Raw genomic sequence first — 144,179 nt, 5'->3', positions numbered from 1 at the left:
GATTTCAGTGGTTAATTCTTGTTATCTGCAATGGACCTGGACTGGTACTGGTAAGAGTAGCGTTAGTTGTGGTGGGTGATGGTGGAGGCGACTGATAGCTCTGGGAGATGGTCTCATGGTGGTCTCCTGGGTCAAGACTTCTGCATTTTTAGGTTAATTTTGGCAGAGCCAACAGCCCCATAGTAGCCTCCAGGTGACTCCAGAGCAGGAAGAAACAATCTGGCTGTGGTTGAAGCTGTTTTCCCGCTTGCCTTTCACCCTACTGCCCAGACAGGCTAGGACGGCCAAATGTCAATGTCTTGCAAGTGAGTAGGTCAAGTGAGCACTTGTTTTTTCTCAAAATGTTGATCTACCTTCTCTGTAGCTTCTTCCATCTGTAGTTTTTTTGGGGGGGAGGAAAGGGGGCGAATGTACAATCCAGGCCTCTTTCTTTTGTTGGTAACATCAGCCATGGCTGCTGGATGCCAGCACTAGGGAGGTGGTCTAATTGCAGCACGCAGGGCCTTGCTTAGCAGCCTCTCATCAGAAATGGTGTTTCTTCACAAGTCTGGAGACCAAATGCCCCTAAGGTGGGAAATGAATCCAAAGGGTGTAATCTAGGGGAGAGAAGGAAATATTATCCATGTGAATCATGATTATAGCTTACCTTCTCCACCTCTGCCCAGCAGGAGACTATTTTAGGTGGATATAGCATGTAAACTTGCTGTCCTGGAAGCTATTTTGAAGGGCCTCAGAGCTGGGGGACTGTTGCCTGCAGAAGGCAACTAAGGCAACTAGTGTTAAAACCAAATAATCATTGCTGTATCTTTCGGACAAAAACCTGTCTCTCTGCTTTGGGCATGGACGCAAACAACTTCACTACAGGTTTTCTTATGAGCACCCTTTGGACAGTCTTGCTTTCCTGGGTGTGGGAGGAAACAGGGCTAAGTTGGTGGGAAAGTTTGCCACTCTTTGTTAATATAAACTTCTTTTCATTGTGTAATGTAAGACAACACAGGTCCAGCTGTGTGTCTTCTCATATTGAGGGCATACCTTGTGACATATGTGCAATGCCACTCTTGATATAAGAGAAGGAAGCAGGCATGATTCTGGGGCAAAAGCAAGCAAGCATGTGGTCTTTTCCTTCCGTTCTCTGTTTTTTTTTCATCTTGTAGTGTGAGAAGCAAGTTTGTGAAAGCTTGATGTACTTCAAGTCTAGGGCTGTCCCAGTCTGGCACCAGGTATCTTCCACTCTGTCTTACGTGCCCCAGGGTCCTTTCAGCCCTTTTTCCAATTTTTGTGCTCTGGTATTAGAGTGCACCTTTTGCTATTCCCTGATCTGTCACGGCACGGCACGAGCCAGGCTTTTTTTGTTCTGCTGGTTGGGATGAATGAGCATGGTGAGGAAGTAGGAGATAAAGGATCTGCCGCCACGCACGCGACTGCCCAGCCACGCAGCTGAATTTCACAGGAGAATGCGATCGATCTACCCAGGGTGAAGGGTTTTAGGGAAGTAGCTTTTTGTTTAAGCAACATATCTCTTCTGCTGTTCTCTTTTAGATTCATTTTCCAAAGCTTTTTATCATCTGAATGTAAACTGCCAGTTTAAGCTATAGTCTAGACAGAGTTACCTGAATCACCATGATTTTCATGAAGTGAAAAAAAAAGATGTAGGTCCATCTTCATTTTCCCTTGGAGGTCTAAGTGTGACGGTGTAGGTCTTTAGGACTCCCACATCCCCATGGTTCAGCAAGTCCTCAGTAAAGTACAATTCTTCCTTTAGCCAGGAGATCTGCAAGAATGGTGTCCGATCCCTACCAAATAAAGGACCATAAACGGATATGTCCAGTGTTGTATTAGAGGGATCATTCTTAATTTGGAGATACCAGTCATACGAACTGAACTAGTATATTTATTTATTAATTTTTACAAATTACTTGTGTGTCCTGCTGAAAGGAAGAAAGAAAAAACAAGAACAAAACTGAAAAAAAGTATTTTACTTCTTGTGAGTAAATGATGAGGATTGTCTGAAACATTGCAGTGCAAGTAGGACCTGGGCTCAAACTCAGCCCTGTTTGGTTCTGCTGACCTGAATACATATATATACACAAATACTGAAGCATAGTCCTCTTCTTTCTCTCTCTTTCTCTCCCTATTTCTCTTTTCCTCCTCATGCTTGGCTTCACTGTGGTCTCCATAAGAAGCCTGGAGAAGCAGCAGCCTCCCAGAGAAGTCCCTGCTCTCCCCACCTCTCTGCAGGGTTGTTCACCTTCATCCTCGCAGCTTGGACACTGCGACTGGCGGATGTTGAAAAAGCCTGCAGGGAAGTTACACACGCGGGAAAAGGGCGCTGCCTTTAGCTGTTAGATTGTGAAATGAGGTGTTGAATAACAAGTACATTTTCTGTGTTGCTTGGGTTTTGTGGTTAGATTGCTACAACTTAGCTCGGCTTGGTGCTTAATAAACCTAAGGTCAGAAGCGGAGCAAGCGCTTGGCATTTAGGCAGCTATGCAAGGGGGTGGGGTTGAGAGAGATGTCCCAGATGGAAAAAAAAATCTGGATTTTTCTGGAGTTACAGGGGGAAGGAGCCCTCAGGAAGGGAGCCCTGAGATCCTCAGTGACCAGATATGGACTGGGCTACATGGGCAAGGAATTACTGATGTGTATGGCAATTATGGGTAGTTACGGTATTTAAAGCATTTATAGTAGTGAAGGTTGCCCAGGACACCTTGCAGGACGAGCAAAGGGCTCGACAAGCCATGCAGCTGAGAGAATCTGAGCACGGTTACGCTGGTGCCGATTTACAGCGACTCCACCAGACCCTGAGTTTCTCATCCTGTCTAGAGAGCAAGGCTGGCCGGGAGCAGCCGATGCAGGAGCCGGCTGGCACCGCGGATCTAAACGTTTCCTAAAACAGGGAAAAAGCTGGTTTGTTGACATTAAAAGTAATTATGAAGAAGTATCAATTTCAGGAAAGGAGAAGCTAATTCCCATGATGAAACAAAGTGTTTGGCTTGCTCATTGGAGCCAGAAAGCAAAGCCTGGGAGGAGCTGCGGTTGTGCAACAGATGGGTAAAAATTGATCAGGAATATATTCAAGTTGATATTTTTCTGTTTTTTAGCCCCAGAGCAGTCTTTCAGATGGTGTTATGGGAGCAAAATGATATTTGGTTTCACTCTGGAGCTTGATAAACTTGCAATATGCACCTCGTGCCACACGCATGTATTGAAAATGCCAGGTGGTCCTTTCCACTTCTGTATTTTTATGCATTGCTGGCTTTGAAAATAAGTTACAGAAAGTTTTCAATACTGAAACAGTTCGCTTCTGTACTCCCTGGTGAAACCTTTGCTTTTTCTGTTTCATCTGTTTGAAAGGATAATGGTTTTCTTTGGAAATGCATGCTATTTCACTTTTAAAAAGACATTTCAAAAAACCTAGATCTGAACAAAACATTTTGATTGCCTGAGCTGCCTTTTTCCGTGAGCTGCCAGTGTATGCCATTTTGTGACATTTTTTTTCTCGTTAGAAGTAAGCTCATTTTCTTGACAGTTCTGCGGGGGAGAGGTCCCGAGGCTGGGAGACTGGGTCCTGCTTTGTGCTGTGCAGTTTTCCCTGAGACGCCTGGGTGCGTTGTCCTCCCGCAGCGCGTGCCGAGGGCACCAGCCCCCTCTGCAGCCCCGACGGCTGCGGGGGGAGATGCGTGGCCCAGGCCATGCCAGCTCCACTGCAAAAGGAAGGCTGGAGCAGACCTTTTAGGGGCCAGAAACAAAAAATGGGTGGCAGGAGGGGGGCATTGCCTGCAAGCAGCCTGTTGGAGTGATTTTTTTTGATTTTTCTTTCTTTTTCCTTTTTTATTTTTCCTTTTTCCCCGCTTTCTTCTTCTTCATTTTTTATTTTTCCTCCTTTTTCCTTCTTTTTCTCCTTTTTCTCCTTTTTCATTTCTTTTCTTTTTTCTTTTTTTTTTTTTTTTTTTCCTTTTCCCCCTTCTTTCACTGCCCGCTGTTTCCGCCTGCCGCCTGGGAAGCCTCTCTGCGCGGCGGCCTTGGCTGGGGCTGCGCTGCCACCTGCCGATGCACCGCGGGCAGGGAAGCAGAGACAGCCCTGCTGCTTTGCAAATGCGCTCCTCTTCTGCCTTTCAGGGCAATACTGCCTTCAAAGAGAGGGGGGAAAAAAAAAAAAAAAAAAAAAAAGCTTCTCCCAAATAGCTGGATCTTTCTTACAGAGACAAAGTTGTTATTAGATATTATTAGGTCTTCTTTACTGTATATTATCACTAGATGCTTCGACTGGGATTTGAGCCCTGCTGCGGTACCGGCCATTCGTTATTCCTCCTTCTGTCGCTCTCCCCCAGCTGTGCGCCCAGCCTTTCGGCACGCGTCCCGGCTGCCCGGGCCCCGCGGCGGCGCGTGGCTTTGCTAAGCTGCTGCAGCTCTGCGCCGGTTTCGACTTCGCGTACAACGAGAAGAAAATCCACACCTGAACGCGGCTGTGAACAGGGCTGCTCATGAGAAAGAAACGTGATACGGAAATATAGGCAGGGTGTGCAGGCAGAGATTTGTTCTGGGCAGGGGAATCACGCGCACGAGTTGCTGGCTCCCGTAAGCTGCTAAGGGAAGTCCGCCGCGAGGCAAGCAGTGGGGTGCTGCCTCCTCCTCGGGGCGCGCGAGCGGGTCGCTTACCCCTTAGCTGGCGGATGCTCGCTCCCCGAGCTGAGGTGCGTGCTTTTAAACTGCATTGCCAGCCTCCTCTGTCTTTATTGAGGAATCCCTCAGTAACGCTGAGGTGAGGAACGAGAACGTCTTCTCGGTGTGTCTTTCTTTGTTGCTAGATGCAAAAATAGAGTAAACTGTGCCGGGTAGATTGTATAATCAAGCGCTAAGTACTCGAGGACTCGAGGTTGCAGTTTGAAGACTTCAATGCACTCTTCTATCTTTACTCAGGAAGGATGCAAATGAGTCACTGCGTGGAAGTCGCTGTATGTTGCAAATAATATTTTATTTGTGATAGATTAGCAGACTAACCTCCTCAAGGCAATTTTGAAGGTTGTCCAAAGCATTGGTGGCATGGCTGAATTGCTTTTCCACAACATTTGTCTTCAACGCAAAAGCATTCTGCAGTAGTTCAAAAAAAGAAAAGCAGCGAGTAATGCTTTAAAGGCTCACGAGGAAATCCGTTGTCCAGGCCTTGCTCATTTGAAATATCTGTGAATGTTTTATTTCCTGGAGCAGTTATTTCACACCAAGAGAAAAGCAGCTGCAATTGTTTAGTTAATTTATTATAAAAACCAAGTTAAACTGGTAATAATATTTTCAGAGTTTGCCTCTTCATTAGAGGCTGTACTCTGAATAGAACGGTACAGCTGAAATTCCAACTGTTTTGCTATTGAATTTGGCAAACCAGAATTACAGTTAGTTGCAGGATTTTGGTGCTTGGTAGATTTAGGACAGCAGTCTGCAGTACAGGTCTGCATCTGGAAAGCCAGACTTTTGTGCGATGCTCCTTTAGAAACAAAAATGGAGAAAATCTTCAATGGTTACCCATTCTTTTGAGATTTCAGATGTGTCTAAATGCACAAAATGGGAGCGGGGGAAAGATACTCCGAGTTCTATGGCTTAAACAGCACCTCAGGTCTTTCACCAGCAGAAATGAATTTAGACCATCACAGAAATGAAAGGGTTTATTTCCACGTTCTTATTTTCATTTAAACTATATGCAAACTATTCTGTTGTATCAGTACAGTTTACTGGGAGACAATTCACAAGGCAGATAAGATTTCCCACCCAGAACCCTTTTCCTCCTGATTTTGGTGGTAAAGGCACAGTTCAATCCTAGCGGTGCTTTTTGTTTCAGACTTTGTTATTACAGCAGGACGTTTACTCAGCCCAGATCATGCTATTTGACTGCTTACATTAGAATTATTATTTCAAAGAGGAATAAAACACATCTTTGTTATAGCCTAATTTTGCAAGGGCTTGTTTCTACTGAGAAAACAAACAGCATGTTGGAAAGGCAGCAATGCTGTGCAAAGACCAAAGCTGCAAAGCTGCTGCGCCATTGCTGCATTTTGGGGAGACTATAAAAGTTTGGAAACAGGCAGGTCCTAATTCTTCTTCCACAGCTTTGTTCTGCTGACCCCAGGGGAGATATTTCTGAATTACCCAAGTGAAATCCTGCCCTTTCTAAAGCGAGTTAGAACCTGAAAAGTTTTTTGGATGCAGGTACTATCTATGTGTATTAATTCTCAGTTAGTAAATGGTAACCTGCAGTGGACCTCAAGTTTTTTAAAACTTATAATAAATTTTGCATTGTCAGCTGGCAGTTTAATAGGCTTCAAACTGAAAGCTTAATCTGTAAAAATGTGTGTCAAACAGTTGATGGGTATACATTGCAGAACAAGACAGACCTGTGAGTCTGGAGAATGCATGAGATGCCTGTTTCCGTCTTCCATGGTGAGGAACTGGACTGTGAAATTAAGCATATAGTTTTGCAACTTTGTTATTTTATCTTTCATTTCTTGGAGTTCAATTGCTGTGGACATATTCAATTTATGAAGACACTCAAATAGATAAGAAATCCCCTGTGACAAACAGAAAACAAGTTAAGAATGCAGAAATCTGATGCTGCTTTAGAAAAGCCATCAAGAAATACAGATATTATCCAAATGACATATAGAATACTCTGCCTTCATCTTCACGAAGGATAAATATAGGAAATGTCTTGTTCTTAAATACAAGGCAGAAAATGTTCCTCAACATGTCAAATCTCAAGCTCAACATAATCCTACATGTGCTGTCTTAGATTGAGTCGTGCCCCATTTTCTCGGGTTCTTCTGATAGATTAGCTTTCAGATTCATTTCTTGGCTCACTGTGTAACTCTTTATGTCCTTTTTGTCTCAGTCTTATGCCTTTATATCATGCAAAATCTACCTAAACTTTCCAGATAGGAAAATAAACCAGGCAGCTGAACCGTGTTCTGTGAACGGTGCAGCAGCTGGATATCGGACGTTTCCCACCGGTTTTCTGGGCCCGACGGCCGCGATGTATTGGGCTGCAGCTCTGCCCAGCTCCCCTCGCCGCCGGCGGCCCCGCAGCCTCCCGCGCTGCACTCGGTACCCATGCGGGCTGTCCAGGGGGGAGACCTCCGGGGGCTGACCGGGGGTAAAACAAGAAATAATGGGCTAAATTTGCAGCAAGAAAGGCTCTCCTTAGGCACAAGGAAACCTGCGTAATGTCAGCGACGGCGTGGTGCTGGAGAACTTGCAGGCAGGGCTCTGGTGTCGGTGCCATCTCCGACTATTCAGGACAGATGGGCCAAGCGTCTTTCTGAAATACCACAGATACAGCTGAGCTTGGTCCGGGGCAGAAGACTGGATGACCTCTTTCAATCTGGTGGAGCTCCGTTTTTCCCAATTCCTTGACGATTTAGCCACGCCATCCCTCTATCAAACAGTCTCACTGAGTCTTCAGTCTGCAGTTTGCTGCATGGCTGTAGCTTTCTTCCGCCCAAGTGATTTTCGTGTCTTTTCATTATTTTCTTATTCCTGTCACATTAATGGTAAAACAATTGATTACATTTTTTTTCTAATTATTCTACAAAACAAGACAAGAATAATCCTGCCTCACGCAGCTCATGATCCTTAGTTTCGATAGCAGATAAATCGAGAAAATAGTGTTTTAAATGAAGGAGGACAAGAAAATAGCCTGGGCAGAGCAAAGGTGGATAGAAATAAATAAAATCGAGCATTGTTCTAAGAAGTCACTCATATATCTTAAAATAATGGAGCTGTGATATTTTTCGTGCTCTTTTTGTACGCAGAAACCTAAACATAAAAACAAAAAATTTGTCAAGCTCAGCCTGGCCAAACTTCTGTCTAGCCCTGCCTAACAGTAGCAGTCTGCAGTGTAAGATTTGTGAAGGAGAATAGGAACCAAGGTTACTACAGACAATCGTTCTCCTGCTACTTTCCGGTAATCGGCGGTTTAGGGTCTTCCTTAAACCTGAAGCTGCAGGTAGATCAATGTGTTTAATGCCAGCTGATTGCCCCTCCTACGGTTGTGTAGTACCTCCTTGAGTCTATTTATGATTTTCTGGAGTAACATCACTTCCACAGATCCCATTTGATTGCTGTGTGACAAAGTGCTTGCTGTTATTTTTAACTTGCTAATAGTTCTTTCACTGAGTTCCCGCTAGCCCCTGTGTTGTGAGCGAGTGTTTGTTCCCCTGTTGCCTTCTGCAGACCATGGGTGGACCTCCAAAACAAAAGTGTGGCCGTGGGTATGCAGATCCAGTGGCTATGGGCAGACAGAAGTGGACCCTGGGGCATGAAACCCCCCAGCTTGTCATGGTACAAGCCTGTCTCTGTTCTTGCCAGGGATGTATTGTCCCCTCTCATATCATACGTGAGGTGAGCACATGAGGTGAGCAAAGTTGTGTTTCCTTGTGCAGGAAAACCTGGCTCTTATATGCTTTGAACTTTGGTTTAGCATTATATCAAAGTAAATGGAGTGTATAATAAACAGTGAAGCATGGAGACTTTTCTGGTCATTAAGCTAGGAGAAGAGCCTACCTTGCATCACTTGACTGAAACCTTGACAGTTTAAATAAGTTAACTGGCCAAAGGCTTTGCAATAATATTTTGTCAGATTCCTGATTACAAGTAGAACAAACTGCACTTCTCAATTACATAAATAATTTCAGGCACACTTCTACAGAAAAAAGAGCAGTCAAAAGGGAGTTGACAGATAACAGACCCTAAATGGAAAACAAAGATTTCATGTTTCTCAAGAAATGGGTCCTGTGGCATTTACAGCAGAGGCATGTAAGAGTGAATACAAAAGTTTCAGCGTAAAGATGTTTTTGGTGATATCCCCGTTTACAAGGTGTTAATCCATGTCTTAGAGACGGACCCAACAGATTATAAAGAAAGTGTTCATTTACTCTGGATGGATGGCACTTTCTAAGGTAAATGTCATCAGACAGATTTCATTTGACACAGCAGCTACCTTGCAGACATGCAAGAGTCTCCCAAGATGAAAGTAATCTTGCATATTGCAGCTATTTTCCTTGTGCTAAAGCACACCTATCAGCCACTGCGTGAATATCTGTTCAACGTGAGTGTGAGCTCACGGTCCATTTTGGGCTGTTCACTAAAGGTGGTGGGCTCTTACAGGTCACAGGTGTTTCCAGCACTCTGCCTAAGCTCTGTGGAAGCTCACTGTTTCCCTGGAGGCCTCTCCTGGCCGACTCACGGCACACCTGCTCTCGCAGGCGCGCAGCCCTGTCTTGAGAAGCGTATGGGTGTCAGTGTGCTGTCTGAAGGACAGCAGCGGTGACGGGGACATTTCATCTGATCTGTCACCAGATTTTATTTCCATTCTTCAGACAGCAAAGAGACCAGGCTTTACCTGGCCGCTGGGCACCCGAGGTCTGCCTCCCAGCAGAGACACCAGAGAAGGTCAGAGGCTCAGAGCAGAGGTCCGGTGGAGTGGAGCAGAGTCACCAGTGGAGGTCAGTGGAGGATCTGGCAAACAATGGGCTGTAGCACTGGTGGGAAAACAAGAATTGGCTCTTGCTGATCGTATTAGTGAGGAAGGATGACAACGTGAGAAGGTGCATATTCCCCTCCTCTTCTAACTCCTCCTTCACATTGTACTCCTGGGCAGCATGATTTAAGGATTTCGGAGTTCAAGACCGGTTAAAATAGAGGCTAGAAAATGTGTTCCCAGCTTTCCTGGTCACTGAAACTGTATCTCAGATTTCTGTGCGTTTAAAGTCTTAAAGTCATTCAGCTTTATAAAGCAGGGAGCATTGATCCACTGACTGCACTTACCCTCCTGCACACTAACACTTTCTTTTCCCACTGTCTTTACTGGGAATATTTGCATGCTTGAACTCATGTTTGCCTTTCTCTTTTCCTAGAGTGGGATCTAAATGCTAGTTCTTTTAGGATCAAGCCCTACTTTAGGGAAGCTTTACCACTGTAACTAGCTGGCATAGTACGTTTAAACTGTTCAGCACTGAGAAATTTCCCAGCATGTTTTCTCTTTTGAGGGTCACCTGAGGTTTATTAGTGTTAATATAGTTTTTGGTGGACTATGGGTTATGAACTTCAGAATGGAGCAGTTGGATGATATTTATTTCACATTTTCTTTCAGTCAGTAATAAAGTTAATAGAAACTATTTTTTGTGCTGTTCCAGTGGTGCTTTCTTAATAGCTTCATCTTCAGTAATGTACTGGAGGAAAATAGGAGGGAAGCACAGAAGGTTTGTATATCAGAGATTCTGTAAAATGAGTTGGAAATAGGGAGGGAGTTGAATATAATGGTTAAGATTAAACTCAAGCACAGAAAAACAAAGATTCCAAGCTTTCCTAAAACTAAGATTTATGTGAATTCTTGAATTTTGGTTATTGCTGAGATTTAAACTGTTAAACTGATAGGCAGGAATTGGCATCTGGTGAGTGATTTCAGTCAGTGGCTTTATTCACAGAGAAATTAAGTGTAAAAATGAAGAGCAAGCATATGCTTAATGCCTTGACTTGCACTTCAAGGTTGACTCCCCAGCTTGCCCCTGTCTCCTGGAGTGTTGTGGTATACGTCTCACTCGCTGGAGCCATTGCCTGCAAAATGCAGCTTCTGCTGTGGGTAATAAGCCCATATGGAAGATCTGGGAATTTGCTGACAGACAAAAGGAGGGTCGTGCCAGTACTGGAGAGTGAAAACTGTGCTTTTCACCTGCTTTTTCTTGATTCCACCAAAACAACTGTCGGAACAGTGATAGAAAGATGACAGTCTTTGTTATTGCAAAGGGCTACTGTCACTCAGCATGCCAGGAAAATGAAAAATGCAGAATGAAGAAGAAATACAGTTTGCAGGATGTTTCCTGCTGTTTTCACTTTATAATATATTTACTTGTCAACAGCCTCACAGGTGGTATAATGAAGCTCTGTCAAGTTATTCTTCTGTAATAAAACTGGGGAAGTGTAAGTGATACTGCCCTAATCGCAAAAATCACTGCACGTGGCAAAGCCTAACTAATATCTATAAAAGTGCTTAGAACAACTCTATGAATACCACGCAACTCATGCCTCCTGGAATGAATCCTTAATGACAGCTTACAGAAAACACATTCCTTTCCTTACAAATATCTTATGTTCATGAACCGGAAGTCTTCCATCTGAACCAGCTAAGGATACTGGCAACCAGCTCTAAATTCTTGGTCTCTTTCTTGGAAGTAACAGAAGATAGCATATGGCTCTTAAAAACAAATGTTGGGTTTTTCACTTCTTACGTGTTTTTGAGACAAGTGGGAACAGTGTGGTGAACCTAAGAAATTACCAGCTGGAGGATTCTGTCTCATTTGAACTGAACATATGGAACATGGTCTAACCAAACCCATGCTGATACTTCAGACAGAGAAGGCAAAGCTGCTACCTCTATCATTCTGAGTCTCAAGAGAGATCTAATTAATTTTTTTTAAGAGTGTAGAAATGGAGAAAAGTAACTTTTTTTTCTTCTAATGGACAGCAAAACTGCTAGTTCTATAAATAAATATTTACAAAAACTATTAATTAACAAATAATTACAAAATACATAGTAATTGCAAAATAAAATCCATAAATATTTACAGAAAGAATTTCTGCTGGTCCCCAGTGCAGCAGATGCACAAATTCCTGTTAAAATGTTCCTTCTTTGCTCACTAAATACATAAAGAATGTATTCAAATCCAGTGATAAGATAAGCTTAACATAAGTTACTTTTCCCTTTACTTAGTCCGTATGCCATAAGGATTAAATCAGAATCAATCTTTTGTATTTGAATGCAAACCCAAAGAAACACAACACTGAATAGACTTAGATCTACCCTACAGAAAATACGTTTGAAACCACACATTTCATCCAAATTGTCAGCCTTTGCTGGTGAAAGGAATGAATAACCTTGTTTGTTCGTTGTCCAGAGCATATTCTCAAGACAGGAGTTTTTATTGTAAAATATACTATTAGCTCTATGATATTTAAATTATCCTTGTACATACATAGTTATATTATTTTCTCTGGTTCGTCTTTGAGTCACCTTCAAGAAAATTAAAGACCTAGGGAGGAGAAATCATACTGTGTTACATGAGGTGGCTGGCAGAACATGAAGGTATCTGCAGAAAGCCCATGCTCAATAGACAATAGAGACACAAATCTGTTTGTCAGCAACTAATTTGCAGAAATTAAGGAATGAATCCCTTTTACAGATCAGTCACAAACAAACAAAAAAACCTAAAGATAAAGAAAAGATTGGTCAAAAGTCACTCTTGAGGTGCTCCACTGGCTTTTTCCTTCATGCCAGGGGCCCCACAATGAGCAATGTGGGCCAGAAATATCCTTGTGCTCGGGAGCAGGATGGAGAGCTCAGCTTGCTCCAGAGCTGAACTTCTTGCCAATGTGCAAGGCAATGGAAATTTGTTATCGTATAGAGTTTATTTTCTTGCTTGGTTCACTGCATGATGCACACTATATGTTTCTGGGAGTAATGAGGCCTGGCTGGACAGCTCATTAATATTATGACTTTGAAGCTGTTGGCTTGTTTTTTATTGTTGTTGGACTCTCATTCTGAAGATATCCCATAGTGGCTGAACAACAGGCTACCAAAAGCCAAAGCAGCTTTGGGGCACCTTGTTGGGATTTACCAGTATTGTTCTGAGATACTGAAATTACGGTAGATTTCTTTGTGGTTTATTTCATGTTTTAGGAAAAATGCATAGATACAGTTTCATTAGGTTTTTGGGACATGATTATCTGTATAGATTTAATACCCCGAAAATTAGTAGAAATGTTAAAAAAAAAAAAAAAATTACTAGTATTGCTCAAACCTAGGAAGATTTCCTGTTGTGCTTTGTAAGCAGGTTACCTGCTGTAGCATTAATCCATTTCAAATACTAATCCCCTTCAAAACAACTACTGGTATTTTCTGAAGTCTCCGTGAAAGGAAATAAAAAGGGAATAAATTCCATGTTCTCTGTTGCTGTGTAGCCCAGAGCCCCTTTGGATCAGTACTGTGGGAGGATTTTCCATGAGGATGCTAACCCCTTGCAAGGCAGAGCTTTAGCCCTGCTGCCTTGTCCAAAAGTGCTGGCTGAAAGATCATCATGGGTACCAGTAAATTATTTCTCTTCTTTCAAGGGGTAACCTAGTCCCTTCCTATGGCCATTCATGGGGCACTGCTCCATGGCATGGGGTGAGAAGGTGGGTCTCAAGCTAGCAGTCATAAATTTGAAAGGATCTATTTTCAAGAAAAGAGCAGGCATTTGCTCAGCATCTCTTGACCCTGATAGGCCTCTGGGGAAAATCAGTCAAGTCCTAGCTGGTAAGCATCGAAATTACTCTCCTGAGCGAGGCAGCGGTCACCTTATCTCTGGAGCTCCTCACCACATCAACTCTGACACCTCCCGGATGGGGTCCTAGGCTGCCACGGTGGAGCAGCAAGGTTTCAATTCATCAGTCTAGCATACAACAATGTTCAGCAGCTGTTAATCCTCTGTACTGAAGTATTGAGGTTGAGAAACATCTGCGATGTTCCCCTTTTCTGAAGGATCTCGGTGGACTGCTCACCCCTGAGGTGGGCTTGAGACCCTCGCCCTTTCGGCTGTTTTTTCTGACAGCAACCTGAGAGCATTTCAGGTTTGTATTTCAGAATATGGACTTTTATTCTGATATCTACAGAGTCCAATATATTTCTTTTTTGGAGGTTGGCTGTGGATTTTTTTTCCCATGGACATAAGAAAAGCTGCATCTTTTAGAGGTAAGAGGATGTGTATATTGAAAGTGCTTCTATGCTAATGACTAACACAGAGCACCTCTTGGTTTACTCAGGGGACTCTCCTATTTTCTTAGAGCTAATGCTCATAAAATCCTAAGCGTGACTGGGAATTGGCAAGGTGGTGGGTTTTGGTACCCTTAGTACAGGCCCGCGGGGATTTTCCCTGTGAACACAGCCAAGGAGCAAAGCCTGTTAAATCTGCAGACCTGTAATTCTGAATGCTTGTTGCTGCTCTCTCTGGGATTTCATGGCTCTGTAAAGCCTTCAGTTAGCCTGTAAATGGCATCAGTTTAGTTACAGCTGATCCCTTACTATGAGCTGTTCTAACACAGATGGAAAACAAAACCCACCTAAATAAAGGAAGCAAAGGACAATGCGCTTCTCCTTAAAAAGAATTTCGAAATGTGTCTTAAATTAATGGAAGAATTAAAACAAGGATTACCTTCTCATTTGATAAGGGAGACTACATTGAAACTGTTGATTTGCCTCAGTGTAGACCCACTTTCTAGTAGGAGAGTAATTTTATCCGCACTCTGGGTAAAACTCCTTGCATAGAATACTTTCACATCTCTCATCCACTTGTATCTGCTGCAGAAGCTTTCACCTCTCAGCACAAATTGTAGTGTGGAAAAAAACATGACTTCATCTTTACCTAATGAGTGAAATTTTTGGGTTTGGATTCCTTGCCATGATTTATTTCCACATCCTCCTGTTTGGTACAGAATAGTGGAGGGGGACATTTTTTCTAGAAAAGGAAAAATATTCAACATGGTTCAAGTAATCCCCATCACATTAGAAGCTGAATGGGAAAAGTTCCTACAGTTGTTCCCTGGAATCCAGAAAACTTGGACAGCAAAAGTTAATAAATTATTTAAGGTTTTGTTCAAGACAAATCACAGAAAACAGCACAGCATCTTCCTAGTATTTGAATCTAGAGCTTTTGTAATTCTATATACATCTATATGCTAGAGATTCTATCTATTTCCCCTCCATTCATATGCAGATTTCTCTTGTAATACATTGAGAAACTAGCACATTTGACATTTAGCGAGTAAACGTTTACAGGACAAAGTAATATAGTTCCCAAAATAATTTTAAAATAGGCCTAGCTGCAAATTACATTGAATGATGATCATCTGTGATCCCAGTAAAATATATTTAGCACAAGCCAAAATCAGCAAAAATGCAAGCAAGGGTGCAAGAAGCGAAGAGGCTGGAAAGTCTAAAATGAAGGAGATGAGAATTGTCATCTGCACTGATAGCTGGCGGCGTCTTTCCCAGTGATCTTCAGCCTCGGGAGGCGATGTGAGAGTACGACTGCCTCTAAACACGCGAGTGGCCCTGCCGCACATCCCTGGACTCCCTTACTTGTGTCTACTAATCACCTCCCACCACCAACTGTTGTCTCTCCTGCAGTAGATGTGATCCTAGTCATTAAGTGAAACAAGTGGTAGTGGGCACCGTTGCGCCTCTCTCCCAGTGATACCTACTCATCCGTGGTTTTCCAGCATCGTTAAGATTTCATTAAAGGGTCGTATTTCTTCTTTTCTGTATGTGCTGGAGTACCAGCGTGGCTAGGACTGTGTGCAGAAGGGCACCAAGTACCTAAGTCTGATGGCACGGCAAAGGGGGTGGGTTCGCCACGCTGTTTGACAGGCTGGAGTTTGTTTGTCTGGCAAAACAGGCAACAAAGAGCGTGTTTGCCAGCGGGAGTGACGATAACAGCTCGGTTTACCTTGCTACCAGCCAAGGTTTATTCAGGGAACAATTTACCCATCTCTCCATCTCTCTCATAATGCTTGTCCATCCATGCTGCATCAGCATGGGTCTTCTACTATTACCTTTAGATAACAGTGAAACAAAATATATATGATTATCAGCTTCTGTCCATCAGACAAGGTGTGTTTATTCCTCCTCAGTAGCTCTGGGTTTTTTTTAGTGGATGATATTCTGGAACATGGTTTAGTTACATTCAGACCTTCATAGCTTTCTCTTGCTGTTGTGTTAGTACAAAATGTATCTGGTACTTTTCTGTGATTGGATCTACTGGTGGGCACTTTATGGGGGAAAAAAAACTCTAAATAAGTTAAATCATGATTGTGAAATCCCCCAAACTTAGGAAACCCAGTTAGAAATTAAGAAAATCCTTTGTTGAGGAAGAGTTTTATGAGGTGGCAGAGTATGTACAAATAGAGCCGATACTAAGCCACTCTCCCAGGCAGCGGCAGAGGCAGGTTGTGCTTGGGTCTGGATGGGAAAAGGGAGCCCCAGGACTGTGTGGACAGCTTCGTTTCTGCTATAACCTCTCAGCACTTGTCTTCGTGCTATCCTGCCTATAATTCAGATGTATGGCTAAAATGTCGACATGTTTCTTCCCAGTAAGGTCTAGAAAGGGTTTTATTTGTCATTTCTCAAAGTGGCAGATTTCAGACGACGCTGAAAAAACAGGTCAAAACATTTTTTCAAAGGAGAACGCCAGACATTGTGAGTTCATATTACAAAGATAGGTAAGAGAAGAGAAGGAATTAATTACAGCGAAAATAAAGGAGCAAAACATACATATTTTTGAGAAATTCATCTTATTTTTCCTTATTAGATCATGATTCAGGTAGATATTTAACCATATGCCTAAATTTAAGATCACTGTCAAATATTCTCTTGCTTTAAGCTAAGCATGTCCTTAAAACTCAAAATGTCTTGTTTTGGAAATGGAGATAAAACTTATATGCCCGACTGTGCTTAGAAAAAAAGGCTGTTTTGAAAAGGTATGGCCGAAGTCAAATCGTTCAATTTATAGCCCCTTCAAGAAAAAAATTCTTGTTAAAATTGGGCAGCATTTTTTTCTAGAACAGTCAGCTTCAACAAATGCGAGGGAGAATGGGCCTTGCAAGCATAAGGAGCTGTGCAGACCCTCCCCAATTTCCTTTCCAAACTAAAGGCAAAATTCTGCTCAGAAAACTTGCTTTTCAAATGAACAGCTCTCCTTTCATGGCTACTTTTTTATTTTAAAAGAGCATTAAATATGTGTTCAGCCATCACGAATGTACTGCCACAAAATGTTCCCCAGGCTGATAAGGTTTCCTGGGCAGAAGCAGGTCAGGTCTTAGCTCGGTGGGCTGCGGCAGGGAAGCAGGTAAACCTGGAGTCTCCCCGTTTGCTCCGCAGGCACCACTGCCCCTGATGAGAGTTTGTACGGTGGGGTTGCCAGGGACGCGAAACGAATAATCCAAAGAGGGACGAGAGGAAAAGAAAGAAACAATAGAGTTATTCTTTGCTTGTGGCAATTTTGTTGACTACTGATTAAATTGCATCCATTGTATGATGTGAAAAGACTCCTCCTTTTGTCTAAACACCGTCAGGATCGAAACAGTAATAAAACTGTGTTGAGAAATGCTGCAAAGGTGACTGTTTTCAGAGCCGCTCTTAAATTTCTGCTTGATGAGAGCAAATAAACCCAACAAAGTTTTTGCTGAGTAATTTGAGGAAGAGAAGGAGTATTGTAAATGTTCATTTTACAGCATCAAGACTGAAGTAGCTGCAACTTCTCACCAGGGTGAGAATGATGTATGTGTCAGGGGTCTGCCCCAGCGGCCCCTTCCACTCCAGGAGCTGTGCTGCATGTGTACCCAGATGGTCTGCGGTCCATAAGGGCATGTGCAGTGAACTTACATGGAAGAGAAACGGTGCCACCTGCATCTGGCATGGATGATGGAAAGGCACAGTAGTATCACTAGGAAATGCAGTCTTCATGGTATTTTTAGGTGACAGTTAACAGGACACTTCAGGAAGCCATGCATGGGGAGGTCTTCTTTTCTTCCCTGCTTGATCCACTGATGCTCAGTCAACCTGATCTCCCTGGCAATGGGAAAAGGGCTTATATCCAAAGCAGGAGTGTTCACCCCACTGAGGTGGCTAAGCACAGAGGAAACCTCAAGTACCTCACAGCATGAGTTTCTCCCCAACTTGCCATCCTTCCGCTGACACCACGCAGGCAATAATTCAGTTCTACTATGGCACTTGTCTAGGGGTGGAGAGAAATGCTGCTGATGTGTGCTCTCCTTCCTTCCTCCCTGCTAATCACTGCCTGTCAGAGCAGAACGAGGATCACTGTGCCAACCGTAGCTGGATGCTGTCTATATAGATGCTCTCTATACAGCTCTACAGAGCAGCTGGACAGCTCATCACATGCTTTTCAGAACAAGACATTTTATAATGAGACTAGTGGGTGGCCTTAGAAGAGCAAAGCCTCCTATCTACCAGCATGTAATTAATACCTAAAAAGTTGAGTCCGATTCTCTCTTTGGCAGCTTGTAAATTTTCCAGCCATCACCATGTTATATGATTTATGACAGTTTTGAGCTTAAGGAATAATAATAATAATAAACTATATTCAATAATTTAATTCTAAGGATTCAGAGATCATAAACACGAAGGTTGAGATTTTCTGTGGCTGTGCACCTTGTGCAGTATCTGTGACAGGTTGGTCTCAATCACTGCTGTCCCAGTGTAACCACATTTCCTGCCTGCCGAGGTAAATGTCCAAAAGAAAGCCTGATTCTGACTTCAAATAAATCAACATAAATTCAAAGTGGCTTCTACAATACCAGTGCAGTGACACCAGGGGAACACCAGAGCGTGAATAAATTCAGCATCAATTTCTGTGTCTCTCTACGGCGTGATGGCACCACGGTGCTTGGAATAGTTTGATGGACGCCAGGAAGGGGCTGATCAGTATTCTCGTCACGGCAATGAGCTAAATGCCAGCAGATTTCCTCGTTCAGTGACTTCCTGAATTGCTTTTGGACAGGTCCCAAGAGAAGTCCCTGAGTGACCTTGTGCAATCTCATTGCCAAGGAAAGCGGTCTGCCAGTCACTGCTCTTATAGCACATTGGTTACAGGCCGGGGATCAAGGTCTGTGCATACAGGAGGCTGTTGTGAGTCAGCAGATAAGAGCAGTTTAATTTAACCTTTATTTATGCCTTAAAACCGAGCGACCATTTGTTCTCCTTTATGATACTAACGCTTACAGCGCGTGAGCAGCAGCTTGGCTGAGGGCTCGGCGTGGGTGCAGATAGCCCCCTCTCTTTCCTGCTCTCGGCTATTTACTGCACAGCTGGCTCCTCGCCCCTGAGAACCGTAGATTTTGGTGATGTTTTTGTGCGCCGATAGCTTAGGTTATGTGCACGTGAACCCGTTGTACACACCGGCACGCAGAGGAGAGAGAAGCGGTGTGATCTGCTCCTTGCTACGCCCCCTCTCTCCCCCTTGCAGCACATTCACGCTGATGGTGGGTGCTCCTCAGCACGTCCCCCTTAGGCCACGAGGTTGAGGCTCGGTGCACGTGGGCCCTGGCGCTGTCCATCGCCTGCATCTGAGCATGGAAGAGACCTCATGGGTCCGGGAAACTTAATTAGGTGCCGTGGCTCCTTGGGGCCACATGAGAAAATGAGACTCCAATTTACGCGCCCAAAGACGGCACCTACCACCCGACTGCATCAAGCGCCCAAGTTCACCGGCGCTGCTGCTAGCCATCACAGTGCCTCTTCTTCCAAGGCGAAAGCTCCGAGCTGCTGGGTGGCACCGAACGGAGCGGGAAGGGCAAGGCACCCCGCAGGCCTCGCACTGCAGACGCGTCAGCTCTCCGGTAGCCCTAGAGGCTGCGATGGGCCAGGACACGGCACGCCGCATTGAAGAACGGGGCTCGGAGGAAGGCTCGGTGGGGGAAGAAGGCTGGGCAGGCTCAGCGGAAGGCAGCGGCTGCGGGAAAGGATGCGCTGGTGTAAACGTAACCTGGCTTTGGTCACACATTCGTGCAACTGCCACTGCCGCTGAGCTGAAAGAGGAAAAACAGAGCTGCAAGTTATACTTGGTATTCAGGAAGAGCAGGTTCTTTCCCATTTTTTCGTGCAGTCTTCGGTACCCCTGGCACTCAGTATTCTGTGTGCAGGTGTGTGGGGAGAGGAGGACACGTACTACGTATTGCCCCAAAGTCCTCCTCGGGATATTGAAATGCAGCTCGTATCCGTAACAGCGCTTTGAATTTCACCCAGAAAATTCTCCCAAGCTCTTTGAAGCTGACAATCCACGTATTCATTTTCACAGACCAGAAAGCTCAAGCACAGACAACTTAAAAAAGTCTTGAAACATCACTTTTGGAAACAACAGTGGCGGAGACGAGCGAAGACTGTGTAGTCTCCCCGCTCCCTGCAATGGCAGCCTGCTGCCTCTGTGTTTGCACGGAGGCACTGGAAAGCAGAAACAACTGGGCCTAATGCAAAGAGTACACGAGTAGCTCCTTTTTGTTATGGCGGGGTGCTGTCCTCCAAGTTAACCCAGGCACAGGTTTGCAGTAATTCAGTGTTCAACTCGAGGAGATGCTCTGTTAAACTGATCAGGATTGCTTAGGAGCAACCTCATTGATTAGGAGCTGTCAGACACAACGCTTTGGAAAATGGGCACGTTTAACTCATGATTTGACACTTCCTGTGCAACATTTCTAGAGAAGACCCTAGCTTTTATCCTCATCTGCTAAACTGTATATTCATTTATCAACCACAAGCACCAATGAAACAATGACAAGACAAGGTTTTCTTGCTTTACTTATGGATAGATAAAGAGTACGTAGATACTTTTGTAGTCCTCAGGATTCGTTAACGTCTCACAGCTCACCTATTTAACACCATATCATCCAGGCGTCGTCTATTATTAGGTAAGTTTCAAGATCTTACGGCCTTCATACTTGTGGAATTCTTCTGCAGGGCATCAAAAAGATCGCTATCTCCTCTAGCTTGTGCCCTGGAGATCTGACCTTACTACTAAGAGAAAAATCTTTCAGTAGGAAATGTTTGGGTACATCTCTTATGCCCTTCAAGTTGCTTTTGCTGAGCACGTCCATGGAGTCCCAAAGCAAGAGCAGACTGTGATATTAACACATGTATCTGCAGTATATGAATGACTAACAGATGTTGCGACAGCTGTGGAGCCGAGGAATATACAGCGGTTCTAGGTGGCCGGATGCGTTTGAATGGAAGGTGGCATACGATGCCAGCAGCATATCGGGCACCCTTTTGACCTTATTTGACTCTCCAGACTCTCAGTCATTTTACACCTGTTGATATTTGCCGAATCTTTATTCACTGTGTAGCAGAAGAACGCTACAGTTCTTTGCAGCTAGTGCACGAGGGATCGGTTGTGGCCGTCCAGCCTGTACACAGACTGCAAACAGCACTGTGCCGCTTTTGTTATCAGTGGCCGCTCCCGCTATCAGGAACGTTGCGAAGGGCTGAGAGTGCTTATGAACAGCGAGAGCAGGAAGGGCCGGGGGCTGTGGCAACAGCTGCGAAAGCTCCTTCAACCAAGCTGCCTGTTTGAGGAGGGGAAGGGAGATACCGGATGGTTTTTATTATGGTAAGCCTGCATTGCAATGCAGTGTGGAGACAGCAAAGCTGGTACACTTCGAGCTAACATAAGCTTTGGAAATTTTCTAGCTGCTTATCACAGAGCTTGGCAGCAGCTGATTCACCTTGCTCAGTGATAGCATGGCACGGTGTTGCGGTTTAAGAGCTTGGATGGGATGGGATAAGACCAAAATACAATTTTTATGTGCAAGATAATGAACCTCTGCTGAGTGTCTGAAAAGGCTGGAGCCTTGTTTCAATGGGGAACATTTAAAGCAGCATGATGATATTAAGGAATATTTAGCTGGGAGTCACATTCCACTAGCCCATTGCTTGGTGCCCTGTACGGATGAGAACTGCCAGCCTGGCTGGGGTGTAGGAATACAAACATTAATGCTAGCTTATTTGCCCTTTTCTTGTTTGTGCGTGCTCTTTCACAGCACTTCTTTCTCTTCGTTTTGGGTTTGTGCTTGCACCCTGGTAAGCAGAACGGGAAGCAGAAGTTGCTCATCCCTGAGCGCTTTCCCCTGCGGAGGCAGCAATACGCTTCCCGGGGAAAGGGCTCGAGGAGCACAGACTGCGTGGGCGAGTATCCTGGCTTTCGGTGTACCGAGTTAAGAGCACAAGACTGTTCTCCAGGATACTCCTTTTCTTGACCTCGTGTGTGACTCATCCCCTCTATTATGGCCTCTTTCCCCACCTGCAAAGTGAAGATATAGTGCCTTTAGACTCTGAGTGTCTCCAGTGGAGATGGACGTCACACGAGGCCTTGGGGCCCAGGTCTCCCAGCCTGGAGAGGCGGCTGGGCAGTGGTGGGCAGAGCCCTCTCTTGAGGCTCTTGAATTTTCCGCCTGGATTTTTTACCCTGATGTGTGCAGGGGCAGCTGGAGTAAGTACCTAAATACGTTTCCATACAGCCTCCGGGACTACTGCAACGCATTAGAAATGCCAGATTTTAAAAGGCTGTTATTGTTACCTGAATCTTTATTTTGAAACTAGCCCCAGTGCTTTTTTCGTGATTTTTAATTCATCATAAGTTTCCTGGCCCAGAGGAACTGGATTTATCAAGGCCTTTGCTTCATCATGCCATATATGCTAGTTTGTTGAATTGCACCTGCTTGCAATTTATCAAAGTCTCTTTTAAATGAATCGGAAGGTGCCAAAATCAGTAGCTGTTTAGCACCTTCTGGGTAATGGGAGCTGTGTCAGACACCTAATAATAGTGCATGCTTCACATTTCTCAGCGCAATTTGCAATGCAAACAAACAGCTTTTTAGAATGATTTTAAAATGAATGAATTCATGCAAATGCAGCGCCTGAACATGAATTGGGTATGAGAACCAACAGTGCCGCTGCACTACGCTTTTGTATTTCCTCAAATCGAGGCCTGCAGTGTATACGCTTGTCTATCCATAAGGCCTGATCCGCCGGCCGTGCTGCCGTGCCTCAGCCCGCGTGGTGGCTTGGGAAGGCGCCCTCAGGATCGCAGGGCTGCAAACCGCTGTGCCATTTGTCGTAAAAGGAGAGCTGGAAACACAGCAAGCTTCCACAGTTAGAAATCTTGTAAAACCTGAAATGCACTTCTGAAGTTACTGAAATTCACGTTATTAGTACACTGAACGTTTAACTTAGGTGTATCTTTACTTTGCGTAGATGCACTGTACGTTAAAACATAACAGAAGTTGCAAAGGCCAACATGTGAAAGTGAGGAAGTTCAGCATTAAGACTGATTGCACAGTTTTAGTTTGGTTTCCCTGCTTCTGTATACTAGGTTGTAATTAGGTAATTAAAGATTTCATTGCATATGTTGTATCCTGGCTCATTCGGTGCTCATAATGAGCAGAGGCCCTAAGTGAGTGGCTACATCTGACTACAAGAATTCCGCTACAAAGGGAATTATTTCCCCAGAGGCTTCCCTGTCATTTTTGTACTAAAATATATTATACTACTCCACAGTAACTGAAGTATTGCAACACCAGGTGAATTCCCTCACAAGTAATATTTTACTTTTGTAAACTAAACTTTTGTTTCATTATGACTGTTACTATTTGTAGTATATGGGTAGGAAATTGAGAGTTGTAGCCAATTCTTTTTCAATGTCAAATAGAGATTTAATTTTTTAGAGTATTTTGCTTCATTTAACTCGTTCCAGAGTCAAAATGCAGCTCCTGGTTGTTTCAGCTGCAGCTCAAGGAATAATGCAGATATTGAAGGATGGGCAGTGAGAGAAAATGAGGAGGACATAAAGCTTGTAAGAAAAATACAGTTTTAAGCAAGGTGCTCTGGATCACAGGGGAATTCTGTGGCAGACAGAAAAGCATCCTTTCCCTTATACAGGGAAATTAATGGTAGGGTCTGGTGCTGAAGTTGTGCCATATTCCCCCCAAAATAGGGATGATACAAAGTTGTCACCTGCTTTCTTCTTTAGAGCACCTGTTCGCTAGAACAAACTACTTCTCCAGGGTATTGTGCTCTGCTTAACCTAATGGCAGGAGCGAAGCCATGTTCAGCTTTAATTCAATGGACGATGCCCTAGGAGCAGCTTCCAGTGTTGCAAGCAACACAGCAACCACAGAGTTTTTGGATGTGGAATTGGGTTGTTGTACATGCAAGGACTAAGATTGTGAAAATGTGATTCATCCTGTTGACTAGGTTGTACGTATGGTTTTGAGTTGCCTGCAACCTTTAAGGACCTCTATTGCCTCTGTTGCCTGCAACCTTCAGACCTCTACTAGGCACAGGGGCAGATCAGTCATGGGAAAGGTGAGTGGGAACAAACAAGAAGCAGCACTCCATCTTCAGGGAGGGCTCAGAGAGATTCAAGAGGATAAGAACATTCAGGAAAACATTTGGAAAAGTAAGTGCACAGCCCTACCATATATCAGAGCAGTGTTCCATGGAGGTGGAAAAAACACTTGATCCCATGTTGTCAAAATCAACATTAGGTGCTGTGGTAGTCCACTTCACCCTCCAAACTCATCACATGGTTATTTGAACCTGAACTAGAGAGTGATTTTCCTTTCTTGCCATTCCTGTGTGCTGTAGCTTGCTTCTGTTTTACTGCCTGCACCTCCTGCCGCAAGGTCAGGGCAAAATGATGGAGGGACACTGGTGCAATTAGCAGCAGTACTAACTGACAGAGCCACTGCAGGTCGACACAGGCTGGGCACTTCTCAGCGGTTTTCTGCTGAATTTTCCTGCAAAACATACAGGAGCACATTATTCCTCAATCACGCTGAAACAGCTGGACCAGCACCTAGCAGCCAGCGGCACCTGCACTTTTTTCCAATGGGTCTCAGCCCCATGTAAGTAAATGATTTGAGATAGCTGACTGGTAACTTCCAGGGCATTAAACCAACAAAAATAATCACATAATAGCAAATATCAATTGCAAGGTTGAGTCATTCGATCAAATCTTGTCCACTCTTCTCAGACTGAAGAGGTGACTCCACTGTGGAGCTTCGTGGGAGTGCTGCTGCCAGCCTAACGCATCTGAGAAGCAACATATATACTAAAGATTTTAGTAATCTGGTCCCTTCATTAAAGCTGTTATCTACCTTGGACAGAGGAGACTGTGACCCTGTTATTATTTTAGGCCCTGTAAAATATCTCTCAGATGTAGCTCCTGCTCCAAAGAACTCGAAATAGACATGCAAAGGGGGGAAAGAACAGCAAAAAATGTCATGACTCATACAGTCACACCAGAAATCAGTGGCTGGACTGGTTTTCTACTCTCCTCTACAGCACTTATTCACAGCACAAACTGCTTCTACAGGGCACTGTGCTCTGGTTAAGCTAATGTCAAGAGATAATCCCCTTTCAGCTTTAATTCAATGTTTTGGCTGCCTATATGCATTGAATTACATTAAGAATGGCTATGAACAACATTGCTGCAAAGGCACATCACAGGATATCTATAAAAAAGGTCAGGAATGACTAGACTGTTGCTAGCACGCATATGAATCCTATAGTGTGAAGAGTATTCTCTTGAAACTTAAGACCTGAGTCTTCTATTCACTGGTTGTTCCATCAGCTTGTCCTCACTGGAGACCAGCCAGGAAATTACATCTGGAACCATTTAGAAACTATGACCAGGGAGAAATGGAGGAAAGTGGGTTGGTTTTATCAGGAAAGAAGCAAAGCGCAGGGAAAGAGAGAGAGGAAAGCCAGAAGGGATAACATGTAAAAGGCCATAATAAAATGGACAGAAATCAGTTCTTTTTCATGAACATTGGAAAACAGTAAGGCGTAACTAGTTTCATTTACAGAAATTGTATTGCTCACCATTCTCAGGTGGACAGTGTGGCAGACGCCCTAATCTACTGCTGGTGGCAGTGCTTTAGCAGCCCCCCAAAGGGGGCTGGGTTGTGGCCACCCGATGTCCTCTGCAGCCCACATTTCCATGTTTCCATGAACTGGCAGCTCAGACCTTAGGGAGAATTTGCTGTCTGTTAGGGTAATGCGACAGCAGAGGGAGCTGCACGGGGATGCTGCTGGAAAAGGTTTAAGTGAAAGGTTTAAAAACCGCTGAACTGAATAGATGTCTCCATGGTAGCAAAAGCCAATGTAGAGGTTGTCCCACTCTTGGGCACGACTTGTGCCTGGCAAGTTGCTGAGGGCCCTGGATGGCTTTGTTTCCTCTTTCATTGACTGCACCTAAGGAAGCTCAGTGACATTTTAATAATTTTTTCGTTATGCACTGAAAATCGCTTCTTCATTAGGCTGTTTGGAATATCTCTATCATTGTTTTCCTTTGCACTGCTCTAAACGTGAGTGTTATTTTCTTCCGTGCCTCTGAACTGCTGAAAACCCATGCTAGGCAATTCTGGATATGTTAATAGATAAGAGCTGGAATGAAATTGTTACTAGGAGTCTGATATAAAGCCAGGAAATTCAATGAATACAACAAATGCTGCACTCAATAAATCCAATAAGCTCCACAGTGCTATTTCTACCCTTAAATACCATACTGAATACGTGGTTGGAGCTCTGTTGAATTATACATCACTGGTTAGACATGCCGCACTAAGCAGTTCTCTATGCTTTTCTCTAGGCAAAGTTTTGTGTTTTCTACAGAAACTAGACTTAAATTCTGTGTCACTCTGTGCGACAGATTGAAAAATTTAAATTTTCTGTGTTCTTTACAAGAAAGAATAACACCACCTGAGCTGCTATTATTTCAGTGTCCTGTGTTACTTCAATGGGTTTTAATTTGAAATTAGTTCACACTCTCAGCTTCCCAGGTCTTCCTACTGACAGTCTATAGCTACACAGAAGGGGCTTTCCGGGAGGGTGGCAGGGGTTTTGGAGGGTGGAGGAAGGTGGACTGCGTAGCACAGCTCTGTGTATCACCACCTGGGCGAGTACACGGAGCCCGCCCAGAACAAGATTTTAGCTCATAAACCGAGCATGTTCTCTGCTGCTCCCTTGCAATATGTGTATGTATATAAATAAATGCTATGCTCAGTAGCTCTCTAAGACTCTCCTATGTACTTTTGCTCCCTCTCACTAGGAAACAGAGATGAAAAAAAGAGTAAACCTACAACAAGGAGAAAGTTGCCTGTAACACATGCCTAATAGCAGCACCTGAAAGGTGTTATAATCATGGGAGCACCACCCAGCTAATTAATTTCCTGGGCTGAATGTCGTTACTGAGGCTTGGTCTTATAAATATAAATACAGTCACAAGGTAACTGCTAGTTTTTATTTTATTTTTTTTTTATGTATCTATCTATATATATTACATATATATATATATATATATGTTTTTATATATATATGTGTGTGTGTATATGTATATACATATATATATATAGGGAAGGGGAGGATGTAATCCTTATTTGAAAGAGAAAGCTTTTCTGAAGGATGCTGTGTCTAGTTGAAGAAGGATGAATTTCATTTAGAAGTTAGAAACCTGGAGCTGTGGATAGGGGAGCTGCGTAGGCAGTGTGCTGTAGGGAAACTGAGACAGGTAGCAAAGGCTTAAAGTTGCTCAGTAATAAGATGCTTATGTACATACTAGTCTAGGAGCTTTATTGCCAGGGAGGAGGCTAGCGTGAAACTACGAGTGTGCGAGTGTGGCTCCTTGGTTTGTGCTTGAAAGGAACAAAGGTTTCCTGTGATATAATCTGCTCTCCCAGCCATTTTCTCCTCCCTCCAACGAAGAGCTATGTACATCCTGGAGTTAAAATAGCACTAAACTCGTGTCCCAGAGGAGGGCCTGCTGTTTTGGCGGTGATGTGGGGGAGGAAGGCTTCGCCTTTGCTCCTTGGTGGCAGTGCCAGGCAGCTTGGCAAGGCTAGAGAAATATCACACAGTTCTCTACGCCTTTTGCAGTTGTTTTTGCTGCTGCGAAATAAATAAAAGGCAGAGCCGTGGAGTGTTTTACCCTTGCCCCTTAGTAGGGCTTAAAAGTCAAAGGCACGCTTGGCTCTTTATCTTGGCGTTTGAGCTTTACTTGCTACTACCTCTCTTATCTTACATGAGCTATATCTGAAAGACTCAGTTAATTAGGAGAAGAGGAGAAAAAAAAGCATTTTAACCTGAATGAAATTCAATTAGGAAATAGAGCAGTTACTTATTACCGAGAATAATTAAGCTCTTAAAGATGGAGACTGAAGGGCTAAGACGTTGTGTATGGGCAAATGGCCTCCTTGCTGGCAAACTGCTCTAGATGCATGAAGATATAAACCTAGAAAAGGAGAGGGGAGGAAAAAATCCCCATTTGAGGAGGTTTTGGCTTTTGTCTTTCCCAGATGGTTGAAAGGTAGGTAGATCCCTCTGCTCTTCTGATGCTATTTTCATGCTCTCCTGTATACCCCTTGGCAGCTGCGACCATTGCAGAGAAATCCCTATGGGTCTTTCACCTCTAATGGGAAAGAGCTCTGCCTGGCCCTGTGAAGGAAGAGTTTTGAAACAGCTCAATCGCCAGGGTGATCGGTGGGCAGGGAGAGCAATAGCCTGAAATGCAAAGTGAGCTGCTGGTGCTGGCCTTGATTTCTGGAGGCTGCCTCGTGCAAGCAGGTCTATGGGCAGGAGAAGGCAGCAAAGGCTTGATTTTCCTTTTTTTTTTCCTTTTCTTTTCTTTCTCTCTCTCTCTCTCTTTTTTTTTTTTTTTTGTTATTCCTAAGGAGGGAGTTTGGATGTGACCTCGTGTGACCTCGCTGAAGATTTCTCTTCTGAGCTGTGAATGTCCACTGTGCTCCAAGGGGCACCTGGAATTAGGGGTACCTCCATAGTCTTGTGCGTGATGTTGCCCAACACCATCCCTCCTTTCTGCTCACGTCTGTTTATCCGTGCGACTAGCACCTGTGTGAAGCCACGAGGCTGTCTCCAGGTTTATTTTAATGGGTATACAGAGACTGCCACTGCAATATTATCCTGGCAGTTTCTCTGATCTGTTGCAACAAAGCTGTAAGCTCTGTGCTTTGCTGCAGGCACCCTCAAAAGTGATCAGGACTTAGCTAACTGAATCGCTGTCCTGTAGACACAAAGGAGCAAAGCTTTTGGGCCAGCGTTATGTTCAGAGCTGAATCATTTGTGTCACGTGGGTAGATATTTATCGTTAGGATACCTGAAGGAAAAAGATATCCACTTCTAGTTACCTCTGGCTATAGAGGTCTTTTTTTTATTTATTTCTTTTTATATATAAATGTTGGCTGAAGGCAGAGTGGGATATTATGTCTACAGAAGCTTGCAAGCTCTCAAAAAGCAGCAGCAGCAGATGCTTCCCGTAAATAATGGGGATAAACAGTGCACTTGGACAGCAGCACAGAAAATGTAGTGAATTCTTCTTAGCAAAAATGGTACTTCATGATGCACGTAGCTATGTAGATTTTCTTTGACGTGTTCTGGGTGTGCTGTTATTGTGGTTGTCTGTCTTCTGGTGCAGGAGATTAGTGTTTCCCAGGGTTCTGACATGGGCATCATTTTGTATATATTTTGGAGAAAAAAAAATCAGCTAATGTCTATATTCACAAGCACTTCAGTACAAAACTGTCAGTATTGTTTTGTGGGAAGAAGAGATTTTTCAGTATCAGAGAGAGACTATATCTCATGCTCCAGACAAAGCTTGCCAAAGAAAAATCCATTTGATATTCAGTCAGCTAAAATCAGCCATACTATTTATTCCCAAGCTATGTCTTCCCTAAATATCAAATCTATGCAAGTATCAAAGGTGCTTGCAATGAAAGTACCATGCCTTTGACATAAATAAAAGGCATGCTCCTAGAGATAACTCTTGCAAAATGGTTTTATAGCTAGTTAATCAATATATCACAACAGACATATAGCCTTTTATTTTCTCCATTTATATACTGCCCTGGATCGGTGTGTATATAGTGTTGATGCCAGCACAAGGATACAAGAGCTTAAAGATCAATATGAAAGGCTTCTTCAGGCATATTGATTACTGGCTGCCAAGAGGGAGATACTGATAAGTTTTTGTGAACTACATTTCTGCCTGCGAGCCTGTTAAGCCTTCGTCCCCTAATGGAGCTGTGATGGACTACCTGGGCCTGCAGGAATACCACTGAGGTGCAACTTGGGTCCAGACAGTGTGAAGCAAGTTTTGCTTTTTAGGGAGTGAATCTAAATATTTCTTTTTATTTTAATTCTAAATATTTTACTTTTTGTCCTCTTTTCTGTCTTGGGGGGAGTGAAAGTTAGGATGACAATGGCAAGGGAAAGAATGACAACAAAACAAAACAAACCACACACACACAACCCAATAAATGCCAAAAGACCTCTCTTGAGATAATTTGACTAACTGATCAATATTTGTTTTATTGTTGAATTATTGAAAAAAAGGAGTTAAATGACTTTTCATTGCTATGGAAAATGGGAGCTGTGTGCTGCAGACTTTTGCAGAGTGAGGATCTCACCTTATTTCTGCAGACCCGCTAGACCTTTATTTAGAGCAATTTTCGCCCACTCAAAATGCAGAGACTTGCTGGATGCGCTCACCATATTGCGGGAATAAGAGAGCAGCAAGGCCGTACTGTGCTCAAGGACACTTGTCTGCTGCAGACTCCTGATTTATCTCCATCAGCAAGCCCATCCTGCGCTTTTGAGAAGATCTACGATGAATAAAGGAGATGCAAGCACACAAGTGAAACAGGTGGGATCTTCTGAGCTTGATTGGCAAAACTACAGTTCACTTGTATTCGTTTCTTTGTTTTTTATTTATTTAATTTAGTGGTGAAAGAGGAGTGTTTGGGGGTTTTTCCCCAGAAAGTTGTTGCAGACACTTGCCGATGGATGCATTTGCAGCCTGCAAGGACTTAGCCTTCATTCACAGTAGGTTACGGTGGATTTTTGGCAGGAGCAGGTTGCAAGGTGGGGAAATAGTCTATTTAAAGAGCCACATCCTCCCTCAGAATGAGGGAATATGTTGGGGGGATTAGAGGAATCTGTGGACACTGCATTCACTCAGAGACGACCTACTCCTCCTCTGCAGATGGCAATAGGGCATGATGAAGAAAGATCTCATTTGCCTCTTTCCCTTGTGACAGTGGGATGACTCTTTCTGGTCTTGCATTACCTTTGTGTTAGGGAGCCAAATTTTCTCCTCAGTTCAGCCAACGCAATACATGCCCTGCCTTGCTTCAAATCTTGCACAAACCTGTGAACTCAACTGATCTGTGGGATCAGATTCCTTTTATTCCTCCAGATATCATCACAGGGGAGCCAAAGCCCCATGATTTAAGCCCATTCTGCCAAAAAATGACAAGAAATTGGAACTCGGTCACAAAACGTTTCTGCAAAGCCATGTGCCTGGAATTTTCAATTATTTTATGTACCAAGTTCTCTGTTTCCCAGGCAGTACTTAGATGCATCCTTGCAGAAGCAAAGCTCCTTGGACCTCATCTGAGGCCAGTGGATGAAGGTATGATCACTGGCCCAGAAGACCCTGGGCCTCTTCGCATGATTTTGGATGCATAATAGAAAAGCGCGTACATGCACATATATCTTATAATCACTTCCACAGCATCCTGTCCATTAAAGAAAAGGCAATTTGACCCATTATATTTTAAATAATACCACAGCTATTAAAACTTTGTTTAATCCCATAAAGTGAGTGAGTTTTTTCCTCATCAGAGAGTCCTTCTCAGCGTGTAAATGAAGCAACTCATTTGCTTTGTGTTCTGTAGAAGGAACAGTTTTTTTTGGTGAGAAGTGAACAGCAATCCAGTTTAAACCTGACTCTCCCCTGCCAGAAACAAAATTAAAAGATGTATATTATTTCATAAGATTCTTTGATCAGAACAGGAACCAGGTCTACAGCATGACTTACTTGAATTTGTGTTATTTTGCTATAGGAAGTATAGGAATACCTCTATGAGGGATATTCCTGGCACTTTATTGTCACTGTTTCCGGTACTAAATGTTGTTCTTTCATGGCCTTTTTGTATTCCTCAGTATGAGCACTCAGGCTACTAAAAATAAATCTGTGTTATCAGGGAATAAAAATGGCTAAAGTATCCTGGGAGCTGTTTCTACCCAGAAAAGCATAAAGTTAGAAATCACCCTTTTTTGAGACATTAGTATTTTTGCTATGATCCACTTTGGGGTGTGTACTTGGTGTGTACTTGTTGATCTCATTCTGACAGCAGCTGCAATTAAACTTTACAATTAATATAGTCTGAGAAAAAGATCATGACTATGTTTCTTCAAAGCCTGGTGATGGACAATAAAAGGGGAATATGAAGAAATAATGTTTATATTTAATCCCTTTAGTCTGTACAATATCTTTAACTTTATCTCAGTACTGTGCAGGATTAGTGATTGCTATTTTATTTTGGCTACCTAATTCTGTTATCTGGTAACTATCACAGAACTGTAGGTATACCAGAGGAATTTTTGTCTCTGACTCTGAGATGGCTTCATCCATGGCCTGGTGAAGTCAAAGCTCTTCTTTTGTCTGGCTCACACTTTCAGTGTAATGATGATGACAGCCTTCTGGAAAAAGAAAGCAGGGCAAAACTCGGAGCCCATCTCAGAGGACAGTCACTTAGACAAGAAGTCAATCATACTGCAAATCTATGAAATCATCCCATGCTGTAAATTCAAGTCTATGCTCATATTGCACACCTTGGTAGCATAGAGCAACATGGAAGAAGCTGTTTTTCTATTGTTTGAGTGCGTGTTTTTACACTGACTACAAATTCTAAAAGTATGTGAAAATCATGTAACTGTGTGGGGTGAAAGGGTTCAGGGAAGTGGGTCTGTGTGCAGTTTTCAGACCCTGGATATGGGAGAGTAGAGTTGGGCCTGACGTGGTATCACGGTGGCTTTGGTCCAATGTCAATAAGAACCTGTTGACTTAAGCCTCGAAGGAGGCTTAAGAACCTACATTTCACTGAGCCTGCTGGCTCACGGTGATTGGTAACTACAAATGAAGGAGTTTAAGCCAAGTTATGATATTTTCTTCTAACACTGATACATTGATATTATTAAGACACAATCAGGAATATAGATTTCAAAATAATAGCAGCAGCACTGATGATTTTGTTTCTTTTTGTGAAGAACAGGCTTTTGCTGTAATGTTGATTTATGGGTTTTTGCTCACTTAGCTTTTTTACCTAAAAGATTTACTAATGTCTCTGTCATCATTTCATTTCTTCTGAAAAAGCTTTGTTTTTGAAGAAGCTGCAGTATGTTAGATTAAAGTGCAAATACCCACTTGGAGGCCCTAACAAGTTCTGTGCCACTAAGAGCCTTTGATTTCTGCATTTAATTATGTCTCATTGGATTATAATAATCCTGTTCCTCCTTGTTTCTTGAAATCAGGTTTCCATACTTTTCTTGCACTTAATTAAAAATGCCTCTTTTGCTGCTAGACGGGTAGTGAAATTAAGGCTGACACATGAGGGAACTTTGCATCCGGAGGAATCATAATTTTAACCTCTAAAGCACTGCACCTCAGGGGCTCCTTGTGGGTGAACTTTTATTATAATATTGCAAAATCTGACAAGAAAGCGGTCCCATCTGCACTGCTGAAAGGGTAGGCAAGGTTCCCCAGTGACACGTCCCAGGTAGCGTCCGCCTTCCAAAGCGCTTTCAAACCTTGTGCCGTACCTCATTTGACCTGCTTTGGCTCTTTAGAGTTGCAATTACAGATGTGCGTGAGAGCTCAGGAAATATTTGGAAGTTGGCACAAGCAGAGGAGTCCCCGAGACTGTGGTTCTTCTCATAAATGTAAATGCAATCTATTTCATATTGCTTAGTATAATAAAGTCAGTCAGTGAAGGTATGCAGTATGGGCATAATCAAAATATCTGAGAATTTTCTTATTCACAGCCCATGCCATAAGGTATACATTATCTAGATTACCCTCTCTCTCTCTTTTTCTTTTTTCCTCCTGTCCCAGATCTGATTCAAAAACACTTTGGGCAAATTAGCCGTTGAAATTTTCAAATTTGTCTGGTTGACTTTTAGGTACCTCAAGTGTAAGCAGCTTTTCATGAATTTAGGATGCTTATGGCTGCTCACAGAAAAGTATGTATGTAGGCCTCCTGTTTTTTGGCTCTTCATTTTTGGTTTCTGAGGGTAAAAATATATGCCTTTATAGCAGTTTCCATTCTTCCCTTATGTAAAGAAATACTCATCATAAGGCTAAAAAAAGAGGTAAATTATTCTGGAAATCTGCATTTGGAGACTTTTAGAGATTAAAAGAAACAATCTTGAATACTGTGTTAATTTCTAGCCAAATTCAGCCTAACTTCTTGGCAAAGCTCCTCCTTACTTTTTTTTTTCCTTTTAATATCAGCATTATATGAATAGTGATGAGTTTATGTTTTTTACCACTTTTTCTCTGTGAAAACTGCTGCGTTTACAGAAACCAAACAAGCCGCACTTTATTCAGCGTGCTGGGAGGTGCCCCGGGGAGGAAGGCAAAACTGCTTGCTCTGCTCCTCAGATTGTTACTGGGCTTTGAGTAAAGCATGAAAACCGCTGCAAGGCTGAGAAAAATATGCGGACAAGTGAGAGCGCCGCTGCGTCCGAAGCAGCCCTGCGTTCCGGGGGAGGGAAGCAGCAAGCGGGCAGCCGTCCTGATGAGCGCAGAATGCCTCGGTGGGCAAGAAAAATCGCCTTCTCAGGAACACTGGGCCAAATTCAGACATTGTGCAAATCCTTTGCAGTCAAGTTACAGCAAAGCAGAGTTTTGCCTGATGCCTAAACAGATTTAATGCTTTATGGGCAATATTGATTATGAAAGAAGCGTCACTGAATACTGGTGTGATGCTGTGAAAACTATGGCATTAAATGTAGGTGAACTTGGTAGGGTTATCCAATTTGCATGTCTTGTAAGAGCACCCTTTACTGTGTTTTTGTCCAGCTAATGCTCAGTGTGCGTGAGAAAAAGCCTGTGCATTTAAGAGAGAGATTTTGTTAATTTGTTTCTCAAACTCACAGTAAAATACTTGGAATCTTGTCTTCAGAAAAATAACAAGTCAAAACAGCACCACTAGTAGTGCAGGTCAAGTATTTTTGAACAAATTTTCAATGCATTTTTTCAGAGTTGTATTCTGGACAACATTTTAGTGTGTTTAGTCAATTATACAATTAAAACACGGTTCCTGCACTATTCACCAACCCCCCCCCCCCCATGCTGCAGGGAAATAAAGCAAAGAAAATGTACTTCTGGTATTATATTATCATTGCATTTTTAGTTTGCAGCTGCTTTGAGGTCTGTGTCTAGCTTGTGTCTAGCTTGTTCTTTGGCAATTTTTTGTTGAGGCAGTTGACAAAACTCTTTAATATTCCAAGTGCATGCTCTTATTTTCAGTTCTAATCGTCTTATTTTCAGTTTTATTCCATTGAGCTATATTCAGCTGATTGGATTTTTTCTGTGGCCTATGACTCATTGAGCCATTCTGGCTTCTTGGGATCAGCTGAAGGATTTTAGGGCATTACATTCCTGAAGTGGTGATTTTGGATTTTCGAAATTAATGCAGCTTTTTCTTTTGATCTCCATTTTTTTCTCCTTAAAACTGAAGATCTAATCACCGTCCTCCTCCACCCCAGCTGGACCCATAGTTCTTTAGTCAGGATTTTCAGCAGGCTCCTCCAATGCATTTCTAACACAGTTCGACCACTGCATTAAAGTGGTCTGATCATTACACTGGCAGTAATCTTTGTTCTAGAGGCTGAGAGAGAGTGGCCAAATTCTGGCGTTGTAATAGGATTACCCTTTTACACCCAGAATGATTCCCACTTCAGAGAAACATTTCTGAAATGAGATTTGGATTTCCACAGGCTTGGATTATTTTTGGAAGCTGATGAGTGATGGGGCGATTCGTCGAGCTAATTACAGAGAGGAATATGTAGTGCAGGTTTCACACTAGACAGGGTAAAGCTTGCAAGAAGTCTACAACAGATAAAACTTTTGCAGGCTGTCAGAATGGTCGATACCTCCAAGGCTGTCCCATCTGCTGTCCCCTGCTTGTCTCCAGCTCTGCAGTCTTTGGACGTGACGATCTCCGAGGTGCTCCTACAGCTGTGGAAATCCTGGGTGAAATTCTTTCCCCGTGGTTTTATTTCCAAGCAGCTGGCTCATGTCAGAAATCAGCTCCCTCTTTATACACTCCTGAAGCATCTGCTAATATGGGTTATTCAGAAATGGTGATCACTCCTCTGATCTAGTTCCTGCAAAAAGTCCCTCTTATAATGGGGCATCTAATTTGACTGCTGCTAAATGCCTTTTTCTGGGGACTTGCATTTCATGCTGCTGCCAGTTCTCTCCTCTCCTATCACCTGCAAAAATAATGTGTTGCACTCGCCTCTGGAAAATTAGACGCACACGCACACACACACAAAAAAAATATTAATCAAGTTCCCCAAAAGCTGTTTGCTCTTAGGATAACCTTGAATATTTAATTTGGGAATATCAGGTCTGTAAGCTGACTTTGGGGTGTGGGGCTTGATTTTGCATAGATGGTGTGAGTTGTCGTGGCAGTCAGGCTACTGTGGAGAAGATTTCTGTACCCAGTCCCTCCAAACTGTAGCATTTCCTTCACTTATTTATTATCTAAGGGGGTTGGTATCTGCTGCAGAACTCAACTCGTCTTTCACTGGTGAAACAATAAAGCTATCAAATGCTACATTACGCAGATAACTAAACAACAGGCGGCACGTGACAAGGGCAGCAAAAATGAAATGGAATTATCTCTGTGCAAACAAATAATTTTAAATCAGCACTAACCTTTGTAATTGGACGTGCAAGAGCAGAAAACATTGCTGGAAGAAAACTGAAAACAGGTATACTCAGAGTTACACATTATGAACGCAGTTTTATTGCAGAATTATTTATTACAGAATTTTATAACGTCTTCATTGTGTCACTGTTATATAAGTGTCCAGAATTCTCTTTGCTCAATGAGTAAAATAAAAATGTGCTTAATGTGTCAGGATTAAATAGGTCCATGGGAAAGACAAGTCTGCAAAAGGGTATTTCTACTTTAGTGCTCAGTATTTTGTCAATGATGTCTTATAAAAGACACGGAATTACAGAGTAAAGAATAGACTTTTGGTAAATGCTTAATTCTGCAGAGTGCTATTTCTGAAGAAGGACAAAAATCAGTTTATCATTGACAAAGGAACGAGGTAATGGCTGCCATGAGAATAGTAGGGACAGGTCCATGTGCAATGGGGTTGTCCAAGAAAAACGAAGATCTCTGTGATCTGACCATCCGTGACTGTGACAAAGTCTCGTTCAGAGCATTTTTCTGATTTATGTTTCTGTTTTAAGCTTGTTTATAAAAAAACCCCTAATCAACAATGACAGCAGGGCATGAAACCAAAGGCGATGAGATAGCAGCCGTAGCCCTGCCCCTTTCCTCCCGTTTCCGTAAAGGCACCTTCGGTGCAGTACCACCGCTGTGCGCTGGAGATACCCCAGCCGGTGTTGCCTTTTGAGCCGGTCTGGGCTGAGAACGAGTCCGTTTTGGTGTTCAGGGCATAGGTGCTGCTGTGCCTCTGGTTTTGGTGGTGGTAGCCATGGCTCCCGGGTTTGTGTGAGGATGGGTTCGTGTCCCACCCTCTTTTTCCGCTGGGATTGCTGCTTGGTTCCTCCTGCAGGCCCAGGGAGGGCTGGGGCTATGGAGCACACCGTTACCGCTTCCCGGGCACGTGCAGCTGCCCGCTCTGTGCTCAGGGCATCGCTGTTGTGAAATCTGAACTCATACCTCCACTGAGGCATCGACTGCGCATCCAGCACTTCACAAAAATGGGACTTTACGTCAGTTATTGAGGTGGTTCATTCATTTCAGACATTGTCTCTTGTCAGACAGTCCACTTAGTTGCCTTATTAGTAGCTGACTCCATTACAAAAATGTGCTGAGACTCAAGAAAAAGTACTTGAGGCTTATGAAACTATAGATCCATGCTGAAAAAAAAATCTGCAGCACTACAGAAGTGATGATTTAGGATCTGCACTAAAATATTCAGCTGCTGAGCAGGCTCCCATGGTCATAAAAAGTCTCCATTGTACAGATGTTTTTCATGTCAGAGCAGAAGACTGCTGAAGGATGTCACCAGAATAAAACATACCTGTCAAAATTGTGACCTTTATCTCAGCTTGCCCCATGTGAAAAAAAAAATTTGCTCCCTGTGAAGTGGGCTTCAGAAAATCCTCACTACAACGTTCTCTGTGTTACAGTACTTACACTATTGCTATACGCCCACAGTGATGCAGGCAAATCCTAAAATATTTCTTCTTCAGTCAAACCTTCTAGCATTGAGGGAAAGGGAAAAGACGGCTTCTTGACTGTGCGTCTCACCTTCGGAAAAATGAGTTTAAGGGTTACACTAAGTATTAGAAACTTGTCCATTGTGCTTGTTCCAGCTGCTTTGTGTTGACTCACTGTATCTTCCTAAGCTGGCAACGTTTTCATGTTGAGGTATTGGGTCATATCTCTTAAGGAGATTGAAGGGAATTAAGTCTCCAGGCTCAACTCAGTTCTCCTCTGAGCAGCTGACAAATTGTAGTATGTTCTGCATGGTAGTTACTGGCAATAGCTGAAGTCTGCTGAGGATGAACTGGGATCCATAAAAATGTTCTTCCCACTTAAGATGGCAATTTATATTTTAACTGCAGCCCCCAACTTAATGCTGGCAGTTTTATACATGGAACCGTTCAGCTCTGTCTTGCTTTATACCCGAGTAGCTTCACTGAATTGATATGGGGCATCTGAACTATGGAGAAAGTGTAGAAGAAACAAGAGAAAAGCCAGCAACATCAAAGAAAGCCCCAGCACATTCCTCCTACAGGTTGCCTTAATTAACTAGGACATTGAAAAGTAATTAAAGTGTATCATCTAGTTTATGAAATGAAAAATGATGCTTACTTCTGGGCAATTTGCATTTTTTATCTATCAGGGCTAGGAGTGCGTCAACTTAGAACAGAAAAATTCAATTCGTATTGAAATTTACAGGTAAAATAATAGATTTTGAGGGTAAAAGGTAGCCCCAAGGAGAGTGGATAGGCAGGAAGAAACAGAGTGAAAGCAGACTGCAGTATAACAAGGAAGACCGCATTTTAGGAAGAGAAGAAACATCAAATATTTAAGGATATTTTCTCATTAAAACTGAAGTTCATAAACATCATAAATCTAAATAATAAACAAATATAAGCTAAGATTATTTCAATACAAGTTTTTATTTTCCCATATAAAAAGCCTTTGCTTCTGTTTATGTTGATTTTTATTGCCAGGTGCACTCCCGAAATCTCGTGCAGCAGTGGACAGTTACACTCGGTTAACTCTCGGAGACTGGGGAGGCTTTTAGTCTTGTTCCCAATCCTTGCTCCTGCAGAGCAGGTCAGAGGCCCCAGTTCCTCTTCCGCAGAAGGGAATCCCAGTTCAGCGCACGGATTTAGATGTCAGCGTTACACAGCTGCCCCAGTGGCACTTGCATCTGGGTGCCTTACGGGGAGCGTGCATTTAATAACACCGATGTAGTCTGGTGTATATATTTTGAGCACTAAATATAGGGCTTCTGAAACCACGGTTTTGCTGCATGCAGTTTTACACACGCCTTGGGAGACTGGGCGGCACGTTCCCTACCTAGAAGTGAACCTAGAGAACGAGTTTGGCTCTGCGTCCAGATCCGAACCTCTCTCCGGGCTGTGTATTGCACGGCGAATTTCACTCCAATGTTCTGCTTTTCTGCAGTCATGATGGTCATGATGGAGTAACTGGAAGGTGAATTTTGTTTTTAAAAGCAAGATTGCTTATGAAATTTTAAATACTTCACGTTGCAGAACAATTTTTCTTTGCTTACTTAGTGTGATAACATAAAGCTCTGCAGGAAGATGTGCCATAACTACAATGTCATTAAATAACATTTTCCATTGGTGGGTTTATTCTCTCCTTCTCTCCTTCAAGAGACTAATTGTCAAGGATGTCGATGGGAATTGCCTACCTTCCGAGGGGATGCAGGGTAACGCTGAGTTGATTCCCTGCCCCGGGCAAACACACGGAGGCAAAAACGTTAATGAAGAGCTCTTATAAACAAATGTAAATACCTTCCTCGCAGTAAATTCTGTGAGAACTCACCCTCCCATATATTCAGCGCTTTCTCATAATTCAGATCAGACTGTGAAGGAAAGTTAAATTACCCAAAGGGGAATGTGGCTTACAGATAAGTTCTGCAAGACAGCAGAGCAGATACTAGAGCCGGAAAAGTAACAAGTACAAAGTCGGCCGAATGGCGTGCAATTATCTCCCAATTACAAAGTGTGTTTTCCAATACCCACAGCATTTTACGGAATCGCAAGTTGGACAGATTAAGGAATCCCACTCCACCCACTGCTGACCTTCCTCTCGCTGAAAATAACCTTTGGAAAACAAAAAGTAGGGTAATTGTAACTACCAGCTCATAAAGCTCGCTGACCTCCTGTGAAGAAAACGGATTTGTATATTAACATGTCACATGCCTATTCAGGAGAAATGTGAATAGTATAAAATTATTCCATGTTTGATTAGACTTAGCTGTATCCGGAAAAATGGCTTAGTTCACCAGAAGTGGCAGATATGGGTTTATTTAGATATTTTATTTATTTATTTATGTTTTTGCCAGCTAACAGCTGCAGCTGACTGAAATGCAAATACCAATCTGTTCTCCCTAGGCAATTTTTAATTCTTCATGAAAGTAAATTGGAGTATAAATTACATTTAGAATTCATATCCGTAATTCTGTAAATCAATTTCTAACTGAAATTTGGATATTTACATACACAAAAAAGTGGTCTTCCTCTCCTCTCAAGGGCTGTGTATATTAAGAGCCCTTTTCACAAAAGAATGAACCCAGAACTTTATTTAGGCCTTCTCTGTTTCTGTTTTTTTGGGGCAGGAATCATCTGATTCCAGGAACTAAAAGGGAAAAAGAAACCTTAATAAATTTAATACAAACCATAAATTTACAAAAGATCTCTTCTATGCTTTTACTAAATAAGACTCCAGCAGGAAACCCAGCTAAGCCTGGAAAGATTTCTGTTTTAGGTAACCTAAGTGTTACTGAGGTTTACTGACAGTTTTCAGCCACGATGCCCATATATTACTTTCTCATCTAGGGAATACGAAGGAAAAAAGAGAGATGGCCAAGAAAGGACAGACATCTGTGAGTAACACAAAATACTGGTTATATTTTTCCATTAATTTATTCATTTAGATTCTTAATTTCTTCATTTAGATTTATAAGGGCATTTGGGATCCAAGGAAGCAGACAGGCAAATGTCTGTGAGGGCCTTTGAAAGTATGTAACAGCCTGACTCAGTTAATAACAAATAATTGTCATAGAAAGCCAATAGCTTTTTGGTATCTTAGGGCCTACAGGACATTTTTGAAAAAGAAACTTCTAATCTTAAATATTTTGAAAATTTTACCTAGCATGTCTCCCTTGTCTGAAAGCATCAGGCAGCTCCGGAAAGACGCCAAAACTGGTATTAAGATGTCTATAATGTCATTTCTAATTTGCTTAACTCTAAAAGCCCTAGTGAGGCTTATATTAAGAATTCTTGGCTCTGGTTTGATTTAACCTCATTCTGACATAGGTCTGTAAAGCAAACGAACATTTTATAATAAAAAAGAGAAGAAGTATTATGAAATTTTAGGGGGAAAAACATCGGTGTCTGGTAATTCTGAGTGCACGACTGGAAACACCTTCCAGGCCACTTGCGCCGGCTGCGGTCGGGCCCTTCGGAGGTCCCCCAAGGCGAGCGGAGGAGGAGCCTGCTGCGAGAGCCAGCGCGAGAGCTTGCACGGGGCTGTCGTCTCCGGCGCGGCGCGCATCGCGCCGGCCGGCCCGCGTTGGCGCCCTCCGGGCGAGGACGGGGCCAGCCCCGCTCCCAGCCCTCACGCGGCGGGCGGCGCCGTGCCGGAGCAGAGCCGGAATACGCGGCAGAGGTTACCGAAGAGCGGCTGTCGGCTCCGGGAATGAGGGGGAGAATTTGAGGCAACATGAAAAGCTCTCCGCGTGATACACCGTCAGAAGTGTTTATTCTGCGGGAATGAGAAGAACCACGGGTAAGGTGTATGCACAGCAATTATTTAAAACAGTTTCACCAAATACAGACTTCGACCTTCCTCACCGCCCCCCAACAAAAACACTCGGAGTGATCAAAATTTATGTTGATTCTTTTTTTCCTGGACACCAACTATTTGCTCAGCCGGATTGACTGTCATCGCAGCAGGGAAAAAAAAAAAAAAACTTGGGCAAGACAGTTAAGTTTCCCTCACGTCTCAGATCTATCGAGAGGATATCTTTTTGTTTTGAAATACTACAGAAATAATACTAAGTCTTATAAAAGTAATCCAGTCACTGGAACATTTAACACTTCAGAATCTGTGTTGCTTGAAAATCCTTATTTATTTTTTGGTAGCTTTTCTAGATAGGATAGTGATGGAAAAATCAAATCCATAGACAGGTCCACACCTTTGCAGTCTCACTAAAAAGATGAACTGGAAGGAAAAAAGAGAAAATAAAGACAATATAAGAAATTTTTTTCTTATGGGAAAATTCCTATTCTGAGAACATATACTTAAAAAAATAATCTCCCAAGTAATTAGTCCTGATAAAAATTAGTATGTCCACCCTCATTAGTTCAGACACCTCTGTATATATCTAAGACTGAGTTTCATGATCTGATACTGGTGTGAATGTATTTAGGCAGTTGTGTGAGATGTCAGCTCTTCGTGAAAGAGCGGCACACTGGTGAGAAATAGAGGGCACTGTAATCTCAGAGCCAAAATGGCAAAGCCAAATTACTTGTGCGAACAGAGCTTCTCCGGCACCAATGGTGAACTTCATCTTACTTAACTAGAATAAAGTTAGACACTTAGTCTCAGCTGATTTATATACCTATGTTGTACCTATTTTGCACAGCTGTCACATGCTTATACACCTATTATAAATCAATTTAAAACCTATTATAAACATCATTTGCTATGGATGGAACCTAGATGACCAGGTTGGACTTCACAGCTAACTTTAAGGTGGCCCAGCTTAGGTGAAATGAACAGCCTGCACCCAATTTATTCTCTGCTGATACTTCTGCAGATGAATAATGTTCCTCAGCCTAAGAGGCTGCCAGCTGCGCACTTTGCAGATGCACTGTGGTGGCTCAAAATTTAACACAAGTAAGAAGGAAGTGGAGGAGGGGGAAATAAGAGGGAAAATAAGAGACAGCCTTTGTTTTATATTCAGGGCACATCCCCACTCTCTTATTATCACATCAGAAAGTCTGGACCCATCAGTGCTTTCATTATGCAACAATTTCCTCCCCCAAGAATTTATAATTCTGCCATTTTAATTTGTTTTGGGGACACTTGGCAGTCTAATTCCATATCAGACAGAAAATTTGTTTTATCAAAAATCATCTATAAGCAGTTAATCCGGCAACTTTATTTTAGACCTTGAGAGGTCAATACATAATTTAGAAGTTTTCAGATTCCATTCTGATTGCTTCTCACCCACAGACAACCTCACTTATATAAACTTGGTTTTCTGACTGCTGATGTCCTACTTTAATCAGCAAAACTGCTGCCAGAGACCCTGACACTTGTGTTAGCCCATACTATATCCTATTTCCTATAGCCAGTGATACAGGAAAATGGAGCAGACAGAGATTCCTGCAGTAAGCTGAGATCAAAGCTGGTGCAACCCCACGAAGTGTTTGAGGTGGGGGGACTATTTTCAAGTGATTACAGTGAACCCACACAGGCAGCAGCTCTAACCATGGCACAGCAGCTACCGGGAGAGAGGGGAAGAATCAAAGGCAACTCAGTAACAGAAATCAAACTAGGGATGGATTTCAAATATGGATATGGCTATGTGAAATTTGAACCTCATGAATTGTGCTTTATTGAAACCAGCTCCTTGGAGTCCCGAAATTAGTAGGAAGGTGCCAAAATTAATAGGAAAATCCCCACTGGTCTCAGTGGGCCGTAGGCCAGGTCTGTACTGCGATGGTACTATTTCAAATCTACACTGGAATAAGTATTTCCAGGAGAATGGGAGCAAACTGCAGCTGCAGCCCTGCAGGCCTTCCCTGTGTAAAACTCCTATTGATTTACAGCTTTTTCCACATGGAAGTATTATAGAGATGAATCCTGTAGCTTCTGAATAGGAAAGAAGGCCCATCATTATCTTTCACAGTTACAGCCCCCTTGCCATGAATAAATGTTTTATTTTTATTGCATTTGTTTTGCTGGTCTTTAAGAGTCCCAACAATTACACGGTCAGGGATATCAGAGGCATAAAAGAAATCGAGATCATTTGCAACTAGTTCACAAAGGCTCTTCTGTAATATGCTGCTCTGGAGAAAGTCTGTGCTGATGGGTCCTATTAGAAGTGGAAAGAATAAAACTTTGAAATGCTGTTATTTCATCTTTATATGACACATAATGAAGTCACTTCAAATGTCATTTTTCAATGGAACACGAGATCTCCCGGTAAAGTGATGCCCATTCAAACTGAAAAAATAGCAATGAGCTACAAAAACTCTCCACTGTATTTTGAGGGCATAATGCTATTACAGAAATCAGATTTGAAAAGACTTAATTCTTTCTTTTCTAAATGAAAGAAAGAATTTGCCAGATACACATGAAATTCCTTTTATTTGGCATTTAGATTGTCCTGGTTCAATTTGAAGTTCTCCCTGCATCCCCCTAAGATAAAAACTAGAAAATTGCTTTAAGAGAACAAAGCAAAATCCTACTTTTCTCTTAGACCCTCCCAGTCCCCTCTCATCCTCAGCAGCGTAGCTATCAGGTGAAATTCCAGGGCTCCATTTTAGCTCATCTCATTTTGGACTTCTACAGTTGAGCTCTACCTCTCAGCTAGTCGTCTAGTTTCCTTTTGCAATGAATGGAGAGAAAAAGGCAAGATTAATGTCACTTGTTTGAGAACTCTACTTTAGGATGAGATGAATTTTATCCTGCAAGTGCTATTTCTCTCCATCAGCTATAAAATAAAGACTAAATACACAGTTCAGAGGCAGATGTCTCACTTAAGTGAGATGAATCCCATTAAAACATTTACAGGAGACTGTGAAACTGGGCAACACTGTCTTTCTGATACTCTTTTATAATTCTGTGTTTCCTGTGTACACATCCTAATTTTTCTGATTTGCATTTGTTTCCTAAACATGATTTACAGTTCATTAACATCTCCCAGGGTTTCAGGATCGGAGTAAGCCAGGCTGGCTTACACCGTGGTTTTGGCTTTAAGCCTTTAGCCAGTGCCTACTGGGCTGCAATGCCAAATGCCAGCAGACAATGTGGTGCAGCATGGGCAGCAATACACGCTGCCGCTACTGTGGTGACTGGGAGGAACAACTTGGCAGCACAGATATTTGCCCTTGTGCCTTTCCCTTCCCTGCCTTGGTCTTGCAGAAGGTGTGAGAGCTGGACGATGAAGACAAGAGCAGGGAATTGGTGCTGGTTGCACCTCCACCTCTTCTCCATGCAACCTCTTCTCCATGGACTACTTATATGGGACCAGGAGGGGCAGTACTGGATCCTAAGTGGAACGGGGTCATCACATTCGACAGGGCAGTGGACAGGTTACCTGAAGGGCTGGGGAAGCGGTAAAGGCTGGGTGAAAGAAAACACTCTGGCAGGCAGGCATGGGGAGAGGACACTCTAGGGGGAGATGCGACAAGCCAGGTGGCACCAGCATATCTTTGGGAAGCAGCTGACTCATCAGTCCAAACTAAAAAGGCTGTATTTTTGATGTATGTGCTTTTTTTCCCCCTTTACTGTTTGCATGAGCAGTCACAGGACTGAACTAGATTTAAAAGCATAAACCTGTCCTTGTCAAAAGACCAAATCCAGTTAACTTAGAAGCTGCAACAGAGTAATAAATATTTAAACGGTCTATGCACAAAAGACAGGGGAATGGCATCAGGTGCACACTTAAGAATATGCTCTCTTAAACACATGTGTGTGCACACTCATGCTTTCCCACAACTTAGGAAATGCGAATTCCCCAAAAAATTGCAAAGTCAGAAACCAGCACAGGTTCCTCTCCAGAGGTAACTCAGACTCATAATTTCCAAGCTAGTATCATGATCTTGGTGGACAGCCTCATGATGTAGGAGTTTAAAATCCTTGGGCAGCTGAGATAGACATCTACATGTATAAACTGGATTGAGGCCTAAATTAATTCATTCAGGTGTCCTTTAATATCACAGTCCATGGTATACACTAACTTGTGCTGTCCCAAGAAAAGGTTCTGACTAGCCAGAATTTATGGTGCAACCTCAACACTCCTTTCTCTCTCCTGGTGTAAGACGTGAGGCTCAAATTCACGGAGCGGGGAAGCTCAAAACCTTTATACTGCCTGACTAGGAACTAGGACAGGAAACTTTACAAACTGAAACTTAATCTTGTGCTATATAAAGAGCATGTAGAAAAGCTTTGACTGCTTTTGTTTCCTCAAAAAAAGTGCTGTAAGACTAAAGTGCCTAAATGGATTTTGTTCACTGGCTTAATTTTCCCAGTAAATTTCTGCCCAGCTGTGTCAGCCCTACCCACAGAGACATGAAAAAAGAGCACAGTCCATAGTATCATATTTTTGGTAATCAATACTTTTCATTTACCTATGGGCATATAAAGCAGATACATAAAAATAAGTGTATGTCTGAACTAGATATACAATATGTAGATGTACCAGCATAAAAATAAATACATCATATGTGTACGTGATTTATAGTTGATATGCTTGTCTTTTCAACTCCATTAAAGTCTATGGAAAGAAACTTCTTCAGTAGGCTGTAGGTTCTCCAAAACTTTAGCAAATGCCTTTGGCCATTAAAGTCTTTTAAAAGTTTATTCTGAAATGGCTTTAAGACCAACAGCTTGAATGACTAACCCAATCTCTTATTTTGAAGGCTTGAGAGTGAAAACACTGCTTTCAGGACAGAAACAAAAGGATCAATATTATTGTCAGTACACTGCTCTAATGACCTGCTTAGATTTTTTAATGGTTTTGGTAATGTTATAATGAGTCCTGTGGTGTTATGACAAACTATTTAATATGATTTCACATCTCAAAGCTCTGCCACAGGTGCTGCTGAAACCCAACAAAAAACACTATCAAGGTGGCAAAGTGGCCAAGCAAAAATGACAGTCAATGGGATTCCCTGAGAGCTTGAAGATCTAGGAGAGCCACCTCACTGCATTTCTCCTCAGCTGCCCACACAGCTCCAATAAACCAGCATTCAACTTGTTGTGAAGGAAAAAATAGTAACAGAAGAAAGAGAAAAGTCTATGTATGCATCAGTTACTACAGGAATTCCTCTGAAGTAGGTTTGGCAAGAATTCAGCCCATTTCAGGCTGTTAATTCTTTAAAGAATGCAATGATTATAAATTAACATTACATACACTATAATAATTAGGGACCCTGACTGCAAAGTGCTGAATGTCCCCCTGCAAAATGATAAGTGCCTGATTTCTCACCTTGTAGGGTTGGGGGAAACACTTGCAAAACCAAGTAAGAGAAAACCAAACTAATGACCGACCTCATAATCCAAGGAGAGATGTTCCCATCCTTTGCTTGTGTCCTGACAGACTGTAATTTGTCATATACACTGAAGTCTATCAGTCCTACACACAGTTTCTGGTACTTTCTGGTAAACAGAGGGACTAGACTATGCACGAATCCCAGTCTGGATAAAGAATAATGCCACATAGCTCCATATTATTTCCTGGAAGCTGACAAAAAGGGTTGATGCTAATAACTGCCAGCGCGTGCATATAAACAGTTTCTAGGTTTTTCTTAAATTCTTTTTTATAGAAAGAGCGTTATTCATGAGGTCCTCTACTGACAATCACAAGTGAGTCGGAGAAGCAAGGGGTTTTATGGTGAGGGAAATCGTCCTTAGAGACTTTGGTCCTCTGAAGGTCAGTGCTATCTCACTTTCTGCAGCTCCTGTCTCAGCCACGATGGCAGGGGTTGTCCCAGTCTGTGCAGCAGTTTGGACAGTTCCACGTTGTGGTCTCGGTAGTAGCTTGATAGAAAAGCTCGAGACTGAGAGTGATGAAAAAATAAAAACGATCAGGCAATCAAAGCCAGTTCACACTAGGTTTTGGCATCTGCTTGTATCAGATGGCTACGAGAAAACAGCCTGCCCCCTTACCACTTAGGAGCTGGGCACTGCTCCTACAGAGAGGCTGTCTTAAAGGGTAATTAATCTCGTATCATTCTAAGCTCGTTAAAAGCTTCCATTTTTAAAAATTATCAAGCTAGTGAAAATAAAAATAAATGTGTTTACTTCAGAAGTCAAATACAATAGTCAATATTCCCGTACTCAACTTATCTTAAATCTCTGGAAAATCTTTACCTCTTGATCCATTGGTGGGTATTTTCGACCTTTGCTTTTTCCCAGGCACTTTGTTTTCCCTCCTTCCAGTAATTGGCACCAAAAGCCTTTTTGAGGGTCAAACCTATAAAGGATTATATTTTAAGAAAGTCTAACTCTAGAAAAATCTTCAAGCTACTAAAAAAATCAGTGTTAGCCAACAATTTTTGTCACATACCTGTCTTGGTAACTGAGATCCTGAAACTAAGTGGGAAATAGCTTTCCTCTCCTACGAAAGCTTTGCAGATTTAATATTTTCCATAAATTTACTTGCAAAGGACTCAAGGCAACATGTTTTTCACATTGTCTACCTATACTAGCTACTTTGTTATTGTACAAGTCCAGGATACAGGACACCACGTTTCAAGCGTTGATCTATTCAGTGCTGGTCAAGGTCCTGAACTTCAGTCTCCAGGATCTGACACGGTTCAGTTCCAGACTGTCATTCATATTTTGTTGTCTGCTTTTGACCAGAGATTTCATCCTTGTCAAACTGCACCATGCATCCCTGCAGAATGTTTAAGTTTTGATTCACTGACGTTTGAACAACGAAAATTTTGTTGGAAAATTACTGATCAGCTATTTTTGTGGACTTACATGCACCGTATTCTCAAGAATATAAGCTGTGCTTAAGGAAAGCAACAGAAGATGATATTATTGCAGGTCAGTACTGTTAATTGGAAAAATGTTTAAAAGGACAAGCCGATCTCTTTGCTGACTTCAAAAGACAGATTCAGGCCTTCAGTATACATTTATGGAGAAGTGTGTTACTGTTGTATGACTATGAAACCACGAGAAATGTAATACTGAAATGATTTATGTTGATTTTTGAGTGAAATAAGCAGTATTTAGGTCTTCTGAAAGAACTTCTGGTTGTTTGTTGATAAGCTAACTGCACCTGAGAAGCTGGTTGCTCCATATCATTAGCTCTAAATCTCATTTTCATTCCAAAGAAGGCATTCTAGCATAAACAGTGTCTAAGCAATCCTAGCAGAAATACACAATTTTATTTTGATGTCTAAAATTCAAAGATACAGGAATTTCAGATTGAGGCATTAAAACTCATACTCACTAAGGAATGCACGATGGGAAGTGTTAAATTTTGAATTTATTGCTATGGGACTTGCAGCACGCATAAAACATTGAAAAGGTTTGCATTTCTGCTGTTCAACAGATGTTTAAAAAGGATGAGGTATAATTGGCTGGAACACAGAGTTAATTATTTGCAGACCACTTTTTGCCCTGGGTCTCTCCATGTGACACCAGTGTACCTGCAATTTGCTGCTGTACATACGTGAACTAATTTCTGAGGAAGGGTGAACCTTCTTCACATTTTCATGGCCAGTCTACTATTGCAGGCCTAGCCCTTCTTTCCTAAATTGTCCCAGTAGCAGTATCAATTAAGAATAAATAAATCATTTTTAAATGGATATATTCATGGTAGATTCATTTCTACCTTGGCCTTCTCAATCTGCTTACTGCATAGTGAAGTACTTCAGCTGGCTTGCACTAATTTCCCAAGAGAAGCAGCAATATAGCAGGCTGTGCAAAGGGAAAACTGAGAAACTATGGCCCCCTCCCCCAAATATTTCTATCTCAGAATGAGTATACTGAACATTATTAAGAGAATGTGCGAATTCAGATAGGGGAAAAGAAGTTAAGACAACTCAGGCTGAGTTCAACCAATTTTGTTCAGTATTAAAGAAATCTCAGGACTTCTGAAAATGCATTTGGGTGCAATAGAAATACTTAAAATATTTAAAAATAGTGTTAGCCTTATAGTAAAAGGTTTTTTAAAGCAGTCGGCAGAAATGATTCCTCTCATCCTGGTTATGTTCTCTTTCCCCTGGCCAATGCAAGCAGCTTCTTGGCGTTCCTTTTTCAATACGGGCATATTTCACTACGTACTCACAAGCTAGGGGAAGACCATCACTGCAAACGAAGCACAGGTGGGGAGCTGAGTTACAAGGAAAGTACGGGACTTCCCTCTGGGTTACTGAGTAAGGCTGTGGGAGACGACGGATCGAACCTGGACATTGTGGATGCAGTCCCCAACCTTAAGAAGCATCAGTGAGAAACATTACAGGTGAGGGATGCATCTGCAAGGGCATAAAGGATGTTTCTGAGACCTGTTGGGACCCAAATGTGGACAGTAGCACTCCTCCAGAACGAAAGCGCTCGCCCGGTCTGTGGCACGGATTATCTCCTCGGGGCCTTGGAAGTGCTCCTCGGCATTGCCGGCTCCGAGCCCCCTGTGAGCTGGCACATCGGGTGCAGCCCAGCTTCCCCCCAAGCAGGTCAGATGTTAGTTAGTGAGCCTGGTCGCATCTGGGGTGGTCTGGGCAGGCTCGTAATGGCCTCGCTGCAACTCCGTGCCTGACAGGAAGAAGAGCTCCGAAACGCAGACCACCCAGGCCAAATCCCGTTTGTAACAGGCCTCGTTTTCAGCTGCACTCCTTCAAGTAAAAAAAAAAAAAAAAAAAACAGTGAATTTTGCCCTGCATTTAGCAGTCCCTGGAGATCAGTTTTGCTGCTTGTTTGGCTCTGGAGCTTAGCAATCCACCAGTCCCATGGCAGCTGATACTCCCTTGGCTGCAGGTAGCCCCAGGGATCTCCGTGGAAAAGACTAAAGCAGTTGCACCATGAGAGCATTTTTCCTACTCTGCTGAAACTTAGCAGCACTCCATCAGAAAATATTTACGTAAGCATGCTTGTCTAGTCTTGCCACTACCTGCTTTTGTCTTTCCCTCCTGTTGTTCATTTGAGGGAAAATGAAAAATGCCAGGGATATCTCTGGTGTGAAGCAAGGCTGGCTGCTGCCTCCGGAGTTGCTTCTGCGAGCAGAGCTGGGTGTGATGAGCTGCACCCGAGGGAAGCAGCGTTTGGCTGACGGGGCCACCTCTGCCTTTGCCAAAGCCCAGCTCTGCTCTCTTCCAGGGGAACATGTTTTGGCAGGAGACCTGGACGCGGCAGTTCCTGGATCACATCCATTCCCATTAGGAGTGTGATAAAAGACCCGAGACAGGTTAGATCAGATCTGCCTTGGCTCCCCCTATCTGGCTATCTGCTGTGAGAAAAACCAGCAGCTCAGCGCTGCCAGGACACGACTTTGCCCCCATACATCTAGCTCATTTTTTTGGATGAGTTCTCCCTTGACCCTGTGACCGCTACTGCCTGGCTCCTTTTCTGCCTACCTATCTGCTGAGAAAAATCAAGGAAGGTGGAAGCCACCGGTTCATGCTGCTGTGGACTGTGAGTCATCTGAGGACACCAGGCATTAAATACACCTTCCTAGCAGCCACTGGAGCTGAAGTAGGGCCATGCAGTGATCAAAAGGAAAGTGCTTTGGTAAATTTAGTCCCAGCTGCTCTAGGTTTTTGTTCATTAGGTTCAGATACTTAAAAAATGTAAGCGGTCTTGGTGACACTTGGTGACAAGGAGTGGTTAGGGGAGAAAGGGGAAACCTCCCTTCAGTGCTGGAGCGTGAACTTCATGAGCACTGCTAACGCCGTGCGATGGTCACTTCTCTGCAGCGGCCCCAGCGCTGCCTCCGTCTCCATGCGCTCACTGTGCAGGCTTCAAAAGGAGGCCGTGCTCTGGTCGGGACCTCCCTTGGCCTGCCTTAATTTGGCTCTCCCACAAGAAGTTTGTGTAATCACTTAGGATGATGAACTTGTTCCTCATGTTGTGACAGCTTTAAAAATGTGTGGTGTACCGTTATTGGACAGTAATGACTAGGAATGGTCCTATGCAATCTTTTTTATTTTGACAGTGCTAACGTGGAGACACTACATTGTTTAATGCATTTTCCTTTTCCCTCCTAAATCCAGGCAGACCCGTGTGTCTCCACAACACATTTGCATTCTCAGAGTCTCTAAACAGCGACTGCATAATTTTATAGAACTGTTTACAACCCATTATTCCTGTCCAAATAAATTTGATAGATTTTTTCCTGGTGTGTGACTCCGCTGACTTTAATTTAGTTACACAAAGGATGATATATATGTGTGTGTGTGTGTGTGTGTGTGTGTGTGTGTGCATTTTTAAAAGCACAGCAGAAGGCACTGAAAATGTGCAGTAGCAGTTGTTCAAATAGCAGTAGTTTAGCTATGTATTGAAACTCCTCCTGTATTTCGTTGACTTTAGAAAGCAATGGCTTAAAAAATTACATTCTGAAATCCAAAATTTTTCCTCCAGAGAAAGATTTTGGCAAAGCAACGTACTTAAAGAGCAGCAAGCACTCAGTTCTCGGTCTACACCTGTTGCATAAATAACTGCACGCCTCCCGGAGGAGGAAAGGCACGTAGGTGGGGACTCCGCGGTCCCCTTTCCGCTTCTGTCTGCAGCTAAGCCGCGCTCCTCACACCGAGAGGCTCAGTGCAAGAGCGCCTCACAATTTTCTGCTGCACCAGAAAAAGGCAAATTCACCCCCCCTCCGGCCTCTGCAGAGATTGCGGCTTCCTGCAGGGGTCTGATAAACGCGCGGAGAGCGTGAGAGCGGCCGCCCCGGCCACGAGTCCCCTTTCACCGGGAGGATGGGGGCCGCGAGCCGAGCTCACCCCGACTGCCTTTGCTCGACCTGGAGCAAAGGCCGTGGGGAGTGGAGCACCGGCGGGGTCCGCTCAGACGCCCCAGGGCACGCAGAGCCGGGCTGCGCCCGGGCAAATGGGACCTTCCGCCCCGGGCTCCAGGTGCCGCGCTTGGTCCCCGCACTTCCAGCTCAGGGATCTGCTGTTGGCGGCTTATAATTTCACCCAACTTTCAGTGTACGGGCTGAATTCCTCCCTGCCGTGTGTCTGCCTGCGACTGGGTAAAAAGTCAGCAAAAGTTAGCAACGTTGGCTCCAATGCTTAAGCAATGTGATGATGGAATTACATATTTTGTCCACGTTAAAAGCAAGCCGACAAAGAGCCCTTGCAAGGAGATGAATCCCAGTCTCTGCCATTAGACTGCCACACCAATGCAGTAAAAGCATTTAACCCAAGCTTTTCACACCTGAAGGACTTCCTAGGGTTTTACACTCTGATTTGCAGATGTGAGCTGAGCTCTCACGTGCGCAATCCAAATGAACTGGACCTAACTGTCAGCCAGTGCAGTTACAAGGCAATACTAAGTTCCCTGAGAAATCACGTCTTAGGGATCTCAGATTGAATTCTCAAATTTAGTGGACATATTTTATATAAATCTGGACCATAGTTCTTTGTCTGGAAAGATGGGAATCTAGGTGAGAAAAAGCATTTCATATTTATGAAATAATTAGAAAATGTAAAAGCCAGTGAAAAGGGAAATTCAATGTATTTTTGGAGGAGTCTGTGAGCAGTAATTGCCACCAGTAAAGCCAAGGCCAAAATAGGTAGCAGTGAACCTAATACAAAATACTGGGCAGTCATTTGTTCTGTATGTTGTGTGATACAGAAGTTGCATGTGGAAATAGTATGCTATCATACAGTTAAATACTGCAACATATTATACGTATGCAAGACGTGACTCAGCTCTCAGCCCCCAAATTTTGAAGCACTTAGCATTGCGGAATTGTCATTCTCATAATGTGGATTTTTTGGGTTTGTAATTAATGATCACTGCTCTCGGGAGGAGGACGTACCGTGTGGTCTCATGAGGCAGATAATAAAGGCACAGACTCACGTTAGAGCTTCAGAGTAATTGTAATGAGGAGAGACGCCAAGAAACTTCTGCACTTCATCCATCACAGTAGCTGGGTCACTTCTTAGCTGCTGCCCATCAATAATTAGCAACTGTAGGGATAAATATGCTAACCATTTAGGAAAAGGACTAAGATTAACAAAAGAATGACATTATTTCCCTCTTGTGACCTTACTAGTGACAACATGGATTTAAATTGACATGTCATTTTGTGCAGTGTTATGACTATCATGTGACTCAACTTCTTTTTAGATTTACTTTTGTACTTTAATATGTTGAATCTGTGTAGGTGGGCACCTTGTAATTCTTTGTGCGTACGTTGTTCAAGCAGAAGAATTCAAACCTCGCAAGCTAACCTTGAGTCAGAGAATTCTGAGAAAAAGAGATAAGGAAAGAAATATAAAGCACTGCAGAGGTTTATAATGTGTTCTTAAAAAATCAGGCATGAAATAAGAAAAATAGAAAGCTCGTACATATCTTGGAATTAAATGTTCAGAAGTAATAGAAGGGTAATTTAGCTGAGAATTACCACTAGCCTATCAACTGTATAAACTTGCAAAATTGTTAGCAAAGGGGTTTTTTTGCTCTTTGTTTTTAATTAAAGAATGATGTGATATAAAGGTACGTTGACTTCCACAAGCAAATGCCAAGTATGTATCAAGAGCCTACTGGAGTACCAAACAGCATTACTAATAATAACTCTTCTGGAGTGGTGCCTTTTATATTTATTGTGAAGGCTTATTATGAATTATTAAGGTTTTGAGTGCACTGGCTGAGTGAATGCACATTACTGAGTGCACATTAGTAAGCACCGTGAGTGCACTCTCTGCATGCACCTTATTAAGAATGAGTGCATTTGGTTGTGTATCTTGCAAAATTAATCACTACAACTATGAAACATGAGTGGTAACCAGGCTTACGAGAAATATGCCAATGTGCACCTGCATGCCTAATAAGAGGGCTGCTTTCGCTGTTTGCTGCTGCAGGAGCCGGAGAGGTATCTTCCCGACGCTTGGCAGCAGGCCCAGGGTAAAGCAGCTCAGGCAGCTGGGCTCAGGATGCTCAGCACCCTCGGCTTGGTCTGAAATGCTGGGGACCAGGTGGCGCCCGTGGTGCCGGCGAGAGGACGCGCCCTGTCTGCGCGCCTGGCTACTCGGGGGCTCTGCTAGTTCCCTGCTTACGGAAGAGTAGAAAGCCCAGAAGAAAGTAAATGACTAATACAGTTTTTACTGGAAATGGGATTGACCTGCTTCTCCCCTCTGTAGTACAGCTGAGGCTGTATAAAAAGAAAACTGCAAGTCTTGCAAAGGACTGCAAAAGGCAGAGCTTGTATTTCCTCTTGTTTTTCTAGGTCCCTGACTAAATAAGCTACGCCCAGTTCTACCTACCCTTCAGCAAAATCCTGGCCCACATAAAGCAATCTTGGGAGATATGGCTTTGTTCACTACACATCCCTTTTACATCTTTTCCTTACAGTGGCCAAAGGTATAATCCAGACTATGGACCACATACATACACAAGACTGCTTATGCATATGTTTTGTGTTACTAAATCATCTGCTTTAGCTTTATATCTGGAAATAAACATTGTGTAATAACAGGAATGTCCTCTAGGTCTCCTTGTTTATGTAATGTTTTTATGGAAAAGATTCAGAAAGGCAGTTTGCTAAAACATCAGAAGGAAGATGGGGCAAAAGAAGGGATTCCTGCTCTAATACTGCAAAAGGCTAATTCTGTATCAGGAGCAAACAAATGTGAAATTTTCTATGAAAAGGAATGAGTGGGAGGGGAAGTGAAATTTCTTTTAGAAAAAGGCTTGGCATTTTCTAAATGAATTGTCAAACCTTCCCACAACATCTCAGGCTGCAGCTGCTCGTTTCAGGGGACCTAGAAGCCTCGACAACCTCGGTTAACCCCGGAAGGGAAGCCAAAAGCCCTGGATCAAGCCCAGGTGGCCACAGTTCATAGTGCTTCGGTGCTGCATCTTTTTCGTCAGAAGACAGAAAGATCAACACGCTCCCGACCACTGCTTTGATCTTTGACAAAGCTGCATTTTCTGGCAGCTAAGCGGTCCGGGGGGAAGTATCCCATCACCTCTAACGAAAAGGCTGTGCTCATTTCAGGATTTCCTGAGAGTCAATGCGCTTGGTGAAATACCGGGCTGGGAATTACCTGAGAGGCAGGGTAGTGAGTCAGCCACCTTTCGATGTGCAGAGCGTACCAGCCGGGGGTCAGGCATCTCTTCTGCAGAGCCCTTATCTCGGACGGCGCCCAGTGGCCTGACGTGATCACTTCATAAAAATTGAATTTCAGGGCAGCAGGGTCCTCGTGGGATCGCTGATGCTAACGGAAGATAAGGAGACACATGGCTCAGTGACGCGAAAGATTAAGCCATAAGCAAAGCGGAAAAAAGGGAACAAGCACAGGCACTCCGTTAACTACTTGGAAAATCGAGGGAGTCCATCAGAAAACTACCCCTGACCTCGGCTTCCCGCAACGTTCAGCCAGCTGCACGGCCGCACACGCCGCCGCCCCTCAGCAGGGGCTAGCGCGGCGCGGGGACGGGACGGGACGGGACGGGGCTGGGAGGCTGCGCTCGCCCAAGCGGCACAGCCGCCGCACGCCGCCAGCCCGCGGCTGCCCGCCGGGGCCGCCTGGGCGGCGAGAGCGGGGAGCGGGACGAGGGCCCCCTCCAGGCAAGGGCCCTGCCGGCACCGCCGCGGCGGAAAGAGGAGGAGGCAAAGTCTGCCGGAGTAGGCACAAGTTTTCAGCGCTTTGCATCTCGTGCTGTCATCTGCAAAGGCACAAGTGAGATATTAAGGAGGGTGGAAGCTGCAGCCCTAAACCAAACTTTATTCCTTGCAGAACGCCTACTAACAGCATCAGAAATGCTCTTCTTTATGCCTGATGTAACATTTTTCATTTGTCTCTATTTTAACATCATTTTTATTCTTTTGCCTTTTTTTATATAACTGCACTACATTTTACACGCATGCTTCTATGTCTCTTAAAAAACTGCAACGCCTTTTTTTCTGGGAAGGTGCGGACCCAGTAAGAGACAAGAATGAGTGCCTTGAGTTTCCCAGGAAAACCAACAGGCTTTCTTTTGTTCCCAGGGAGAAAATGAAAATCATTACTCTTCAGATACGTATTTTTTTTAATACCTCAGAAACTTTAGAAAATACTGTATACCTTGGCACCCTAACTATTGCTCACGGTTTGTTCTTAAGAAGCTCGAGATCTGGATGACATATCAGATTCTCAGTCAGAAAACAGAGCTCAGATTTTTTGGCTGGGCTACACTCCTTTTCCCTCGCGCATCTCACTGGGTGAGCAGCACTGCTTTCCCTCCACGCAGTGCCAGCTGTAATTGAGATTAAACTGTTTGTTCACAGCTCGTGGCAGCTGTGTGCTGGGAAGTTTCATCATTTATGACACTGGTGCCACAGGTGCCAACTGCAGGAGCTGCAATTCAGCATCCACTCAATGTCGAGGCAGTGCAAATGCTTTGCACTGCTCAACGGCACCGATGCCCGTTGGGGTTTGGTCGTCATTCTCTGCTGTAGATTCCCCTGCCTGTTTCTCGAAGGCAAGGTCCATACCTGATACCAGGAATACGCCCGATCGGATGGGTCGATGAGGATGGTGATGATCTTGGCCTTGGGGATGAGGGAAGCAGCTCTTCTAGGAGCTTCCTCCGAGTGGAAATAGTTGGCGCTTTTCTCAAAGAGCAAGTCGGTAGTGGCATTGGAGGGAGCAGGGAAGAAATCCATGTACCTGGGAGAACAAAAAAACAACTAGAATTAGCAATGCAAAAAGAAGGGGGGGGGGGCGTATCTGCGTTATTCCTCTGTCAAAAGAGGATTTTTCAGATGTAATTGTTAAGAAGCAAAAATAACTTTCTCAGCTCACTCCAAAACTGGAATAGAAGGAAAGCACCGGCTTTTAGCTGGTGCTGGTAATAGCTGATGCCTCCATGAAGTCAGGTAATTAGGTTTTCTTTTCTGATGGATGGAATTTTTGCTAAGTTCAGTGTTGGAGGGAAGTCTCTCTCTCACAGAGTTTGGAGTGAGTTCAGTTTTAGCTGCAGAAAAAATGGGGAAAGCACCCAGATGCCAACCATTTAATTTCAATATCTCAAAATGTTACATCTTGGAACTGACAAATCTTTTCTTTTGGACTTTTTCAGAATGAGAGTTTTGAAATTTTGGCTTTGAATGGTCTTTCTCATTTACAATTGATTGAGAATGAAAATAAGTAAAATAGGAGGTTCAGTCAAAAACTTCAAGAATTTAAAAGAAACAGAATGTGAAACTGCTTTGGAGGAGGCTTTTTCGTCCCTTGAGCATTGCTGGGAACTCCAGGAAATTCCAGTTTTACTGCGGCCAGTTGTTTTCATATGCTTTTCTGTGGACACAAAGTATGCGTGGTCTCCCTCCGCACGCGTGATCCCACCAAAGGCTCCTGCCACCCAAAGGCTCGAGCCATGCCCGGCGCCCCGTGGCTCCAGCACCTCTGCTCTTCCTGCTGCTTCTTCCTCGCGCGTAGCACACCCGTGTAGGTATACGCTCTTCGGGTGTACCCGAAGGCAGGCTCGGGGTCCCCATCTAGAGTTATCGCGGGCTTGAGTCAGATGTTCATCTTCTGGTCTTGTGCTATTCCTGAGCACTGGGAGAGCTCAGCAATAAGCAGGGAGCGCACAGACCGAGCCAGCGGGAAGCCCGTGGCAAGAAATTTGCTGATACCCCGAATCACCATTCGTGTTGGACCGAGAGCTACGTGAGATCTCTTTCTTTGTGCTGTACAAAAAATAGATGCGAGGCATTTCTTTCTCTTTATTTTTTGTGATGCTTTGAACCTGGAAGCTGATCTCGCGGTGGCAGTGATGGCCTGCTTTTATCAGTTAGCTTCATATGGTCTGGACACGCTCCACGCAGTAAGTGCACGGGCAGGGGAAGCAGTCCGAGGAGATTAATCTTTTCCTGTACGACGTGATGTTTGTCTTAAAGCTCATTTTTTACACAAGGACAAGAACAGCTGTTCCCTGGGGAAACAAAACCCTTACAAAATACTTTCCTTAAGCAAAACCAGTAAAAAACAAAGTTTAAAAATTGTAACAGGAGTATCAGCTAAAACTCCTTATGGACATCTTTTTTTTCTCCTGAGGAGCAGAATCTTACTTCATGAAAAGACCCATTTCAAGGAAAAGAGGATAACTCATCCCTTTTGAAACTGATACGGTTATGAAAAGACAGAGATTTTATTCCGCATGAAGACAGACATCATAACCGAGCTTCTTCTTGTATTCATTTGGCAAAAAATAAAAGAATTGTTATTGTAAGATCTAAATAAAATTAAGGACTTGATTAAAAGTGCCATTGTTATGAGTTAGTTTCTTATTCTCTCTGATAATGCCAAGCATAACAAATTCATCCAGTAATTAGGCAGATGTCATACATACTTCTGTAATTGCTCCACTGTGACTTAGCATGTATTAGTAATGAACACTTCTTTTTTGTTATTCTCCTTACCAGTCAATTCCTTTGTGATAGTTGTTTCCGTTGAAGAACTGAACTTCTTCAAAAGTTTTGGGGCTAGGGAGATTACTGATAATGGAAGGATGCATCAGAAGAAATAAATAAAGTGCTGTTGTTCCTACAACAACAAAAGAGATGCCATTAAGAAATATAAAAAAACTTTGACTTTATTCGTTTAAGCAAGTATTTCTGAATCAATGCACACTGAGATATGCTGGAAAATTAGAGAGATCATCTTTCATAAGAAAATTGCCTCTTGCTGAGAGGCATGTGTATGCACACGACGCTTTCAGACGGAGCCGGGAATGTGCGGGGACCTCTTCTGCGCTCATTAAACTTGGCACATTTTGAAACGCCAAACTCTGCTCAGATGCAGCTATGATGCTGCTGTTGCTGACATTACTTGCTTGGCTGCGTATTTAGCCAGGGATGGAGTTTGGCCAGACCGTGTTTCTTTTTAATCTATATGCTGCCCAAAGCTTTTCAGGTGTGCCCAGTGTGGCAATATGCTTCTGTTGCTCCCAGCGTTGCAGTTTTGTTCTCTCTTTTTTTTTTCTGAGAGTAAAATTCTTTGAAGTGACATTGTGTATTTAGGTGCCAACAAGCCTATATGTAATAAGTATGCTTTGAAATCCCAATAACAATAATTTTCTCCATTATTTCTTTGATAAAAACAACTTAACTGAAATATGATGTTAAATGAAATTTCAGGAGAACACGTCTTTAAAATTGTTCTTCAGTGATTTTACACTACGCAAGATATCACTGGACTATGAATCAAGAACTCCTGTCTCTTTGTCACTGTCATCAAATTTCTGTAAAATCTTGGATTAGTCATTTATTTTCCTGCCTCAGCATCCACTTTCTGTAGTATGTCAGTAGCAATAATAGCTATCTTGGGAGTGGGAATATTTGGCTTAATTTAAATAATGTCCTGAGACCCCCAAAGAAGCCTATAAGGTGGTGTGTTTACTGTCAATTAGGGTCTCAAATGATGTTGAGATAATTTGTCAAAGAATACAAATAACAAGCTTAACTTAGGGCACCCTGACAGCACATTTTTTTTCACAGTGAATGTTTGCATTGCTTTCTGGTGCGTGCTGCTCTCACCGGGGAACCGAACTCCACAGTGAAAGAAGGCGGATGGAGCTGCCGTGTACCAGTACCTCTACCTGGCTGCTGTACCACCCTTTCCATCTTTTGCTCTCCAACACCTTGTGCCTACTGGCTCTGAAAGTGAAAAAAATATTCTGATGGAAACCATCAGTGAAGCAGTTTAATTCTATTTGTTATTCTCATCTACAGCCACCCTTCAGTGCCTGAGAAAGTAATCAGTGCAAAATTATCCCTTAAATAGGTGTACACAAATGCTGTTAATTGCCAGCGTTTGGTTTGCAGTGTTTCTAATTGCACTACTTCCTTCGTGGTGCAGGAAATTCTGCACCTTTACTGTCAGGTAAATCCAACCCTGGAAAGACTGTGAGCACAAAGCCTATACTGTTTAATACTGTTTAAATCTCTCCTTTACATAGGGATGAGCCTGAGGGGAATTTAACCCTGTTTCACCCAATAAGATCTAGAAAAGTGGAATCTCACTGCAAGAAAGAGTCTCCCTAAAATACTGAGCTAACTCTTCCTCCTGAAGTCAGCCAAACGTACATCAAAATAATTGGCCCCCACATATTACTAAGCAACTTCTCTCAATTTGTTGATAAGAAAAACAACTGAAAAGAATAAATACCTTTCCTATTCAAAGAAATACTGCCTCCAGAAAGAAAAAACCTATCTATCAGAATAGAGACTGCTGTGAAGTTTTGGTGTCTCTGTGTGAAGAATTGTGATAGTAATCCAGTGATGAGCTGCGGTGGAAGGTAAAAGCAATTTTACTATAGGAGCAGTTGTTCCTGCCTCTTGGCAGTGCAGGAGTCAATATGAGAAGCCCATAGGTCCTGGGAATGCAATACTGCTATAGCCAGGAGCTGGCTTCAGCGTATGGGAGACAAAAACAAACGTGCAGAACTGGGGGCTGGCTACCAGCATGTGTAGGCTTCACAGACTCCTTATTTCCTACCTGTTTTCTGGGGTCCTATGACAAGGAATTTGGGTAGGTGGTCACAAGTTTTATCTCTGGACCAAATGTCCCTGTGTCGTTTATCATCACATGGGTTCTGAAGAAGAAAAAAAAGACAATTGCTTATGCCAAGTCAGGGAAACCCAAGATGTATTGCATGGGTGCAGGATCCAAATATTATACACTAATGCCAGAGCCTTATGTTAAATAGCAAGACCGCAGCTTTCCTCCTAGAGCTTATTCTCAACAGCTATTGAGCACTCTGGATCCCTGGAAGCACTTACATTTTGGCACGTCCTGGAGCACTTAGGTATGCGGGGACCAGGCTGCTTGGCACCTTTCAGGACTGATCCTTAGAGGGCTCCCAGGGAAGTCAGTAAAGCTACAGTTTTCCCATCTTAGGAGGATCAGTGTAAAAGTCCAGGCCTTGCAAGACTCCTGCATTTCTTTCTCTGTGTTAGCCCAACTCTTTTCATCAACTCAGAGTCCTCAGGTGTATGTTTAACCATAGGCATTTAGGTACAGGCATGCGTGGTCCCTTTGATGGAAATTGAATGTGTATATTGTGGTTTTTGCATGACCGAGGATTAAGTTTAGTCATTAAAAACAAAGAGAAAGAAAAAGGAGAAAAAGATTAAAACATTGATTTAATCAAGCTTTCATTTGAGGTTAAAATGGAAACCTCTGTTTGAATAGCTTCAAGGCATTACCTTCTTAGGTGACAAAATGGATTCAGATACATAGTGCTTAGTGCCAATTTTATTTACATAAGAATCCAAAAGAAAGGACAAAGCAGAAATGTGAGATATTATTCATCTCCTTATCTTTCTACTACCTATGAATAGAAAATAAAAATGTGTGAACAAAAAGCCCCACGGAAAAGGTTAGGACTGACTATTCTTTAAGGCAGATATCATATGGATCCTGCTTTTGCATAGTACTGGCTGGTGATAGAAGATACAGTATGCTAGTGAATAAAGTTAACAAAACATAATGAAGAAAATCATTAACTCATGTGAATCATTGCAGCTCCACTAAACTCAATGGCAATATTATGGATTCATACTTCTTCTCCATCTGGGCCAAAAATAATAGGGAAAATTTCTGCTCCATTTTACGTTTCTGCTCCAGTGCAAGCCTGAAATAGCTGCACGGATCTCCGTGGTGTCACTCTGGATTTGTGCCTGCATAGCTAAAAGCACAATGTGGCACACCGTACTCTGAATAAGAGAGGAACCAGATAAGTATAACAACGATTTGAAAACTACAGCGTTGACACTGCAAGCAGCGCGATTGTACGTTCGAAACGGAGGCGGAAAACAGCCATTTGCGGCCCGTGCAGAGACCCTCTCCCACGCTCAAAACAACGGCCCGCTGTGCCAACCGCGTGTGCGGCCCCGACCCTTCCTGCCTTCCCCTCTCCCTGCCGGCCCTCCGCGGGGCTCGGACGGCAGCACTTCCTTCTGGCGCTTGAGCCAAGAGCAGCGATTCCTGATTCCTGCTCAGGGGCCGGGCGAGGCTGCCTCCTCGTCCGCCTTGCGAGCGCGCCGGCGCCCTGCGGGCTGCGCTCCTCGCCCGGGCTCGGTCGTTAGTACAGCGTGATGCATCAAGCACAGGGCAGACAGGAGGGGGGGAGGGAAGCTTTCTCTCAGATAAGTGGCAGTTGGATGCTTTTAATGCGCCTGATATCGGCTGAGTGGAAGCCAGTCCGTTTCTAAACAAAAGCAGTTGTCTGTGAAGAAAAACTAAATAATCTGCAAAGGCATCTAGAAAAAAAATAAAAGATTTTAATGGGAAGCGGGCACTTTATTTCTTTTTTCTTTTCCCCAAGGAAAGGTTCTTATTAGAACCTTATAAAGGTTCTAATTGAGCGTGTGAACGGGATGCGCCGTTACCTGCCAAAGAGGGTCCATCTGCTCGGGGAAGAGCTCAAAGTACTTTTGTGCCAGCTGTGCCGGGGGCAGCGTCCGGAGTCGGAGGTTGGTTGAGCTCTTCACAAAGTTGGCCAGGTTCGCAAAGGTGTACAACCCCAGGCGGTCGTTCCCGTAATTGGACAAGTGGGTCATGAAGACGCTGATCTGGGAGGCGGGAGGAAGCTTTCAGGAGCAGGACATCAGCTCGCAAATGGCTTCCCGACCGCCCCGCGAGCGAGCTTCAGTCCTCCCTCCCCTCTTCCCCCCACATTTCCAAGGACTTCTTTTTTTTAAGGCAGTTATTATGTACAGAGCGCCTGGCATGCTATCTCCCCCACGAGCAGGGGTGGTTGGTTCGTTTAAAATGGCAGGGCTGTAGGTAGGTGAGGAAGTTCCGAAATATAAAACTTTCAAGCCTTTATGAATGATGATATCGCGGCTAAATATCGCTGTCATTGATTTCTCCTTAAAGGCAATAAAACTTCTTTCTATTTATCAGCCTTATTGTATTTCTCCTTTACATGGTCACTGCTTTGTAGATCTCATCTTTCTATTCATAGAGATAAAGAGAAGAACTTGTATGAATAGTGTGAAGAATGTATCTCCCAGTATTTTCTTTATATGAGGCTATCAAACTCAATTTCACCACCGCAAAGGCCTGGTTTATCTGTGTATCGCCATTATTTAGCTTTATGAGGATGCTATCAAAGTGAGCACTGTTACTTGACTGTTTTACTCCATAAAATGGCCTCCGATGGGAGGGCCCCTGACAGTGGAATTTAATTACACAGTTATCAAGAAATAACAACGTAGAGGTAACTAAACAAGGTGCATTTTTTTTCCCTGTAAGAACTCTGAAGCAAACAATCGATAATATGCAGCTGATCGCAGAAACTACAGACTAACTTATGTGACCACAGCAATTAGACCAGAAGGCATGCCAAGCAGGGCACTTCTAATAATGATAGCATGGTTCAAGGTGGCCTCAATATGAAAGAAAAAGTCAGAGTTACAATGATGCTTAGAGCAAGCTCCAGGATACGATGGTGGTAAGTTTAGCATTTTGTTATCCTGCCTTAATGCCATCTCAGGCTGGTAAAGGAAAATAAAGCACCAGGCTTGTGAACTCACTCGTCCCTTGATAAGAGTAACGCGTCCACAGGCATTGAGAGTTTCCCTTTTCCCCACGTCCCGTGCAGCTATCACAGCTATGAGCTTCCCAGAACAGTGCAGATTATTTCAGCTCAAGAATCCCCACAAAAAGACACTATCATCAGGGCCCTTTTGTGTAAAGGGCTCCTTGGCACAAAGTCGAATATATCTCCATATAGGGAGTGTTTATAGATGACCTTTATGAAAGCGTCCCTTTGTGCTACACTGAGTCCCCGAAGCCCAGGAGAACCGTAGAGCAAAACGGAAGCAGGGCTGGACCCGCCACAATTAGGTGAGACGGTGCCGAGTAGCGACCAGCTGTACGTGACCGATGGGTACTCAGGATGCGGACAGTACTTTGCATTTTTTTTCACCTAGCCAGTTACTATGTGTTCTGTGAGAGCACAGACATAGGTTCATTTGATGGTGGGCCGAGCTAGCCTCAGGAGAGGGACACTGACTCAGCACCGTATCTCGTGGCCATTTGCACCTCCTTTCCTCAAGGGCTGGCAGCCCCGGGGCAAGGTACCCAGCCACACGAAATAGCCGGCCTGCTGGGCCACCCACGACTCCTAGCGAGGAGACAGGCTCGCAGGGGGAAATGGGGGTATCGGCCAAGAGCCCCCCACAGTCACAAGCAATTTGCTTGCCCTGCGGCTGGATACCCGTGGTCAGGAGAGTCCTTTTCAGGAAGATTAGGAAGGGGAACAGGCAGCACAGCTGTGGGTACTCAGCACTGAGTGCAGGTGTGAACATCCCTCACTTATAGCGTGGGGTGGGAGGCTTGAGGAGCCTTGTGGTGGGGGTGCTCAGAGTGTGTGTGCACCTTCCTGCTTTGGGAGATGCAGCAGGAGACCTGGTGTCCTGAGAGTGTGCTCAGGTCAGCGAGCTTCTTGTCTGCAGCTGGTGTGAAGGTGGGTGAATTGGGTCAAGCTGGATGTGTCCTGGGTCAGCAGGGGCAGGTGGGAGCGTGTTTAGACTGTATTTCTTTAGGGATTTAAATTAGACAAACTGGAAGTGTCAGGGTGTGTGCTGTTGCTGCTTGCAGGTGGTTATGGTTGGGGGACTGGAGGATTGTATCTGGACCCTGGTTAGGAGCCTTGGAGCCTCTTGTCTCAGCTTGGTAACAACCACATTTCCCAGTGGTGGGGTGCTCTGGACCTCAGTATCGGGGCTTTCATGTCTCAAGTGATCAAGTGCCTGGCTAAAAGCTTTCCAGAGCAAATCACAGTTACCTTTTTCAAACTGATTTTACTCTTCAATGTGTTGCTGTTTTGTGGTAGCTCAAGCTCTCGAGGAGGAAAGTGCTGCTGACCAAAATACTGTGTTTGTAGTGAACCATGCTCTTCTGCCTTTTAGAATAACTGTGGCATAAAAGGCTGCAACTTTCCATTTTCATCCCCCCCCCTTTTTTAAATGTTATCCCACAATGTTTAAAAATGTGTCTGTTAGTTTGTTAAATTATTTATAAGGCTTTTAGTATTTCTATAAGGTGAAGATGCAACTTAGGGGGAAAAGTCCCTTATGGCTCATCTGCTGTGTTTTTGCACTATGCTCACTTTATTCCACTGAAGGTAATTTATTCCTCATCTTTATTCTGTTATGAGGCTCCTTTGAGCAAAGATTGGCAACTGCTTGAGATTTTTTCCTTTTTCTCTATCAGCTGGACCCTGTAGACTTCAGTGCCTATGCATTTTATGGTTGAAAAGTGTCTGACATAACCGGAGCAGGCATTAAAATTGCCCTACATTGTGTGAGTTTCCACATGTGCTAACTCAGAAGCTTCTCAGCAAGGTACTGGAACTTCTTTGGTTTCTCAGTCTACTGGCTCTTTCTTTAAAAAATAAATAAAAAACCCAACCATTTCTGTTCTGGCTGAGCCCTGCTCATAAATAGCATATAGAAAACACTTGTCACATTTTTAAAAATGAGGAAATAATAAGTAAACACTTAGGAAATGTTGGTAGGGAATATCATCTTGACTCTAAAATGTTTTTCTGTTTTTGATATGTGCCAAAGAACTTGTCAGTGACATTTAATATTATTCCAGCAAATAAAAAGTAGACAAGTAAAAACTTCTTGTTCTTTCTAACTTTGACCTTGGCCCGTAGAGGGGCCCTGGGGCTGGCGCTGGGTGCAACGCGTGACACTGTTGCAGCGCTGCAGTGCAGCAGGGTTGTGTGAGCTGGGGAAAGGTGGCAATGTCCCCTCCTGCAGTGCTCTGAGCAACTGGTGAGATGGCAACTGGCTTCACGAACGGAAAGCGAGCTGCAGCAGTTGGTGTTTTATCGAGGCAGGGTAATGCTTTTTGGAGGGTGGCAGGAGGGAAAAGGCTCTGGCAGCCTTGCGCTGGGCTTGGGCTAGACTAAGGCAAGCAGCAGGCGCTAGCGAAAGAGCAAAGCTGCTGAACCAAACCCCGTTAGAGCCGCCCACCCTGGGCAGCGCCGCTCAGCCGCGGCTTGTACCAATGCAACGTCTTCCTAGCTTTGGAAACGTGTCTCTGCCTTTGGCCCCTTCACTGTGGTCACTGGTATTTCGAGAGGCTGGAAGAGGGGGGAAATGCTGGAGGTATATGCATGAGCTTTTTTTTCCTTCTCCCCTCCCTTTGAAATGTGTCTGCCCTCCATCGCCTGATCCAGATCTCAGTCGCTGCCTCCCTTTCCCTGCCTGTAATGCATCCTCCCCCTCTCCCCATCACTTTCCTGTCCCTGTAGTCATGGTCCTTCTAGTTACAGAAGCAGTCGCTATTATTATTTTTATCCCTCATCTCATTGTAAGCAGACAAGAAACAGCTACAGCTTTTCAGTTGTGGATTTCAAAAGATCTTACAAAAAGCAGAGTGAGATTTATATTTGGCTGGTGAGGCGCCTGAGGCATGGAGGGATGGTGTGATTTGCAGAAGATAAATCATGAGGCCAATTAAAGATTTGGGAAGCCAGATAACCTCTGAACCACCTCAGTATGTACTAGACAGGAAGCTGGGCACTGAAGTATTTGGAAGAAGATGGTAGCTACTAATATCAGTTAGGAGGAGGCATTATCCATATAAAGAGATTCCCTATCCAAGTAACAAATACCTGGGGACAGCTCTTCAAAGTCAAAGGGATTTTCCCTCTTAAATCTACGCTCCATTTAGGGAAAGGTGTGTTAGCCTGTTTTCTCCATCTCAAGAGCAATGCTTAAAGTGTTAAGGGCCAAAGCCACGAGTATAAACTCTGTATTTTTTAGACATTTCTATTAAAAACAGATAAATAGATGCATGTGTATATAATATACAAATCCCTGCTTTTTGTTTAACACTGCAGCCATTCAAACTAGTGCAAGATCAAATGTTCAGCTAGTTCATTTCTCCCAGTTCATGTTACTTGCTCTGTAACATGGCAAATAGAGATTACAGACCACTGTGGGGCTATCTCTTGGAAGAGGAGTGAGGAGGAGGATGGGACTGGATTTCTCAGGCCACCTGCACAGTCACTGCCCTTTTGGCTGGTGAATTGCCTACAGTATTCCCCCTTAGGCTGGGTGGGCAGAGGGAAGGAAAAGCAGATGCACCATTTCCTTCATAAGACAACCCCAGAGAAGCTGTGTCTTCCATCTGCTTATTTACTGGTTTCCCTGTGTCCAAGTCATAATATTTGGTTAGTGAGGCATTCACAAACCTGGGCTGCTGCGACCTGAGCCAGCTGGGCGTGCAGAGGGAGACCTTGCCGGGCTGAGCTGCAGGATGAGGGTGGCTGCGCCTTGGCTTTGGGTCTAGCTGTGCTGCTAGCGCCTACTGCTAGTTAGCTAGGGATGGCAGTGCCACACCGTTTTATGCTCTGGTTCTTGTTTCTGGGGCTCCTTCAGACTGGTTGTATCATCCACAGATCTTAGGTAGCTGGCTAGCATGTTCTCTGCAGGAAAAGTTTGTACTAAAGCACACAAATGTGTATACATGTAAATGAGGTCTACAATAAACCAAAAGTGTAAATTAAAGGGCTTGTTTATAAAATTATGCAACAAAACTTTGTAATAGATCTGCTCCACACTGCCCAGAAACTACTTTTTGTACTCAGTAATGGCTGTGAACTTGAGAAAGTAATATAATGTTACTATGCATGCATATTGAAGAGGTTTATTTTCTTCTGTAAATGTAAATTTCAGTACAGTCTTAACTAAAAGCACTTAATCATAATATCCCTATTATTAACATGTAAAGACAGGCATTTTCTTATTTTAAAAATTCTTAGTTTAATTTAGTAATATGCAGAATGAGAGCAAGAATAATTGCTGTACTGCCCACTAGAAGCATTTTGTAAAGCTAATGAAGTCTTACCAATATGCTTACTCTCAGTAGTATTGTGTTATGAATTTGTAAAGTGCTGGGTAGAGGCTTCCAGTTTATATTGCTGTGTGTAATGGTGATTAGATCTAGTTCTGCCTATTAACTCTCCATTAACAATGTACTCGTGCTAGACACCATGTAGCTCGAAATACCCTAAACGTCACAGGAGTGGCTGTTTACAGTGGCACAGTTAGAGATGGGAATCGACAGGCAATTCTTGGATGTGATACTGGGTGTATGCAGCCATACTAATAACTGTATAGCCTCGCTATAGGAGTTCCTGCCACGCTGGTTTGGGCTCAGATTTGCATCCAAACGTCTCCATTGCAGCTCTGTGCAGCTACTGGGCCAAGCCCAATTCTGGCATCTCCTTGGGAAACCACTACTGGAATCTCTTTTCTCTTCCCCTCTTTCCTGCATCCTGTGGCCCTGCCTTGCTCTCTGGGGACACGAAGACAGGACCTCTCACCTAGCCAGAACTGCACCCGAATTGCCACTGGATGCTTGCAGCATCCAAGTCCCCTGGAGGCATCAGCCAGCATTGCAGCCCTGTGCTTAGCTCCCCGTGGTGATGAGCGGGAGGAAGGCTCGTTTGTACCCCAGGGCCCTGTGAAGCGCAGGGACCCCTCGCTGGCCAGCTCCCATCCTGCGGCTTGCTGCAACCAGCTCAGCCCACGAGCAGCCTTGGTGCCAAACCCTGAATTTCCCCCATGGCTGGGATGTGCCCTGGGGTGTAGGCACAGCTCTGGGGAAGAAGCTATTGCAGTCTAGCAGGATTTTTATAATGGCAGAGTGACCTATATCTGTTAGCTATGTTAGCAGCTGTGAAAACTCCATTTGGGCCTTAGCTGCACTTCTGGAGGCTCAAATCCATCAGAATAGGTGACCATCAGGAGCCCAAATATCCTGAAGATGTGAAATGGTAAAGTGATTTTCTAAAAATGGCACATAAGTGCTTTTAAAATTCCGTCTTTGGTATATATGCATGTGTTTACTGCCAGATTTATTTCAAGCTGAAAAAATCACTCAGCTTTGGGAGCATGGGAATACCTTTAGGTCTAATTTGGAAGCATTTACTCCTGGAAGACTGAGGGCAATAGTCACACCCTGCTAGTGTAAATTCCTTCAGCCTTATGGAGATCTCCACAGCTCTGACTCGAGCATGAGCTGAGGCTAAAGTTGCTTCCAGTGTATTGCAGGAACCCCATGTTTCATGGCCACTGACGTTCTTGCTGGCTGTACTTTTTAAGGGAGGGCACAAAGCTTCTGGTTTCTCCTTCCAAATGTATGTCTCTATTCTAGAATTAAAAATTTCTGGGAAAAGGGACAGTTGGTGTTCCAGCTTCTAGCAGAAGCATGGCCCAGTCTACCTTATTAGTATCATGGGGCCCCCTCAAAGAGGGCTCTCCAATATTGGAAATCAAATATTGGCTGATACCTCTATTACTTATTTATGCTGATATTCAGAAAAGTGCCTATTCATTGATCCAGCACTTGCAATGAGGGAAAAAAAATCAATTACACAACTTATGTATAAATGATGTGCTCCTCCTCATCTTCTTGACCATTTAATAATTAAATAGGAAGAGTGCTCCCTGTAATGTCCTTTCCTCTGGCTCAGCCTCCTGCCCTGCCGCGTGCTGGAAAGCTCAAGAACAGCGATAGGCCTCGCATGTGGATGTTACTCCTCTAAGGCAAACTTGTTCACTATCTTTGTGCAACATCTTTATTTTTTCCTGGCTTTTGCATATCTTAGAAAACTTAGCAAGAAGGGAGGAATTAATTCCATAAAAGAACTAGGTGCGTGGCTCAACATTGTGCAGAACAGGTGTGTTGAAAAAGCGTGGTGTGAGCATCCTTTTCATGTGGAAATGTGGTAGCCTATTTACTGCCCTTGTCTTGTGAAAATGTTTCCTAGAGAAATGGCTTACGCTCTTCTGTCTCTTCCATTGCGCTAGGAAAATGCTCTACGGCCGCTCCACAAGCAGACTCTCACAAATGGATCTAGATGGCAGCATGTTGCATTTCTGAACGTGTAAATGGGATGTCATGGCTGAGAAATGCAAAACTGCCAAGCGTCCATTTACTAATACCAAGTAGCTCTACGCTAGGCTGACCACAGACATACCTCTTGCAGTTTCAAGTGTTTAATGTATTTCACATCGTGACAGCCTCCTACCACAGATCACAGACTCTCTGCGCACCTTATGAGCCAGAGCCCCGCTCGCTGGTAACGAGTCCCAGAGCGCTGGGGCTTGTGTGGGAACGCAAAAAGCAAGCGGGAAGTGAGATTTCTGTGTGGGCAAAGCACTAATTTTAATAATGACAAACTGTTTATCTAGGCACTATTCAGCACTATTCACGTTCATGACCCCTCTGCTACCGAAGCAAGTCATTTATACGCCTGAAAATTGTTCTTTTACTCTATTTCCACTCTGAACATCTTGTTTGATTTTGGCATTCTTGACAGGATAATCAAATATTTTTCCAAGAATGATATCTCTAAAGAAAGGAAGGCAGGCAGTGTTTGGAAAGTTCTGCCTTTGATTGAAGGGGAAACAGGTTTTGACCAGCATTTTATTTCCCATGCCCATACTCATTACCATTGTGAATTGATGGTAGTACAAGACTTCAGGAGAGCTATATAGATGTCATAGTGTATCTATATTTTAACATTCCCTATTCAAAAAGGAAAATTGTTTCTCATTACCCAGGCAAGTTTTCTACTTTTTCGTTATTTACTTGGTATGATTAAATGAATTCTTTGTCAACACACAACTCCTGTGTCTTGCTATTTCCCTATGAGAATAAAATATCTTTTTTGTTGTTGTTGTTTTCTAGTATCTACCTAATCCTCACTTTCTAAACAAAGGCTAAATCATGACCACATTTCAACTGTTTCCCAGGTTGTATGCATATTTGATACCTCTGAAGCCTGTGGTCCTAGATGAAGAGTTAGGAGATTTCCCTCCATTAATTTTATGTTTTCTTGTATAACCTGCAATTTTTAAGTTTTTTTACAGCTCACTTATGACTGCTGCTGACCTTATAAAATCAGTATATAGCTGCACTAGGGTGGATAAAGTAAATGGAATTTTTTTTACAACTCTTCATTTGTTACACTTGTATAATGATGGTCAGTACATCTAATTTATAGCTAAATTTTAATGAATTCTGCACAAAAGCAATGTTACCACCTATATCTGTGGGTACTAGGAAGCCTTTCCAAAGGTCTAGAGCAATTGAATCCTCCTGCTATAAGAAAATACCTACACTTCTAGGGGAAACTTATGATATAGGATTTTTCTTTATCTGTGTTTTCTCACTGAAAATACTTTCTTAGAATGTAAACTCTCTCTCTCTCAAAAAGACTTGAATAAACTCAACTTCAAATTACATAAATGCACCAGAGGAAAAAGGACTTGGGTACCATTGTCTCAGGTCTCAAATCTTGGTATACCAACAGTTTCTGACAGCATGACAAAGGTATTATCAGACAAGCAGCCTTGAAGTCTCCAGATGCTCTGGACTTCAGATTTCAGAGATGATCAAAGGAGCCTGTATGTGAAGATAGCTGTCAATAGGTCACTCCACTGACAGCATGCATTGCACACTCCTTAACTTCTGTCAAGCAACAACAAAATAGTGATCAAGGCTGTTAACTTCCTTAGTCATAATCCTCTGTAGATTAAAAATAAAAAAGCACACCTTCAATTACTTGGTACCAATTAATAATTTGGGTATTCCTTGCCATCAGTTGAGTACTAAATTATATCCTGTCCTCATTAACTATAGTAAACTGAAGTTCTGTCTATTAATGCACTAAAATAACAACAGTTCTCCTTAATTTTCTTTATTTCATGCTATTGTAATGTACAGATTGTCACCCCCCTGCAGCCTGGGCTAGCAGGTGAGTGATGCCTGTGACCAGCACTCCTCCACAGCCCACTGCAGCGCCTCTGGAGAGGTGTGCTACAGGCAGCATCTGTGCAGGGTTACAAGCCTTGTATTTATCACAGCTTAGGAAAATTGCAAAATAACTCCAAATAACATGTTGTGCTAAAATAATGCTCTGTGTATATGTGTAAGTAATTCTGGGTTTGGCTCTGTGGGAATGAAGTAATGGCAGCACTGATCATGGAAAGATTTTGCTAAAATAGTTCTGCTAAGATTTGAGAAGGACCAGATACACTGGTCAGAAAGGTGAAGCGCTGAGCACTTGCATGAAGGAGACTTTGTGACTGATTCCCCTTGAGGACCACTACTGACTGCAGCAGGCCCTCCTCCCCAGGCCGCTGCCTGCTTAGCCCGGGTGGGAAGTCAGCTCACCGTGTGCTGTGTGACGCTGAAAACCCACTGGTTAAAGGCTGTGGCTGGACTAGATACGGATGAAAATACTGAGTTCAGCTTTACACCACGTGTATGGGAGACAACGGACGATATTCCAGTGCCTGTGACTTTGGACCAGCCTCGTGAGCAGCCTGTAAGCTGGTTTGCTTCTGCCTTCACTAAATTTTCTTCTACGTTTGCCTTTGTTTCCAGGAACGGGTCAACTTTGCCCTCTATCTGTGTACCGTTGCTCCTAAATGCCTCATACCTAATTAAGTAATGGCATGTTTTAGTAGCATACAGATATTACAGGTAACCCAGGAGGGACTGGTGTTTAGTGTAGATTAAATATCTTTGCAGCAAAAGTAATTACTTTTCTAGAATTTCCAGAATATCTTAAGGGGCCTCTTACCTAGGTAAGTAGAAAATAGTTATAGAGAACTTCCCATTTGACTTAGTCTAATGGAAGTAAACTGTTCTTTCAGTATTTTGCTTGAAACATCATATTAGGTGTTTAACATTAAACCTCAGCGATGTAGATCCCAGGTGATATGATGATTGCTGCTCTTTCCATGTAATACCTGTGTGGTTGTAATTTCTGAATAAGAACAAAAGACTAGCCATTTACACGTGTTCTTGAACGGCACTGAGAGTATTCAACCAGGGGTGGCAGCAGCAGCAGCCAGGCTGCCAGGTAACTAACAGCAGTGGTAATAAACATTCATGGACACTGTATTTGAGCAAAGCAGTGCATGCAGGCTTATTGGTGTACCTGGATGTATGGTCTGCAGGTATGTACAGTGGGTCACCTGAGAGTACTCCAAATTGCTCTCAACTGCAATGACCTAGGGTTATTATTTTTTTTTTTTTTGTCACCCTGCACTCTGGTTATACCCCTGACTAGTAGTTTCTAGGGAAAGCAATACTTTTGTGCAAGAGGAAATGAATTGTGAAATAAATCTGGAAATTCTTAAGGATGGCAGCTGCCCACTGTAAGGAAGCACGGATTTGCTTTAACTAGCACTGCAGGTGCTTGGCATTGCTCAGGAGCTGTTATGTTTGGCACCTGTAAGTTTTAATGCTGCAAGAGGACATTCAGTATCTCCCAGGTCACAGTCATTGGGAGAAGCAGTCCTGCTAACTTCAGTAGGACCATGGTAAGTTCAGTAGCAGCCCATACCAGCACTTTGAGTAGTTCTTCAGTCACTTTTTCTCTCTCCATTCTCTCTGGTTAATGAGTTGAATGTCATCCTCCAAGCTGGCTGAACTTTGAGAGAAATGTGCTCATGTATCTACTAATGGCAAATAACGGTTAAAGTGATCATTAGTTTGGACAAGCATCCATAAGTGTGACTTTTTCTGACATTTCTCCTGAGACAAATGTGCTAAATAAGATCTGGCTCTAACTGTGTTTTGAATGATGCAATGGATTATGTCTATTATCATTAATGTGGCATTTCATAGTCTCCAGGTAGGGGAAGCTAAAAATCTCAGAGCAATATTGACATTCTCTCTCTCTCTCTCTCTCTCTCCAAAAAAAAAAAAAAAAATTGCACAAGACCTCACATAGCGCACAAACAGTTGGAGAACAGCTATAAATCATCTCTTTCAAACTAAGGCCTCATACAAACACTGATTAAGTATTTTCACCAGGATACTTTCTTTCAAACTGAAGAAAGAAATGCCAGGCAAGCTGATGTAAATTGGAGATCCAAGAGATTTATGATTTGTTTTCATAACTCTTCCACTGTCATGTTGCTATTCTTGCAGTTTTATGAAGAGCTGGCTACTGTTATGGAGCATTCATAAATGATGATTAATTAATCCATTTTGGTGGCCTACTCTGAGCAAACAAACTTCAGTTAATTTAATTCTCCACTCCTGGTTTCAGAGAGAAATATTTTTAGTTCACTAGAGGATATAATATTCTCAAAACAGCCACTTTCCAATTAATTTTACGTGGCGAGCATAGCAAGGAAATTTTGTTCTTGTCCATTTACTTTTATTAAGGATTCATTTTCAATAATCAGAATTCTGAGTCAGCTCCTTTTTACCTTAAAGGTTTGTTCTTGACACTTTAATAAATTACTGTGTGGTACATGCTTGAAGTTAATAAATTATTTTTCTTCTTTACCCAATAACCATCTTGTTGATGCCCAGTCAATACTATTTCTGACATCACCTAACTTGCTGGGAAGTAATGCTGCTAAAGTACTGTAATACATGGTGTACAGTATCAACTTGCGTAAAGAAGGAAAATGTCATGAAATAAAGATGATAGAAGGATTGTGTGTTATCCTTGAAACGTTTTCTTCATGCTCTAAGTCACAAGTTAATTAATTGCTTAATACACTGCTCCTGAAGGCTTGACTACCTTCAGGCAATATTATCCACAGGATAATATTTTCCTATACCACCTCTATTCAGCTGGGGTGGCCAAGTGGGATGAAGAAAAGAATTATTTAAATAAGTTTCAAAAGCCCGAGCAAGTACGAAATGGATTTAATCCAACATGTGGAGTTGGACGATAAAAGTGACTTCAACTTTTACATTTGTATTATAATAACTTTTATCCTGTTATCAGTGCTTACAGAACTTTTGTTACAAAAGGAAGTATCTTTGGAGGGGAAGAGGTGATTGTGTTGTAGATATATTTGTATTGAAAGATAGCATGCTACAAAGGAACCTGCCTGTTGCTTGTACTGAACGTCAGTGCGCGCTGTGGCAGGAAGAAAAACAAAAGCGTTTACGATGTCAAACGTGCAGAGCATATCTTTATTCAGGAAAAAAAAAATCATTCTATCAGTCTCTTCCTCAGGCAAGAGTTACTGGCTACCTCCTGCAGCTACATTGCCAGGACTGCTGTCTCGCCTGGCCAGGGTGACCCTAGTGTGTTAGGTAACTTCATGGTCCTCTCTGCAAGTCAAGTGTTTGGCCATGTGCTTGTACTTCACCATATCATTCACTCATGGGAAAGGATCTTTACAGGCCTGTGCAGGGCAATGGGCCCTTCCTTAAGGAGAACAAGGCCCCACTTTTTTTTTTTTTTTATTTTGTTTTATTTGTGACATTAAAGCCAAACTATGTTGGTGAAATTCTGATATAGCTGATTAATAATAAAGCTCCCTTTTACTCTGGTAGAATTAATGTCACCTGTCATGTTTGAGAGCAACACACCTCTCCCTATATGCAGTAATTGGCTAATTATGGCCCAACCAGTATTGACCTTTCTGTCTGGGGGAAGGCTGCTTGCTCTTTCCTTTTCCTGAAATATGCTGAGATACTGTATTCACAAGGCCCTTATTAGAACTGCATTATGAATTACTTCTGGCTTGTAGTCTATTTCCTACAATGCCCAAGGTTATTTTTATTCTTTCTACAGCTATGCTCAGAGAAACAAAGCAAATAAAAAGAAAAATATTATTAACAGTCAAGATGTTTCGTAATAACACTCCCTAATCTCTTGCGGAAAGCATAAATTAACCCCTCTCTGCATTTACTTCTAATATTCTGAAGCAATAACATGTGATTCTCATCTGTTTTGTGATGAGTGAGAGTAGGAAATGCAAAGAACAAAATGTTCCGAGTAGGCACATGTGGGACACGCAGCATGTAGGGCTGATAGACTGGAAATGAACAATAACCCTTTAGTTACAGTGAGATTTTAAAAATGCAAATGCACTTGGCCTTGAAAACTAAAAGCATCCCATGACACTTGCAAGGAACTTGCTTCTCTGCAATGTGTGAGCATGTTTTGTTCAAAGTCAGAATAATGATGTCCTTGATTGTGGACTGGCTGTAGTTCCTTCTGAGTTGAGTTCAAACTTCCCTTTCAGTTGCAAGCCTGATTTCACTCTCAGTAACGAAATTCCCACAAAAGGAACTAATCTTCCTGAAATTCACATCCCCTTTCTTTTCAGGCTAAAGCTTCTTAGAGGTGTTTGACTGAAGTAGGAAGAAGACTTTAAAATTTGTGGGGTTTTTTTTTTACTACTTTTTTTTAAACCTTAAATACTTTCAGTTGCAAATATGACTTATTTTTCTGGCTTTGAGGACAAGCCTTTCAGCACAAGGTATGAGTGTGTCTACAGATGCTTTGTAGTGATGCAGATGTTTGGAAAATGCAGTGACCTGTGCAAGTACTTTGTGCAAGGAGGCACTGGAAGGATGAATAACTTGCTTTGCCCAAACAAGTAAAAGGAACAGTTAGCTCAACCACATTCACGTGTGCAGCAAGGTGAAAAAGCAAGGAAGAATAGGAAGAGAAAAGCAATCTCATGAATGTAGTTGCTGGATGCAATGAACTGTCTGCTGCTTCATGAAGATCAGGTTAACCACTTGTCAAAGGATATCTGACCTTCCTGGTTCAGGCTGCAGGAAAATCTTAATTCATCACATCCGGTCACGATCAGGACAGAGATAGGAATGTCTTGAGATGGTGGGTTCCCACACTGTTACTGCTTTCTGCAAACTCTTCCCCTTTTTGAATTTAGCCAAAGGTTGGGCCACGCTTTGCCGCAAACTTTGTCCTTGCATGCAGCAAGGTGTGCGCTTATTTCTGTTTCAAAGTTTAGCTGATGCTGGCTCTCGGGGGGAACTCATGGCTGTGACCCTGAAATGTGGCTAGAGCTAAGCAGAAAATAGAAGGGGGAGCGGAGGTAGGAAGGGTTAGCCATGGGGTCTTGGAGATGAACGGATAGCAAGGGGGCACCAGCTGCACCAGGCTGTCGCAAGTAAAGCCAATTAACTGGCAAATGGATTTTGCTGAGTCTTCTCAAAACATAGTGCACTTATTTTTGCTTTAGTGTTTGATTTGAGGCGCTGTTTGTGTTGTCATTTGCTGGTTTAATAAAAAGTTCTCTGATTTAAAGACTTTTTTGGAGAAATGACTCTTGCTCTTGTTTGTAAGGGTGATAATATTTAAGACTGTATTTATTAGCTTATCTTGCTTGTTAAACATTTATGATGGTTCTTTATTGCCTGTGAAGCAGGGGAGTAAAGGAGGCAAACTAGAAAACAGACTCTGGAAGACCTTGCGGTTACTGAGGATGTGATATATAGAACAATCTGTAAGAGCGTGCTTTAAATATGTCAGAGCACTTCTCAGGAGACTGAATGAAGGGCAATGGTCAGGGAACACGGAGTGAACCCACTTATTTTTGAGCCTGACATACAGACGTAGAAAATCTATAGAAAACTTAAATTCTCCAAGACTTCCCTAAATTGCCTTGTGAGAAACTTTTTTAATTCTTCTTTTTTTTTTTTTTTTTTTTTTTTTTTTTGCTATTGAAAGTATTTCAGTTTAGGAACTGTATGTTATGAAGACTTTATGATTTTTTAATTATTATAAATGCTTTACACTTTGCTCAAAGAAATGGATTTGCTCTACTCATCCCATTTCTCTACTCCACCTCATCCTCTTGTTTTTATTCATAATTGCAGATGATAGATGTGACCACAATCCTTAGAAAATGTTATTGTGACTGGCACATCGCAGCTTTCATACCAAAGCTCTTTCAAGAGGAAGAAGGTATCTTACTGCAGATGGATTATAATGCCAGTTAACTTGTTTTCCCTCTGTACCAGTATGTCAAAGACAACAGAAATACACGTGAAGTTGGTTGCAGTTTGAAGGGAAGTAGTAAAAAGACAGAAAAGCAGTATAGCCCAGTGCTGGTGACGGGAACAAAGAGGAGGAGGAATTCCCCAAGTACCTCATGGGAATGGGTAGTTCTTCTAGAGGAAAATTAAGTGAGATAATGAGAAGTAGAATAAAAAAAAAAAAAAAAATGCTGACCGAAGGTGACTGAAACATTGAATTCCTGGAAATGAAATCTGTTTAAAAATTGTTTGATTATACAACCTGATGAAGTAAGACTTAATGTTTTAGAAGTACCTCAAAACACTTTACAAAGGCTCTGAAAAATTAGCAAGCTTTAGGAAGAGAGAAAAGGAAGTCACAGTTGAAAATATATATTTTTTAAAAAAATTAAAACAAATAAACGGCATCTTAAGAAGTTCACACCCCCCCCCCCCCCCCCCCCCCCCGGTTAGAGTAGTAGGATGCGGGATATCTGCTGAAAACTTATTTGTTTATTTCTTTCCCTGAAGGAATTAAGTTCCTGCAATACTGTTCAGGGCCAAATGATTTTCTGTCATGTTTATGCAACTGTATCACCAGATTCTGACTTTTTTTTTCAACTCAGACTAAAATAAAGGTTACCTAATGGTTCTGAAATTCTTTTCCTTCTACTGATGTGCTTGTTTTTTGAGCCTGCTAATGCAGACTGCAGGCTGCTGCTGCAGCCTCTACAACATACACCCACCCAGGCTTCTGATTCCACCTGTACATGTTTGCAAGAGATAAAGGAAGGGAAAGACTGGAACTACCAAAGCTTTCTTTTTCTGTGAGGAAAATGCCAGCCTGTATATGAATGCGTAGGGATGGTTAACTTTTTTGATATTAAATTTCTGCTTTGAAGATACGTCTTGAGTAGCAATGTATCTAGTATTTTAAAATATAACTAGAATGAATACAGAAATACTTGCTGTCACAGCACAGTGGCAAGAATTTGATTCTTAGTATTGAAAAAATTATTACTAATCAAAAATTAGACATGGCACAAAGCAGTTTTACAAAACTTCTTTTTTTTGTATATTTTTTAACTGATAAGTTTTAGTTGTCGTCATCTTTTCCTCTCCCCTTATGCCTTTCTATTGATTGCAATAGTTAAGCTTTTCTTTCACCACTGACATGGAAGCATTGATGTTCTTCTAGTTCTGTCCTAATTAGGATTATGTGAATAACTGATTTTTGAGGCTGTCAAACTGCTAAGTATGTAACATTGATCATAGTAATAGTGATTGACCAGCTAGCTTTTGTCTGGCAAGGGAGAAAATATTTCAGTTGATTGTTTCACTGCTTTTTCTTTTTTTTTGCATTAGATGGTAAAAGAAAACTCCAACAGTCAATGTAACATCTAATTTTCAGTGCCAAACTTATGTGCATTTCCTATTTATAAATATATTGGAATCTTCTTGTTTATATTCTAAGCTGCCAAATGAATGTAATCCTTTTGAAAGGAGCTAGATAACTTTTGAAAAGGTTTAGTTCAAACCCATTTTTTTTCACTGAGATCTTTCCCGCCACCTTTGCTTTGAGGTCTGTGTGCAAAGATGAGGCACCCCCAGACTTCAGGCTCCAAACACCTCAGCATTAGCTGGGCCCTGGTAAAGTCTGCCCAGGAATTCTTGCCACCCACACTGAAACTCAAAGGAAAGCTGGTCTGATTTGTCTGTCAGGCTGGAATTTATCCCTCCTCTGCATGCCTCTAAATCGTCTCTGCCAGACATGACTCATCCTTAGAATTCATAAATTAGAGAGTGAAAAACATACCTGTTTGAACCACTGAGCATTCAATAGAAGCCATCAAAAAAACCCCCAAACAAACAAAAAAATTGGGAGGTCCCCTTGAAATCTGTCTATAAACTCTTTATCGTAAAGTGGTGTCACTTAGACATTTTCTAATTTAAGCATCTGGTATTTCCTTATGAAAGTGTGAATGCTTAGTACATGAGCTTAATACATACTTGTCATGCAATTGCTGGAGTTATAATTTATAAATGAGGTCACTTGACAAGGCTCAGGAGGTCAAAAAGAGAATTTGCCAGGAGTCATGGCGGAGGTACTTTCAAAGTTGGGAAAGGAGAACAGCTATTCTGTTCCGGTCCTTTTCAGGATTTAGCAGCAAGTTCCTCATCTCATGGAAATGTCATTCTTTCTCCCTCCAAAGCCACTTCATGAACTTCTCACATGTGAAGTATGTGGAATACATAGTCACAGAAGACATCATGTTGAAGTCAGTGTAGGTTACTGCTCACTGTTACCATTAAAGTTATCATAATCTGGCCCTAAATTAGTTACGAATTCTTGCTATCTGATACAATTTTCCTATTCAGTAAACTTGCTACCCTACATTTGACGTTTATAACCCAAGTTCACTGCTGATGCCCTGAAATTCTGTTAAAAACCCAACTATAAATCAAGTTGCTGCTTTGTGCCTGGAAAGACTGGGCTTCTACCTTATCCAGGCCAGTAACTTTGTTGAAGTGGGGTTGCGGTGTAGGGGCTGTGCCCACACAGCGGGCAGAATCACAGCCTTCCACTTGTCTTTAGCTCCTCTGCAGACCGCTGCAGGCTCAGTTAGATGTGATGGGTGACCTGGTTAAGGTACAGGTGTCAGTGAAGAGAAGAGATTATATCAGTGGTTATGGAACTGAAAAAATGTAGTTCTCTAGAGATTAATAGTGGAAGAAGATATTTTTGATGTTTCCCTTTGTTATGTTGTTTTTGGGTTGTTCGTCATGCTAACCTTCATTCATTCACTTATCACGCATCTGTGTCTCTCCGGATTAACATACCACAATTTGTTCACAAGCTTTTTGGTTTCTCTTTCTTTAGTCCCGACACGGTGAGGTACAAGGCTAGAAATGTCCAACTTCTAGTTTATTTTTAGACAGCTAAATACTTGTAATCCACTGCAAGATGTACTATAATACTGACTTTTAAATTAAGCCACTTTATTTTTTAAATCTAAAATAATCTGAAAAAGACCCCTACAATTGGGGGAGGGGGGTGTGGGGGGAAACCCTGTAGTAATTCTATTTAGCAGGGAATAAAACATGATTTTTCACTACTGGAAGCCATACCTCAAAACGAGCATAGACACGTGGTACAGCAATACCGAGTAGTGTAAAGGGAATCTTGCTGGACTTGTAAAGTGACATAAGGAAGCCAGTGGGTCTGTGCTGGATGGGGAAAGGAAAGGGGAGAAACTGTATGGTACCTACCTGCACTCTCTTAGCTGGTTTATTAGCCTAAATCCTATAAGCAATTGATTCACCTATGTGTCACTATGGCACAGCGAAAGAGAGACAGAAGTCTGATAGTTTTAGCTGTTGTTACAGCTTCCATCACTTCTAGGCAGCAGCAGCCAGAGATGCTTTTGGATGACGATGTTTTGGGAGTAGGTGTGCAAAATGAAGTATGAAATGCTCTTAGTCGTTGCCTCTGAAAGAGCAGCCAGGAGCAAAGCTGCACTTCTGTGGTATGGGTGCGTGATCAGATGCCAGGACCCAAAAGGGAATTTGGAAACAGTTATTTGAAAATATTGATGCAATCATACATTTTTTTTTTTTTTTTAGGTTTGCCTCTTTGTTATAATTTACCATCAGTTTGTACAAGCTTCCTCCATACTTAAATACATACTTGGTACTTTATTCAAATGTAGGACAATTCAAATGAAAACTAGGCCTTACTCTCAAAACCGCTGAAATAAAGTAGCAGATATCTCAGCTTTTGGCTGTCAGCAGGAAGGCTGTCTTCAGCCCTTCCAGAACTTAAAATAGATGTTTTGGGATGAGGTAACTGAATTGCACAGCTCACATCCTTTCTCTTTTTGGTTTACAAAAGACATTAGCAATAACTCATAAGTTTATCTGTTTTTATGGAAACAGTTTCCGGATTTTTTAAATATATGATTTTTTTTAATCTCATTTAAGTATCTAAAACCAAAATGCTGTTGTAAGTCACATCTAACTTGGAAGGGTAGCCCAGCTATTGTCTTAGACTCATCCACAAAATAAAGTAACAATTGGCAAAAGCAGGGAAAAAAAAAAGCCTCAAAACCCGCATAAAGCCGCAGTGACCAGAGATGAACTTGGCCAGAAAGCCTCCTGCAGCACCTAACCTTGCTGATGGGAAAAGCATCCATGATGGCAGGGGCAGCGGTCCCTGCACCAACTGCCTGCTGGAGCTAGGAGACAGACGCTAGCGATGCAGACCCCCAGAGCTGGCCAGGATGGTGACTGACTGTGCACAGCACGGGGGGTGATCAGCTGTGCTGAGAGATTTCTAACCCAGGGCCATTCTTGGACTCTAAAATATGATTTTTTTAAAAATTGTATTAACACACGCAATTTGTAGATAACTTTAGTTGCCAAGGTAGCCTGGCAGAGCTATGAAAGTATGTACAAGTTTGCTTGCTTTCTGCAAGCAGAAATAGTTGGTCCCACCTTTGCACGGCAGGAGAGCATGTTCATCCTGCAGCAGGGCTCCCTTTCCCCACCCACCAAGTGCACAGCACTTGCACATGTGCTGGTTGCAGCTACACGCATCGGCTGAGACCAGGTCCCAGCAGGGAGGGCATATTTGCAACCCAGTGATGGTAAAATTGATAGGAGCTACTACGCTCCTGCCTGGAGGAGACTTGCCGAAGGTCTGGGCTGTTGTTTTTACAGAGTGAAAGAAAAAAAAATTATTTTTAACATGGTGGTGGTTTTATGCCATACAAAAGTAAACAATGGAACAGACAATTCCCTTCCTTCAAAACTTGAAATAGGGTAACTGCAATGACATGTAAACCAGCCTATGTGGGCCAGGAGGGGAGGGCAGGCTATGTGTTCTAGTTAAGATTTTATTTTATGGAAGTGGCTTCTATTCTTGAGTTACACCAAGCATCTCAGTTAATGTGACTCAACAAAATGGAATATTTTATAATTATGATTTTTGAAAGGCTTTCCACTCCACATAGTTGCTAATTCTATAATCCATTTGGAGAGCACACACCGGTTTATGCTGCACTGTTCTTCATGAACTCCCCAAATTGCATAAATTGATATCCAAATACGAGAAAAGTTCATTAATGAGCTCAAGTGTGTGAAAGACTTCTAGGCTATGCTCTGGGAAGCCTATCATTGCTATTCCAGTATGTGCTGCTACTGGTTTGGGTTATACATTGCATTCAAAGCATATTTCTTATTTGACTGAATTTGCAGTTGAGCAGTGGCATAGGTACTGTATCAGTCCTTTTTCAAGGATATTATGGACTTTAGGATCCACATACCAGCTCTGAAGAAAGAAGCCCCAAATCTCCACACCTTCCCTTACCATAACTAAGTAACAGGGACCTCTGTTCTTTGAGTTGTTCGCACAGCAGAATACCAAACCCCAAAATAAAAGCACAAAAATAACTGTTTCCTGTGAATGTAGATGACATTTTTCTACTTGTTCTGAAACGAGGCTGGATTCTGCTTTCACTCTTGACAGTCAGTGCACATAGGGTATGGTACCAACCTGACTTGAATGACGGTAAGGTTTTGTGGTATATCTTTCTTTAGCCCGCACATGATTAAATTATATTTCTTCCTGTCTGAGTAAGTACTATGTCGGAACAGATTCCTACTTAACTCAGAGTTAGGGGAGATAATGTCAGTATTTCTGTTGTGTGGCTCAACTCAGTAAAGTATCAGTTTTGAGGAAGGAAGTTAGAAAATTGAAAGTAGAGGGGGAAATAAAACATTAACAGTATAGATATAAAACTTTTTTCCCTAAGTCCTACACAATAATACGAAAGTTATTGGAACATAGCTTGGTCAAAACAAGTGCCTGTACTGAAGAATATTGAATTCCCAGCCCTCCCTCCTTTCTGTCTCTTTTTTTTTTTTTTTTGAAAAGTCTTTTAGCTCTGTCACATATGTATAATTAAATCCAGAACACTTTGCATGCAATTGCATATAGCTTTTGAAGGCAAAGTATCATCTCTGCTGTGTCTCTCCTGAAACTTGCCAGGGGATAGCACCACTTCTCCTGCGTTTTCTGTGCATTTGTGAACTCAAAAAGTGCCTTTTGCCATAGCCCCAGCCTGTCTTTTGGAAGAGCGTTTAGATGCAATTATTTAAAACCTCCAAAGGTTATGATTTGTAATGGACTGAGCAACTGCAAGCTTGTGGCTTCCAGATTATTTGCCATCCACAAGAAAGAAAAGCCTGAGATTAGGGAGGAAAAGTGACAGTGTAGGTGAGAGAAAAGAGAAGTGGCCGGAGCATGCTGGAAAACTTGGGAATACAATGGGCAGAGTTAAGATATGTAAAATCAAATTGACCTAGGAATTAGGGATATTGAGTATAATCATTTCTTAAAATGAAAGAATAATCTGCTATAGATTGCTGAAATTCCTACAGCTGGGGAAAACTTCACATGATGAGGGAAAGATGCATGGAGGATAATCAAAGTATGAGGAAGCTAAGGATAAACTCCAAGAGCATCCCGAGACAGTGATGAGCCAAGTTGCACTCAAGGAAGAAAAGCCCTTCTGCAAGAGAACTTGGGTAAACAGAGGGCATATACCACACATATGGTATAGAAAAAAAATCCTAACAGAGGTGTCCCATTTCTTTAAACCAACGGAATTGCTTTGGCTCAGACACCAACCTGCTTCCTAGCCAAAATTTGCACACACAGGCATCTAATTATAGGACACCAAAATTTATATTTAGGTCTCTAAATAGAAGCAACCTGGATTTGGGAGCCAGTTCCAAAGGAAATTTCTTTAACTCTATAGAGAAGTCATAGTGCTGTAAATTAAAACCACTGAAAATTAGGCCATCTTGCAGGATACAAGGCATTTATCTTGTGAGCAGTACACCTTGTTTGTATAGGAGAGGTGAAAGGGAAGACAATAACAAAAATGATTGGTGTGTGTGTGTGTATATATATATATATATATATATATATTTTTTTTTTTTCTCTCTCTCCTTTCTCATTGTCTGTCCTATCTGTAGGCTGCTGTCTCGGACACCACCTGGCTATTGTTTCTTGGTAAAAGAAATATGGCTTTAAACTGTAGCAGTTGCAGTCTTGTAACTTCTCCTTGATCCTTAGCAGGCACAACCACACCTACGTACATGTCTGCACACACACACATACACGAATATACGATGGCATGATGTCTTAGCATGGCACAGTCCAGATTTTTATTGAGACACAAAGACAGGAGACAGCTGTGCAAATCATTCTAAGAAAGACTATCACTTTTAGTCAACCCATATGTGTGTGTGTAGATACATGTAGTTTATAGCTCTACACACACAAGTGTGTACATACATAGAGTTTCTAGTTCATACAGTCTTGACTGGGGGGAAAAAAAGAACCTTGAATAAAACAAGTGTGTCCTCTGGGAACTGCTTCTGATGCTGTTTTGCAAGTCCTTTCTATGAACTACCATCTTTACCTATGCATGCTTGCTTCAAACTAGTAGCATTCAGCCAACTTCATCTTTTTTGCTGCTTTCTGCAACTGTTAGGCAATGTATGAGCACTAGAAGGCTATGTGCTGGTTAGGGTAATTCTTAGCTGCAGAAAACTTGGTTTTTAAGAAGCCACAATGGGGAAATTGTATCAACCAGAAGCTCTGGAGTTTCCATTAAGCTGTATTAGGAGTGATTGCAGAGCCAAGATCAGAGAAGGGGGAGAAAGGACAAGTAGAATAAGGTCATGCAGTTTGCTCTACCCTTATTGTTTTCTTCCAATATAGGTTAAACGAGTTAGTGTTTTCCCTCCCATACTGGGAGCCAACAATAGACTGGGAAACAGAAAATGTAATGAATGTGTTTTTCAGTAACTTGTCTTATGTAGGGTCTCACAGTTAGAAATTTTCGGAAGATGGTTTCTGCTTATTTTCTCTTAAACTGCTTGGTACCTCAGAGTAAGGGGTTTTGGTTTTATTTCCCAAACAGAATCAAAGAAAAATCTTCCCCCCTCCCCTCCTCCCTGTTATTCAGCTTGTTCCAAGAATAGCAAAAGAAGGTACATACAGGATTCAGGAGAATGGTGAGGAAGAGTTCACCTCCTTGGATACTTCTGTCCAGCTCCTGAGGACCCCCAGGGTACTCCTTGTAAAAGATAGTATGTGTGAAAAGGCCACAGGTCTGTCGAGGGAGCACCTGAAAACAAAGTAACAGGGCCACTGTGACACTAACTTATTTCTGCAAACTTACATTCCTCCTAATCCCCCTAGCAACTTAAAAAACCACCAAAAAACCAAAACCCACCCAAGAAACTCCAACCCTTTCTGACTCGATATTCCAGTATGTTTGTTTGTAGCCTCCTTTCTGCCTTCTCTGCTCTCATTGTAAGCAAACGCGGTTGTGCAGATGTGGAGAATTCCAGATGCCAGCTGAAAAGCTGCAACGCAGATGTGTCCTGAGCTTTCATCCACACCATTTTATTCAGCTCATACAGTAATAATTAAGGGTTTGTTTCCTGGCATTTGGAAGAGGGGAGAGGAGGAAGGAAGAAAAAAAAAAAAAAAAAAAAAAACAACCCCAAAACCCCAAACCTCTCTTCCTTTAGCAAGGTTACTTTATTAAAAGATAAATAGTGCTTCTTGGCTATCTTCACTATCTCAGGCAATTAATCTTGCTGTTCTTGAGTCACCGAACAGAATTTGTATTCAAGGCTGCAGCCCCGAAAGAACTGTTGCTTCATACTTTCTTCTGTCCTGAAAGTCAAACTGAACCCCTCATTTCTGTTTGAAATATGTACAGGGACTGGCAGGATACATGCACGAGACTCTCCCAAGGTCAGTTCTGGGTCCCATCATAAAGCATGAGATTTTGTGCCAGAATTCAGCAAGCTAGCAGATGTGAGAAAATACACTTAACTACAACATGTTGTTCTTAGAGATATACTATTAGCTGTTACAATTAAAAGGCACTGAAACAATGAGCAAAAAAAAAGCTATGAGGACTTAGGAATATTGTCTAATACATGCCTGGGTATAATTCACCTGGGGAAGGCCTTTGGTTTCCCACCAGTCAGTGTTTTTTCTTTTTTCTTTTTCCTTTTTTTTTTTTTGTCCTTTTCTACTCAGTTAAATCAACAAATAAAACTTGTATTTGGAAATACATTTTAATACATGTGTAAATGCACTGCTGAATTTAAGTCTATTCCAATAGTAATTGGACTCTGTGCTGTAACCTGTTGTTTTTGATTAAGGCATGCTGCTTTTGTCTTGTTTAGGAGATCAAAATTTTGACTTCAGATGCATAGGCAATATTCAAGTCATCTGGGGCTTTTGTATATATCCCAGGACCTGGCCTCAAAAGATTTCTAATGCGTCTTATGCATATTTAATTTTTGCAATTGCCTTTTACCTATCTTGGTCTCATGGTCCCCTCCATTCATTTTCTTTTTCCCCCCTTCTCTCTCTCTCTCTCTCCGTTACAGTATAGGATTGCAGCTGGCTGGTAAGATAGGCCAAAATTTTGCATGTTCTTCTGGTGGTCTTGTAGTAGAAGCATATATGCGAGATTTCTCTTACCCCAATACACAGCCTGAAACAGGCATGTGTCCAGTCCCTGGTTATGCGAGTCTTAGACGTGTATCTCAGAAACAAAACTTGGCCCCAGAAAAGTGTCCTGCTTGCTGGTAGAGACTACTTACACCTCTTCATCTTCCCAACTGGTAGATTTCTAATCCTTTCATGCATAAAGATGAACCAGACCTTGAAACATAGGTCTTAGGCAGTTTAATGAATTTCAAAATATGCATTTATAATTAAGGTGATGGTCGATTGGACTAGAAGCGCATTGAGTTTCTGAGCTTTACACTTGCAGTTGCCAAAAAAAAAAAAAAAAATCAGAAAAACTTTAAGTTGGCTGCATAACAAGTGCACTCTTTTGGCAGCCCTACAAATTCTCCATCACAGAGAATCTTAATGATCACTCTAAAATTTGAAGTGTTTGGTAAAAATAGCATACTTCTGAGTCACATAAAGTAATACTGCTATGAAGCATGGAAATGCAGTGTACCATGATGCCATTGTGGATGAAGCCCCGTCTGTACCGTGCAGGCTTCAGGTGCGGGTATTCTTCTGTGCTGGTCACGCGGATGTCCCAGACCTTCTTCCAGGCCTCGTACAGCTGCACGTGGACTGGGTAGACCCCTGAGTGGTGTGGAGCCACTGCGTACCCCATGTCTGTTGGTATACCGTGCTCCTGCGACACAGCAAAGGCAGGAATAGGTTTAGGAACAGGAAAAGAACATCTAATTATTTGAAAGGCTTTTATTTTATTATTTATTTTTCTTTCTACAGACTACCGGGTTTGAGAAGCTCTTGTCCTTGGACAGTCTTGTATCTATTTATATGTAATGCATACTAAAGGTTAGAGATGAGGGGAGCTGGGGTTACAGTTTGGTAACTTGCAGAGTGATAAATATTCTTCTTGGATTATACTGAGTTACTGTTGCATAGAATAGATTTGCCTGCCTGCCACACATTGTGTGTATTTTAATATACGTTCTATCTTACGTCCTATCTGATTAGTTCTTTCTAAGGTAATCCAGGAAGCTGATACTGTTTGTTTAATAAGCTATCAGACATGTTTTTCCAGAGCAATAAGCAGAAAGAAAAACTTGTTGCTCTGATATTTGTGGTTTATTCTTTCCTTCTTAAAATAAGAGCAAAACTCCTTACTGCTAAATTTTTCTCCATAGCTTCTGGATCTAGATGTGTTTTCCCACAGCTGTAGGATAACAGCAAAAAAGCTGGACTTTGACAGACAGATTGTCCACTTCATAAATATTTATTCAGTGCATTTGCTGCGATGAAATGTACGCATTCTCATGCACACAATCTATACGTTATCTTAAAAACATCTTCGGCCTGAACAACGAGGCGGTTATCTGCAGGCAGAAGGAGTTGAGAGAAACAGCTTAAAGGTGATCCCGCCGATCTCCCGGCGGTCCTGACTAGCGAAACCCTGGGCCGGGCTCCTCGGCCAAAACCCGAAACCCCCCAAAGCGCCGCCCCCTTTCTGGCCTTGCAGCTCGCTTGAAACGCGCTTCCTTCTCCTGCCACCGCGCGTGGGACGCGGTCGCCGTTTTCTGTTCGCACGTGACCGATATTTGGAGGGAAACGGCTAAAACGTGAGGTCGCAGCTTCCGCTCCTTCCTCCTGCCCACGTTACCCAGTAACTGTTGATCACTTTAATTCTGGGAGCAGCAGGTTCTGCTGGGCAGCTACAAGTACGTAACTTGTACATAAACAGGGTTTTTGCTTCCTCCACAAAATTAAGTTAAACCTATGGGGAACACTCATTCTTATATCACACAGTACAAGCTCTTAAAATTACCTCTTCGTTATTAGCAAAGACTTTATGTTACTGGCTGATCTGGGAGGGGGGTGGGGAGAGGAGGGGAGAAACTCAAGCCCCCTCTTCTGAAAATTTGAGAGGAAACGCGTTTTCTGCTTGTTAACGTTGTCACCTACCTGAAAGGCACGAGTCCGTTTAGGGGGGAAATGATGAATAGCTCCATAACGAGAAGTGCCAAATCATTCTTTGCTCTAACTTTTCCGAGAGCATGTATAAAAACAAATTACATGGAAAGATTTCTGAAGGACCTGGGCTTTTACTAATAGGGCAGAATAGTCTGACTCTGAGTAACAGTCTGAGTAGTGGACGATGCTCACACTGTGATGTCTTGCATCTACAGACCTTCATGAAAACTTGTGCAAAGTGTCTTGATCTAGCTAATGAACACTGCTCTGAATGGTGCGTCAGAAAGTAGGAATCTGGATGAACACATGCAAAACCCCATTTAGCTACCTATTATTTGCTGCTGGCATTGCCATAGCAACAGAATGGTGATATGGTAATTTACTATTCACAAATAAAAAAAGACAGCATTCGGTAAGTTCTCAATATAAAAAGCTAATTAGCCTCTGAATGCAAATTGCACACTATATATTTCCTCACATAAATACACATCAGTCACTCAGATAACCAGTAAGATCTTAGGAAGAAACAACAACTAACCATAATCAGATATTTTCTGGCCAGTTTCATGTTCAATTTACTTGAGTAAATTAAATATCATATAGACTCTTTTAGCAATTTCTGTTGCTCTGTTTTTTTTCCCCTCTTGTTTTTGTTCTTGAATTTAATTTGGAATTGAAAACTAACGCACTGAAGAAGGAGCACATATCTGAGTCCAAGAAGGACTTAATACAAGCTGTCAGGACACACAGGAGATTCCAGAGTCGATTGTTTTTTATATATATTCTAATGGACAATTTGCTACAAAATTCCACCACGTTATTCTTACATTTGAACTTTCCACTGGTGTTTTCATTTCAAAATTTGTTCAAAACCTGTGTGTGCGCGTGCGCATATATAAAACTCCTGGAACTTTTTAGTGCTGAGAAGAGCAGTGTTATGTTCTCTTGCACTCCAGCTAGGATCCCAGAGCTGTTAATTTTGGACAGGCTAAATTTGCTTTCCTATTTCACTTGTACATTAAGGGATTGTTCCAACAATTTAAATGACAATGTAAGCTGAAGCTGCAGTAATCTCTGGCCTGGACATGGCACAGTAGTGCCTTTTAATTGGACATTAAAAGAGAATTACTGCTAGAGCCTGGGAGATAAGGGGAAGATGATTAAACCACTTCTTGTGGGTTTTAGGCAGAAAAGTGACTAGATGATTTTATCCATGGCTGCCTTAAGATGTAAGAAAAAATGTATTTAGTAGCTGAACAAAACAGACCAATTTATAAACTAAAAGCATAGGCAGGTAAAACTTAAAATTAATAATTAGTAATCAAGAAACGTATCAGAGGAAAACACAATATTCATATTCCATCATCAAAGATTAAATCAATATAAAAACAATATCATTATGCATTATTATAATAAGAAATACAAAACTAACCACAAGACTGGTATGTGAGTACATTCTTTAAAGTAACCTGGACTTTTACATGAAGCTTTGGAAATTGTCTACAAGTCCCTGGTTATTCACTGTGTTCACCTCTAGCTCTGCACCGGGCTTCATGCTGTTGGAAGTCCAAGGCAACAGAAGAGAAACGTAGATGTGTTTTCCTTGTCGCACAGCCACGGTAGCTGCTGCGTCTTTATCTGTTCTTTCATGCTAGGTTCAGCTGTGCAAGATGAGATTTCTTTGCATTTATATAGATAACATGAATATTTTGGGGGTAGAATGAGCAAAGGCTTGGAGGATGCTATCAATAGCCAGTGATTTAATCTATACAAAGCATTCAAAGAACAGTTACACAGCCTCAGAAGAAAACGGAGATCAGGTCTTAGGACCTATTTTTCTCCCCGTGTACTGGTATTTTAACAGATTATAAGTCAGCAAAGGGGGCTGAATACCTGCTCCTACTTTGCACACTCCATAGTGCCTGTTGTCCCAGCTTCTTGATGGGAGCCAGGTGTACAGAGCCAGTGTGTTTTTAAAGCAAATTGCCCCAGCCACCCCTGTACTCCTGCTGGCGTGTACCTCTACTGAAGGTCTGAAAGGCAGAAGCAATCTGCAGGAGCTGCTTCTCTCGCTCAAATATCAGCTTTGTTTGCCTGGAACGCCTAACGTCTTCTGACCTTCCCGTTGGTACAGAAACGAGCCCTGACTTACGGGCCACGAGTGGGCATGTGCTCTGTGTACATATTCTGCATCTGCATTTACAAAAAAAATCTCTGCAAAAGAGACAACGGTGCAGAGCAAGCACTGCTTTCCAGTAACAGACAGAGTCTTAGAGAATAAGTTTGCATTCCTACAGCATTTTTTCTGTGAGCAGATGTTGGAAATTTGAATAAAAACTGGAGCGTTTGAAAACTTGCTATTTATATTAGCAAGATGTTGTCTGACAGACAAACCTGTTTTTTGTTCAAACCAAACATTTTATGTCCTTAAAACAACACAAGAAAGAAAATTAAACAAAAATGAAATACAGCTGTGCTATAACACAACCAGTTTTCCAGATTTTTAAAGATCACTGATTTGCTTCATAGAAACATCTAGTACTGGCCATTATCACGGAAAGGATAAATAAGGCAACCTTTTATTTAGTAAATCTTATATCTACAGTAGGGTTTTTTTGCAGTAACAATCAGTCAAACTCCAGGACTCCCTTTGATGTAAAGATTCAATTAGATGAAAAAGTTAACACTAGCTGCAGATAAGTTTGCTAAACTTCTTGACTTGGCCACACAGGAGACGATAGAGCACTACTTTTTAAGACGTCACTTTCCAAAATCGAAGAGTTACATAAGCTTTGCATACTTTTAGTGCTGGGATATATTTCTAATATTGCTGCAGATGGGTGAGATTCCCTGGAAGAGACTGTATTTTGCTATGTCTGTTTAATATACTTAGTAAAATTTCTTTTTATTTGGTAAAAGGGTTTGCCACTTTCTGGCTCATCAGCACCCACAAAAATGTTGTATTTTATGCTTTACAGACACATTTTTTTTTTACTCATGAGGTGTACGTTTCCTGGTAGTTTTTCTTGAGCAGATACCCAGTTCAATTTAAAAATTTTTAAAGCTTGTTTAAAAACTCTCCAGCTTTTAGCTTTTTGGAAGAGACTGTCGGGTCTGAGTGACTGCGGCTATTATCACTTATCTGCAGGGGACGGCGTGCTGCAGCACTACCTGTAAGAGAACTGAGACGAACATGCTGCTTGTTGCCATTCTGCGTAATGGAACAGCATGTCACACAAACGCGATCTGCTGTCTGGGACTGTCGCAGGGTTAAGCCACGTGCATTTACCAGACTGAAACGCAGTTCCCAGTTTTACTCCATTTTTCCCCCCCTTTTAAAATAAAGTGTGGGGAATCTTCCGTTCTGCTTGTAACTTTTCATCTGTTTTTCATCTCTGTTTTGTGCTTCCTTGCCACGTGGCTGTGCAATGCGCAAAACAGAGGGTATAACGTCTCTTGAAGAACTGACTTCTTTGGTGTCAGTGCTAGCTATCGAATTGGCAGTTGTATGGAAAAAGCTGGCTCTTCGCCAGTTTTACACACAGTCTCCCAGATACCACCACAACTCCAGTCCTAAGCTGGCTTCTCGCTGCAGCAGTATACCTGCAGAGGCAGCAAAGCCCGGTGAGATGCTAGGTCTTTTTAACACCAACTTTGGAGGAGATGACGGGAAGAGAGGCAGCCTGGCCCTGAGGAAACCTCGCCGGACCAGGCCCCGCAGGAGCTCGCGATGCAGGCCACAGCCGAGAGCGAAGGCTAGCCGCAGACTGGCTTCCCAAGCGCGCTCCCCGGACGCACAGAAAGCACTAAGGACGAGGGGCTACTTAGGAAGAACCTGAGAAATTAGGCGGACTGAATCTCGTCCTGCCCGTGCAGGTGAATGTTGTTACCCTATATACGCAGGGCACTTGCAGAAGGTTTTTAGTGGCAGTCTCTAAGGGGCCTCTCTCCTTCCCAACGTTAACTATGGGTATCAGTAACAGGACAAATTAGACTGGTATTTCATCACATGGGGACACTGTGCATTTGATATGTGGTCACCGGCGCTCATATTCGTGGTATTTAATTGGTATATTAAAAGCTCGTGGTCTCTTTGTGGTTTTATACAGTTGAAAAGTTGTAGGTGCAGGAAGCGCTAATGTGAATCTCTAGCTGCCTTATACGCGGGAAATGGAAAACTGAGCATTTTAGAGAGGGGGCCTGAATCGATTGCTTTTATATATGTATTTTCCTCAGTCCTGCTTGCCAGATCTTAGCTGCCTTTTTACTGTCAGTGACAATTTTTGCCATATCTCTACAGTGCTTTGTGCTGGTGTGCTAACAAATAAGCACAGAAGATAATCACTGAGCAAACAGATCAAGGGACAAAAAGAGCAACAGGCTTTGGACTGAATATATTCTATTTGTGTCAGATGCGCAAGAGTGGAGAAAGGCAGTCTCATGATTAAAAGACGGCAGTGAAAGTCAGGAGAATTTGGTTTGTTTTGTTTTTTGGAAAATATACCAGAGACCTGTACTTGCACAATTTGTTTACCTCTCTGTATATCACTTGTGTTGTTTATAAAGAAGGATAATACTTCAGATACTATCAGTTTGCAAAGCTTAATCCAAGGTTTATTCCATCAGTGTCTTTAAAGCATTTTGGGATTCTCAGATAAAAATGCAAAAAATATGATTAAGTCAAATCAAACTGATAATCAAAATAAATACCTTTTTCCTTAATCAGGCTGTGAAACATACCTTTCATATTAACATAAATAACAAGACGTTAGGATAGCAAAGTTTTGGATAGTCGGTAACTTAACTGGAGTTAAATCGATAGTTGTTTTTGGAAGTGTTTAACAGTTTAGACTTTCTAATATAAATGTACGCTGCTGGGCAGCAAATAGGGATGAAGACAGAAAGAAGAGCGCCCTTGGTGAGGAAGAGAAAAATGCAAGTATGAATATGCTGCGCGAAGTAACAGGGAAAATTAGAAGGCTTCGCAGAGTGTTCCCCGTGCAACAGCCGAATTTTGCCGGTAGCAGAGGACAGCGATGCCGGGCGGGTGGTGTTAGTGCCTGCCAGGCAGCTGCTTCGCCGGTCGTTATCGCTCACTGTCGGCTCGCTGCCCTCGGAGGCCGGGGATGCTGCAGGCGCCGGGGGGGCGACTCGGCAGCAAGGGCTGCGGCAGCGGGCTGCTGCGAGCGGCGCCGCTCGTGCACGTCGGGGCGAGGACTTTGTTCGGCAAACCTTCCCGCCGCGGCCGGAGCGATGCGGGGACAACAAGCGCGAAACGTGTCAACCCGGCGCTGCACGGCAGAGATGATTATCGCTGCCCCCTTGTCCCCGAGCAGCTCGCACCTACGGGAAGGCTTTACAGACCCCCGAATTAACCAAGGCCCAGATCCACAGAGGTACGCAGCTACTCGCACTGAATTCAAGGCAGTCAGATACGTAACTATGAGTCAGTTGCATGTATACAAAACAGTGCAGGTATATAACGGATTTATACAGGTATTTTGTGATGCACCTGTTTGAGGAGGGCTGCAGCTGTAACCCCTCGTTTGATAGAGCCGTATCAACTCAAAACAGAGCAAGGCACTTCAAACCAGCCTCCAGTTGCAACACCTGTATTTCTTGCCTGTGCTCACCAGACTCTAAATCTAAGCTCCTGCAAGCAGATGATTATGCATACAAGCATTAAATACAAGCACCAATAAAAGTCATGCTTACATATGTTTATAACTCCATATGATAATATCTATGAAATCTTTTATGTTTCAGATGCACTGACTTGAGTTTATCAAGCTTGACTTTAATCCACAGTACTCAAAAGAGAAGAACATTCTTATCAGGAATTTTTTTCTTCAGTGAACAATTTTACCCGAGTTTGATAATTTTTTTTGAGTGGAGAATTTGCTGCTCTCATCTCTGATGGGATTTTGATCTGGCCTGAAAAGTCTGAGTTTCCAGTCAGCGTCATCTGTGTACGGAAGCGGGGTAGTGGTTTGACATTTTACATCTGATTTATTAGTTTTCTTTAAGTGACACCACAAAAAGTAAGTGTCACATTATCTTTTTTGAAAAAAAAAAAGGATAATTCCAGGAGGAGCTAACAGGCCTCAATGAACAAAAAAATTTTGTTGTTGTTTTGGCGATGTTAAAGCAATCTTCACTGATCTCAGGTACAATTTCCTCTCCCATCTTGAAGATCTCAATACCTTCTTACTCATATTTAAAGAATGAACAAGGAAATACCACATTACATGAAGAATGAATGAGATTATATTTCCAAATAGTTATTGCAACTTTTCTTGCACAAACTGCCAAGTGTTGCCTCTACTTGGAGTTGAGGTGGAGAGATATGGTCAGTAGATGGGAAATGCAAGAGAAAATAACACCAGAATACAAGCTGTGTTCCCCTGATTATACTACTAAATAACCTAAAAATAATCTGCTTGATGTCATGCATTTATTGTCCTGGATGTCTAAGTTAAATTTGCATCTATACCATGAAATAAAAGAATAATGAAAAGGGTTTTTCTTTAACTTTGACAGAATTGTACAAGTACAGCTGTGGAGCAGGGAGTTCCTTTCCCCCAAAAGACACGGTGTAGGGAAAGAGAAAGCAGGGAAGGAGGATACAAGACTGCTCTGAAGTCATGGCTGGGACATCTCTGTTAGGTATCAGGAAGGTTGTCACATCAGGAAGATAAATTTCTCCCACAGAGAGGATTTCATAGGAATTCTTTTGAAAAGAAATGTTCTCATAAGTAAATTGTAGAGCTAGTATAGATTCAAGGGTAAGAGGTCAGTACAACCCCTGTCCAAATGTTAGCAGGAAATAAAACTATAATAACACCAGCCTTTCACTGACATCAGCTCCTTATTTATAGGCACCCTACGGAGTCCCTGTCATTCAGTGAAAGTGATTATAGAGAGATGGCTTTCTCTTGCTAGAGCTGAAGCTGCAAACAGATTCTATTATAAGCCCCATTTTTAGGCTACAATACAGCTTTTTCTCCTAAAGGTAGTTTGATCCAAGAGATGATGAAAATACTATGAGAATTTTCCCCATAGGCTTAAAGATGAACAGACTTTTTTCTTTTCTTTTCTTTTCTTTTTTCTTTTCTTTTTTCTCCCTCCTTTTTTGAGATACAGATTATTTAAGAATTACACTGGTGGTTAAAATCTCAGCCATACTGAATGCTCATTTGGGTTTATTGAGGCTTTCTTTGAAGCAGCTTGCCCAGTTATGCAAAAGTCAGGAATAGGCCACAGCAGGAATCAAGGCTGACAGCAAAGCAGAGCTGTGGAGGGGGAAAAAATCATCTAAAATGCCTCTGTACTACTATGCTAGCAAACAGGAAACTGGAAGTCTGGAAAGAAGAGTAAACAGTTAAGCTGTTTTTAATGAATTTGCTTTAGAGGTTGTTAAGAAAATATTTTCATAAACAAGGGAATAAATTCCTTTCAAGTCAGTCATCTGCCTCCGGCAGTTTTGGGTAGTGCCTCTGCTCCCACCAGGGCTGTGGAGCAGGGGAGGACTTGGTATTTCGGAGCTCAAGAGCTGAGTAGTTCTGTGCTCCCTGAGCAGCACAGTCTTACCATGTCTACTCGCCTGAGTAGCATTCGCTGCTTGGCATTTCTGTGCTTCACCATAGACCACGTAGTGTCTTTTCCAAAAAGAGCATTTATAGACTTAACCTTTCTTTGCTGTGCTGAGTAACCAAGTAGAATCACTGAGTGGGCTTGAAATGGCTTTCAGTATTGCTTTAGAGTGCAAGTAGGCTGAGCTTTATGCAATGCTAGGTGGATGGCTCTTGTAAATTAGCAGCACAAAAAAGCAAAAATCAAACATAACCAATAAATATCAGCTAGGTTAGCTACCAGGTCTTAAAACAAACCAATGTGAAATCCAGTAGCTTTGCTTTTCATTTAGCTCATTAGCTTCAGGAGTTTCCTTATAAATCCTACTCAGCACTTAGGTTTCACTGAAACATTCTCCATTGCCTACAAAAATATTTGAACTGGACTTTGGGAAGCTGATAACCTTTTCATAATCACTTTCCTAAAGTTCAAAAAGTCAGCTAACATCTGCCAGAGACTTCATTACTGGTCTCACAAGATTGGGTGAAGGGCTGCTTCCTGGCTGGGAAGTCTGTGTCAGTGAAAAGCCTGTGACAGGAATCAGCCCAAGTTCAAGGAGAGAGTCACGAAAAAACTCTCCTTGTGCTGAATTTCCAATCTTGGCTGCTTATTATCTGCATGATAGCTGTATACATAAAAATAGCTTGGAAAGCAGAGATACATGCAAAAGTGTCCTTATGAACCTTTTGGACAAGACACACTCCTGGTCACTCTTACTCACCAGTGCAAATTCTTTGTTGAGGATCATCTGCTCTACCAGGGATGACTCATTGTGGAAGAGGTGAGGCTGCATGTGACTCCACATATGGGGAAACCACCAAAACTCATCTACTGACTTCAGTAACAGGTCATCGCCTTTGTCCTCCTCTTCGGTGCCTGCAAGGGAAGAAAAAAAGAAAAAACAGTAAAAAAAAAAAAAAAAAAAAAAAAAACACCACAAGAGGCTGCCACAAAACCTAATGTCCTTGGCTTCATTCTCTCTCACTACCGAAGACAGGCCCTAGCACATTGCAAAGGAAATGATACTGTGAATGGTAGATGGCTCTCTTTTTCCGGTATGATAGGTCTATAATAGTAATTCTAGCAAGGATAAATTTTCAAGGGCTGACTGCTGTGTTCTGTAATATACCAGGTGCATTTAGAAGTTGAGGCTGCCCTGAGAAGTGGAGGCTGGATGGACTTGTACCCACCTGCTTTGATATTTGAGGACACTGCACAGTGCTAGCTCACCAGGGTGGCAGCGCAGAGACCTCTGTGCTTGGGCTCTTGCCAAAACCAGCACTCACCTGCAGCTACATCAGCTTCAACAAATCAAAATCTGATAATTTCTGCTAAAGTGTAAAGAAAGTTTGCAGTAGTTTCAAAGTGTATCTGCAGAAAGAATAGGAACTGTAATGGCAAGGGAGTTTCCTATGTCTCAGAATACCATTTTTACCAAGTTTACTCTTTAAGTAGAAAGAATAAAAATACTTGTGCTAGTGAGGAGTATTTGCTTCAGACAGAAGTGAGCAAAAAGTGACTATAACAAAGAAAATCTTCCATCTGAGAAGTGATATAATGCTACTTCTAATATCTGCGACATATGTCTCCAGTGCTTTTTTAAATAGGAAAGGCAGTTACATTTCAGTAACTTCACCCTCAAATTACTGAATAACATTCAGTTTATTGGCAGCATTCCTTCTTGTTTCTTCATCATTTCAATTTAAGTGCTTTTATTTAGCTTCAGTCAAAGAAATATTTGTCAAAATCTGTCCACTGATGCAAACACAGATAACTTTCTTTTTACAAGCCTTTCAATGTTTTGCAAAGCTCCCTGGAAGAAAATGCTCTGTGGACATCACTGTTTACTTCTGTGGTATGTACTGGGAACACGTAGATGTGGCTGTGCTGCATATGCACTTCAGCTCTTTATTTCTGTTTTTCACTTCCGCGGCGTTTTGAAGAATGCCACTGCACAGTGAGAGCGTTACTTTGAAACTTTCTCAGAGTGCCAACAAATCGATATACCCCCCTTATTTGTAGCACTCTACATGTTGTAAGAAAGCATATGGTTACTTCTGCTGGTGGTAATATCTCAGGAGAAATAATACAACTTCATTTGCTAGGTATTTTGTTGCTGAAAAGGAGTGATGGCAATTCTTTTGAGTGATGGAGCAGAAGTTTCCATGAAGTCCTGTGTATGGTGCCTGGCGAACAGCTGTTCTCGTGTTTGCTGGGGCAGGTGGAACACGGGCACCCACCTGGGCATGTGTATGTGCAAGGGAAACGTGATCAGAGAAGGAGAGAAACTTAACGGGGGCTTTCAAAATAGGACAGGAGGGAAAGCAGTAGGAATCTGGGGAGCCAGTGAAGATCCCACTGGTAGCCCAATGGTAGAAAACTGAAGATAGAGATGAAAAGAAAAAAGTGGGTTTTTGAAATTTGTATGGAACTATGATCATCTGAGGTGAGATTTAGGTCACGGTATAGTTTAGTGCCTTCATGATGTTTGAAGTACAGCATGATTTTTGAAAGAGTTTCATTTTTAAAAATATATTTTAATCATATAATCACATTTTCCCTGCTAATTTCTTTGTACATTTATCTAAAATTCATCAGACTGAACTTTTTATTTTTTTTCTTTTTTTTCTTTTTTTTTAACAATAACAGAGATTAAATTAGAGAAAACGCTTTCCAGTTTAGACAACCAGAACTCACAATGGCAGAGCTGGAACAGAAATGTTTGAAGTTAAAACTTGTCATTTTTGTTACTTTTGAGGATACCTTTCTTTACCAACATCTAAAAAGAAATTCATTTTGATTCTATAAATTCTGAAGTAAAAGTGCTTTAAAAAAAAGAAACCAAAAAAACCCTCATGTAAATTTTTAATAGATGGTTTGATAGGTACTCGTATCTTTTAAATATTTTTGCCTAAATCCTTATTCAGAGTATTGGAGGCAAACCAAGAAATGTTGAAGTTTTCATTTCTTGAGCAGTCAACATTATCTATATGACCTTCAATCTTCATTTTAATGTGAAATCTGAAAAACGTAGTAGATCTATAATCAGAGGTGAGCATATATCTACTTGGAGATGCAGTGTGCACTTTGCATAGGCAGGGAATTATTCAAAGTTTGTTTATGCGTAATAAATAATCCCACACTTTAAAACCAGAACCATAACTTAGATGTCTCTTTCGAACTCAAAATTCAAACTAACTTTAAAGTGCATTATTGTTAATCTTAGAAGATTTAATTGCAAATCCTGAGAATGTCTTATTTTATATAGCCACATCATAAACAAACAGAAAATAACTGCTCAAACTAACAGACACTAGTAAGTTTTTGCTAACAGCCTTATATCTACAGTATATAGTATAGCAGTGCTATAAAAAGGAAAGCTGGTGGCATTAAGAATATGAGTAGTGAGGCTGATATGTCTGCTATTATAATTGCATGTAGACATACCAACAGAAATTGGTATTTGTAGTATGGGTGTCAGCAACATCTTTTGATGAAAATGTCTGTTTAATCTGCCATCACTTTCCCATAGTGAACTCCCTTCCTGTAGTTTGAAAATGATCCAGGTTTTGGCAAGGAGAGCAAAACTGTGCATTAAGGAAGTCAATAAGGCACAGTAGTTTCAGAGTGCTAATAAAATATGTTGAGTATCTGATACTAAAAGCCTCTCTGGGTAAACAAGCCACATCTACAGTAATTAAAGAATACCTTTCCATGTTTTATTTATAATGAGTCAATAAAGTATATATTACATGCAGAATACTTTGAAAAGTTTCCACGAAGCTGGTATGACAAAACACTACCACCAACCTGCAAATGAAGTGCTTGCTTAAAAACTCAAAGGCATCACTGAGCACAGATTGCTGCGGGCCCCTTAATGGAGGCAATGACATGCCTCAACTCATTAACTAGTTTTGTGCTATTTTGTAAGCCTTGAAAGCCTTAGGAGAACAGGCACGCACACATTCTCCTGTTTTCTCTCCCTGCAGCAGTTGCAAATCTGAAATTGGTCGCAGTCATACCAAGTGGGCGAGGAAACCGCGGACTGCACAGGAGCTGACTCTGTCGTTAAGGAAATTGGATGGCACGTGGAAGCTAACGGGACTGACAAAGGGGAGCTGGGGATATGATTTTGTAAAAGGTTGTGTTTTGTGCCAGCCACTACTCAGTACATTATAGAATTTACAATTATTTCTCGCCACACCTTCTTCCCTCCTCGAATTATCTTTCTCTGAGGTGGACATTGCGATGACTGACGCCAGCTTTACTCTGTGGATGGCTACAGTAAAGCAGCATCCTACCTTCAGAGTGGTTCAGAGCCTTGGGCTGTTTTTGCTTGTTTTGCTATATTACATATATGTCCAATTAATCTCCACAGGAAATAACTATACAGGCAGGTCAAGATAAAGTGAGCAGAATACTGAAGGTCTTTCTCCTGAGTTGCTCTCTAGTCAGAGGTCTGCTGCTGGCTTGTTATGTGACTTCAGCCAAGTAATTTCATCTGGCTGTACCTCATTTTTCCCAGACTCTGCAGCCTACATCTTTAGTCTGTAAGGTCTTCTGGGCAGCAGCTCTTTCATGTTATGTGCTTGCTCAAGGGGAAACAGCCTGGACTTGAGCAGTGGTGCTCAAGAGCAACAGAGATAAAATAATTTTGGTTGCCTTTTCTCTGCTCGTCCTTCAAATGCTTTCCCATCTCTCAGGGTCTCATGCACTCTCCTAACTAGTGGTGAAGTGGTAATGTAAAAGGTGGGTAAGGTCACCTGCTCAGTGATCCAATATTGGCAATGAAAAGTGATTGTGTTTTGAATCACACAGAGAGATGGATAATCTTCATTTGCCTGCTTCACCCTAACTACTTCGCTGCCCAGCACCGATAGAGGTTTCACCCCTAGCTTTTATATTTCTCCTCTCAAATTTTTGCTGCTTTTATGATTCCTCATCTCCTCCAAACAAGCTTCTCAGCCTCCTTTCTTAGCGCACCTCGAGCAGTGGGTCCCACTGAGTGGGTTGAAGGTGAGGTTTCTGAAGGCGGTCTTCAGGAGTGAGAAGGATACTGGGTTTGGAAAGCAGAAGGAGAGCAGGTACTTCCATTGCGGTGAGTTGCTAAATAAGTCTTTTTTTTTTTGCCCTAGCAGTACTAGGCTGGTCAGTAGTAGCAGAGGGAAGCAGGAGTGGAGATGCAGCAGAAATGTTAGGGAAAAGAGGAGGAAGGAGAAAATAAAAGCATCATTGTGCTGGGGAGAAATGAAGTAAGGGAAGGGAGCCTGCAGGAGGAGGAGACGTAAAAGTGCCTGATACTCCAGAAAAACAGTGTGCGTGTGTGGAGCTTATTACTGCGTGCAGTACCTAAGGAGCATGACTTCAATATTCATTTAATTGAAATTTCTTTTCATCCTGTTTTCCTTTTTCTTGGCATATGAATGCACTTATAAATTTTATGATTTCCCATTTATCATCCCTCAGGAATCACAGACCACTGACAGAATTTACCTTTATAACTAAATCTTGCGCATCCTATTCAAATACTTCTGCCTTTTTAGAGATTGAGACATGATTTTTCAGTTTTATATTTCATCATACCTACGACATTGGCAAAACCTTAGAGTATCTAGGTTTGCAAAATTACAGAGTTCTTAGCAACTGATTTGCTTCACTCACGTCCCTAAGATTTACTACTGTATGTCTTTCAGAAAAGCACCAACGACATCTATGTATGATCTCTTTCATAGCCTACCATTGCCTCCATGGACAGCAAATTAGACCCTGAACACCTAAAACAGCGGAGCACATGTTTCCCATTGCTCCTATGAGCCAAAGTGTTATTAAAAAAGGCCATGTTTAAAGTTAGGTTTTAAATCCTATCACCTATTTAACTGTAACTGAGAGCATGAAGTTCCTTCTTACCTGTGTGGTAAAATTTTCCTGAAAATCCAAGGTTGAAGGTAAAATTTGCAACCTGAGTGCGCAGTAAATTTTGAGTCTCTAGTAAAGCCTGAAATAAATAAGAAATTAACACGCATTTAGAAAAATAAATATAAAATTTTGGAATGCCTCATTTTAAAAATTGTGTCCCACTAAGGCGATACAAAAGGAAGACTCTGTTAAATGTTCTTTTTTTTTTTTTAGAGTATCACTCCAAGCATTATTTGATCCTTCAGAATTTAATGGTCGAGCAATGCTATTAATAGTACCTAAGTACCAAACTAGGTGAGAATTTCATAGTTTGGACCGAGAGCCTATACATTACTTGCATGATCTATAGCAAGACTTGAATCCAGCTATTCAGGGCAGCAAAATGCTAAATCACCAAGCCACTCATATTGTGGGTTATCACTGAAGCTTAATAAAATGTTTTAAAACTCAAAATAAAATAAGACTATTAGTTGGCATCCAGATGTGGAGGCTTTGGGATTTACTTACCTGCAGAAACATTTTAAATTGTGTCTTAATACAAAATTCAAGCTTAAACGTGAATGAGAAAAACTCCCAATTTGACCTATGGTTAAAGTAATGTCTATTTTTCTCAGGTGTGCAATTAAACCTTTGTTTATTCTTTCTCCTCTAAGGAAAAGAAGAGACCAGTTTAAATGGAATGGAGGAAAAGGATACTGCTTATACAAAAAATGGGTATAGACTTGGGTCACCTGTCCAGTTTGCTTCACCAATGTATTTCCAACTTGTCCCAAATAGACCACCAGCAAAAGAGAAAAGCTGGTGATTCAATCTCCATGAGCTACCTAGATTTACCTAGTTAAGACTTTAACTCTTCACTGCTCCTAAAGATAATCCTCTCTATACAGACATCTGTCCGCTTTGAACCACCAACCCATGTAATGCTGGGCATGCTACATATGCAAGATGGATGGTGCGTTTATCCTCCTCTTGGTCCATGAGATGCTGAATGGTTTATAAGTTCTATTTTCATCAGTCTTCCATGTCTGCATTATGTGGCTCTTGCAAACTTTTCCCATTATCTAATAACATTTCTATTGATCAAATGTACAGGTTCTTCCACAGTTCAAAGACAAAAAGAACGCAGTGGTTTACTTATAGCCCAACTCCAGCTCATGTTTCCTTTCACTTGGTAGGATTACCTTTGGTGTGGTCATTAGTAATATCACTTACCATCACAGGAAAACGGCATCATTGTCTAAATTTTTCAAAACGCAAAATAGCTGTGACCATAAACCAAAAGTATAGTCAGTTCATTGCAAATAATGGAACAGGTAGAGTTTAAGGAGTTGAGGTATGAACGATAACTTATGCAACCCTAGTCCACAGTGGAGCCAAACCAAATAGGTCAGCTTTGTCATATTATCCTTCGCGCTGCAGCAAGTTTGGAGGTGCTGGCAGCTACCGCCCACGTTTGCTGCAGACCATTAACTTTTCAGAGTTACTGACCACACGGTAACTACAACACGTATTTGGAAGCCATGTGCATTTGAGCGCAAGGCTCTTCTGAGGCTTCATCCACTAGCAGTCATCTTCTAAAGAGGCATCATCTGAGTGCTAGGCAGCTTGGGGATGTAATATAAGAGGCTGTCAGAAAGTGTGCATCTGTCTTCATTTTTTTTTTTAGTATAAATATTTACTAGGCTTTAAGGAAGACATAAAACAAAAACAGAGTTATCGGCTGTAACAGTCTCCAAGCAAATACATTGGTAAAGGAAAGGACAAATGCAATCTAATGGCAGTAAATCATATGCTTTAGAATTGAGTATTAGGATAGCACTATGATTTCCAGCCTATCTTGCCAGACATTTATAAGTTAATTATTTTACTACTTTGACTTTTTCACGTCGCACTGTATTTACGTACTACGTAACTAAATGCTCACTAAAAAATAAAACCTTGGAGATCAACATGACTGTTAGCTAAGACATTGAGGAAAATCCCCAGCTCACATAAATTGGCATTAAATTGAAACCATTAAAGTCATCAGCGTAGACTCTGAGTCATTATATTTTAAAACGTAATTTTCCAAGTTATAGAGCATTTTATGTATGTTGAAAAAGACTGATGGGCTGAGCAAAATCTACTCAATTTTTGTTTGAGGAAAGAACATTTTGAGAAATTATTATCACCTAACATACAGTATGAGAAACAAACATCATTATACCACTTCAATTTTTTTCCAATTTCCCTCACGCTCACATCTTGCTTAATAAGATCACAAAACCGGATGGGGGGAAATAGGAAGAAACATTCCATCCCAGTGAGCTCTCATTAAAACACAGAGCAAGGATTAAGATGTAAATCCTATAACCTGCAGCGTGCCATGCATTTTTCTGTCTAAAGGGCAAGTCCGTCACTCAAACTAGATTTAGCTCAGTCTTGAAGACTCATTTTTACTGCAATTTCCATATATGCATATTAACTTAAGTAATATGCTGGTAAAATTCATTTTATGACTTCAACTAATTTTAATACTTAAAAGATTGTCGAACAAGTGAGTCTAAACATTTTATCACTGCTTGCTTGTACGTAGAGGGGAGATAATACTGTCCACATCCTTAAAAATCTAGGTGATTAGGGTCTGCTTTCTCTATTTTTAATAAAATTATACTCAGACAGAATTGCTGCTGACTCATACTGCCTTCTCTGGTAATTTTGCACAGCGAATAGTGGGAACTTCGTTGCCTCCCAGAGATACAGACCGTAACAGCACACATTGGCACGGAAATGCGTTGCGGCAGGAAAAGAGCAGGCGACTTCCACCGTGGTCGGTGAATCCCTGCTTGTTTTGAGCTCGGGAGCGAGCGCGCCTGCCAACCCCGCTGCCTGGGCAGAAACGCGGACCGCCGGCCCCCTGCCGCCTCGGCGTTGCCGGGGGGCTCGGGAACAGAGGACCCGCTGTTTCCCCTGGGATCCCGCGCTAGGACCTTTCTGGGCCTCGCGTAGCCTTCCCGTGGGGCAGCAGGTTTTTATCTTACTTCACGCGACCTGCTCGTGTGCTGAGCCCAGGTGCCTGCCACCACCGGGGGACCACTGCCCTCCGCCCTGTCTTTCCCTGTGGTCTGTGGGTTGACTTTTTCCCGGGCTCAAAGGAGCCATAAGTGGAGGAAAGCTATTTGCATAGGAAAACACAATTAGAATTTGCCATTGAATATGTAGAAATGTTTTAAACCAATAGCTGGAAATTATCATTGTTTTAAGTTTAGATCATGCTAAATAATCATCGTTTTCCAAGAAAAGAACCACAGAGCACATTGCATATGGTCAGACAGGCATGTCTCAGTGCCAGGCTAAACATATCGTTTTTTTTTTAAGGTAACCCATGTTGTTCTTTCAAATAAAATCTTTTAACTGCCTGGAATCTCTCAAAATCCATGGGTTTCATTTTATAATTCAATCTTTGCTTAGTCAATGAGGCATCTCTCTGTGACATCCACCAGATGCAGTTTTTTCTTTATATTGTGTTTACATTCAGCAGTATTTTACAGTAATCCATATAATTAGATTTGAAGTTGCCATGTTTTTACTCCTAATAATTGGTGCATCTATTAAGCAGAAGTGATATTTTCTTACAATATCCCCGTTAATTATAACTGTATCCTTCATTTACATAATAAATTTTTTGGGGCAATTTCTGCAGTAACATTTCATGGCTAATAGGAAGCAATTTGCTTTCCTTTATTAAGTACATTAAAACTTCATGCCCCAGACATCATTGACTGTAAACATTTGATTCTGCTCAAATTTAATGCACCAAGGCATTTTGCTCTGCCATATTAGGTTTATTTATGTGCTGTATTCTGGATTGTTAGCTGCTAATGAGACTTCAGCTCTTATTGCTCTAAGGCCTGAACACTAACCTCATTTTAATGAGTTCATTATTTGCTGCCTTCTGAATGGAAGACAACAAATTTTCCTTTTAATTAAAGGTCAAAACACCTCTGGCTAAGGAAAGTGAAGAGGTTATCAAATCCTTAGAGAAGTTAAAAGAATGACTTTTTTCTGATTTTTGATGCCAAGCATGGGCAGGCCATACTGAGGGAGGAAGGTGTTTCTCTGGGGACTGAAACTCCAGATCTAAGCTAAATTATAACACCACCAAAACATGGTAGATATAGTTTCCTAAGACACTGTAAAAAGCAAAAGTCAGACAAAGCAATTAAAGAGGCTTTACTCCTAACTCAAAGGTCTGTCGATCAATACTATCGTTAGAGCATGAGCCCTTGTTTGCATGTGCAATGATTTATAGTGTGCAGAGGACAGATACAGATTAATTGAGCCAACAAAAACTAATCTCATATTTCTTATTGGGGAAAGTGAGGCATATGTGATCAATATTGCAGGCTGCTTCTAGTGAGACAGAGCCGTATGCACCCGTGTGGGTACGTGTGTGCACGTAACGGTGATCAGTGAACTCTTTCTGTGAAAACACGTGGTGGAAACTTCAGGCAAGCTAAAGATAAGGAATGGGAACTAAATGCGGATTTTTGTCCATTGTACAGCATTTAATATTTGATCACCATTTTAAAGGTAGACTAACGAAGGTCAGTTTATGAACCTCGCATTTGAGAAGTTGTTCGATCACAGATAACAGAGACAGAAGAAGTATTTATGAAAGACAGTACTAGTGTCAGTGAGAACAACTTGTTAATTTTGGAGGAAAACTCCAGCATTTTGAAAAGAATCACCATCATTTAGAAGGAAAACTGAAATTCTCAGGATGTCCTGATAAAACTCTAAAAAATTATTTCTGCAGAACTGAACTTGCTGACATTTCAGGAACCTTCCTCTTCCTAGAAGTTGCTGAACATGCCTGAAAGTACTAGAAGTAGCCTAGGATGTTCATAAGTTTTGCAGGGGCTGACGCATTACCCCACCATGGGGCATGAAGCCCTCCGGTTTCATTCTAGGCTTGCAGGTCTCCTGGGCTTCTGGTTATCTGGCTTCCTAGACATAGTACCACGAATGTGAATTTTGGGGAAGAGTGAAAGCTGAAGACCTTAGATATGGGAGGCTGCCATCTCCATGGCGGGAGCCAAGATGCCCGGGGTGCCCCTCCTGCAGGGCTCATGCCAGGCAGAACTGCCCAAGGAAATGAGATCCCAGTTAGCCCATCCACAAACAGTACATGATATGGAGGACTGACAAGAAAGGACGTAGTTATTCAGAGAGTTTGGACAGAGATGAAGGGAAGGAGGGGAAGTTTGGTATTTTTGCTTTTCTGTTTATCTACACTTTGCTGTTATCTTGAATTATTTTATTTCCACAGTTTATCATTCCAGGAAGCACTTCTGATGTGGGAGGATATGCCACTGTCTGCTGTCTCAGGGCTATGTGGCCAAGGTTGTGTTGCCTCATCACCATCAGAGGGATGTGACTGAGAATTTTGTCAAAAATATACTAACTTTCCATTACTAAAAATTATCATTCATTTGAGAGTGTATCCTCGTGCTGGGTAGTGATTCCACTGCTGCATTTTTTTCTTCCTTTCTAATATAAGTTTTTGTGTATGTATGTGTGTGTTTGTGCACAAAATACATACAGACTCTCCCTGTACACACATTGCTATTTATTTGTATATACGGTATATATTTATACAAATGTATTTGTATAAATATATACCGTATATACAAATATATAAAACAGATATTAATTTACAGTAGATCTTCCTATATAATGTATAAACATTGCTTAATAAGCAGGAGTTTTGACTGGAACATATTGCCCAGAGAGGCTGTCGAATCTCTGTCCTCTGAGATAATAAAAACAGACCTGGACACTGTGCAACCTGATCTAACTTTGAAGTACCTCTGCTTTGAGTAGGGACTTAGACTAGACTACCTCCAGAAACCCCTTCCAGCCTAAATTATTCTAAGATTTGATGAAGCTTTGCCCTATATTTGTCACTTTCAGAAAGTTTTCTAAGGTCTCCACTGTGCTTGCTTAATTGATACCAACAAGTTTTTTATATATTCATTCATTGTTGTTCCCTTACATCTGTACTTGATACTTTTGCAGTTACATAGCCTTGAGATTCATTCCCAAGCTGTGGTCTGCGCAGCAATTTGCTGGTGGTCTGTGGGAAGCTGGATGACCACATAGTACTAGTTTTCCTTTTGATTTCCCGCTGTAAATTCGTAGAAAGAAGCTAAAAATACTTTGAGCAATGTTTCTTTCCAATATAAACAGCTGTTGTCAGGATGTGACTTTCGATTGCCTCTTCCTGCCCTATTTCTCTCTATTGCTCTCCCTGAAATCTATGCTAAGAAAAAATCTGACAATGCCTTATGTCGTCTTCAAAGCCATAGTTATCTTCATAGGACCATGAGGAAACAAATTATCCCCATAAGGCTAATGTGAAGTAGTTAGCCACTATTTTCTTGATAGGAAAACTGAATGACTGACCTAGCATCACTGGAAGGGTCACTGTGAGATCAGGTCTCAGGGTGCACCATTCTGTTTGGACCACCAATATGTGCTATAAGGGGGGGTGATCTAATCAGCTGTCTCTGTCCCTCTTAATACATGATCCAGAGGTAAGTCTGTTACTCTAGTGAAGCTGAGTCATTGATTTCTGTATGGTGAGGTTTTCAGCCCACTTCACATGACTGTAACACAGTTTTTATAGAAAATCTATTAATATTGTAGTGCAGAGATTATGAAGAATTTACATTATTGACTTGCTGGCTAGATTTTGAAAGGTGTTTAGGGGTTAAAGTATGGGATCTTTAAAATCACTCATACTGTTTATCCTAAGCCAACAATGATTTGAAGAACTGTTAACCAGGCCCTAGATCAATGGCCAGCCGTCGACCTTCACAGATTTACATTCCCTCATGACATTTTTCATATAATACATTATACAAATGATGTAAGTCCAAGCACTGGCTGCAGGTCGCTTGCTGCAGCCAGCTAGGCCAGTAATGGTCCAGTCATTACCCTAAGTTAGTAAGAGGGAACTTTACTTACTTTTTTGTATTTCTGTGAAGTACTATGCTGATCTATAGTGCTACATAAATAATTAATAGGAAGGTCTCTGATGATACTGAACATAGCTAGCTCTGTGTGCAGATCTATTTTTTATTATAGAGCTATTACTTGAATCTGTTCAGCATTTCCCTTGAGTTAGTCATCTTAGTGTGAGGTCTGAGAGGATATGTGGGTTTATTTGAAGGAAGAAAAAAGTCATGTTTTGAGTTCATATGCAATATGTTTATTGCAAGCAGAAGAGTTTATTTTTCCTTTACGAGCGGAATACCCAATTTATCAGGTCTACCTCTGCGGCTATTTTGTAACTCCCTCTTAAAGTCAGAAAACTCTCAGCAATAAATGCTATATATGCATATAATTCTAAATCTACATATGCATGTAAATCCAAATCTAAATGCATATAATTCAGCACAGAGGGATGCATCTGTTCCAGTAAAGGTTTAACTAGGTCCAGCTGAGTGAGATGAGTAGTACTGCATCTAACCTACCAGCTATTCAAGACTAACTGGCTAACAGAATCACTTTGGAGTTCGGAAAGTGGCTTTTGGCTAGGTATTATAGGAGGAATGATGTTATGATAGTGGCATGATACTCTGAGAGTGAGAGGGCACTTTGGCCAGCTGTACACCCATGCATGCAGCAAATAGCCACTGCAATTCTTTATTCTTTGTTTTGAAGATGGGAATTCACAGTCAATGATCTTGCACTTGTTCTAACTCCTAATTTAGAAGATCTAGCAATAAAAGGTTCAAATGAAGTGCAAGGGGACAATCTACCTAACAAGTCAAAAAATGGAATTCAAAATAAGCAGCACTGAGGCAAAGGAAGGTTTTACTTTAACCAGGGCTCCATCAAAGAGTTGATGCAACCGTCCTGAGTATTCAGCTGTAGCTCGCTGGGGAAGACGTGAAGGCGCTGGGCACGGGGCTGGGCAGCCACAGACCTGCTTGCGGGGCCGTCAGAGTGGGGAGAGGGCTGCAGCAGTCAGCTGCTGACAGCGATTGCTGCTCTGTGTCTGCAGCAAAAGATTTACGGCCTATTTGGGAAATCACTGAGGGTCTTTAATATAAATCACTTCCATGGCGAGGGATTTTTTTGGGGATACCAACTAGCTCTGCTGGCAAATCTTGGAAAGGGTAAAAGCAGCTTGTGCACAAGCCGTGGTGGCAGGACAGGGTTGCTGCGTGGCTCTCGCTTTGCCGCGGGACGAGCCCCTGTGCTCTGCAGGGCACACACTCCAGTGGTGTGTTCCCCTGTTGCACTTTCAGCAGCGCAGTAAAGGTTTTTAGAGCTCACTTATTCTCTCTTCTGATTTTGCAGAAGCTGAAGCATTTTCAGCAAAAGAAATTCCTCGAGGCAGCTCTATTCAGGCCTGGAACCAGGAGAAGGTGTTCTGTCAGCTAAGTGGGGAATTTTGTTTCAAAGCAAATGTGATCTGGAGAGCTTAATCTAATTTAAATTGCTCTCCCATCTCTTCCCAGCCCATCCTTCCTCTAAAAGAAAAAAACAAGGAAAGTATTTTGCTCTCTGAAGAAGACTGCAAGCCAGGTACACATTCCTCGCAAAGGCATGGCCTCTGCTGCCTTGTTTGTAATGTGGCAGCAATATCAACATTAGCAACGTCGCAGCTGCGTGTTTATCATGTGAACCAGATTTTAACGGCTGGGTTAATAGTTCAGCTTTCTTGGAAGGAACTGAAGAACCTACATAAGGTCCGTTAATATTTCCTCCTCCTTTTGTTGCAGACCACACCGGAAAATATAATGCTGAAATGTCAGATTTTCCAACTGTAACTCTCTTCTCATCTGCTCAGCTGTAACAGGGCCATTGCCTTTGAGCAGCATCAGTAAAGGCAGCTCTTCGTTCAGTGATACTGCCAGGAAAGTGGGATCAGCTTGCAGATTTCCCTGCAGCCCCTTCCCCTCTCAGAGGTTAAGGGCCTGCATGACTTGTGCTTGGTCCACATCGGAGTTTGGCCCCACGCTCTACTTCTGGGTTTGAGTTCATGCCACATCTCGGCAGTGGGATACTGCCCTGGTGCTAACCTGATTTCTTCTGCCCATAGACTATGCCAAATGCAGTCTTCCTCCCCGTGCAAGAGGCAGCCGAGGCGGCCACGCCAGGACCCACATTCCCAGCCCGTCGGCGGAGCGAAGGTTGTTTCTCTTTGCAGTCTGGGTTGGCTGCTGCCTAGGGAGCACCAGCTACAGCCTTACGCTGTTCTCTGCTGTTCCTTCCCCATTTCAGCGGCTGTAAGCTCTGCAGAGACTAAAAATCCCCAGACCCCATACTCCCTTCGAACATAGACCAGTGTGAAAGTCATGCAAAGGAAAGAGGATATTCCCCGTACCACATCTGCACACAGCAGGCAGAGTTTGTCCATCTGTAATTCTGTTTGAACGCTAGCGTGTGAACAGCCGGCAACGCAAAGGCAGAACCACGGTCTAGCTTTGATCAACCACACCAGATTTAAATAAATACCAAAGAGGAAACAGTCTCAAAGCTTTAGAGGGACAACATCAGGATTAAAATAGAATGCTAATCAAAAATTCATGTGCAATGATCTCTGCTGTAGCGAACTGTATTGGTGTCAGTCATTGTGCTGCACGTCACTAACAGTAAAATGCGGAGATAGATATTTATGATTTGGTTGTGTGTGACACTTGGGAGATGCCAAAAAAGATTGAGATCTCCTCTTCTTTTGCACAATACAAATACATAGTAAAGCACAAACAACATTAGCAAATACATTTTCTCTTAGGTATATATGTTATCTTTCACTTGTTTCTTAGCTCTTCAGAACTGCTTCTTTAAGCAAACAAAAAAAAAAGATTGAGGGTGGGCAATCAGTTGTTACAAATTATTTAAGAGTTGGACTAAAGGAAGCCACCTTATCTGCCTTTTTAAATTTCTGGAATTGGATGTACTAAAGCTTAATCAGAGTAATTTTTTTTTGCTCCTTTACTGCCCTTGGAAAACATTTACAGGGCTAACCTTGTCATAAAAATAAAAATTCTTTAAAATTCTTGTAACAGACATTTATCTCAAGATTCTGAACTCCTACCAACACTTCAAAATTATACTTTAGATTTACTGCTTAATATCTAACTGATGTAGATGCTTTGTGGCAGCATTAAGATTTTTTTTAATGCACTCTCAACCATAAAAGAAAGGCTGGAACAGAGGTGACGTACTCAAAATTCAGGTCTGTCCTTCAGCGTGCAGAATGGGCATGTTTGCGCCGTGACAGATATAACCAAAGGCTTCCCTGAAGATGGCCCCCCCTACATTTAAGTCAAGGGCTTCTAAAACTTTCTGAGTGGAAGGGGGTAACAAGGAACCCAGAGCAGTTGCTCTGTCTCTGGTCCTGTTCTTGCTGCCAGTGGTGAAAAACAGCGGTGTCAGAAATACCTAAACGCAGAAGGACAGAGCAGAATCATGGCTCTCCTGGGCACTTTCTGTCTGTGAACAGGTATTTTTTGAGACCATATTCTCAGCGTGCAGACTCCTGCAATTTCACTGTCTTTCTCCTCATTAGGTGCTGCTTTTCCTGGAAACCCCTTCTGAAGTCTGTAACAGGAATCCCTGTACTCAGCCTCAGATCATTCACGCTGATCCTTCACATCTTTTCTAACACCTGTCTGGGAGCCGTCTCTGGAGTCTGCTATTTCTTGCCCTTCGAAAGTCTGCACATTTCCACTCTCTCTGTAAAAATCAGAAACCAGGGGACCTAAGCCAATGGCTACGAACGCTCAGGCTGCTGTGGGCACCATAAACCCCAGCGGTGTGCTGAGGTGCTCCCAGGCAGGGGCTTTGCAGACAGTGAGAGAAAGAAGATGGGCAGCAAGAATCTTCCCTTCCCAGTCCAATCTTGCCAATATCTACTTCACTATGCCATGTTTTGGGGGAGGGGAACGTAGCTCCTAAACAGGTTAAAAACAAAACAAAACAAAAAAAAAAACCCAAAAAAGTCACTTTTATTTTTACTGCAAGAAAGAGTATGCCATGCAGCACATTTGCACTGTAAATTTGTACTTGCAGCAAAGTGATAAAATCTTTTTCTGGCATTCATTGTGGACAAAGTAAATAATGCCTTAAAGTTTGGCAAGGGGTGTCTTTAAATGTGGTGGAGGATTTCTCTGAAGAATTACGAGTAATATAACTATGCTGCATAAAGTCTCCTTTGCATTTACTTCTAATGATCTCATAATGCTTCTATTTTACAGAAACCTCAAATTATAGTTAATCAACATGTTAGTTTTATAGTTCCCCTTTTATCTGCCATTGATTGCAACTAGACATCTGGCTGCAGATTGTACAGTGTGTAACTGTGCCAAAGCCAGAGTCCCTAAAATGGAGGAGACTTGAACGCGTTCGTGCCAACACAGCGTTTTGCTTTGTCCTCTGGCAAAGACAAACTTGCAACGAAACTCCGAAGCGCCGTGGAGGTTCCCGCGCTTCAGCTGGTTGTCCTGGGAACTGCAGCTCGCGGAGACTGGGCCACTGAAGATGTGCTTTGAGCAGCCCTGGAACCGGCGCCCCTTCCAACTTTTCAGATGTGCAATACTTCACTAGTGGAGCTTAATGTTTTTGACCCTTCCTCCTTCTCCGTAAGGCCGTCTTGCACCACGCAGGGAGCTCACTGGAGTGCTTCGACTATGTTTGTTAACTGGGGGTTTCTGTAACCCAGAAAGGAAGTGCAAGGGGAATGGTCTCAGCGTCATGTCCCTTGCCAGGGTTCAGGCTCTTTCTGCCACCCCCATGTCCTAGTGCTTTCAAGTTTGGAGTAGAGGGAAATAAAGCCTGTTTTTTTTTTTCTTTGAGAGGAGTTCAAATCCTCTCCAACCCAGAAAATCCTGCTGCTTGAAGACCATTGCTTGCTATCCCTGCTAGTGCTTGAAGAGCATAGGAAGTTTTGTTCATCTTCCTCTTCTCTCTCAAACTCCATTAATGTTGTTATTGTATTTCATTCTCTCACATGGTAACATCAAAGGCCATATGCTTTCCAAAAAAACCAAACAGATCACCAAATGAGGCTGATAAACTTAAAATAAACCATTTCAATGGTTTCAGTCGGATACTTCATCATAAAATCAAATTGTTTTCGGTAACTGTGAGAACAAATCTCTCTAAGCTGAGAGCCAGAGGAAACGCCTCAGACTAGATGTGCAGTTAAAGAGTATTATCAGACCTTTCCAAAATGTAGGTAAAGTGTACGCAGAGCAAATCTGAAGTACTGCACTTTCTCAGATCAGTCTGGGTTGGAGATTTGGAAAAAGTCCTGCTTTTACTGTGATATTAAAGCAGTATCAGGTATTTGTCCAAAAGTATTCAGGACTCTCTTAACACTTCTAGTGACTGCTGGGGAAGAAAACTTCTGATAACAGCAAGTTCCTGAATCTGGCAGACAAAAATAAAGGCAGATCCAGGGGCAGCAGATGGGCCCAGGCTTCCTCTGCAGGTAGCGATAGATGACATTTCATGTATGAATTACTGGATGAAATTCTGCGCCCTGCGTTATTTAGGATGTCACACTAGATTATCCTAAGGGTCCCCTCCGGCCTTCCTAGCTTAGCGTTATGTCAGCGCTCACAGAAAGCTGGGCCGCTGCCGTGCCTCGTGGGCACTGCGCGGGCCTCCAGCTGGGGAGGTCCTCGTGCCCAGCCCCGGCGGTGGGAGGTCTCCTCTCGACATCCTGCTGCTGGAGTGAAAAGAGGATTTGGATGAATTTCCTAGTGTCTAACGGAGCTCACCCCTCTCTAGGTACTGCTAAATCATTCTTGACAGGGATGACTTATCCCCAGGGCTCCTAAAACTGCTGCTGACAAGCAACCTTTTTTGCTACTGGAATGCACAGAGCCTCTCCACGCATCATGCTTCTTCAGAGTACTTCCCGTTGGAAAGGTATGCTCGTGCTCTCTGCAAGCTCTCTGTCCCTGCTTTTCTGGATTACACAGGAAGAACACTGTGCTATGCCATAAACACACAAAGCGAATTGTTTGGAGCAAAGAGTAAACACTTCTAGCAAGTGTTTTTTTTTATCAGAGGGTGTTTACTGATGTCTTTTACTATGCAAGTTTTCTCGTTATTGGAAGAGGTCTATATTTGAGTGATAAAATAATGCTAGAATTTCTTACTCTTTTCCTCAACTTATTGTTTGTATGAGTACTTATGCTCACGGTATCAGAGCTTTTCATAGGGAATTTTTTTTGGTCAAAGATTCAGACCACATCCTAGAAGAAGGAAATGTCTTCCAAGCACAATACCATCTAATGAAAATAACACAGTGAAAATCAGTTTTACAAAGATTTGAGATCTTTTCATAAATCTTACAATATTTGATATTTTTGTTTTTTATATTCTTACATATATGAAAAGCTGCCAATCTTTACGATGAACAAAGTCTCTAGTGCTTACAAACAGCAAAGAAAGCTCACTAGAACATTATACACTTTCACAGTATTACCTCAGAAACCAAAGGACAAGTTGGTTTTTTTTACTTTAAAATTGTCCTTATTTTAGAGCCTTTCTCATGCGTTGAGGTGGCAAGCTAACACCGGCATTACTGAGACAGTTAACTTTTAAAGCTAGTTGCTTTAATCACTATAGGTAGTACTTTTCTCTCTAAATATTCTCATTGTACTCTGCACAGCTATCTGTCGTGTAAAATATGAATCCACGTAAATTAGGATCATTAAACAGAGAAAAATATGTTTGATAAAATATCTACCTTTTAATTATACATGTTACAGTAAATATACACCCACTTCTGAAGCGAAAGGTTCCATTATTTTCCTAGCTGTGGGAGAGTGCCATAATTTTATTTTATATGGAAATAGCGGTTTAAAAATCATAAATAGTGAACTGTTCTGAGATATTCTACTTGGCTAATGCTCTGCTATGCTAATGAGATTATTTGACAAGGATTATTTGAATTCTGAAAAGAATTTTAACCGCGTAAGATGAGAAACAACACCAGAGCTTAAAGATGTGATACTTTTCTACTGTGGAAAGTCTTCCTTATTCCTCAAGCTCTTCTGCGGACTCTACAGCCTCCCTTCTTCACCCCCCCCCCGCCCCCCTTCAGGGTTTAGCATGCCCCAGATCTTGGCTGTTTGGGGGCTGCAGCACCAGCAAATAAAAGGGACATAGCAGAAGTGAGCACAGCGTGTTTCGAGATTGGGTCCTCTTCCCTTTCCCTTCTCCTTCTCTGTATTTTGTGACTGTCCAAAGTTTCAGGACTGTTTTTCTGAAGCATACTGTGCTGTTAATTACTACCAGTGATCCTAGAAGATAGTCATGACCATTAAGCTTATTTTGAAGAGGTCTGACTTGGTTGTACTATAAGCCACTGAAGTTACTAAAATCAGAATATTTTTATATAAAGCCTGTCAGTTGCTTTGCGATCAGTTTAATGGCAGAGAGATCTTAGAAGATTGGATTTCTTTTGACTGTCCTACGGCGAGTCCTTTCCAGCCTTTTGGTGCACATGGGCATATCTATATCCCAGTGAACCGCAGCTTTTCACTTTCACAGCCTGGTTTTCCTACACTGGTAGAACACACAAAATTGTCCAATGTACCAGCAGAGGGAAGCGAGGACGAGCAGTTATCAAAGTCCACGATTCAGCCCAAAATTTTTCCCCAACGTGTTCAGCCAGTTAAGCCCTTCCGGCAATTCTAGGCAGGCAGTTTCCAGCCTGGTGAGCGCCAGCAGGGTCTCCGAACAGCACCCTGGCATCGTGCTCTACCCTACGTCGACAGACTTTACTGCCTTCAGAGGCTGCAGGGGTTTGCTGGCTGTCCCCCAAAATAAAACACGGCAATAACGGTAAAGCAGTAGGAATCTCCCCTTTTTAAAGGTATTTTCCTTTCTTTATGACTTAGTCTGCTATAAATATCCACACAGTAGGGAACACAAGGGAATTTCCTTTTTTCCCTTCATGAAATCTTGGAAAGAGAGAGAAAAAGTGTAATTTGGGGGTAGGCAATTTTACATCCATGCCTTAGCAGAGATACTGATCTTTGGGAACTTCTAAACTACCCTCCAGCATCACGCCATATTTGTGAAATCAATGTATGTATTATCAGTGGCAAAGGTTTCCTTATATGAAGTATCACATCACAACATGTCATTAGCCACGAGACTTTGCCGCTCACCCTCTTGGAAATGCATCTACTGCCTGAAGGCTAAGAGTAAAAACCCTCCAGGTTTCTAGCAGGAAGCTCCCCTCTTGCAATATTGACAATAGTGATGGGTAGCTTTTATTTCCTGATAATGTACTGGCAGCGTGTTCCCAGTTACAAGCGAAATAACAGTGAAAGCATATGGGAAACCTTATTCCCTTTCCTAATAACAAATACAATGGAATTACACTTTATAATACTGCAGACATATTTGTTTATGATGCACATAAATCTTGGGATGTGTTACTAGGAAGACACATGCAGAGCTTCTTATATTAAAGAATTTATATTCTGCAGCTGAATTTTCATTTTTTTAAAAACAAGAAGTCTGTTATTATTATCAACCATGTAGAGCATAACCTCATTAGGTTACACACGTCTGAAGAGACATTAAACATTTCCCAAAGGTCACAGAGCATTTTACCTGTATTAATTATAGATTAATATTGTTATAGATAAATGTAGATTAATTCTTACGTGTTTACATATATTTAATGACTTTCCAAATCTGTGTGATAATTTGCTGACAAATCTAAGGTAAAAATTACTACAAAGGAAGTCTTCAGCCTTCATCACCTTAGGGATTAAATATTATTGAAAATGGAGACAGCATAACCCTGATGCAGCGTCCACTTTGGTCCTCATCCTGCATCACGTGTTCTTCTAGCCTTTACCAAGCTGCTTTTCCCCGCTAAAATCTGCTCCTCCTGGGATCCTGTAACTCCTTTTGCATTTATGGTTCCTCTGCTTCTTTCCACCTTTCAAATTTATAGCAATAAAGCTGGCAGTGGGTCCGTCGCTGCTCGCTGCTGTTTCGCAGGAGGAAGCAGACGGGCCCCTCGGGGCGGCCGGCCAGGACCGCGCAGCTCCCCCGAGCTGCTCACGCAGAGCGCATTTTAGAGGCCAAACGCCGATCTTCTTGAAATCGATGTCAAGACTTCTGCTGACTAAAAGGATCCTGATTTTGGCTTCATCTGTCTGCTATTAATGAGGAGGCTAATGCACAGACATACAGACTTTGGAAGAGTTTAAAAATCCAGGGAATGGAAAATTATACTGAGATTTTCTCTGTTAGAACAACTGGACCGAAACCAAAAAAGCACTTGCACTTTATAGAATCACTGATCGTTTTAAGAGCCAATATATCACGAATTTTAAGGAAGGCAAGCAAATACTGTATGCTGTCAAAAACGTGAATTCAAACATTCTTTGTATAGTCCTTACTTGAAGATGCAATATTTTGAGGTCAAACCTGGAAGTCCTTGAAGCCCATGTCTTTGATTCAACCTGCACTGGTCAACACAATTCAAATTTAATATTGAGACAACTTTTAGAAATTACCTAAACGTTGATATTTTGGCTTTAATTTGTAATTTAGGAGTTACATTAGTAATTCTGGCTTTCACATAGAATGCCAAGGCTGTAAAAAACAGAAATATCTATTTCCTGGGATAGTCTCACATTAAAAAAATCTTTCCAACAGCATATGAATTATTTGCATTTTTAGTTTCCAAAAGAACAGCATTTCCAAAGCTACATTTAATTATGACCTTTTTAATTTTTTAAAAAATATTCTTAAAACTTCCCACTTTTCCTTCAGCCTGCCAAACCAGATGAGTTGGCAGAATACCATTTTGCTTAAATCACATTCCTATGCAACATTATGAATTCAATAAATCAACATTTATCCATGGAAAATTGTTCCACTGGAGAAGTCCAAATTGACAGAGCAGCAAGAAAGCAATCTTCATTTTCCCTTGCTTGGCCTCTTCCATTTTGGAAGAAATTTTCATTCATTTAGTCCAAGGAAAAATGACTAAACAAGTTGCAAAGACGGAAAACTAAAATCTTGATCTCTAAATCTTGGAATTTCACTGTGCACTGATCACAAAGGAACAGGAAGTATGTACTAGATTTAATGGATTTAATTCAAGATTTTTAAGAAAGTAAGTGCATAAAGGTAAGTTAAGTAACTTAATAAATGCAAGCTATCCAAAAAATCCCTCTCAAATATCTAATTCAGCCATCTTCAACAAGTTGTGTTAAAAATAGCATGAATGTAATGTAGTAGAGAAGGTGAGTATAAATCACACCACAGTTTCTAATTACTTCTACTTGGGTGTTACCCGGATGAGAACTTAAAGAACCAACAAAAAGTGAACTAATACTAAGAAAGAAAGAACGAAAATGTAGAAGACAGTAAAGGAGACGGGTATTTGGAGAAATTATGATTGCTTTGGTAAATGGTATTTATAGTTTATGCTCCTGAAGGAAAAAATTATCATCATCTATAGCTTTATTTCATAAACATCTTTCCAGAGACTACTGTTGAGGAGCTATTATGCTGATATTGGTTAAAGGAGGGGCATGAGCTGCTTTCAAGTGAAAGTTAAAAGCAGTCAGTCACTGTTTCTGTTTTTCTAAAATGAGCCAAAGGTGGGATTAATTCCTTTATCATGCAAATTCTGTAGTCTCAGAAATGTGCTTGCAATACTAACCATCTTTGCTAGCCTGTGGTAAACCTAACTAATTAAGCAAAAACAGAAAAAAAGATTTTTTTTTTAAGAAATCAAGAATTTTATGAGACCCTTTCTCATGAAAAAGGTTAAGGAAAACAATGATTTCTCTCCGCTTCAACAGTTTCAACTTCTTGAAATTACTGTCTTCCCAACCTGAGCCGACCAGTTATCCACAGCCCCCGTCACGTGAGCTCTGTGCACTCGGGTACAGACCTGGCTAAGGCAAACTCTGGACCCAAACGGACAGTGACACACCGGGAAAGACACGCTCTCAGATGTGAAAGACACCAAAACGCCTTAGCTGTCTCTCTGTGCCAGTCCGCACTGGAGATGAAAGATCTTTTTATCATGTGCCATCCAAATCAATGACAAATGCCGGAGCATTAAATCAGAAAACTTTAATCCATGTAACATGCTGTAATAAACCAAATCCTAATGCATCCTAATGCACAAAAAATATTGTGCCAGAAGCTTCAGAGGTTTTCTTACTAATATATTGGTTTTGAGGAAATTGTGCATAACTCGTCCTTTCATTTTCCTGTTAATTTTGAAAATGAAGCTCTATATTAAAGTAAAAAAGAAAATAATAAAGTTTCACTTTATTTTCATCCTGGTATTTCTTGAAAGAAATTCTTAACCTTCATAAAATATTCTTTGATTGCAACAGGTCATTTAAATTATATATCTACCATATTTAATATTGCTATTGGAAATTTAAAATTTGTGTCCACATGGAGCTATTTATTTTATAGATAAATAGTTTTATGCTAGGATCTTACACTCTCTCAGAAGTACAAAATACCATTTTGTACTTTCCTGGGAGAAAAGTATTAACGAAAAGTCATTTTTACGTAAGTGTTGTAGAGCTACTAAGGCTTTTTTTACAATGGTGATATTCAACAGGAATAAACAAAAATGTGAAAGAAATACGGTTTTAATAAAAGAAAAGGCATTTATACTTTAAGGTCCTAGGCAGATTAATCTTGTACACAGTTAGAAACCTTGATTTTAGGGCCAGTGCATATTCCAGCACAGCCAGAAGACTAATTGTATGGAGGAGAAGTATTGCTTCACTAGGATAATGTTTTCGAAATAAAAAGCTGCCACTGAAAAAAAAGGTAATGTGCGGCTTCCTCTTGGTGAGTGGTGATGCTATTTGGACAGTAGTCCTCAAATAACTAAATAACTTTTACTTCTTATCGCTAAGAAAACCTCTGGAAAAGCACTGACTTGTGCATATGGCCCATAAGGAAGAGAGCTTTATTCTCCTCTCCTATATTTATGCAGCAATTGCGCTTACTGTCTGCAGAAAACGGATTACAGTTTGGTACAGTGCTACCCTATACGCATGTACATCATTTCGAGAGGGTACCACCGTGGATTTGGAACGGGCACTGCGAAAGGGACACGTAGGTAACAGCGCTAATAAATGTAGGCGTAAGATATACAGGCCACAAAACGAAGAAGCAGGAGGATTTAATGTGCAGTGGCAGGCAGCGTAAACCTTGCTGCTGCTCGTGAGTGTGCAGCAGTGAATAAACGGGAGCTCTCCAGCCCGGGCAAATGAATAATCTGTACTGGCAGCAAAAATCCGTGAGAAAGCGATACTCACGCTCAGGAGCAGCAGGGGCCACGCGCCTTTGCTCTCAGCCGCGGTAACGGAGAGCAAGTCGGCCTCTTGGGGATCTTGACAGTCAGGAGAAAAGGCTTGATTCAACTGAAACTGCGATGTTTCCTAAAACCTGAGACTGTCGGTGGATGCAGGGGGGCTCAGTATTGCTTGTGCAGCACCAGCGCGGTGGGTGCAGACAGATGTTACCCCTATCTGACAAGCAGCTGGAGAGCGCCCATTCGCAGCTCCTCACCGCCACTCCCGGGAAGTCCCAGCTCTAAGGCACTGCCACCGCTGCTGAAACAAAGAGGGGCTCGAGAGACAAAGTCTGCTGCCTGCTCGAGGCCCCCAGCCGTGCGCGCGTTCACGGGAGCCAGCACCACAGCTGCAATAGCTGCAGTGGTCCTGCCCGAGAAATCGGCTAGACGCGAGTAAGTGATGAAGAGTTAACCTAGCACTGGTACTGGCGCGGCCTGTCTTTGGTGCTCTTTCACCTTTTTTTCCAACGATTTAAGCTGGTTAGAGCATGGCAGGTGATCTGTGAGCCCATAAAGCATCGGGGAGCTGCTGTGCCACCGATCACCGTGCAAAACCTCCCGGCCTGGCTGACTGGTCTGCGTGGGATGCCACACCACATGTCTCCTATCGTGTTCTATTACTGTTTTATTATCGTTCTTTCCCAGCAAAATCTCAACACTTTGCAAGATTTTTTCCTTTTTTTTTTTTTTTTTTTGCTTAGTCAGTCCACAGACACACAGAATGTTATCTAGTACCATATATACAAAACACAGGATGATCTTCTCATCATATTTGAGTCTTTCTCTATGTGTGTGTCTGTGTGTGAGCGCTTATGAACACCATAAAAAGCAATAAGCTGTCTGATGCAGAGAAATCCCCTTTGGTCGTGAAATAGCTATATCGAATAGCGACAATTTCAAGTGTTCAATGAAAGCATTCATTTTTTGATTACTTATTAAAGTAGCTACATACAGATGAAAATTTTAAAATAAAATAGTTTCTTACCAAGTGAATTTCTCCTGATGAACCAATGTTTTTGCATGCTAAGCACTACTTGCCAACAAAGTCTCCTGAAAGCAATATATGAGTCACTCTAACTACTCTAAGCAACGTATGACACTCATTTTGAACTATGGAGTCAGAAGGTCATTTGTTCTTATGTCTCTGTAAAAAGTATTTGGACTCTGTATACGTTCAGAGAAAAGGAAACCCTCCTGAAAACGGTCCATTTGGAGTTCTCAGATCAAGCCTCATCTCAAATGAGGAAAACTTCTCATTTAGAGAAAGCGTAAATCTTCCTTTAGATGAACACTCAACTCACTAAAATCAAAGTCCACTTCCTAGATTTGGACCAAAGGCATTTTCTCTGAAATGAAACAGAGTTTTACCATAAAGTTTCCTCTTATCGTTACCATAATCTACTTAGGACTTAACAGTTTTGAAGTTCACCTGCTAGTATATGATGTTCACCTCAAGAACAATAATTAGATGGATGATGTCCACTTATTAGAATGTAATTTTAATTTTAGAGGGACACTGGACCAGCATTTGAGGTGCAACTCTTCTAGACTCTTGAAATAGCCCTCTGCCCTGAGGTAGGACAGAGTTTGGTATCTTTTATCTAAAAGTCCTTACAAATTGTGCCTTTATGAAAGAAGACAGGAGATTTACAACACCAGAAGTAAAATTATTGATTAAATGGTCAATGACCAAATTAGAGCGAAGAAACAAAGACCACAAAATTTACTGTGTGTGTGCACTGTGTACATATACATGTATATATATCACACATACACACAGGTATATATAAACTTTGAACCAGAACTAGAGGAAGACTTGTTTTGATACTACATTATTGTTTAGAAGTGGGCAGTTAATAGGTAGATAATAATTGCTACATGTTTTTAGTTTTCAAAGTTCTCCTTCTCTCTTTGAGGCGTTCTCTGCTCTCTTATCTGTTTGCCTATCCTTCCATCCATTTTCTGAACATTGCCATTTCAAAATCATTTAAATAATACTAATGAGGCTAAATTAAGCTTTTGCTCTAAGTGTTGTTTTCCCTGCTTGTATTTGGATGACACAGGCAGATTAAAGTTAAGTAATACTGTTGCTAATGCAAGTGCATATATATGGCATTCATGGTAACGTGTTTATTCCTGCATCAGGTGCTTTTAAGGCAGTAATTATAATTGCTCTTTAAGTGTGGGTTGGCTAGCCTTTCTAGAAAGGTATTCAGTCACTTCATAGTGTGCTATTTTCCAATATAGGAAACAATTTTTATTGTTCCTTTTTAAGTAATACACATTGTTTTAAACATCAGTAGGTCTCTGAGAGACTGCTGTAAAGCAGCCATGTTTTTAGTTCCTAGACATTCCCACAATGCTATGAAAAGAATTAAATGAAATTAAATGAAGCTAAATTAAATATCAAATACCATGTATGCCCTTGGAATATATTCCACTACGATACAGCCTACGACTTCAGATTTAGTTTGGAGAAGCTATTCAAGAAATCACTATAAATCTAGGAAATTAGCAGATGTGTAAACAAAAGAATGTGTCACAAGGCAGTGATGCTGGGCATAGGCGATCAGCCCTAGGTATTGCCCACTTTCTGAACTGTTTTATATTTGTTTCCTTGCTTTGTGAGAGATTAAATCCTTCCTTGAAAAAGAGCACATCTGGATTTTTGATAATTCTGTGGTCTGCCACAAACAGTATCAGATTGGATTGTTGGACTCTTGTACGCAGCAGTTCAATATAACAGTGTGTGCCTCTAGGATAAGAGAACTCAGAGTGAGTTTTCAAATGTTTACGAAAATCTTATCTGGGCTGCATGACAGAGCTACTTCTTTAACATAGGGTACACATGGAAGAAACAGTCGTCTAAACTAGTGAAATGAAAAAGCTAAAATTAGAGCCCCACATTTGTTTTCTGGCATTAGTGTATGAAATACTGTCAAGACCCACCAAATCTTCAGTGGGAAACCTGGAAGATGAGAGAAACCCAAGTCTATTATAATTCAGGCGAGGTGCTCTGACTGACAGTCAATCCTGCAGGCTGCCAAGGAGAAAAATAAATATTTGCTGATGGCAAAGGAGTGGTATTTTTAACTACATCAGTACTGAAATTCTGAATCAAAGAATAGGCTTAACGGAAAAAAGGTTGAAGTACATACCATTTTGTGTGGTGTATCTAGTCAAGGCGCTTCAACAGTATTCAACACTCAAATTATTGCAGAATGAGTTAGGTGATTCAAGAGACCTGAACAGGGAAATATTGAATGATCTGTCAGCTCTGTTGAAGTAGAATGGAGTGACAGTCCCATTTAACAAGAAGATTGTCTGATTATTAAGTTTTTCTTATAATGCATTCTCAGTTGCTTTTTAAATTCACTTTTAAAGTTTTTAGGAACTCCTGAATATCTACTCATTGTGTTCTTCACTGCCATTTTCAAGTGCTTTAAAAGATGACATAAAGGTAACAACTATATTATTACTGCTTGTGGTCTGTAACTTCCTATGCTCTTATATCTTCTGTTTCAGACGTTCCCTGTATTGATCATTGATGTGGTTACTTTACTGCTGGAGTTTATCGTTACAAAAATATTATAGGCATGACTATTGTTTCTCATGTGATGAGGAAGGACGTGATTGCTGTTTTCAGCCCCTATCGAAAGAAAAGTGCAGATAAATAACAATAAAGATTTCTGTCTACTTCCCGCTTGTAGAACCAGCTGCAATTTTGCTGAAACACGGGAGATTTTGGGAAGAAGGAAGGTACTGTGTATATTGGGAACTATGCAGAGGGATATGGAGATGTCAGACTTCTGTAACTAGCTCTGTAGTCTTCTCTAACGTTGCATGTGAGTACAGAAGAGTATGGAAGAGGCAAGTATCCAGAAAAACCCTTTAGGAACCTGAGTCAGAAGTACAAATACTCAATTCAATCCCCTGGGCTGTTGTCTCTGGTCTTAACTATTACTGGCAAATTTTCTACACAAATTGGGGCTATTCTGTAGTACTACATGCCAAATTCTGCAGAGGGATGCAGAAATGTGCTTTTGTCCACTGATAACTAGAGCTTCTGGATCACAGGCCAGGCTTCAGGTCTTTACCATGATTTACAAATGATGCAAGAGGTAAGAGATATGAGCAGCTCTGACGTACAAACGAACATTACTCTCCCAACAGTTTATTAAACTCCTTGCTTTATAAAGGTGTTTAGACTTTGCACAGAAAGTTTCACACAGCAGCGAAGAGGAGAGTTTCAGGTATGCTGTTCCCCCCCGCAGCCTTGCACCCAGTATTGTTCTGCCCTGGCCAGTAATGTGGCCCAGACAGTCCGGATTACTCCACCGGAGAGCAATTCTCCTTGCAGAAAGATCAGAACAGCATATGCCAGAGAGATTCGAATATCAAGTGCTAGCCCCCTGCTGAGCCAGTACTCTTTAATTGGAATTATCAGAAAAGCTGCGACTCCAGCACGAATCTTGTCTTTAAGATACTAAAATGAGCAAGAAATCACACCCTTAAATGTCAAGGCATTTAATAATAGTGAAGGTCAAAGACAAAGTGCAAACCTGTGGAAGTGAGAAGGGTCAGGACTAATGCAATTTCCTTCCCTCTGAAGTAAGCAGCCTGAAGCTTGGCGCAGGAGAACGGGCGAGAATGCAGACGAGCTGTTAGGTATGCTGGGGCAAGGGGCGCCAGCGGTCACCCAGTGACACCAAGGAAGCTCCAAGCATTGCTCCAGCAACTTACAGTGCCTCAGACCATACAAGGACGAGCTTGCCCTGATGTCAGCAACTAGGGGGAATACAGAAAAGCAAAGTGTAGCTTTCAGAAAAGGGGTTTTGTGACATGAGGGCGCAGGGACCAGTAATTTCTCATTGATTATCAGCTCCAGCTGGGTAAGTGAGAATGAAGGAGGAGCAGGTGCTTCTTGAGGGAGCTTGCTGTTCTGCACCCTAGCTCCTGGTGTTAGAGGAGGGCAAGCTGGAAAGGCTGTGGTTTCTGTAGGATATGTTTCTTTTTGGTTTGGTGGTTGTTTTTTTTAATAGTAGCAAACTATTATGTTGAAGGGTTTTTTTCAAAGTTTTTTGTGTTTGAGTTAAGAGTGATGGTAGGAAAAGAAAATGTAGTTGTGAAAGCTGCTGAGGAAATCCTGGTCACTGCATGGGATTGTTCCTGGGTGAGTAAATATTGTACCAGTCTACATGCTCATGCTATAATATCAACAGTGAAAAAGAAAATACTTCAGCAAGCTCTTACTACCTACCTTCTTGGGTGATGCTGGTTGACAGCAGCTCTGTTTGAGGAGAATTAGAAAAAAAAAAAAACTTTTAAAAGACAAAAGCTTTGTATTCTTTCTGTATGGTAACCTGATGTCCCTAGCTGTTTTCTCTGAATCATGATGCCAGTGATCTTGGACTTGCTGTGTGTCTGGGAACCAATATAGTTTGCAAGTACCTGAGTTCAGTAATTCGGCAGACTAACTGATGAGTTCTTGAGTCTTTTGCCTTCTAAAATCAAGTGGTGAGATAATACACTGGGAGGAGGGAAAGGCAGAAATTCATTTGCAGAAGCTTGCTAGGCTCAAGATAGATATCATAAAGCTAGGGAAAATAGCTTTCCTGTGGCTCAGTTGAGTTCCTGTTTAATTACTTGGCCAGATATGACCTTGTACAGCTTCTATGATACAAGGGACTAGAGATCTTTTGTGGTAAACACAGCCCATAATAACTCCATTCTTTAATCTCCATTTCTCTAGTAGTGACACCCTTTATAAAACTACATATATCCCTGAAGCACCTAATGAGAATAGGCTTTTTGAGGGATAAAAACATTCGGGTTGGAGGAAGAAATTGCACAGGAACACAGCTACTTGTCTTTTTATTGTTACATAGAAATGCTGTTATCAGAAAGTTCATTTTTAGTGAGTGTTCTTTCTGCTGGTAGGTATAATGCTTGTGGTCACTGAAAGAAAATGTCCTACCAGTTTGGCAAAGTGATATTATTTAGTCAGATTTTTAACATAGTTTTTGGAAATGGTTAGCTCTTCATCTGCAGTTTTCTTCTGTGCATCTGGGGATTGGCCACGCTTGGTGTTACCTGATACAGTGTTACTGGTGAGCATTCCCAAGCAAACCAGGTGTGCCTGATACCTTGGAAGACCCTCACAGTCGCTCTCATATACCTATGCAAAGTGAACCTATACTGTGCATAATAATAAATGCTATGAATTGAAGGAATTACATGAATTGCATAAATTGCAATGTGGTACAATGCAAAAAAAAAGTTTTATAACAAGTGGTACTTATATATGTGTATATATATATATATAAATTTTTTGGAAAGCATGATATAAACAAATATTCCTCTTTTATGTTGGGGATACTGTTGTTTTAAATATAGCACAGCAAGACGAAACGAATTTTGACATGCATGGTATTGTAAATGTAGTTTTTTTTTTTTTAAGTACTAAGTATACATATAATATGCAGTTCAGAAAAGGTAAATGATCCAAGCTCTGCAGAATTCCTGAGGGGGGAGGGAAAACTCTTTAGTCTATATTAATCTTTAGCCATTGGAGTCATTTGCACCTCTGTCCTTATAAGGGGTAAGCACAAACTGCCCTTAAACCTTGGGCTGCCTCCATGAGTCCGAAAGGGGCTCTCACCTGCCATGGAGACCCAGACTCCTCTGAGGGGGGTTGCAATGCATGGCAATGCTTTCACTTAGGAAAACTTCAGCCTCTTAAATATGGTCTCTTCCTGGTATTTTGCTGTTGAATCAAGGTGGTTGCCCTGCCTTCAGGGGCAAAGCAGGGCCCACCAGTTCTCAATTGCCTCAGTCCCCAAGTGATTTGAGGGATTGTTCTCTAACTCGCTGTAATCATCTTTTACTGTAAACTAACTGAAGTACACGCTGATTTTGGTGTGATGTTCATTAGCAAGCATCCTGGTTTGAATATTAATGTATTCTGGGAATGTCCGGACTACGAGTAAGGACTGATTTGCATAGCAAATACTTCTGAAGTACCCTGAGAAACAAATCCATACCTGGCAACTGATTTGAAATGAGAACTAATGTTTTTTGAAATGAAAGCTAGTCTTTTAAGTGCCAAATACCAACGGATGAAAATGCTGCAGAATGACTTTACATGCAAACATCATCATCTGCCAGGCAGATTAACTCCCCCCTTCCCCCCCCCCCCCCAAGAATGTGTAGAATGGAAATCATCTTATGGGAATGTCAGGTCCAGTCCTACATCTGTGGAAGATTTCCCTTGTGCTCAGTGTTTGTTGCACGGTTTCTCACTTGAGGTCCAGAGCTAAGACTTGCCTTTAGGGCACTGTTTATAGTGTAATATACAAAGTGAGTTACTCCTTTAGGACCTGAAAAATGTGGGAAGAATGATGGCTTCCCTTCAAACCTTTTCTCTCCATGGATTATATTTGAACAGATTCACTACAGGTTTTTTGAAATGGTCCAGATGTTTTCTGTTGTTGTTGTCAAGGTATTTAGTGGTGCGCTCTGCTCAGTTTGAGATGGGTCAGTCTGTGCTGCCTGCAGAAGAAATGCTGAATGCTTTTAACAGCTGGGTTTTGCCATCCAGTTCCTATGTGAGTTTCTAGACCTGTAGCATAGAAACTTTCCTGCTGCATCTCCTATGATAAGTGATGCAGTGTGGCTGTTTTGCTAAGCCTAGTAGAAGGGTTTGCATAGTCCTGTTGTTGATTGCTGAGTAATAAAGGAAATGACAGGAGCTTTTCTGCCTGGTGGAATTATTCCAGTCAAAGGTATGATCTGTATTTCAAAGTAACTCTCCATGTGGACAGTCCTATTCTAGTAATAGGAACCAATGTAGAATAAAAGGCTTTGCTCCTTAGTGGAAGAAACTACATCAGAAAAAGACACTCCCAAAAATGTGCATACAAAAACTTACTGCTGAAAAACTTCTCCCCCAACAGCCTTTTCAGTTACTTTGCTCACGTAGACAAACCGTTTGTATAATTTGGTACAGACAGCACTTGATCATTGAGCCTCTGCGTGCTCGGATCTAAAGACACCGGGAGTACCTACTGCAGGCACTAAGAGCGCCTTAGTGCGAGAATACAGCTAGATGAGCATTCAGATGTCTGGGTGTCTAACATAATTACCTGAATTTCTCTGATCTGCAAAATTGTTTTATTAATATGAGACTACTGACTTGGTATTTCAATACCTCTGTTACTGATCCTGATCTGGAGATGGACAAATATAGAAGCCATAGAAATGAAAATAAGATTTAAGAAATATTAAGAATTACGAAATAGAAAATCTTTTTTTTTTAAAGGGGCTTGCCTACTATTCTTAAATGTTTAAGTATTTACAAGAAAAAGTCCAGAATAAAGGCTAGAAAATGTTGCATGCTTAGGAATTTTCAATTCATCTCTGAATATGATAATTCTCTCACATGCAGAAAACTGCAAGGAAATAACTGTCATGCTGCTGAGTTCTGTCCATTTATCATTTCAAGTCTCTACATCTAAGGGCACCTCTGAGAATTACTTTGAACAAACATGATAGAGTTCCTGGATATTAGAGTTAATGAAAATAAGTCTAAAAAAGCCCCCAAACATTAGCCTGTGAACATTCTACAGCATCACCTGCTATGTCATTTGCTAAAGTATAAGCCTGTGCTTTCATCATGTCTCTGGTAACCTTAAATATTTATCTGATAGCCTGCTAATGAAAATTATCCAACTAATTCTCCAAAGTCAAACTATCTTTTTTTCACTCTTTTCTTGCTTTTTCTTTTTAAAATCCCCCATAAATATACCGTATAAGGAAAAAAAAAAAAAAAAAAACTTTTACTGTTCTGTTTACTTTTCAGAAATAGTCAAAAAAAATAAAGATAATGCCTATAAATGGCACACATATACATGGTTATATGTGTGTAGGAAAGACAAGTTAATGTTGTGTAAACCATACACTGTCATCTGATCCTTTAATCTAGGTTAAAGAAAGATCTTTGTTTTATGAGGGGGGAAAAGGCTCCTTTGTCATCCATGTGCTCAGGCTGATACCCCTGAGTAGAATTTACATGAGCAAGAGGCAGCCAGTGGATTCATCACATGCCTTATTGTATGCGAGCATCTCTGTGTATCCACTTGTATACCTGCATTTAAATACATCTGTGTACGCACACCAGCCTTTTAAAGGGACTTCAGATTACCATTTCTGTATCTCCTGGCAACGTCTGTGCGCTTGCAGTATTTACTAGGAAATGGGACTTGATGGATCTCTCACACATCTTTCTCTAAATGCCCCATTTGCACATACTTGTATTTCTGATAGTATCCCAGTTCTTGTCTTACCTTCACGTCGTTGACATTCATCCTTGTTCCCTCCTTTCCAACAAAGATGTCATCTATGTCGACAAGGATGTACCTATCCAAGGACAGTGTGAGCTTCTTTCCAGATAGGAAAGAGATGGCATCAATAAAGATCAGCTTGTGCAACCAGAAGGTCAAGTTGTTTCCGAAAAGGACTCTTTGAATCCCATCGTGAAGGCCCAAGTCCTGGATGACTGTTGCGTACAGAGCAGCCTTTGGCAATACCACTGGCAAGGGTCTGGAGGGCTGCAGTTCAGCTAAAAGTACAGGTTGGTAGGTGGAGTGGTTAAAGTGGAAAACTGTCCAGTCTTCACCAGGCAAGGGGCCTGTCTCAACCCTTGGCGCTTTGGTAATGCGCAGCAGTGGAGACTGAGAGTTTACAAAACAGTCTTTGAGGGCTATGTTATTATAGAGATGTAATGGAAACCCTTTTAGTTTTGTACTTGGTGAACTGTTCTCGTTGGCTTTATGAAAACCAATTATGCTAACACTGTATTCCACACAGTATTTTTCTAGAAGCTCTCTATTCCATGAGTCCATGGATACATATTTTAAAATATTCTCATATATAACAATTGTATATTTTCCTTTTCCACTGTCTGTGAGAGGGGGAATATCCCCCTTGGAAGGTGCAATGACCATGTGGTATGGAAACCGGCTGGATTCGAGGATGGCTATGATGTCTTGCCCCAACTGGGAATATTGGCTTTCCACAAACAAGAGGATGGTGGGGTCAGTTTTAGACGGATCAATTGGCTTAGCAGTTTTCAGCTCCATGGACCTGTACGGCAAAAGCTTAGGATCTTCACATTCGGCTTCCCCAGTGGTTTCCACAAGAGCCGTTTGCTGCTTGTAGCCTGTGTACAGGTAGTAGGCAGAGATGCCAATACTTGCCAGGCAGAACGTGGCCAAGAGGATTACCAGCGTTCTGAAACTGCGGCGAAGTCTCACCGTAAGATTCATTTTTTGACGGACTCTCTACTCCTGGTGGACTTGTCTCTTTTCGGTTTCTCTCTTCCTAAAGTGCCATAGTAACTAGGAGAAGTGAAAGTGCTGATTCCCCTACAGTGTTGTTCATGTGACCATTGCAGTGCATTTATGAAACTGCTGGGGAGGTTATAAAGTTGTTGGAGGTGGAAGCCAAAGGATCTGGAAAGCTAAATTGAAAGAAATTTTCTCAGAATGCAGCAGTTGCCAATAGTCAATGAAGAGGACTCTTAACATCATCTGTAATGATGGGTAAAAGAAGAGTAAATTTAAAAAAATCCATGAAGCAATTAGAACACATGTTAATTAAGACAGTAAATAATGTTAGTAATCTGAGCTGAGAGAGTTTTTGAATAGCACTCATTGTCACTTTCTTTCTTGACGTATTAAACAGTAAAATATATTAAACAGTTCTCCCGTGTTCTTTCAATACAAAAATACTCCATATACAGCTTTTTGAGGACATTAATATTTTTTTCTATTGTTCTTTGGTCGTTGCTATTGCAAATGGGAATGACTAAAAATTGGAAGACAAAATTTAGACAAAAGATTAGTTACATATTGGAAAAGCTTTGTCAAACTCATACTTTTGTGGCCAAATATTTTGAAAGGGTTAATATATCCTGCTTTCAACTGCAAAACTAATCAAGGTAAAGTGAAAGATATGGGTGGACGTCTCTCTGGTTCCTGTTTTGTACCTGAAGTGATCAGTGTCTATATTCCATCTAAGCACTTTCATGAATGATTTAAAAAATGTATGAGAATGTGAAATGAATGAGTAGCATAAAAAAGCTGCAGGGTGCAACACTGTGCACCCCTTGCTGGGATAAACCTGAGAATGCAGGTTGTCGTGGACAAAATGGGAATTGCTGAACAGCGAAGGAATTATTCAGTGTGCCACCTGGTCCAGTGTGTAACCTGGACCACAGCTCCTCTTACTGAAGTACTGGGGCTTCAGCCTGTCTCCTCTATCCTGAACAGCTGATGTAGGAGCCCCTCAAACCTTATGGACTGGCCAGCTCTGGGGGATTTGTGCAATTCCTAGTAGTTCTACCTAAATCTGTGAAGAGTTACCAATACTAACACAGAACCAGATGATTCAGAGGCAATTAAAACTAAACAAATAGCCCATGGTGCTCTATGGATTTAAATGGGAACTGACATCTTTCTGAATTATTTATGTTGTTTACCTACTGGAATGATGTGAGACCATAAACAATGGATGATTTTTGTACTGCTTCAAACAAGTATTCTTTCAAAGCGGGCATCAGTTGACAGTTCTTCCTCCAATAACCCGGATTATGATTCTGCTAGTCACTTTTTAGCTCTACGTCTAAAACCCTCAGGGGGAGAGGAGGGGATCCTTTCTTAAAAAGACTTAGGAGATCTGTCTGGCAGTGTACCTTATGATTCTGGCAAGGTTTTATAAGGAGCCACTTTATTGTGTCAGTTCATCTTTAAAAAAAAAAAATGCAAGTGAAAAGTTTTAATTCTATTTAAAATGCACTTCATACATGCTGCTCTCCTAGTACTGGACAGTAGAGAACTACACTGCTTTTAGGAGCTTATCAAGCAATGACTGACATGCTGAAATAATTCAGAATTAATAGGCCTGCTTGTTCATGAGGTTTGCTCCTTACCTCGCAACTTAGAGGGAGTTGTTACTGTGGTGGTTTGTGACTTTGCTAGGCTACAGTTTTTATCTGCATTACCTTTTTTGGTCAGCAGTTTGCTCCGAGATTCATGCCCTCATTTTGTGGGCTATGCTGTTGGTGACCCTGCTGCGTGTTATGTGGCAATTAGCAAAAAGAAAAAAAAAAGGGGGGGGGGGAGCGAGGTAGGTAGCGTATGCATGGACAGAAATATAGCAAGAGAAGATATTGCTAAATGTGGCAGACCATTATGTATGATGGAAAAAATAGAAAAGAAATACAGCTACCATTATGAAACTAAAACCATCCTGGTAATTGCAAGGGTATTTTTTTTCCCCTTTAGTGCTTCCCTTGCTCTGCAGTTCTGTGTGCCTGTCAGGAGCTCACTGCTTATTAAAACTCCAATTAAGATTTTACCAAAAGATAAAATTGGATCAAGTGCAGCACTCCCTATAAGGCCACGCTTTGGTTTGGGTACCTTGCTGCCACTGAGGTGTCCCTTGACTCCGTGGGGCTATCACGCAGCGCAGGAGGGAGCGGCGGCCTCGCTGCCCGCGCCGTCTGCCCGCAGGGCAACCGGCTGCACAAAGTCTCGCGTGTGTCAGCCCACGAAATTTCGAAATAATAATTAATCCTCCCTCTTGGACTCTGCAGCCTCTGCTTTCTTTCGGCACTAGAGGGCAATATCTTCTTGCTTTTGCGAGGCAGCACCTGTTACCGCCCTGGCAAGTCAAGGAGCTGCAAGGGTCTCGGGGCCGCGCTAGCACGCAAAACGCCTTATTCAAGGCTCTCATGCCAAAGCAACACGATCACTGCTCTAAAAAAATCTGCTGCTCTAACACTGAACACTTACCTAATGTCTCAGCCCGCTTGCGCAGCAGAAAGGAGTAGCCTTCAAGCAGCTCTGAAACTGCCCGTTTCCTCCTCACTGCGCTGTCCTGCTGGGTCTTCCGGGCACTGGCATCACCAGCTGTCAAAATAACACACCTGATGAGCCGGGTCTTCACAGTTACTATCACATGTATTACTAAAATGCAAGAAATCCCTGTCTTTATGCTAGACGAAGCAAAAAACGTGGTCCTTTTCCCAAATAACTTGTGATCTAAATTACATAGGTAAAATCTCTTCTAGTTAAAATGTGATCAGAATTAATGTAAACTCATATGTCATTTGTATATAGATGTTGTTAAAAGGAGTGTGTGCATTAATATTTTTATGTCCAGATAATGGTAAACTGCTAAATTTGCACATGTAAACCTGGAACTGGAGCAAATCCCCTTTTTAGCTTGAGTATTGTTTGAACTGCTCTGTTGGACTGACAATATTGTTCAGTAAGAAACAGTACAAGGTAATTAAAGTTTATGAAAATAAATCAGCTATATTAGCCATTAGTGGGACATTTCCAAAGGCATAATTGGAAGTTAACTGCCATTTGCGCCTTTAAAACTCTCCCTCTTAAAGTTCATCAGCTTTATATTCACTCAGCAATTCAAATTTCTTAGGAGTATTTCTGTGCTATATTACTTTGTGAAACTTGAAAATAGGCTATATTTAATAATTAGCATTAGTAATGTAGTTTTATTTCAGAAACCAGTGTTTAAAAACTGGTCCTGTGATCCTATGGTTGCTGGTCAGATTTCATTGACTTCTCATGATTAGGCCCAAAATTGGGAATGTTTTGTCAAGGAATCAAGGTTATATTTATCCTGAACTGGTTCTTTAGTAGATTTACAATCTTGTCTTTAGCAGACTTCCTAGACTTGATGCATTTTCTTTGAAAGAGCAGAATTATACTGTATAACACTGCTGTAATGCCATGCCCTTCTGCTAGAGTTGTAATTCTTAATTCAGATAAGCAGAAAAAACCCCCAAAGTTTTCAACAGTTCTTCCTCCTTGCTTAGTAACGTTTTCTGCTTCCTCATACAAAGAACTTTGGATTAAAACACACTGATTATGGAGTTCTAATTTCATAATCATCTTCATAATTTAACTGTAGCAAGGTAGTGAAGAAAAACGGCCTTTTACTGACAACGCATGTTAACATAGCGCCAGGAGGTAAAGCTGATTCTTGCATAGTGCAGCTCCTGAATATGGACCTTCTCCCAGTGCGTAGGGCTTTAACAAACCTCTTGACCAAAGTAGTAGAGACACAGAGGCACTGCAGAAAGCAGTTACATATTGCAAAGGTTACTATTAATTACTAATGAAGGAGCTCTGAAATAATGAAGCAATTGCTTATGAATACAAAAAAAACTTTAAGAGCACTGCTGCTCTGCATCATCAAAAGAAATACGTGCTACATCATATGTAAGCACCCTGTTTCAGGCAGGAAGACAGCAGAAAGTATTTGGTGCTTTGGCTGCCAGCCTGAGCAAGTCCTGTGTCTTTTCTAGAGATACAAGCTATTCTCCTTTCCTTATCTTCTTTTCCTCCTTTATTTATTTATTTATTTATTTTTGTAGGTAGGCTAAGGATGTCTGATCTAGTTTAGCTTATGAAAAGCATAAATCTTTGTTAAGCAAACAGTTGTTTTTATCCATCCTACTGATTAAGCAAATGCATTTTACTTCACATTTATAATGCTGAGTGGAAGAGCAGTGCACTTGTTGATTCCCTGTAATACGATAACCTCTGATTGCCTGTCTGTAGCAGAGTGAATGCTGTGTAGAGCGCTTTACGGGTAATTCATCTGGAACCAGGCCAGAAGTTCCCTTCATCATATTCCAGTATAAATCAGAAGTTGAACATCTCTATTTTCTATATACAGAGCTTCACTTTAGGCTAAAAAATTAATGTGAAGTCTTTCCTCCTTTCCTTTCTTTTTAAGCTTGTATAACTCCTACCATTTATTAGCGATCCAATGATCCATGATAGCTATGCCCTATTCCTTACATATGACTGCTTATTCAACACAGAAATCAGCAAACTGATTTGAGTGAAAAATGACTCCTGATGCCTGTCAGCATAAGTTCAGGGTTTCTATTCACTGTGGAGAGATGGAGACTTCTCTATAGCGTTGGGTGGGGAGGGAAAAAACATCTAGAGACTTCCAGCCGAGCTCTTCAAATTTGGGTGCTTCTTGAACGCAATGTTGTTGAGATTTAGCAATGTTGCAGTGTGTTTTGTGTTTATAAACACAGCTTTGCTCCCAAAGGATGTTGATGTCCCCTGCTTATAGCTTATCATACATCATACAAAATGCTTTTACCCATAGAGCCAGCTTCTACTCTGGTGGTTCTTCTGATTTGGATCTAATTCTCCATGATAATTTGAGTGGCGAGACTGCCCAAGCACTTCTATTTCTTTTGTTTATTTTTAATTCATACTTAATCTCTTAAGTTAAAACACTTTTTTTTTTCAGTATTCCTTTTCAGCATTTTTGAGGAGTCTATAGTACACGTGGTACTGTGTACTATATATGTACTATAGTACATATGATATTGTGTGATTCGAGAAAGGTTGTCATTTGATGCTGGGGTTGAAGTCGATTATCATAGAATATAAAACAAAGTTTAAAATGCCTGAACCTGTCCATTGAATGAAACCCAGCCAAATCACATGAATGAATGAAAGGATATTTGGAAACAAGGTATTTGACTCTTTTGACTTTTCAGTTCCTCTGGCTTTAAGTTTTCCTAGATTTTTTTGGAACTTGGACCTTTGAAGAAAAAAAGTATTCTTCTGGTGGAAGGGCAGCTGGAGGCATTTTTGGTAACAGGTTTTATGCATATAAATGTTCTGATACATATACAGACTTTCACACATATATATGATGGTTGGGAAATACGGGGTCTTTGCCCCACACTTAGGAAGTTTTTAAAACTCTCAGCTCTTGACAAAGCTGATAATTTTCCGTGCATTGGTCTATAGCTGTTTTGTCTCACTCCAGGACTGTTAAAGTTTTTGAATCATGTTTAGCATTGTTAAGTGTGACTTCAAGCATATTAATGGAGTAGTTTATTTCCAGTGCTTTACTTACCTTTTGACAAGGTAGTGAGAACTATCATTAGAGAAAATAATTTAACAAACCTGATCTCTATTATTCCTTCATTTCTTAAATGTGACAAGTCAGTGGTGGCTATCTGCCTGAGTCTCAGTTTCTTGAACACATACTGTAGCTGCAGCAACAGTATGAAAGTAAACATATTTCATTCTCATGAATTCATATGTGATCTGAAGGTATTGACTCACCAAGTGTTTTTTCTTACGCTTTTAGAGAACTGTAATCTCTGCTAATAATAACAAAGATTCTTTTGAATCAGTGAAAGACTTTTACAAATGTGAGCTAGTGAGATTATAAATAAGGAATTGTACTCTCTGTAAATCCTCCCACATGGAACTGTTGCCTCCTTCAATTCTCCAGCCTCTTCATAACATTTCAGATTTTTTTGCAACTTCTTCTAGGTATTTATTCCAAAATTTAATTAGATTTCACTTCTGGTGGCTGTTGCCTGATGCTCGGGCTCAACTCTTCTTTGAGTCCTCAACTTCCTACACTCCCATAGTCGTTTGGACCACCCAGAAATAAACACAAATATCTGATCTGTGATGTTTTAGTCACCTTTCCTTTAAAATGTCGCTGATTATTATGTTCTTTAACTGTCCATTGTTTTAGAACATATATAGTTGCAGTATTTCCGCAGAAATAATGGTTCCTGTTAACCTTGTTTGAATATCAGCTGTGGAAGCACTGAGAAATTTATGTATGTATCCCATTAAGACTGTATTTGAAGGAGGCTGAAGACTGTATTTGAACCTGCAGCTCTTTCCTGTTTCATGACAAAAAGGCTCCAATCAATGTTGCAAAAGGTAGCTCTTAATGATCGTGTTTTCCTCAGTCCAGTAGAAGCCAGAAACATCATATAGTAGTATTTTGATGTCATCAGGCAAAGAAACATCAATAAAGATCAGTATTGTTATCCCTGGGTACAGGTCTGACTTGCCTGAGGTCATACAGCAGACCAGTGGCTGAGCTGGAAGCAATAACTGCTTGCTTTCACATAATGCCCTTCATCTGATAGTTGTCTTTACAAACCTCATGACATCTGCCTTTTTGTTTGCTGTTTTTTGTTTTTATTAAAAAGTACCATGGAGAAGATGAAGACTGAGATCTTAACAGCAGAAATTCACCTCTTAAGCCATGACAACAGAGCCAAAATGTCATAGCAGAAAGTCATGTGAGAGATTTCCACGCTTCTCCACTCTGTGAGCTCCACTGATCAAGCCCTTGGAGCTAATTCTTTGCTTTTCAAGGTCAACAGAGAGTACAGGTGTAACTAAAACTATCACTGCCCCAGTCTTTTCGAATGAAGCTGGTGACTTCACGCGCTTCCCCGAAGCAGCCCACAAAACGCCCCTCCAGATCTGATACAAATCTCATGATCCAGCTTGGTTAATGGCTCTTCACTCTTCAATTCACAGTTTAATGCTTTGATGGAAGCCAATTTGAATTCATTTAACTTTCAAATAAAACTTTTGTGAGATACTGTATCAAATGTTTTATTACAGTCCAGCTTTATCTATTCTGTTGCTCTTGTCTGCTGTAAGACTGTCAATTAGCAATCCAGTTTCAATAGAATGATTTGTTTTTAATTCATTGGCACTTATGTTTGTGCAATATAATGGCTGCTTAACTACAGCTCCTTAAAGTCAGTCAGTGCAATAAGTCAACCCTGTACATTCTTCTGACCGTATTTTAAAGCTAAAATAACAATATAAACGTTACTTATAGTTCTCTTATAGATTAAAAAGCTCCCTTCTCAGTGAAGAAGGCCTTTTGCCTATAAGACGTAGTCAAAGGCTCTGGACTAACTTATTTAAGGCTGAAGTATTTGGTCTTTGCTTTTATTTTATTCAGTATTTAATGGTTTCCCAGATTCTGTTTTTCTATTGCTTAATTGGACCTGGAAACATTTACTATCATAGAAGATTATTAAAATGTCTCCACCCATTTATCAATGATAATATATTTCACTGAATAACATGTTTTGTGGTGTCTGTATCCTATCACAGGGACTAGCTGTGAAGAAAGTTTGATGTGGTCACATCTGTGCTAGGAATTAAAGAGAGGCCACTAACTTATTTCAGAAAGACCACTGCTGTCACATAGTAATGATCTATTAGTACTGCAGAGGAAGTCTATTTAAAACCAAGATAACAAAGACTTTGTACATAAATCCTAAGAGTAACACATTTACCACATCAAACTTAAACGGAGGTTTTTCTGTGTTTACTCGAGCCAGATGCCAGGCAGTTTTCAGGCTCTGCTTGCACTACCTTTCATTATTACAGTTTTCACGTATTTATTCCTTAAGTAAGTAAGTTCAAGGAGAGTCCCCCCTCCCCACCTTCCTCATCGCTGGCTGGAGAGCCCTGCAAGGACGAGACGGGGCAGAGCGGTACGTGCCGGCTGAGCTGCGGGGGAAGCCTGGGTTACGCAGGAGCTCCTCCGTGCAGCGGAGACCCAGCTCGCGCCCCTCCGGGCCGCCCGAGGCGCGGGGCCGAGGCCGGCAGCCTCGGCTCGCGTCGGCCGGAGGGGCCGCGGCATCGTCCCAGCTGGCTCGCAGCGAGCAGCGGCCTCCAAGGAGAGAGGGTGACGCCCCGCCAACCCTGCCAAACGTGCGGGGTGCGTGTCGTCCCCCGGGCTGCGGGCGCAGCTTCCTCCGACCTGCAGCGCTCCGAAGAGGGAAGCTTAAACCACGGCTTCTGCCTTGCTCGTTTATCACGGCGTTAGCTGCGTGACAGTCTGGGGGCCAGAGGTTAGGTTTATAATCCCTCCCCTGTCTCTTCCGTGTATATTTAAATCACTTAGGTTGGAGTCATAGTACTACGCTGGATTGCAGGCTGTCCGTCGGAAAACTTGGGTTCTCGTTCCCAGCTCCTCAAGGCTGAGGCATGGGTGTTCTGCGGGACCCCGTTGTGGCTGTTTGTATTAGCTGTCCGTAAAACTCATCCACAAGGAGGAACTCTGTGCAAAAAATATTACAATACCCAACAGACTATATCTCACTTTACTGTTTTAAAGTATTTCAGATGTTGCCAAGTAGACAAGATAGGCCAGCGAAGTTTTATGGAAGATGTTAGTGCAAATTTTTTTATATATGTACGCACACATGCACACACACACGTGTGTGTGTATATATATATATATAAAAATCTTGAATGGTTGTAAAGGTATTGTTTGCATTTGAAGAGAAAGATGCCTAGCAGTTAGAGGATAAGACAGAGCTGAAGGTTTTGGTTTTGGCTCTTTCTGATGCTGACATGTATCACCTTCTTGGGGTCACTTATTTTTCAGTACTTCAATTCTCTGCTTTATGATGTGGGAATAATACTCTTCTCTGCCCTTATACAGGGAACTAGTTGTAAAACATTCTAAGATAATTCACATTTGCTTCAAGTGTATATGGCATGGTTATTGCTAACAGTTTATTTGAGAAAGCTGGGGCAGAATTCCTACTTTCAGGTATATGGTCAAACAGCATTTGCAGTGTTTGCTTCCTTTTTCTCACTATTAGTCATACTTTGCTTAAATTTCTTTACTTCTGTTGCTGTTTTATGGGGTTTCTCTGAGTGAAAACAGCTTGTAAGTGAAGTGAAAGAACTCCTTAGGTATTTCTAATGTCATCTGTGATCAGTTACTGTTTGTCTTTTGATTTAAAATATAAACAAATACTTCCTTTAATTTTTTTTGTTGTTCAGTTCAGAAATTCCACTGGTAGGACACAGGTCCTGCTTGAGAATTCAAGGGATTTTTTTGAGAGTCACCCTATGCTCAGAGCAGAGCCACAGCTACTGTTAGAATTATTGGATAGAATACTGAGATTTAGATTAACCTATTCTTTTTGTGAAACCTTTGCTTATTAACTATTGAGCCATTAACTTGCTTTTGGAAAAATATGTATCACCAGACTAGCAGTAAAAAAAAAAAAAAGAAACTTCCTACCTGAATACGCTGCCATTGCACCATGCTGGAGCCACGCTTTTATTTCTTAATACCCTTATTCTCTTCTATTTATACTGCTTTTTCTAATATATGTATCTCCAGAATGCATCTTGGAAGGGGAAATCTAACCTGGCTTTCTATTTTGTAGTGGTGGCCAACAAAAGTATACATCTCATTAGCTAATGCTATGAAGCTCTATTTGAGGCAAAATGTTGCTTTTTTTTTTTTAATTATTTTCTGCCTAAAAGTATGTATTTTTCTGGGGAAGGGAAAGCATTTTCTGAACTTCTTTAGTTAAAAATCTGAATCTGCAGAATGATTACTGCTGATTCATGCTGGCATGTGGTTTTTGGTAGCTCCAAAACTGAGAGAAGAGGCTTACTGACCCTTCCAGGGAGTCTATCCTGGACACGGTATTTTGAGGTGGACATTGCTTGCTGTTTTCGCAGTGTAGACAGTCCCCCACATCCCAGAGATGTCCTGATCTTTGACTGTGGCTTATAGGTACAAACTAGAATAGTATGAACCCCACAGATGACTTGGGAGCAGTAATGTGTGTGGGGAGGAATCAGCTTCAGCTGATGGTGTGTAAGCAGGTGAAGTTCCAAAATTACTACTTCTCAACTACCAACAAGCTAGACCTTAAGATAGAGTAAGGATTGCTGTATCGGTTCACCGCAAAAATAAACCCACAGATGCTGATGGGGTGAAATCACAGCAGTATTTACCTATTTGTGCACTAAGGAATTGCAAATACTTTCTGTGCCTGTGGCTGCGTTGTTACAGTGCAATCTGACTGGGGTGGAAGAGGGAAACTCTTAAAACGGCACAACAAAGAGTCTAGTTACTAGTAATGAATACTAATGCGTAACCTATTATGCCTGCAATTTAGGTAGGAAGAACGCAGGTAATTTGGCAAAAGTATCAAGGCAGATGGCCCTACTTCTGTTGAAATAAAAAAGATGCTTTGAGAGCTTTAAAATCAAAAATGTCCAGGAAGTGCAACTTCTGTATCTCATCTAGAAGCCTAAACACCACTGCATTTTCCTCTCACTTCAAAATATTCCTGTAAAACACTGACCACCTGAACTTGGTGGTTTGGGGGTGGTGAACATCACACGGAGAGAAGATAAATTCAAAGGAT

At 41.8% G+C, this 144,179-nt stretch overlaps 1 protein-coding gene across 1 annotated transcript; it reads right to left on the bottom strand.

The window, feature by feature from the left end:
* Positions 1-47,516: 47,516 nt before the first annotated feature.
* Positions 47,517-133,413, bottom strand: LOC134140018 (bifunctional heparan sulfate N-deacetylase/N-sulfotransferase 4). Its single transcript, XM_062574828.1, has 13 exons — positions 132,433-133,413; positions 103,693-103,780; positions 98,507-98,661; positions 88,685-88,870; positions 86,687-86,815; positions 63,212-63,394; positions 61,317-61,413; positions 59,240-59,363; positions 57,311-57,485; positions 55,881-56,051; positions 53,692-53,801; positions 48,031-48,133; positions 47,517-47,717 (listed from the first exon to the last, which is right to left on the bottom strand). Exons 1-13 carry the CDS (start codon positions 133,411-133,413, stop codon positions 47,598-47,600), a joined length of 2,622 nt encoding a protein of 873 aa, XP_062430812.1. The 3' UTR covers positions 47,517-47,597.
* Between the last annotated feature and the right edge of the window lie 10,766 nt (positions 133,414-144,179).

This window comes from Rhea pennata, chromosome 4 (assembly GCF_028389875.1).
Source record: "Rhea pennata isolate bPtePen1 chromosome 4, bPtePen1.pri, whole genome shotgun sequence".
Classification (NCBI taxonomy): Eukaryota; Metazoa; Chordata; class Aves; order Rheiformes; family Rheidae; genus Rhea; species Rhea pennata.
Note: the sequence above shows the minus strand (reverse complement) of the source record. Positions and strands in the feature narration are given on the sequence as shown.

What these genes read in the sequence shown, in the direction of transcription:
- LOC134140018 (XM_062574828.1), bottom strand. Translation starts at nt 133,413, where the DNA reads ATGAATCTTACGGTGAGACTTCGCCGCAGTTTCAGAACGCTGGTAATC. An exon ending in TGAATGTCAACGACGTGAAG is followed by an intron (nt 103,781 to 132,432) that starts GTAAGACAAGAA and finishes TATTTATTTCAG; the next exon opens with GCTTTACTAGAGACTCAAAA. An exon ending in AGGAAAATTTTACCACACAG is followed by an intron (nt 98,662 to 103,692) that starts GTAAGAAGGAAC and finishes CTTCCCTTGCAG; the next exon opens with GCACCGAAGAGGAGGACAAA.